A 144,179-nucleotide genomic window follows, 5' to 3' on the forward strand; every position below is an offset into this window, starting at 1 on the left:
TACCCCCCTCTACTCTGTTTTATCCCACAGCCCTCCCAAAACTGCATTTGGCAGTACTACCACAAAACTATGTTCAACAGGGAGAAGGAGCATTTCAAAGCTAGCTGCAGAAAACAGTTCTTGGGTCTGTACTGGCTCAAGATTTGGGATTGTTATTTTTCTGATTTAGAAAAATAAATGCATTTGATGATAATTTGGGCATGTGTCAAGTGGTAGATGAAAACTTGGCGAAAGGGGGAGAAAACTCAGGATTCTTGGTTTCCCTGTGAGGCACATAAAAGGTGGGTGGAAGATGGGCTAGCCTTGGTCACACACAAAAGCCAGGGGAAGAATCAGGGGGGCGGAGTACTAGAGGGGAATGAGATTATAAATAGTAAATAGAGGGAGAGGGAGATGGAAAACTTTAGACAACAAAGGAGTGGATTAGACTAAAGAGGTGATAATGGTGTTCCTTTGACAAGTCAGGGCTAAAACAGATAACAATTAGCACAACAGAAATAAGAAGAGAAGAGAATGAATAATGGGGAATCATTTGAAATGAGAGGGGGGAATAAAAAGAGGCACTTCAAAGGAATGATCAGAGTTGAAGCATTTTTGTTGTAATTAGCTCCTAATGCTTCCAAGTGGAGAAAACATGACATCTGGATGGGGCACCTGATTCAGTAGGTTGTGTATGGTGGGGAGGTAGCGTAGATGCTACAGACTGGGTGTTTGTGGAGGGGAAGGATCATATTGCTTGTCTGGAGAGATGGAGGTAGGGTGGGAGGACGGGGTTGCTTTCCTATGCAAATATGCATGGAACAGATGGAGATATTGCCAGACTTGTACAAAAATCATGAGTCAGGCTGCAAAAATTATGACAGTGGCTTAAAAGTGTGAGATATTGAAAATAATACAAAACCCATGGTGGGTTTTGTCTGGTTTCTGAACCTTCAGGGTGCACTCACTCCACATGATCAAGTTTCCTCCACAACCAGGATGGCTGCTGGTTGTTTTTGTTTTTGTTTTAAGTGATAGTTGAGCTGCTCCATGCAATCCTTTAATTCCAGCAGCTGTGGCTTTAAGATAGACACCAAATATTGTGAGACTTGTGCTAAAACCACATTGTTTGTCAGATGATGGGAATAGCAGGAAAATGTGGAAGCTGAATGGAAGATCAGTTTCAGATACAGCTGGTTGGGATGGGGGGACAGTGGGTTAGGTTAGCAGTTCTCAACCTGTGGTCCCCAGACACCTGGGGGTTCATAGAGTATGTCTAAGGGGTCTGTGAAAGGTTAGAACAGTGGTTTTCAACCTGTGATCTGCAGACCCCTGGGGGTCTTCGGACTATGTCTAAGATTTCCAAAGGGGTCCACACCCCCATTTGAAATTTTTAAGGGGTTGCAAATGAAAAAAGGTTGAGGAAGGATTATTAGATCGACTGCATGTGTGTGAGGGTTACATACAGAAGAATATAATTATTTTCTGTAGTAACTCAGAGTTTATCTAGAGTAGGAAAATTTGTACTGGTATAACCATAACAGTGCAAATTCCTACCCCTAAAAAACAATATAAACCAAGACTTGGTGCAGCTCACTTAAAGGCTTTGACTAAGACCGTAAGAATGGCCCATACTAGGTCAGACCAATGGTGTACCTAGTCCAGTATCCTGTGTTCCAACTATGGATGGTGCCAGCTACTTCAGAGAGAATGAACAGAACAGGACAATAATTGAGTGATCCATCCCCTGTCGTCCAGTCCCAGCATCTGGCAATCAAAGGTTTATGGACACCCAGAGCATAGGCCTGCATCCCATCCCATCTTAACTAATAGCCACTGATGGGCCTATCCTCCATGAATTTATCTAATTTTTTTTTTAACCCGGTTTTACTCTTGGCCCTCACTACATGACCTGGCAACGAGTTCCACTGGTTGACTCTCTGTTGTGTGAAGAAATACTTTCTTATATTTGTTTTAAACCTGCTGACTATTAATTTCTTAGGGTGACCCCTGGTTCTTGTGTTATGTGAGGGGGTAAATAATACTTCCCCATTTGCTTTCTCCTCACAGTTCTTGATTCTAGCATAGACGGTGAATGAATCAGTAAGATTGTGACTTTTCATTCTGATATTTAATTAAAACTGTATTTGGTATCTATTGCAAGTTTCAGCAGGAATACAGGGTCTGAGAGCGGCCTTAACCCCCTCAAACTTCCAGATGTGGTCTGAATATTTATTATCTAGTATTCATATTGTGGCAGCCTCTGCACAAAAGCATAGGAAGATGAGATTCTTGTCCCTTTCCTTAGTTCTTCTGTTTTTACTTCCCTTGTAATTCATTTACTGGGACCCAGTTACTTCCCTACCTCACAGGGGTATTTGGAGGCTAAACTCATTAAGGACTGTGAGGTGCTTGGGTACTATTGTTACAGGGGCCTTATACATATCTTAGATTGATAATTATTACAATAGCCCCTTTTAAAGAAAACACCCATAAAATATGTAACTGGCAAGATCCTGTATTCCATCTGCAAACCATGGTAATGAGCTAAGCAATGTAGTTTATCCATTCTAAGTGGTGGGAGCTGGTTCTCTCAGTTTTGTGTCCTATAAAATTAGAGAGCGGAATCTAGGACTAATACTTAAAAATCACTGTCTCAGGATGGGCCGTGGGTAAACCCACTTTAAGTGCCCAAAGGCCCAAGCCTGCTAACACTGAAGTCAGTGGGATTCTGGCCATAGACTTCAGTAGGAATAAGATGGGCCCCAAGTGACTGTCAGTTATGTACGTTCGGTCTTTCCCAAAGCATCTCAAACTTCAAAGCCAGAATAAGGTTTAATAGAGCCCAGATTCACCAAAAATCCCCTTCACTCTAGATAGACTCTTCCCCTTAATGGACCTAATCCCCTTCCACCTCAAGACAGCTTCCTACTAGTTCTCCCCCCACCATATGCTCTGATCTTCCTCCTACTCCTGATTAATTCATCTTCCTCCCAAGTGAAGCAGGGAGCCAGCTGCCAGCAATCAGACATACTTTGCTCCTGCCTTCTTGCTCCGTTTGGGTCCCCTCCAAACCTGGGATCTCAAATCTGTCCCTGTTGAGGTTTAGAAAATGCTGCTCCTTGATCTTTTCATATGCAGCTCTTGGATTCTTATGCCTCCCCCACTGCTGTTTTTTTTTAAGGTCTTCCTTATGTCTGAAGCTCTTATCAACTCTTTGGAACAGAATACACTATTGGTACCGTGGGAGACTGATGTCATGTCTCACACCTCCTGGGTCCCAGGTCACATCTACTTTCTAAGCAGAAGGCTCAAGTCACAAGATTCTACTTGTTCCTTACTGCTAAGGCCAAAGAACAAAATTAATAAGATTTAGGCATTTATTTTTTTAAAGAGTTTTGAATTATGGATGGAAGCAAGATATAATCAAGCTCTAACCAATGGAGATCAAGTCTCCACCTTTTGGAAAGGGCATGAATACTTGATGCACCATATTTATTTTAATCTGCATATGTACAGCCCAGTCCTGGCAACCCTGGACATCCCTGGCTGGCAGAATTGTGCCTGTGCTTTGTGAACTGTAACGGTGCTTGACATTGCAACAACTGTGCAAGGTTACAGGAGAAGACAGTCTCTTGTATTGGTACCTGTAGATTGTGGGATTGTTGTCATCAGGTGCTGATGGCATAGTTTTAGCTCCAAGAAACAACAATTCTTGGCTTTTCTGGAGTGCTCTTTTTCTGTAGCTCTCAAAGCACTTTATAAAGGGCCGGGGGGAAGGGGTATAAACATAATTATTTCCATTTTGCAGCTGGGGTATATGGAGAAGTGACTTGTCCAAGAACATGAAACAGGTCAGAGTCAGAGCTGTGCTTTTCATCCAGATAAAGCACCTTATTTATCACAGATGACCAAGTAACAGTATTGCCAACCTCAAATGCTAAAAAATCGTGGGACAGGCTCACCAAAAATCACGAGGTTGGCTTTAAAATCATGCAATTATGTAAAAATAATAGACTTGGTGTTCTTTTTATTTGCCTGCGGCTTTTTGAGCCTTTAGGGTGCACTAGGGTCACATTCTAACTTACAAGAGTTAAAGAAAAAATAAGTAAAAAGTAAGTAAGTTTCTAAGAATGAAGGCTGGTGACCCACCCCCAAGGATTACAGAGTTAACAGTCCATCAAGATGAACAGAACTGTTCACACCTCTCAGAACTATTGTTTCAGGATGTTTGCAAACTCAGGCAGGTGTCACCCTCTGTTATATTTAAGTCACATTTTCAAGCTTTTCTTCTTCACAAGGATGAGGTTCAAAACATAAATATTTTTAAATGAAAGCTTATAGTTAGAAGCATGACGACATGAGATTCCAGGAGCCAGGACCCTATCTATAAGCCTATTGTACCTATGACTCAATATATAGCCCTACATATGTGTCTCTCTGTTAGGGGAATCTGATAACCAACTGCAAGTATTTGAACGTAGTAAGAAGCATTGTTTAGGGTGTTGTATTAGTAGGAGTCATGGGATAGAAATTAAGAAGAGGAAGTCCTTAGCGTCCAACTGAATCCTTAGGTAGAAGAGAAAAACTAAGGCCAGTTCTAGACTAGAAACTTTTCCTGATATAACAATGTTGGTTAGGGGTGTGATTTTTTTATGACATTTTTATGCTGGCGAAAGTCCCGCTATAGGTGCAGTTATACTGGCAAAAGAGATTTTGCTGGTATTGCTAATTTCATTTGGGGAATTGGTATAAACTATACAGGCAAATGGTCTTTTGGCAGTATAAGCTGCATCTACGCTAGGAGGGTTTGCCAGTGTTGGGAAATGGCATTGTTATATATATTAAACATAGTAATATATATAGTTCTCATGTAGCACTTTTTGTCATTAGATCTCAACATGCTTTATAAAGGAGGTATCATAATCCTCATTTTATAGAAGGAGAAACTGAGGCACGGAGAAGGGGAGTGACTCACCCAAGATCCACATTAATTATGTGGTACCACTCAGTGCATGTAAGGGCTGCTTAGAATTGTATCAGCTGATCACGGTTAAACTGCCTCAACTAGGCTGGAAAGCTCAATCATTTGTAAATGAATTCATCAATGGCTTTACACTAACTGAAGCACAAAATGATTACGTCCATCCACACTCCTCATGCTGTTATCATGATAATGACACTTGCAGTTTTGCCCTGTGCTTGCACTAGTAGTCAGCTAGACCAATTCAGCGGCAATGATTTCGGGCAACCTATACCACTGTTCCCAGCACAGTGCTTTTTGAGAGATATTGACAGACATTGTGGGCTATCTCTGTGGGCCCTGTGAGACTGTGAGGAGTCATACACTCACCATTCACAGAACTCACCTGGTGCTGGCACTTGTTTGTGGTACAGTCTTTAGTTACAGGTTTTTTTTTTTTTTTTTTTTGGTTTTTTTTTTCGGATGTCAACAAGATGTAATTCAGTAAAGTACAAAGTATCACTCTTAGGAAGGGAACATCCCATGCATAAATACAAAATGGGGACTAAATGGCTTGGCAGTCGTACTCCTTAAAGGGTCTGTGCCATGCCCAACTCCGGAGCCAGCCTGGCGGGCCAAGGCCAGCCTGGGCCTCTGGGTACTGTGCCATGAGAGGTCTCTGTACAGGCTGAGCCAGGAACCGAGGATGGATTCTGGGTGACAGTTAGCCAGGTTGCCAGCCACAAGTGCTGCTTCCTTGAGTGAAGCTGATGCCTGCTCCTAATTAAGGGAAGCATGGACAATCTCCATCAACAGTGATCCCAGCACTTCCCTGCTGCCTTCGCCATCCCAGAGGGGCATGGATCCAGGGGGAGGTTGCGGGACAAAGCCCCCCCTCAGCACACCCAGTGCCACAGGGAATGCTACTGGCCAAATCTCCTCCAGAGAAATTGGTCTCCTCCAAATTCCACTCTGCAGCCAGCTCAGGCCGGAAACATGAAGTCTTAATGCTTGTGTGAGTTCCCCTGCTCCACATGCTATTGCCTTATCCCAGTTGTTTCTACATCCAGTAATGTGCGTAGCATTTTGTAGCAATGTACTGTACTCTGGATGCCAGATGGTCCATGAAAGTAATATCTATGAAAATTACACAGTAAACTTAACATGTTAGAATAATATAGGAGAAGAGTGAAAATCTTTTGCATAAGTTCACTAGTTAGTTAACTTCATTGATATTTGCCTCACTCCTTGAATCACACCTAATTATATAGTGCACAGGTGGTGGCAAAAAATAAATAATTTAAAATACATACCTTTAGGAGAAAAGCACTTACATAAAGAAGGCTGTCAATAAATTCACATTGGACTATTCCTATTAGGACCATAAAATTAATGTAAGTGTAAGAGAATGAACAAATATTGCAAGATTACATTGCAGATTTTACATGTGGATCTAGAGTTGTATTAAGAGCGCTCCCTCTCCTCAGACCCATTCAGGATTGCAAAGAAAGCTTCATCAGTTTTTGTTGGTATTCTGCTTGCTTATGGGACATCTTTGTAATAAATTGGATACTGCCCCCAAAACAGAAGGAAAAAAATACACTACACTCTTCCAGTGCAATAATGTTACCATAAAAGCTAAATCCCGTAGCATTTTCCTGCCCTTCAATAGTCCAGTTGTTTTCTCCCTAGCAAAAGCTGATGGCATTGAGACCACAGTGAAGAATGATTTTAGTGGAAAGCAGCAATGGCTGGAGCAGGGGAAGCTAGGTTTATAGAACTGGGATCTAGCAATTAGACAGCACTAGAGGGAAGCATCAGGAACTAGATTTAAATGTTCCTTTCTCCCCTTCCAACTAGATCAATCATGGGCACCACAGCAAAGAAGTGTCCCTCGTGGGAACTGGATTCAAAATCATGAAAGATGAGCAGTGGTGGGTGGCAGGAGAGATGAGTTTTAATGGCCATATTTGTAGTCAGGAAGGAATTTCCCCCCAGCTCTTATTGGCAGAGACCCTGTAGACAAAGCTCATTACAGGATCAGGGCCCAAGTTACTGAGTTGTATGTTATAGGATATTATTAAGATGTGAAAATAGCACTTTATAAAGGAAATGCAGAGTTATTCTTAACCACAGCAGTGATAGCAGCCAAGTAGAATCCAGACTACAAAATGTGCCACACCTAGAATATAAAAGAAGCAGAGTGTCCTGTGGCACCTTATAGACTAACAGACGTTTTGGAGCATGAGCTTTCATGGGTGAATACCCACTTCGTCGGATGCATGTATTCACCCACGAAAGCTCATGCTCCAAAACGTCTGTTAGTCTATAAGGTGCCACAGGACTCTTTGCTGCTATTACAGATCCAGACTAACACAGCTACCCCTCTGATACTTGACACCTAGAATATAATGTATTCTGTTCCATCTTTCTTCTATTTGCCTTCCCCTCTTTTTATAGTCTATATAAATATCATCTATCTATGTCTCCTAATTAAAGGTTTGAAGTCTGTGAAGAGTCCCTCATAATTTCATTTTTTAGGAAAAGTATATTAATCATTACATGCTAGTTATTGGAGCTCCTGCTTCCCCCTTTCAATATCAAGATACAGGAAAGTGCAAGAGAACCCATGGAATCTCTGTTGCCCTAAGGATGTCACATAAGTGACAATTTACAAGGGAAGTGCCGAAAGATCAAAGAACTGAGCCCATTTCCAAATCTACAGGTTGGGAATAGGTCCATTATCTCCCAATACTAGCTCTTTCCTGGGTTTGTTTTCAATATACATTGATATAATGTCTGTCTTCATGGGAAGTCTGACCTGGAAAAGGAAGCATGTAGGTCCAAGGTCTGCCTTCAATTACAGTGGGGCTGGATTGAGGCAAATGGGGATTTAGGCACACCCCCATGTGGGTCCCCCACCACTCTCCCTGCCACACCCTTGTGGCCCTGCCCCTGCTTGCACATTGGCACTCTGGTCCATGACTAGGATTAACAGTGACAAGGGTAAAACTCAAATCTGCTGGCTGGTAGAGAAGCTGGGCCTCCCTCATCTCAAAACTATCACTCCCAGTTACCAGGCAAATTAGTGTCCATCCCAGAGGAAGACTCAGCCCCACCTCTTGACAAGAGCATGATGAGATGGTGGCAGCAAGATGCTTTCCATTTCTCCCAGTCATCTCCCCTTGAGTAGCAGGGTTTGAAGTTAACAACCCATTTAGATGAATGAGGCAGTTATCACCTCTCTGAACAATTGTTTCATGTTCTTTGCAGGTTCAGGCAGAATGTCTTTTAAACAGGAAAATTATTCCAGAATAAGGTAGGATGTGAATTTAAAGGTACTCTGTTTATTCCAGAATAACATGTTGTGGGGACACTCTTATTCTGGAATAAACGGGCCTGCATGAATATATGGGGGAGGTACAAATTGTATATTAAAGATGTAAACAGAATTTAGTCCCTCCTTTATTTTGTATCATTGCGAAAAGGAGTCTTTACATAACTGCATTGAGGAAACTGAAGTACTGTTTTTAAATTATGTGTTGGTGTCGTCATAAATTCAGAGATGCTAAGGCCAAAACTCATAGACTCATAGGTCAGACGGGACCAATATGATCATCTAGTCTGACCTCCTGCACAAGGCAGGCCACAGAACCCTACCCATCCACTTTTATAACAATCCCTAACCCAGGACTGAGTTATTGAAATCCTCAAAATTGGTTTGAAGACCTCAAGCTGCAGAGAATCCACCAGCAAGCGACCCATGCCCCACGCTGCAGGGGAAGGTGAAAAACCTCCAGGGCCCCTGCCAATCCGCCCTGGAGGAAAATTCCTTCCTGACCCCAAATATGGCGATCAGCTAAACCCTGAGCATGTGGGCAAGACTCACCAGCCAGCACCCAAGAAGGAATTCTCTGCAGTAACTCAGTTCCCATCCCATCCAACATCTCCCCGCAGACCATTGAGCAGACTTATCTGGTGATAATCCAAGATCAATTGCCCAAATTAAACTATCCTATCATAACATCCCCTCCATATACTTATCAAGCTTAGTCTTAAAGCCAGAAAAGTCTTTTGCCCCCGCTACTTCCCTCGGAAGGCTGTTCCAGAACTTCACTCCCCTAATGGTTAGAAACCTTCGTCTAATTTCAAGTCTAAACTTCCTTATATCCAGTTTGTACCCATTCGTCCTCGTGCCTACATTAGTACTAAACTTAAATAATTCCTCTCCCTCCCTAACGTTAACCCCCCTGATATATTTATATAGAGCAAGCTTATCCCCCCGCAGCCTTCTTTTGGCCAGGCTAAACAAGCCAAGCTCTTTGAGTCTCCTTTCATAAGGCAGGTTTTCCATTCCTCGGATCATCCTAGTAGCCCGTCTCTGGACCTGTTCCAGTTTGAATTCATCCTTCTTGAACATGGGACACCAGAACTGCACACAATATTCCAGATGGGGTCTCACCAGCGCCTTATATAACGGTACTAACACCTCCTTATCCTTGCTGGAAATACCTCGCCTGATGCATCCTAAAATCGCATTTGCTTTTTTAACAGCCGTATCGCATTGGCGGCTCATAGTCATCCTGCTATCAACCAATACCCCAAGGTCCTTCTCCTCCTCTGTTGCTTCCAACTGATGCGTCCCCAACGTATATCTAAAATTCTTATTATTAATCCCTAAGTGCATGACCTTGCACTTTACACTATTGTATTTCATCCTATTACTATTACTCCATTACTCCAAAAGGGACCATTGTGATCATCTAGTCTGACCTCCTGTATAGAAGAGAACATAGAACATCTCCAAAGTAATTCCTAGAGTATATCTTTTAGAAAAAATATCCAATCTTGACTTAAAAATTGTCAGTGATGGAGATTTCAAACGGGAACATATGCCAAGAAGGGCTACTAGGATGCATCCAACAAAGTGCGTATTCACCCACGAAAGCTCATGCTCCAATACATCTGTTAGTCTATAAGATGCCACAGGATTCTTTGCTGCTTTTAGGATGATCAGAGAAATGGAAAACTTACCTTACGAAAGGAGACTTAAGGATCTTGGCTTGTTCAGCCTAACAAAACAAGTATTGAGGGAGATATGGTTGGTCTCTATAAATACATCAGAGGGATAAACGTCAGCAAGGGACAGGAGTTATTTAAATTAAGACCCAATGTTAGCACAAGAACAAATGGATATAAACTGACCATCATAAATTTATGCTTGAAATTAGACAAAGGTTACTAACCGTCAGAGGAATGAGGTGCTGGAACAGCTCTCCAAGGGGAGCATTGGGGGAAAAAAACCTAACTTGTTTCAGGACTGAGCTTGACAAGTTTATGGAGGGGATGGTATGATGAGATTTCCTACAATGTCATATGGCCCACCTGTGACTGCTGTCCCTAATAGCCTGAGATGGAGCACTAGATGGGGAGGGCTCTGAGTTACTACAGATGACTCTTTCCCAGGTGTCTGGCTGGTGGATCTTGCCAACATGTTTGGTGGGTCTAACTGATCACCATATTTGTAGTCAGGAAGGAATTTCCCCCCAGGTCCAACTGGCAGAGACCCAGATTACTGGTTTTTTTGCCTTCCGCTACAGCATGAGACATGAGTGAGGTACTGGTTTGAACTATAGTGAATGGAGGATTCTCTGTAACATTAAGTCTTTAAATCAGTATTTAAGGACTTCAGTATCTCAGCCAGAGCTTACTACAGAAATGGGTGAGAGAGATTCTGTGGCCTGTGATGTGCAGGTCAGATGAGATGATCATGATGGTACCTTCTGGCATGGGTGGAGATTGGGGGGAGCATGTAGGGGTGTCACCCTCCTAACTGTATACCATAGATTTTCACACTGTGGGACATGCCCCCCTAAAGGGGGTGCAGAGGAATGTTCAGAGGGGTGAGCCCTGTTGTGCATGGCTGGCCCATTGCTAGGCATTGCTGTTTGCCCCACTAAGTGTTCCTCCAGGCCCCCACAGTGTGAAAACCTCTGATATACATTCAGGGAGGCAAGTGGCAAAGCGAGGTGGGTTGGGCCAGCCTTATAGGGGAAGAGGGAGGAGAAGCTTGGGTCTGCCCCACACAGGTGGACTTGGGGAAGGAGCACCACCTTCACCCCCGCCTCACTCATTAAGTACACCATAATTTAAGTGCCACTAACAATCAGTAAATCCAAAAGTTAGATTTATACCTATTATTAATAGTATTAAGCTCCTGCCCCAATTATAGAAGTCAAACTATGCCTTGTGGCCTTAAAGTCTGTGAGTCCATGAGAATCCACCACAATGCTTGGTAAATTCTTTCAGTAGTTAATTTCCCTCCAAAAATTCATGCCTTATCTCCAGTCTGAATTTGTCTAGCGTCAACTTCCAGCCATTGTTGTACCTTTCTCTGCTAGACTGAGGAGCCCATTATTAAATATTTGTTCCCCACGTAGGTGCTTACAGGCTGTAATCAAGTCACCCCTTAACCTTCTCCTTGTTAAGCTAAATTGATTGAGCTAGAGTCTATCACTATAAGGCATTTTTCTAATCCTTTAATCATTCTTGTGGTTCTTCTCTGAACCCTCTCCAGTTTAATCAACATCTGTCTTAAATTGTGGGCACCAGAACTAGACACAGTATTGCAGCAGCAGTCCCCCTAGTGCCGAATACTGGGGTGAAATTAGCTCAGTGAGATTCCCCTATTTATGCATCTCAGGATTGCATTAGCTTTTCTGGACATAGCATCTCAGAGGGAGATCACGTGCAGCTAATTATCCACCACAACCCTCAAATCATTTTCAGAGTCACAGCTTCCGAGGATAAAGTCCCTCATCCTGTAAATATGGCCTACATTCTTTGTTCCCAGACAACTGAGTAAGCAGTATACACCTGAAGCAACTTTCAATATTTTTGGCATTAAATCTGCATTGATCCCCTCCATCTGGGGACGTCCCTGCCCCTTGTACTCAACTGTGAGGAATTACACCCATTAGTTGTGAGTGGGTGGGAGTAGGAGAAGAGATGTTTTAGTGACACAGGCCTCTGCTTAATATTTACCTATAGGAATTTCCAGATGTATGTAGCCTATATCTTAAAAACAGAGAACAAATCTTTGCTGCAGCAGGTATGTTATAAATCAACAAGCACAATTTACTGTGAGATACTCCCTAAACAAAACAGGAGAGAAGATCAATAAGAGATAACTTTATTTACCATTTCTCAGTCTGTAAGGTACATAAAGTCCTTCCACACACTAAAGCATACCTTCAGTGTATATACTCAAGCACTAAAGACTGGTAGGAAAAGAAAAACTACATCCTCTAAGAATTCCAGGAGAATGTTTTGAGAAGGGCTAAGTGCCAAGGTGTCTGGCCTAACAAACTGGACAGGGACTCATTAAAGGCCCAGGCCTGCAAGAACACTGCTTAAGATGCTTGTTTGCATTTGCAGGACTGATCCCACAATGCATGCCCGCATTGTGGTCCATAGAGCTTTAAAATGAAGCCCCTGCTTTGCCCTTCTCTCTCTAATAACTGCAAAGCAAGAACAGAGCTGATCACCAGCGATGAAACTGCAGTTGAACACACACCTATTACAATGATGCATGGCTCTCTGGCAATTTATCAATGAGGACCTGGGGTTGGGGACACCTGTGCATTAAATCAATTGACTGAATAGATTAACTGATTGCAAAGAAATGCCTGTAATCAATAAGCAAGGAAAGGAAAGGAAAGTTAGGCCAAAAGACAGAGTATAAACGCATCATGCCTGTTAGGGAATAGTGTTTACTTACAATCATTTGAAAACAAGGCACACAGTTTTGCTGGTAAATGTACAGATAGACAAACAATGCTATAAATGGTTATTGACGCCTATTTAGCTGGAGCTGTGGTTTAAACAGTTAAAAGCCCAGTAGGGGCATGGCCAGAACTGCAAGATTCAAGGAGGGATGCACCTCCAGAGCGACCCACCAGCTTCACAATCAAGAAGGGTCACTGTGTACTTTAATGGGTAAAATACATTGCTCAACAACAGTGCAGTAACAATCCATTTATAAGCCTCCAAGCCCTGAGAACTATTTTATTCAGGAAGTACCCTGCCAAAGGAAGGCAAAGGCATGTCATGTGAACCAAAGGGTCTAAGGAGAATCGTTAACTATTGTTAATTACAACAAACAACACAAGTCAAGTGTTCTGGTGGGTTTTGTGATGACTGCCTTCCCCCACACTTCACCAAACAACCATCAGGTGACTACACTTTCAGGTTACCACTTTTATTTATGATGGATTAAAGCCAGTTTCTTGCAAATGCATTTCATTGTCGAAGAGAAAAATTCCAGCACATCATGATGTAAAGGATGGGACTCCATAAAATACTGATTTGCATCTTCCACCTGAGGATTGTCCAGATTTCTAATGTTTTGTATAGGGCCAGCTCACATGTACAATTCCTTACCCGGAAATCAGAGCTTCCCCTCTGAATTTCCGCCCCGGAGAACTTGGTTTCCAATCGTTTCTTTTATTAAGAGTGACTGTTTTCGGCACGTATCAACGTTCGGATCGTTCAGCAAACCAGCTGAAGGGGTCTATTTCCTCTGAAGCCCCCCCCCCCACCGAAACATTTGCGTGTTAAACCAGATCGAAACATTTTCTTCTACAGCCCTTCCCGAGCGTCCCGTTTGGCGGGAGTGCAGAATACAGGGCAGTCTGGTTACTCTACGTGTCTCAACCTCTCTCTCTCTTGACCTGTCCATGTCCAGGCGCCCATTCCTCCTGCTCACACGCTAGCGTTAGTGTTAGCAGCTTGGATTGCTCAGAAGACCCCTAGGAATAAAGCTCGCAGGGGATGGGCGCACCATAGGTTCGCACTTTTCTCCTTTTGAGTCAATCTCCGTCCTAAGGAAGCGACTATCATCTGTCTCTCTCCCGCCGCCCCCCGCCTGCATCCTAAAGAGATCGGCTGGCTTGGGAAGCCTTTGATCACCCGAGACCAACCTCCATCCACCCCCGGGGCGTCTGGCCTCTGTGCTCCCACTATAAAGAGGAGCTTGGGGAGGCAGCCTAGCGGACAGGGAAACCCAAACAAGCTGGTCTCTCCAGTCCGCTCAGCCCCAGCAGCGCTGTGCATCCCACACGTTGGGCGGAGCCCCATGGATCTCTATCCCACCCAAAATGCAGCCCACGAGGGGGGCCTTGCCCCACCGGAGGGCCGCTTCTCCAGCGCCTTCTCCACAGGTAGGTCCCAGCTCTGTGCGCATCGGATCCCCGCTGCGCCCCAGCCCTAGCTCGGCTCAGGCACCCGTGGCTGACTTGCATTGTGTCTCTGCAGACAGGAGTGAAGCGGCCGGAGGTGGCTGCCCTTCTCTGTCCCAGGCTCTCAGCCCGCCCGCCTCGGCCACTGCCTTGCCTGCCCCGTTCCCCCGGGACGCGGCTGAGCTGGTGCCTTCCATCTCTCAGCGCAGGAAAAGGACCAACTTCACCACGGCTCAGCTGGAGACGCTTGAGCTGGTCTTCAACAACACCATGTACCCCGATATCTACTTGAGGGAGAAGCTGGCCGACATGACCCAGATCCCGGAGTCCAGGATCCAGGTGAGCAGGAGACTAGGGCTCTCGTGTCATTTGTAAGAGTGAGGCCAGGATCCCGCAAACTGTCCGTCTCCAAACTCCCCAGCCACTTCGTGTGCGCGCTTCCTTGCCTCGCCTTGCCACGCTGCTCCCTTCTCAGAACAAAATTGCTCGATCATTAGCCATCAGGCCAGACCCTAACCCCCCAGATAACCAGCTCTTTGCAGCGGCGAACATGCTTTTTCGATGGGGCTGATCCTGCCAGCTCTCAGTCGCAGGTCACTAGGCTTCATAACACTGCATGGTGATGGTGACACATGTCCACATCCCTACGGCTAATAACTGATCTCTTCCCAGGTCTGGTTCCAGAACAGACGTGCCAAATCCCGGCGGCAGCGAGGGAAACCTTGCAGCAGTCCAGCAGCTGCAGAGCCTTTCCCTAGCCACAAGGCTCCTGCCAAAAATGCACATCCAGCGGTGGGCATTGAGCAGCACACCTCAACTACAGAGCCGCACCATTACTACCAGGCCCCCGGGGGCCCTTCAGGGGTTGCCTACGCTACCCAGCCTCATTTTCCCAGCAACCGTCCAAGCACTAGCGTAAAGGCTCTGGAGGATCAGCAACCTCATTACGCGCTGTCGGGAGTAGCCCAGATCATTCAAATAAAGGAGGAAAACGCGGGTCCGTACAAGTGGCCCTCCACAATGCCCTTACAGCCTGGGCTCCGGGTGGATTTTGAGAGCGTCCCTCCGAATAGGGCTATCGGATCTGAAATGAATTTTCTAGTGCCCTCTCTGCCCCTTTCAGCCGGGGCTAGTAGACAGGGCGGCAGGGGGAAGCTGTGTGGTCCTCATGTCCAAACGCCGCAGACTATGTGTGGACAATATTCGCCCGTCTCTGATGCAGACGACACCAGCGGCTATTCCGAGTCCAGTTCAGAGTGGGAGGAGAGCACCCTAAGTGCCTTCAGAGGAATCTGAAGAAACTATTCAAGATCCGCGCGGGGGTGGGGGAAAGCAAAAAGAAAGACGTGTAAAAGTTACACTTTTAAGTAACTTTTTGTAATCATGGAGTTTTGAAAACGGCGAATTTCGGGTGTATCTTTTAGAGTGATAGAAATATGTCTTGTAAGGCACAGGTCCCTTAGGAAAAGAGCATTTATTTGTGAGCTCAGGTGTCTGGCAAACAAAACTGCTAACCAACCACCTACGTGGTGTAATTTTATCAGCCAGATAACCTTCACCTAATCCAACCTATTTTACGCAGGAAAGGGAGATATGGCAAGAATTAAGTCCGTGCTAATGACTGTGAAAGAAGTAGAAAGCAATTTCTTAGTTTCCTTATTTTTAAATAACTTACAGATAAACAACACTTGTTTGCCTATTAGGCTACGAGTAAAAAATCCCAAAGGGGAGTGACTCGCACAACGCCGTATCTTGTTTGCACAAAGCAACTGAGAGCATCACTGGTAAAACTAACCAAGAGGGAAGCTGGAGGTTACCGTAATCCTAGAACTTTTAAAATCCAATTCTCTCTCACCTCTCTTCCTAAGTTTCCTAGCAGCAGCCGTTGAATAACATGTTGCAGAATGCCTGTCTTTCACTGAACCCTAAGAGGTTCCTAAAACTCCTTGCTGCCAGACGGGAGAGAGGGAGTCACACCCAGGTCACTGGTTTGTGTAATATAGGGTCAGTAAATGAATAAACAGTATTGGAAAGAGAGAGAGTACCATGTGCAATGTTATCTCCTCAGTGTAATTAAATGAAACAGTCTTCTGAAATGTGTAAGACTTCAGATTATTTCATAGTTAAGATGACACTCAATATCAACAAATTTAGGAGTGTACAGAAGACCCAATATTTCTGGGCAGTTCCACTCTCCTCCCCCCTTGAGATACATATAAGGGTTATTTGAATACAGTGAAAGTGTGTGTAACAAATTACCATGATGCATACAAAACTGTTCTCTCGCTTGAGGATGAAATTAAGTGCAATAATAAAACTTTATTTTACCTATTTATTTTAAATAAGTAGTTTTACAAGACTCACACACCTATCAGATGAAAATATAGCTCGGTTTTTAAAGTAAGACTAGACTATGATCCTCAGCTGACCAAGCAAGGAAGATAACAAAACAAAACAAAACACACTAGCCAGTTTAATTCCACTAGTTTATTTATTTTTTGCATCTTTATTTAACCTTCTGTAGAAGGTTTAGGAAATTCCTGGTTCTATGTTTTGGAAAACCTGTGACATTTCTTTTTGAGAAGAAAAATAAATCATTTGTTATAGTACCTTGCTTTTCCTTATGTGCCGTTTTCTAAATTCCTGAAGGCAGGGACCAACTCCTCCACTATGTTGCATTTCTAGTATGGAAAGGGAGAGGTACTGGAGTATCCAATCTGCAGCTTCTGTTGCTAAATTAGGTCAAGAAACCTGTTTTGATAAAGTGCAGCTCAAGATTGAAATAGATAGCAGGTTTGAACAATAGTCAACAAAATGTGTTAATTTACCTTTGAGTCATAATTTGATTTAGCACAGATGTTGCTGGGGAGGGGGCAGGGGTTGGGTGGAGAATGTAAGTCTTAACTGCCCTTCTAGCAGTGTACAAAAAAAAGTTTGAAATGTTGAACCAGCAAATTATGTAAATCTAAAGTGCCATACCACCCCATGAATTAGGTTAGATGTTAACCAAACCAATCTTTCTTCAGTTAGTGTCTCCTTAACAGGGGTGGATAGTAAACTTTCTTTGCAAGGCTCTACAAAATTCCTCTTCAGAAGACTCTAACCTCTTGCAAATACTTAAACACAGAAACACACATTTAGCTAAGTTTTAAGCATCTGAATAGTCCCATTTACTCTGATAGTGCTATTCACCTGCTTTCATGTGACTATATAATTTTCAGATTTAGTGTCTTGGAATCTAAACTGGGGTTCAACAAGTATGGGGAAAATTCCCACAGGTGAAAAGCCAGTGTAAACTGAACCTATGCTTAAAGCAAATTCTAAGTTTAAAAATTTTAAAACATCAGAATATCTTCAATAATTAATGAAGATTTCCCACAACAGATCTGTAATAGCAGCTAGCTAGGTCAACCAACTGTTCCTGTTACCTCAGATGAGGTGACTGGGAATTTTGTCACCTGTCTTTCCTCCAAATTGGCCTGGAGGAGCTTTTCAACAGTGGAAAAAAACCTCCAGGATTACATTATTTCTGCTACATTTCCCACCCAAATCATATCTTGGCCTATGGCAGGGGTGGCCAAACTTACTGGCCCTCTGAGCCGCATACACCAAGCTTCAGAAGTTTAAAGTCAGGGCTTCAGCCCTGCAGGAGATGCGTGATGGGGCTTGGGGTTTCAGCCCTGCTGCTATTGAAGCCCCACACCCTGGCAGGTGTGCCCTGTTGGGCTGAAGCCTTGAAACAACCCCCACCCCCCTGGGCAGAAGCCCCTACCCCACCACCCTGCTGCAAGGCAGAGGTCCCAAGCTCCCCCCTCAGTCTAATAGGTGGAGAACTGGGGGGAGGGGGGAAGTTCCACTAGCCGCATTCTAATGGTAAAAGCTGCATATGGCTCATAAGCCACAGTTTGGCCACCCCTGGCCTAGGGTGACTGTGCATAAGGTTCATTTTCAGCTGGAGTGAGGAAATAAAGGAAGGGCTAGAGTCTCTCTTGCACTTTGTCCCCTTTGCTTTGCCACCACTCTTTTGGCACAAAGAGGCCTTGATGACCCTCTTGTGGGGGAACCCCTAATGACTCTGTTGCCAGTGTAGATAGCTCCTATGGCAATCCTATTCTTGGACCAAGGGGAGGCAGTATGTCTGTAGCATGCTACATTCAAAAAAATCCCTGGAGGGCTGATGACTCTTTGGGGACTATTGCTATGCGGCATAGTTTAGAGATCCCTGGGTTGCTCTTAACTACACTGAGGTTGGGGCTAGCATAAAACTAGACAGGGAATCAAGAAGTCACAACTGTCTCCGATGACTCCCTTGCTTCTCTGCTGTGACATGTGGTAGTCCTGCTAAACAGAGAACCTGGGCCTACATTTTTAAGTGACTTGCCAAATGCTACACATGCAGGTGGTGGCAGAGTTAGTAACAGCTCCTGAGAAATCAGTTCGAAGACCTATAATTATCCACTAGACCATGGTGCTGCTTGTGCAACAACTTCAAATCTCTGTACCTAATTGAGCCAACTTAAAATAATAATGCTTACCTTTTTAATGTACTCTGAAATCTACAGATGGAAAAGCTGTGTGTAAATAAAGAGCATTATTAGAAATATTTGTTGAGGGGGTTACTAAGGAATTGTTTACATAGGCAATTTGTCCTGGCTGTAGCCATTGATGGCCAGCTGCCAGCATAGCTGTGCTATGTAAATGATTACAGATTCCGTGGCCAAAGGGACATCTGTGATGATCTGCTCTTTCTATATAACAGCCCATAGATCTTCCCTGGAATAATTCCTGTTTGAACCAGAGTATATCTTTTAGAAAAACATTCAATCTTGATTTAAATTTTTTTTTTTTGCCAGTTGAGGCTACACAGGTAAAGCTACTACAAACAGCAACTTACAATGGTACAATGTACCCCAGTTTCAAGCAGGGGTAAGCCACCTGGGTAAAAATTGTGGCTTATAGCATCTACACTAACAGAGATTTTTGCTCGCTGTTCATGGCTGGAAACCAGTATGGACCAAGGGCTGAGTTCCATAGTAATATGTTTTATACAGTGTACACTGAATGAGGCAGGTCTCTTTAGGAGCCATTAGTAGTTTTGACAACAGAGCTAATTCAATTTAGTAATCTTATAACACATGCATTTCATCTATTTGAAATGGTCTTCATTTACTTACCTAGCAGGAAAAAATGAAGGATGGCAAAAAAAAAAAAAAACATGCGGAAATTCCAAAATCAGTGAACTTTGTTTAAAATACCAGTAACAATTGCTAAGTGACAATGTTATAGTAACCTCTCACATCATTTAGAAAGCCCAGGCACTTAAAAGTAATTAAATGAGTAGGTAAGGATATCATTAAACTTATACTTCCCACACGATAAAACTAGTGTATGTTTTATTAAGTATAAAGAAATGGAAGATTTCTTACCCAATCATTTCTTTCTAGTAGTAGTATCCCCCAGAATCCATAATGAATGGACTAAGCCTTTTTTCTGCAGAATTCTGAAGTTTTTTTTTGTTAACAGGCTCCAGGAATAAAATCTGTCCCTCACTTGCTGCCACCAGAAGAGTTCTTCCAAAGCTGCAGAGATACTCAAGATAACTAAGCACAATATGAACATCACCACTAATGCACTTACCTTTACACAATTTTGTCAGTCTGGAAACCTAAAACACATTCTGGCAATCAACACAACTGCTAGGGTAGATCAGATTGAGATGGAGTTACTAGAAAGGAAATTGCCAGGTAAGAAATTTTCCATTCTACTATATAGTCCATCCAATAGCAAGTGGAAGGTAACAGTGTATCACGTAAGTGAGGAGGGAAGAAGTAAAGCAGAATTATTAAATTTGTTTTCATTAAGGTAGAATAAAATAAATTCCTTCATAAGACACTTTTTAAAATTAAGCAATTATTTGGTAATCAAATGGATGCCTCCACAAAAGAAGAGAAACCTCTTTTGTAGAGTTCAATAAATGTATGAATGAATACCATGATCCATGCCCTCCACATTTCCTGTTCATTGTCCCCTAGGAGCTTTGTAGAGTGAGTCCTGATTCTCTTCAGGGAATGGATGTCCCAGAAGCACAGTCATATAGTTTAAGGCCAGAAGGGACCACCAGATCATCCAGAGTGTACCAAGTGAAGCAGGATTTAATTGTCTTGGGAAGGGCCATTTTGAGGCTATGAGGCCCTGGTGTTTTGGATGGAATGAGATAAACATGACCGATATGTATATGAAGAGGAGTTGTCAAGCATTTCAACCTGGAACCTCTTGTACATAAAGTGAGAATCAGACTTGTAGACCAAGCAAGCTACTTGGAAGCAACTAAGGCCTGGTCTACACTACATGTTTAAACCGATTTTAGCAGCATTAAACCGATTTAACGCCACACCCGTCCACACTACGAGGCCCTTTATATTGATATAAAGGGCTCTTTAAATCGGTTTCTGTACTCCTCCCCAACGAGAGGAGTAGTGCTAAAATTGGTATTACCATATCGGATTAGGGTTAGTGTGGCTGCAAATCGACGGTATTGGCCTCCGGGCAGTATCCCATAGTGCACCACTGTGACCACTCTGGACAGCAATCTGAACTTGGATGCAGTGGCCAGGTAAACAGGAAAAGCCCCGCAAACTTTTGAATTATATTTCCTGTTTGCCCAGTGTGGAGCTCTGATCAGCACGGGTGGCGATGCAGTCCCAAATCCAAAAAGAGCTCCAGCATGGACCATATGGGAGATACTGGATCTGATCGCTGTATGGGGAGACAAATCTGTTCTATCAGAGCTCCGTTACAGAAGACGAAATGCCAAAGCATTTGAAAAAAATCTCCAGGCTACACAGTGCTACGTGACAAGCGTAACGGAAAGCCAAAGAATCAAATGGATGCTCATGGAGGGAGGGAGGGGGTACTGAGGACTCCAGCTATCCCACAGTCCACAGCAGTCTCCGAAAACTATTTGCATTCTTGGCTGAGCTCCCAGTGCCTGTAGATTCAAACACATTATCCGGCGTGGTTCAGGGTACAGCACGTCAATTTACTCCCTCCCCCAACCATGTGAAAGAAAAGGGAAATAAATCGTTTCTTGACTTTTTCAATGTCACCCTATGTTTACTGAATGCTGGTGGTAGACGCGATGCTGCAGCAGTGAAGAGCAGTATCCGCTCCTCTCCCCTCCCCGGTGGCAGACGGTACAATATGACTGCTATCCGTCGTCACCATCAGCCCGTGAGTGCTCCTGGCTGGCCTCAGGTGAGGCTGGCCGGGGGCGCCTGGGTAAAAATAGGAATGATTCCCGGTCATTCCCAGTAGATGGAACAGAACGGCTGGTAACCGTCCTCATCATAGCAACTAGGGGCTGAGCTCCATCAGCCCCTTCCCTTTCGTGTGTAAAGAAAAGATTCTGTACTGCCTGGACTATCATAGCAGCGGGATGCTGGGCTGCTCTCCCCCGCACCGCTTAATGTTCTGCCTGGACTGTCATAGCAGCGGGAGGCTGCCTCCCCCTCATTTTATCTCATTAACAAGTCAGTTTCTTATTCCTGCATTCTTTATAACTTCATAACACAAATGGGGGGGGGGGAACACTGCCACGGTAGCCCAGGAAGGTTGGAGGAGGAGGGAAGCAACGGGTGGGGTTGTTGCAGGGGCAACCCCCATGAATGGCATGCAGCTCGTCATTTCTGTGGGATCTGACATGGAGCAGCTGTGCTCTCTGATACACTGGTTCTCTAGTACACTTGCCCCATATTCTAGGCAGGACTGACTCTATTTTTAGAAACCATAAAGGAGGGATTGACTCGGGGAGTCATTCCCAGTTTTGCCTTTGCGTCCCCGGCCGACCTCATCCAGGGGCACCCACGATAACAGCAGACAGTACAGAACGACAGATAACCATCATCTTATTGCCAATTTACACTGGCAGCAGACGGTACAGAACGACTGATAACCGTCTCTGCTATCATGCAAAAGCAAACGAATGCTGCTGTGTAGCGCTGCAGTAACGCCTCTGTCAGCAGCATCCAGTATACATATGGTGACTGTAAAAAAAATGCTGAACGGGCTCCATGGTTGCCGTGCTATGGCGTCTGCCAGGGCAATCCAGGGAAAAAGAGCGCGAAATGATTGTCTGCCGTTGTTTTCCCGGAGGAAGGAATGACTGACGACATTTACCCAGAACCACCCGCGACAATGATTTTTGCCCCATCAGGCACTGGGATCTCAACCCAGAATTCCAAGGGGCAGGGGAGACCGCAGGAACTATGGGATAGCTACAGAATAGCTATCCACAGTGCAACGCTCCGGAAATCGATGCTAGCCTTGGACCATGGACGCACACCGCCGAATTAATGTGCTTAGTGTGGCCGCATGCACTCGACTTTATACAATCTGTTTTACAAAACTGGTTTATGTAAAATCGGACTAATCCCGTAGTGTAAACGTACCCTAAGCTATTTGGTTTCCACCAAGCAGATCTTTATCAATGACAAGTCTAATTCTTGGTCTTTAGATTGTCACTCCATGATATAGCTCTTCTTGAAAGATATGAGGCTTTAAATCAGGGCTTGAATTAGGGGCTTGTAGAGGCTTGATGACCCAGTAAATTTTAGCTATTTTGTGCCCCAGAATCTAGGCCTTCTTGAAAAAAGAGTCTAGCCCTCATGATTGAAGAGATATTTTTCCAAATGTGAACTAAATGTAAACTGAAGCAGTAACGCCTACCTGAGTATGTCAAAAAGCCTGAAACAATAGCTCTAAGAGCTCTTTCACTTCATTTAGTTTTAATTTCATTTAGGTGTTAATTCAGATGTCCAAAGATGACAATTTAAATGGGAACATTTCTATTTCCTTGCTGGTCAAAGCATGTAAGAAAAAGAGAGAAGTGGTCATATGAAGATCTGCAGTACTCGGAAAGACAACTTTTTTGGCATCAGGAGTGGACTGCACTTGGTAGAGTACCACCCCTTAGGGCTGGCCTGAATACACTTTTTGTACTGATGTAACTATATTGGACTACAATTAAATCAGTACAAAAACAGTGCATAGACTCTTCGATATACTTAAATCAGTTGAACCCCCTATTGTAGATACAGTTATACCAATATAAAATATTTAAATTTCAGTACATTTACTGAAATAAGCTTTATCAATAAGCACTTTTCTATTGCTATTTCCACATTAAAGGTTGCAACTATTTCACTTTCTAACCAATTTATTTAAATTCTGTAGATAAGCCTTACATTTACCCCACGGTCTGACCTGTGGTTCCAACAAGTCAGAGGGAAAAAGCAGGGGCCCAGGAAATAATCTGAGCATTACCAACGGATAGCCAATCCCGCAGAGCCCAGCAGGGCATCCAAGTTCCACCAAGAAGTCAAGCAAGGGGATCCAGTAAAGAACTGCAAGATAATTGTAAAGGTGAGCTAAGCCCAAGGAGACCAGCAGGTAATCTGAGTCACTCCGAGAGGAAGATCAGCCCAGCAGTGGCCACCTAATAATATTTTGAACATCTGCATGATGTAAGTGGCATTTCACTTCGGAGTCTTAAGTGGGCAGGACTCAGAAGAATACCACTCCCCATTGGTCAAGCTGATCCAATGCCTGCTTAGCTGCTTACAAAGCTTGGGAAACAGTACAGTCTACCCTTAGTCTCGTGGACTATGGGATCTTTTGGGCATAAGTCCCCTTCTAAAAGGGTGACTACAAAGAGCAACTGCTGAACCACCCTTCGGTACCAGTGATGGTTCCTGTAACTTATGAGATTTCCCTGTGGTTTAACTTAACATTTTAGTGTTACTTGCTGTTCCAATACACATCGCATGAGGTCCACTAAAGAGGAGAGTAGGAGAAGCCCAGCTTCAAATTCTGTTTGGAGGACAGATATTTCCCCTTAGTTTTGGGACCTTCTTCCTCTGTTTTGCCTTATCAGCCTTGCAGCTATAGTATAAAAACACGCAAAGGAAGGAAAGTATGTGGCTCTGTTGGCCTTGACTGAGCATGGGTGCTTCTCTGCTGCTGTGTACTCTCTTCAGTGGAGGGCACAGAGAGCCCAGCAGAGGTACTGAACTGGAGGACCCAGAGGGTTGAAGCTTCAATGCACAGGGAATCCCACAATGGAGAAGAGGGAAAGAGGAAGACTAGAAATTAAAATGGGATCATTACTGCCTGAAAATTGAATACAAATAAAAGGTATAAAGCAAACTGGTTGAGTTCTTCCAAACTACTAACTTGTTCCACTGCTGCAGGAAGAACTAAAAGTGGTGGAAAGTGTGGTGGGTCTTACAGCCAGAGCCCCCAACACCACATGACCACCTCAAAACCCTACAGGGAAGAGGCACTATCATTTCTTAATGATTGTGGGGGAATTCTAGGATGCATATTTCATCACAACACAACAATCGGATCCTACATAAATATTATTCTTATGTTAGTGATCTCAAGATTTAAACATGACATCCTTTTGGAAGAGTAATGTACAAAATTCATTTAAGTTCACATTAAATACGCACATTGTTCAACCTTCAAATACAAGTGCACATGCATAGTTTTATCATAAAAATCGATATTATACAGTTTTTCCTATTACAATAAATACATTACTCCATCCCACAGCAATTATAGGTAATTCAACAAAAAAACCCAACAACTTTCAATTGATATTTTCTGTATTCTTTGAAAGAACATATTTAGACACCAAAATCAAGATAATATATAAAAACAATGCTATCATCACTCAGAGATAAGATTGTGGTATTGTGATGAAAATATGTCTCTCTTTATATTTGATAAGAGCAGCTATATTATGTAGACATTGCCTATTTGGCAGCCTGATATTTAGTATACTAAAGTCCTGATCCAAACATGCAAGTAGTCCCACTGACATCAGTCAGTAAGTACCTTGATGCAGTGGGAAAGACTGAGCACCTTGTGGTTAACCCTACTGTCAATTCGAAGAATGTGGCTGATTGGTTCTGGCAGAGGACACTTTACCAGATGGAAGATAACACCACAAAGTAACAGGGAAGTAGGGGGGAAAGGGGAAGCATATAAAAATATTCTAGGGTAAATCCTCACAAAATGAGAAGTTTAGGTTTAGATATGTAGATTTTCATGTGCAATTCATCAGGATTACCACTTAGTACTCCTCCGTAATTTCCCTTGTAGTTTTAAAAATCTCTCCTAAAAACACTCACCTTGCCAAGCAAACAAAATGCTGCATTTTTGTAAATTAAATTATCAACATTTTTTCTGTTCAAATGAAATTAGACCTACCTTTATGTGCAAGAAGTTTGCATTTTTGTAAAATATATCAACTCTCATAGGTCAATTTATTCAGAATTAGAAATGTAATTGAGAATAAAAGATTTCTTAATTAACAGAACAAATTTAGCTAAATATAAACTCTGCACTAAAGTTTCGCAGTGGCACAATACCATCACAATACAGAAGCATTTTTTTAAACTATACAAAATTCCAAAATTGAAAATAATGTTTACATTCTCTTTATACATTAACATATAAAAGACCTTATTTCATGAGGCATCCAAAAGAATCAAAACATCTCTACCGCTATCTCTGAACATTCAAATCTGGAAACAATTTATTACACTGAAGCTTTACAAGACTATTAAACAAACAATCCAATAACCACTTTTTACAAGATTAACATTCCAGAATACACTTGGAGGCATTTTTTAAAAACAGTTCACAACACTGGTTATCTCATTTGTTATCAAAATCTTTTTATTTATATATGTTGGATATTGTTGAATAACCAGTTATCTAAGTTGAAAGTTGTGCAAACAATAAAAAATGGAAAACCAATATGTTATCAGTCATTTGTATAAAATATCAATTACAGGACCTTTTGCCCTGTATGGAGGGAAAAAGCCATATAGCACATGTATTCCTGGGAATTTAGCAGTTATGTTTTTCTATTCCTTCATTAGACTCCTTATATAAGTTATGATAAATTAAACATTCCAAAAAGATATTAACTGATTTATAGAGCAGCCAGTATCCAAGTGTACAATATCTATTCACTCTCATTTATTTTCTGTCCATATTCTGCTGCTGTTTCGTAAGGTCAGGAATACACATACTGCTTCACTACACTGTAGACTAAAGTCTGAGATGGTGACTCACAGATACTAGAACTGTAGCTTTCAAGAACAAAGGACTGCCAGACAGCCACTGATTTGTACCATTTCCTCTTCATTGTCTTCAACACATCAGTAAAGTCATCTGCATGAGTTGGGCAGAATTTACCCAAACTTTAAAAAATAAAGTTGATATATTCTTAGTTGAAATTGTATGAAAGCATATGCATATACTTTCAGTTTAAAATAAAAAAATGTAGTTACTAATAGAAGTTAGCTCTTAGTAAAACTACTGTATGTATATAACAAATGGCAAAATCTAATGTACGCAGGCCAGTAATGCTGGTTTCTTAAGAAGCAGTACAGTTTACCTAAAATGGCCTTTTTAGAGGTTTTCTTTTCCCCTATCTTCCCAAAGTTAGGATATTTGGTGAAGCCTATGTAAAGGAAGAGGATTTCACAGAATTACATGCTATACACTTGAAATAGACAGCTTTTTCAGTCTCTGTTGGTGTTATTGGCCGCAAAGGCATGTAAATTTCCCATCTGGCTCAGGCCACTCTGAATGTGTGCAACATGGATCTCAACATTATTCTGAAAACAACTAAAGAAAAGAAAGAATGGTTAAATCTCACATTTTAAGACTCAATTTATTAACTTATCATACTTGAACATGACTATAATGAACACCAACTGTCTTCAAGCCAAGGTATGAAATAGGAAGTAGTAAAAGTTTAGAAAGGCCAGTGTATAGGTTTTGCATGACTGAGTTCATGGAAATATAAGAATATAGTGGTTTCTGATGATGAAGTATAAAGAAGAAATGCCTCAAATTATTTAAATCCATTGCAATGTGTGATTTGTAATTCTGCTTATAGTGAAGTTTAGTTAAGAGTGCAGGTTTTCCAAAGGAGGAAAAACTACTATAATAAAGGATAACACCACTGTACTGTGTTCTATGCTTTAGAGAATTTAGAATACATTTACTAGTGGAAAAAAAGAGATAATTTTTCTTTTAATATTTAAATTAGGGCTGTCGATTAATCGCAGTTAACGCATGCGATTAACTCAAAAAAATTGACTGCGATTAAAAACATTAATCACACTGTTAAACAATAGAATACCAATTGAAATTTATTAAGTATTTTTGGATGTTTTTCTACAATTTTCAGATATATTGATTTCTATTACAACACAGAATATGAAGTGCACAGTACTCACTTTATATTATTATTTTGATTACAAATATCTGCACTGTAAGAATGATAAAAAAGTATTTTTCAGTTCACCTCAGATAAGTATTTTAGTGCAATCTCTTTGTCGTGAAAGTGTTACTTACAAATGTAGATTTTTTTTTGTTACATAACTGCACTCAAAACCAAAACAATGTAAAAAACTTTAGAGCCTACAAGTCCATTCTATCCTATTTCTTGTTCAGTCAATTGGTAAGACAAACAAGTTTGCTTACATTTATGGGAGATACTGCTGACTGCTTTTTATTTACAATATCACCTGAAAGTGAGAACAGGCATTTGCATGGCACTTTTGTAGCCGGTGTTGCAAAGTATTTACGCACCATATATGCTCAACATTCATATGCCCCTTCATGCTTCAGCCACCATTCCAGATGACATGCTTCCATGCTGATGATGCTCGTTAAAAAAATAATGCCTTAATTAAATTTGTGACTGAACTTCTTGGGGGAAAATTGTATGTCTTCTGTTCTATCTGCATTCTGCCATATATTTCATGTTATAGCAGTCTCAGATGATGACCCACCAGTTTTGTCAAAACACAAAGAAGGTACCAATGTGAGATTTCTAAGAACAGATACAGCACTTGACCCAAGGTTTAAGAATCTGAAGTGCCTTCCAAAATCTAAGAGGGACGAGGTGTGGAGAATCCTTTCAGATGTCTTAAAAGAGCAACACTACTGTGCGGAAACTACAGAACCCAAAACAATCAAAGAGAAAATCAAGCTTCTGCTGGTGGCATCTGACTCAGATGATGAAAATGAACATGCATCAGTCAGATCTGCTTTGGATCGTTATCAAGCAAAACCCGTCATCAGTATGGACGTATATATTCTAGAATGGTGGTTGAAGCATGAAGGGACATATGAATCATTAGTGCATCTGGCACGTAAATATCTTGCGATGCTGACTACAATAGCGCCATGAGAACGCCTGTTCTCACTTTCAGGTGACATTGTAGACACGACATGGGCAGCATTATCTCCTGCAAATAGTAATCGAACTTGTTTTTCTGAGTGATTGGCTGAAGTAGGACTGAGTGGACTTGTAGATTCAAAAGTTTTACATTGTTTTATTTTTGAATGCAGTTATTTTTTGTACATAATTCAACATTTGTAAGTTCAACTTTCATGATAAAGAGATTGCACTACAGTACTTGTATTAGGTTAATTGAAATATACTATTTCTTTTGTTTTTTACAGTGCAAATATTTGTAATAAAAATAAATGTAAAGTGAGCACTGCATACTTTGTATTCTGTGTTGTAACTGAAATCAATATATCTGAAAATGTAGAAAACATCCAAAAATATTTATCACATGATTAATTGTTTTAATCGCTTGACAGCCCTAATTTAAATCTTCTTTAAAAACAATTACATACATCAATAACTACTTGTCCAAATTAAACGTACATTTTGAAAGACTGAATGGCAAAGGAGATTCTAGTTTATACTGGATTGATTTAAATAAATTTTTAATATTCTTTTCATATCTAGAGAAGTTAGGTAGCCTTTTTCAATAGGACTATTCTTATAAGAACTGCAGAATTAGACTCAATTATATAAATACAGAAACATTTAAACTCTGAAGTGTGTTAAGAATAGCTAATCATGAAAGATGCATGTAGGAAAAAAAATTAATACCTGATATTAGAAGAATCTATTGAATTCTTGATGTCATTTAATGAATCTGTTAGTGATTTAAATTCAAAGGAATTCAGGTCACCTCCTTCTGCTAGACACTAGAGAAAATTAAGAAACAAAACTTAGAATTTAATTTACAATTCTACTACATAATTGTAATTTCTCTCAAATACAATTCATGTTATGACTTAGTTCAAGAGAGAAATTTGAGTGATGCCTATGGGTTGCCAAGGCTTTAAATGTTTGTTTATTATTTGAGAGGAAACATTAGAAATTTTTAGTAAACAATTTACCTTAATCTGCAGTAATATTGCTGTAAGTCTAGAGATCAGATCTGTCAGGTTTTCATTTTCCACACAAAGATGTCCTGTTGTTGATGCATTTGCTTGTCTAACTATCTCTTGAGCTTCTTCTTCACATCGGCGCCTCAGATCTGTTGGCTGGTCTGCAGGCTGGAGGCCTTGGTCTGGAGCAAGCTACACAGATATAATTAGAAGTAAAGATTAAGGGTCTGATTCTACAGCTGTTGTGTGTGTGAACTGGTAATCAACTTTAAAGGGAGTTTTGTAAGTGAAGAGCCTGCAGAAATAACCAGGCCCTCATACTTTTAACCAAAACGGTCCACTGAAATCAGTGAGAGTTACTGATATTCGGAAAGAAAGAGGTGAAAGCATATACGACTCCAGTTACTTAAAAGTTTGGCATTTGTCTCTAAATGGTCTTTTTCTATGTATGACATTTCAGTTGACTTATTTATATGTTAAACACAACTCAAATAAACTAAGAGGTTAGTAACGTATTACCTCATAACAGTACTGCTGAACCTTATGCAAAACTTTGTTTAGATCCTTATTCAGTTGTTCTAGGTCTAGAACAATAGTTGCATATCTTCTCTGAAACTCAATATTGATTGGCATAGAATAGGATTTCTGTGGAGAAGACAAAGCATATGAAGTTTATAAATCACAAACACTATACATCTGTATTTACTAAAGATGCACTTTACTGTCTAGATGCTTCCCTTAAATGACTACTATCACCTTTATCTTGTCCTTCCTGTGAAATTTTAAGTAGAAGAATTTATACACCAATCCTTTTCACCTACATTTGTTCTACTATTTCTCTAAAATACAAACAACTTAGCTCAGTGGTTTTCAACTTTCTTTCATTTGCGTACCCCTAAAAAAGCTTCAAATGGAGATATGGACCCCTTTGGAGATGTTAGGCACAGTCTGAAGACCCCCAAGGGTCTGCGGACCACACGTTGAAAATGACTGTTCTATGGTAACAGTAACCTTTCGTGGACTTCTTAGGCTTGGTCTACACTATGCGTTTAAACAGATTTTAGCAGTGTTAAACCGATTTAACGCCGTACCTGTCCACACTACGAGGCCCTCTATATCGATATAAAGGGCTCCTTAAACCGATTTCTGTACTCCTCCCCGACAGGAGTAGCGCTAAAATCGGTATTACCATATCGGATTAGGGTTAGTATGGCCGCAAATCGACGGTATTGGCCTCCGGGCAGTATCCCACAATGCACCACTGTGACCGCTCTGGACAGCAATCTGAACTCGGATGCAGTGGCCAGGTAAACAGGAAAAGCCTCGCGAAATTTTGATTTTCATTTCCTGTTTGCCCAGGGTGGAGCTCTGATCAGCACGGGTGGCAATGCAGTCCCAAATCCAAAAATAGCTCCAGCATGGACCGTACGGGAAATACTGGATCTGATCATGGTATGCGGACATAAATCTGTTCTATCAGAGCTCCGTTACAGAAGATGAAAGGCCAAAGCATTTGAAAAAAATCTCCAGGCTACACAGTGCTGCGTGACAAGTGTAACGGAAAGCCAAAGAATCAAACGGATTCTCATGGAGGGAGGGAGGGGGTACTGAGGACTCCAGCTATCCCACAGTCCCCAGCAGTCTCCGAAAAGTATTTGCATTCTTGGCTGAGCTCCCAATGCCTGTAGGTTCAAACACATTGTCTGGCGTGGTTCAGGGTATAGCTCGTCAATTTACTCCCCCTCCCCCATGTGAAAGAAAAGGGAAAAAAATCGTTTGACTTTTTTCAATGTCACCCTATGTGTACTGAATGCTGCTGGTAGACGCCATGCTGCGGCAATAAAGAGCAGTATCTGCTCCTCTTCCCTCCCCAGTGGCAGATGGTACAATATGCTTGTTTGCTGCAGTACCATCATGTGCCCGTGAGTGCTCCTGGCTGGCCTCAGGTGAGGCTGGCTGGGGGTGCGCCTGGGTAAAAATAGGAATGACTCCCTGTCATTCCCAGTAGATGGTACAGAACGGCTGGTAACCGTCCTCATCATAGCAACTGGGGGCTGAGCTTCAATCAGCTCCCTCCCTTTCATGTGTAAAGAAAAGATTCTGTACTGCCTGGACTATCATAGCAGCAGGAGGCTGGGCTCCTCTCCCCTGCCACCATTTAATTCCTGCCTGGACTATCATAGCAACTGGAGGCTGCCTCCCCCTCATTTTATCTCACTAACAAGTCACTGTTTCTTATTCCTGCATTCTTTATAATTTCATGACACAAATGAGGGGGACACTGCCATGGTAGCCCAGGAAGGTTGGGGGAGGAGGGAAGCAACGGGTGGGGTTGTTGCAGAGGCACCCCCCGTGAATGGCATGTAGCTCATCATTTCTGCGGGATCTGACACGGAGCAGCTGTGCTCTCTGATACACTGGTTCTCTAGTACACTTGCCCCATATTCTAGGCAGGACTGACTATTTTTAGAAACCATAAAGGAGGGATTGACTCGGGGAGTCATTCCCAGTTTTGCCTTTGCGCCCCCTGTCGATCTCAGCCAGGGGCACCCATGATAGCAGCAGACAGCACAGAAGGACAGATAACAGTCATCTCATAGCCAATTTACACCGGCAGCAGACGGTACAGAATGACTGATAACCGTCTCTGCTATCATGCAAAAGCAAATGAATGCTGCTGTGTAGCGCTGGAGTATCGCCTCTGTCCGCGGCATCCAGTACACATACGGTGACTGTAAAAAAAAAAAGCTGAACGGGCTCCATGGTTGCCATGCTATGGCATCTGCCAGGGTAATCCAGGGAAAAAGGGCACAAAATGATTGTCTGCCGTTGTTTTCCCGGAGGAAGGAATGACTGACGACATTTACCCAGAACCACCTGCGACAATGATTTTTGCCCCATCAGCCACTGGGCTGTCAACCCAGAATTCTAAGGGGCGGGGGAGACTGCGGGAACTATGGGATAGCTACGGAATAGCTACCCACAGTGCAACGCTCCGGAAATTGACGCTAGCCTCGGACCATGGATGCACACCGCCGAATTAATGTGCTTATTGTGGCCGCGTGCACTCGACTTTATACAATCTGTTTTATAAAACCGGTTTATGTAACATTGGAATAATCCCGTAGTGTAGATGTACGCTTAGACTAAGGGCTTGGCTACACTCGAAACTTCAAAGCGCTGCCGTGGGAGCACTGCCGCGGCAGCGGTTTGAAGTGTGAGTGTGGTCGCAGCGCCAGCGCTGGGAGAGAGCTTTCCCAGCGCTGCACGTACTCCACTTCCTCATGGGGATTAGCTTGCAGCACTGGGAGCTGTGCTCCCAGCGCTGCGGCACTGTTTACAGTGGCGCTTTACAGTGCTGTATCTTGCAGTGCTCGGGGTGTGTTTTTTTCACACCCCTGAGCGAGAAAGTTGCAGCGCTGTAAAGCACCAGTGTAGCCAAGGCCATAGTCTGTGGACACCTAATGGTCTGCAGACCACAGGTTGAAAACCATTAATGTACTTAGCTAAATGAATTTAAATGGCTTATGTATTGTTTAGATAACTGTGGCAGATACAACTAACTGTTCCCTTCAAAACAATGAAACTAAAAATGTACAATTGTGTGTATTAGTAACCCCTGTTAAGGAACCCTTTGCATTGTGTCATTTAGAAACTAGTATTATTGCCAGACACTAATGTACTCATTTAGGACTTGCTTTGAGTTTGGTTAAGCAGTTCCACGTACTATATATTAAACTGGTCACTAACTTGTAACATGGTACAAAAGGATTCCCCTTTAACCAAAACCCACCATGTCATTCCGTTTCACTTTAACCAAAATTATATCAAAATTAGCTAACTGATGAAGTCTTTAAAGAATTCACAAAAGTATTTAAATCTGTATATTATTTTGGTCATGTTCAAGAGTGGCAAGTGTTTGAGAAAAGATTTTTGATTAAATGAAACATATTTTAAAGGCAGAAACTGACTGAAGACAGGCTAAGAATGTAGCCCACCGGAAAGGTATCACTTCCTTTACTTTTATCAGAATAGCCATGAACTTTCACAAAAGTTATGTATAAGAGGCTTATTTACAAAGTAATGAATAACGGAGGAGATTCAAAATATCTCATATCACTATCGAGGCTAAACACACCTAAATATATCAAATTGAATATATATCCTTGTTCCCCTTCCCTCTTGCTGCTTCTCTGTTTGTCGCAATACTCTTTATTTTCCTTCTGATGCCTCTCATTTCTTCTGTCCTCATTAGGTTTAATTTGTGATTTAGTATTTAAGTTATGTTCATATTTTAAGGCAGTCACCTTCTTGTAATGAGAGAAGGCCATTATAGTTTATTTTTGTGTAAGTGTCAGACTTTTAGTTAAATTTTTAAAACAAACTTTAAAAAGCGATATATTTTTCAGCATTAGATTTAAAAATAGTGACAAACTTTATATGTAATTTATTTTAATCCTTTTTGCTACAGCTGCATAGATTTTAATGATTAAACTGTATAGCAGAAACAATTTTCTTTAAAAAAATTAAGAGAAAGCACAGTTAATGCACAGGAGAGTGAAATAATAATGCCAGCATTGAAGAATGGGATGTGGGTGTGGGGTAGGAGAAGGGGACGGTGGACACAGGAATGGGGAAGCAGAGAATGGAGAGAGAGTGAGCGTACTTGTGCCCACAGATGGCCATGGGGCAGGAAGGAGGCAGCGAGAAGAAATCTTTTATCCATATTAAAAACCTTAAATGCTTTGTGCAAAATTTTAAGCACTTAGGTCTGGGTCCTCAAAGGGACTTTGGCGTTAAGCATTGCAGTGCTCAGCATTGTAACTTTTAGGCACCTAGCTAATCATAGGGATACCGTTGTGATCACCAAAGCCTGAATTAGGTGTCTAGGCTCCCTACACAATGCAACTGGAGTGATAGGTGGCCTAGAATGTGGTCTACAAAAGCCAGGTGGGGAGCTGCGTAAGCTAGCAAATGAGAGATGCTTATGAGAATGGTGTAACCTCAGCCCTCTGCGTACCTCAGATGCTGAGCCTGATCTGGAAGGCGTGCTCAGAGGCTGCTCAGATTTACACAAAACAGCTGAAGGAGGCCCTCCCATATAACCTATAGGGCAACATAAAGGGTATTCACCTAGAACGTAAGAGAGCACTAGTTCAAGTCCACATTCTGTTTCATGAGGAAAAGGGATCTGAACAGGGATCTGCCACCATTCGGCCAAGTGCCCTAACCACTGGACTACAGAATCACTCTCACTTGCTCTCTGTCCCAGTCAATATCTAATTATTTAGCTAAGATGAAACAATTTCAAAAGGCAAGAATGAGATAGCCCCACATCAGGATATCCCACAGTCCCGTGGTTACAACACTCCCCTGAGAGGTTGCAGATAGTTGTTCAAATCTCTTCTCCATCAGGCAATGGGGTGACCTAAGCCAGTGGTCTCTTACATCACATGTGAGTACCCTGACCACTAGGTTAAAGCTTATATGGGAGCTGCTGGGCCTCTTCCAGATCATCACTGTGTGTGGAGTTAGGCAGCCTCTGTAAGCTCAGGAAGTTGTATTTAAAGATAAACACATTTTGAAAATTTTGACCATAGTGATTTGCATAAAGTCGTATCCCAGGCGGGAACAGAACCCAGACCTGTGCTTTAACCACATGATAATCTATTCCTCACTGATTTTTAGTACTATTGTCTCTGTTTGTATGAAGATTATTTTTAATTGTAGCAGATACCTATAAAACAGGATATCAAAACCCATTCAAGAACTGAAAAAATAACATGTTTTTACCAGTTTTTCTGCTTCTGTGTTCATCTCCCTTAACTGCTTGATGTGCTCCTTCTTAATCATAAGGATTTTTGATAACCTGGTCTATAGACGAAGAGAGGAAATTTTTTTTAGGACAAACATCTTTAAACAGTTTTAAAATTAATGATAAAATTATTGAAAAATATCAGACAGCTTTTGCTAAAAGTGTAAAGATATTTCTCAGACTGACTACAAATTAAGATATATAAATAAATTTTTTTCCCATGGAAATTATAAACAGTACTTTCAGGGAACCTTACCTGAATGAAGCCAAAGCACAATGGTTGAAATTCCCTACGCAAAGACTGAGTCAATAGGATTTGTGGACATATTTTGAGGATGAAGGGAACAGAACGCTTCCCTCCCTACAGCATGAAGATATAACATAGGACTTTTGCACAGCAAGGCTGTGGATATATTTATCATGGGCTACAGTAGAGATTAGCTGTTTTGCCATCGCCTTCCCCATAAGGTTTTCACCCTGTTGATGGACTCACTTGTCATGTCCCAGACTGGTCACAAACCCATTGTGCGCACTCCTGCAACAAGAGCTGAAACACAACATGGGTTTGCAGCAAACAAGAGGGCTCTGGAGGTTTTTCACTTCTTGGACTCTTCCTTTAAAACAGAAGTGCTCTGTATCTGCTGCATTTGGGTGTAATGTGCCCACAGAAAGGGCTGCTAGATTTTTTCCAACATGCATCTAACTATTAGAAGTGTGAATTGCAGCTGGGACCCATGGGTGTAATCCTAGTGCCACTGCAGTCAACAGGAATTATGCCATTGATTTCAATAGGGATAGAATTTCCTCCTGTATGATGAAGGTACCTATAATGGAATTCAGTGCACTTGGGAACAAGGTATACCAGCATTTTCTCAGTGATATATTATAATTGAGGACTAAATGAAAGTTAGTACTAAACAGTTTACTAGCTACTTTCAGTTCCTAATCTTGTAGTACTCTTCATGAAGGCAGAACTACCACTGAAATTAAGGAAAGGAACACAGGAACAGGCTGAATTAATGTACGTTTCTTTGAGTTAGCAATTTATACTTGAATTTGAGTTAATACAGAATATTTATAGTGACATCGAAGTACTTCTAGTGTTTAAACACTTTACTCCATATTGTCTGCAATATCTTCTGAGAAGTTAGAAAAACATCCATTTTTTCCCTACCAATTTTGTATTTTTCTATTTGTTTTACACACTCTCCCCTCCCCATTTAAACTAGAATTTAGATTTGTTTCCTTGTATTCAATTTTCACCAGTGAGGAAAACATGCACAGTTCTGGGAAAATACCATGTTATTTAACATGCTCCCTCTACTGGACATGCAGGAGCACAGTTTAAAAAAAAAAAAGTAATTTCTATCTACATTCTGTTTTTATTATATCTTAATTTTTAACTCTTCTTCAAAATAAGAAGGATACTGCCAATCATTTGGAAAACTAGGTTTTAACACTGCTGACAAACTGGGACCCCATGCAAAGGGAATCCCATCCATCAGTTTTGAACTGAAATGTAATAGATTTAAAATTGAATCCAGTATCTCCAGAAACATTTAATCTTGTATGTGAAGATAAAATATTGTCATGATTTCCGTCAGTATTCCACTTAGATTGGATGTAAATATTAATGTACAAGAGATGGTCAACTGATATTATAGCAAATTCCTTTTGGAGCTATCATTTCTCTAATATGTATAAACTTTGTCCATAATAAAAAAGAGGTTACTCACTCTGTGCAGTAACTGAGGTTCTTCGAGATGGTTGTCCCTGTGGGTGCTCCACTGTAGGTGTCTTGGCTCCCTGTGCTTATAATCAGAGATTTGTAGCAGCAGTGCATGCCCCAGTTGGCTGCGCATGCGAGGCAGCCATCTCCCACCACTCTGAGTGACTACCTTGCATGCACAGCCAGCCAATCCCCAGTTCCTTCTTTAGCCCAGAGGATCAGCGTGAATATGGTATACAGCAGGTGTGCCATTAGGGCCCTAGCTCCCCTATTCTTCTTGCAGAAGCAATCGCAATAAGGAAGGAGACCTTCATTGACAGATGTAGCAATGAGCAAATCGCAAGGGGTTGCCCATGAGGGTATACAGCATGAGGTTATGGTCCCATATAAGAGTAGGGTGTTTTAGGGGAGGGGAGATGCTGGTCATGCCCTTTAAGAATTGTTCAGTTGTTGGATGAGCAAAGATCGTGGTTCCATCTACCTTATCATGTAGTGAGGTGATCACTGCTAAGTGTACCTTTATGGAGCTATTGGAGAGGCCTGCCTTTTTAAGGCATAATATATAGTCCAGGACTCTGGGTAGAGGGGCAGAATGAGGAAACATATGGTGAGCCTTGCACCAGCTGCATAAATGTACCCAAGAGCATATATTTTACCTTTGCTTGGTTTGCGACTTTTCAAGAGAATGTCTTTAACCTCTTCAGAGTAATCCTGACCCAGCCCCGTTAGCCATGGAGTAACCAGGCCTTGAGGCAGAGAACTACTAGGTTGGGGTGAATTACATGGCTGCCTTTCTGTGTCAGGAGGTGAGGAAGTTGAGAAGGGTTCGAGAAAGTTTCACTGCCATCTGTATTAAGTATGGGAACCACATCTGTCTGGGCCATGAGCCTGGCCTTGTCTTGTCTGATTTTGTGTAAAACCCAGCTCAGTAGAGGAATCAGGGGGTTGGAGGGGAGGGACACGTACATTAGTGGTGCTTCCCATTTTGTGAAGAGGGCATCGCCCAGTGAGTGGTGCCCGAGCCCCGCTCAGGAGCAATATTGAGGGCATTTTGTATTGTGAGTTGTTGCGAATAAATCAACAGTAGGGAATCTCCACTGGCGGAATACTCAAGGGTTGGGTAGTCTCTCCCCCACTCGTGGGTTTATGAAAAGTGTCTGCTCAGATGGTCTGCTGTGGTGTTCTGAAGTCCTGGCAGGTAAGCTGCAGAAATGTCTATCTTGTTGGATATGCACCATTGCCAAAGGAGTAGTGCCTCAATGCAGAAAGGGTATGATCGAGCTCCGCCCTGTCCGTTTATATAAAACGTGAAAGTTGCTTTGTCCATGAGGACTTTGATGGTATTGTTGTGGATAAGGTGAAGGAAGTGTTTGAATGCTTTTCTAACTGCTTGGTGCTCTAGAATGTTTATCTGTAGGTTGGTTTCAGCTGGGGTCCAGCATCCTGGATGGTGGTGTTGTCCAGATGGGCTCCCCATCCCACGAGGGAGGCATTTGTGGTGATTGTTATAGTGGGAGCTTTTTGTTGAAATGGGACCCGAGCAGATGTTCTGCGGTTGCATCCAACACTTGAGGGAGTCCTTCACTCTGCGAGGCATAGTGAGCCGTTTGTAAAGGGAATGCTTGTGTGGTATATAGCAGGTGCGGAGCCAGACCTGTAGGCATCTCATATGCAGTCTGGCATGTTTGACTACATAAATTGTAGCAGCCATATGCCTAAGGAGTTGTAGGCAGGCCCTGGAGGATGTTTGGGGGCTGTCTGACATTGTTATCATCAGCCTGGTTAGGTTGAGGAATCGCTGTTGGGGTAATCTTGCTTGTGTTGAGAGGCAGTCGAGATAAGCCCCTATAAACTCTAGTTGCTGGACAGGGACCAAGGTGGACTTTTGGTTTTTATTTGAAACCCAAGGTTGGTGAAGAGGGTTATAGTGGTTTGTGTAGCTTGTACTGCCATCTGCTGAGTTGATGCTCTTATGAGGCAGTTGTCCAAGTATGGGAAGATCATTACCCCTAACCTGCAGAGGTGAGCTGCCGCAACAGCTAGGACTTTGGAGAATACCGTTGGGGCTGTCAACAAGCTGAAGGGTAGTACCTTGTATTGGTAATACTGATTGCCTAGTGTGAAGCGCTGAAACCGTTGGGTGTAATGGATGAATGGTGACATGAAAGTAGGTGTCTTGTACGTTGAGGGACAAGAGCCAATCTCCTTTCTCTAACCAGGGTAACCATTTTGAAGTGCTGATCCTTATGAACTTGATGAGTTTGCATAAATCCAGAATGGGTCTCCAGTCACCGTTCTTTTTCTGTGTGAGAAAATAACAGGAATAAAACCCTCTTCCTCTGAGTTGGAATGGTACTATTTCCACAGCACCTAGTTGCAGGACATAGTTTATTCCTAGTTCAACAGGGTTTTGTGAGAGGGGTCCCTGAAGAGGGATGGGGAAGGTGGGTAGGTAGGGGGAATAGAAATAAACGGGATAAAGTAAACCTTCTGACAATTTCCAGCACTCATTTGTCTGTAGTGCTTTGGGTATAAAATCTGCCTGTTTTTTCTTGTGGTGGTTCTCGAGTCCTTTAAGGTATGTAGAGATGCATCTGTGTGTTCCGCAAATAGTTTTCGTCCCCCCCAAGGGCAGGTCCTCAACTTTGGCTTGTACTTCCCTAGGAAATCCAGAGAGTTGAGCCATGATGCTCGATGCATGACCACGGATGTGGCAACAGAACAAAAAAGTGCCGTGTCAGCGGAATCAAAGGAGGCCTGCAGGGCAATTAAGGAGCCCTCCACAATGTTAGCTTTGTATTGCTCCTTTGATTCTTCCCACATTTGTTCAATGAAATTAAATTATGAAATAATGAAATCATTAAATGAGTTGTAAGTGCATTTTGCCAACAGAGCAGAGTAGTTTGCTATGCAAAATTGCAGTGAGGCCGAGGAATAGGCTTTGCGTCCAAAGTGGTCAAGACTTTTTCAGTCTTTGTCATAAGGGGTGGTTTTTGACTAGTGCTGTTTTCCCTTTGGTTTGCTGCCTCTATGACCAGTGAATTTGAAGCCCAGTGAGTAAATAAGAACTCAGCCCCTTTCGCTGGTACATAATATTTTCTGTCTGACTGTTTACAGGAGGGTGGGACAATGGCAGGTGTCTGCCATATTGTCTTTGCAGGATCCATTACAGTAGCGTTGATGGGCAGAGCTATCTTTGCTGATGGTGATGCCTGCAAGACGTCAATAAGTTTGTGCTGGGTCTCTGGCAGCTCTGCTAAAGAGACGTCCAGGGATTCTGCAACTCTTTTGGAAGGACTTGAAGTCATCTCCTGTGGTGGGAGGCTGTGGCATAATTGTTTTGTCCAGGGACGAGGATGAAATATGGGTGAGTGGCAGTGTGTCGCCTTCAGGAGCCTCTTCTGGCTCGCTCTTCTTCCTCTTCCTCCTGGGCCTCCGATGGTGGTGGGTCCGTGGGTGAAGGGGACTGGGTGGCCCTTGATGCTGGTGGGTTGGAGGGTTTAAGATTTTGGGCTCTGGAGATTGTCCAATGTGTCCCAGTATGGCTAACTGGGTGGCATAACAACAGGCAGTGGCACCCATAGCTGTGCCTGCCAGCTTTGCCCTTGCATAGGTGGCTGTTGGTGAGAGTGTCATGGTTTTGGGGAGAAATGACAAGAGGTATAAAGATTCTCTTCATCCTCACCACTAGATAGTGGAAGTGCAGATCCACTAGGAGTGCCTATTCGGCTCGGTCCTGGTCTGACTGGGGTACTGTCACTGCCGAAGAGAGGGGTTAAACTGGGGTGGAGGAGATTGCCAGGTCCGCCTGTCTGGTAAAGGTTCCAGTACTGGGAAGCTTGGTATCGTGGATGGCAGTGTAGTATGTTCTGACAGTGCAGTGGTCTTGTCAGGCTGTGTATATGCAGCAGGTGGCGCCATTACACTAGCTGACAAAGAGGCGTTCTTTTGTACTGTCGGTGCTGAGATAGGGAGCTCAGCTTTAGCTCATGCACCTGAGGGTACGTCTACACTACGGGATTATTCCGATTTTACATAAACCGGTTTTGTAATACAGATTGTATGAAGTCGAGTGCATGCGGCCATACTATGCACAATAATTCGGTGGTGTGCGTCCATGGTCCGAGGCTAGCATCGATTTCTGGAGCGTTGCACTGTGGGTAACTATTCCGTAGCTATCCCATAGTTCCTGCAGTCTCCCCTGCCCCTTGGAATTCTGGGTCGAGATCCCAGTGCCTGATAGGGCAAAAATCATTGTCGCGGGTGGTTCTGGGTAAGTGTCATCAGTCAATCCTTCTTCCAGGAAAGCAATGGCAGACAATCATTTCGCGCCCTATTTCCCTGGATTGGTTTGGCAGACGTCATAGCACGGCAACCATGGAGCCCGTTCAGCTTTTTTTTACTGTCACCGTATGTGTACTGGATGCTGCGGACAGAGGCGATACTCCAGCGCTACACAGCAGCATTCATTTGCTTTTGCATGATAGCAGAGATGGTTATCAGTCATTCCGTACTGTCTGCTGCCATTGTAAATCGGCAATAAGATGATGGTTATCTGTCGTTCTGTACCATCTACTGCTATGATGGGTGCCCCTGGCTGAGGTCGCCCGGGTGTGCAAAGATAAAAATGGGAATGACTCCCCGAGTCAATTCCTCCTTTATGGTATCTAAAAATAGAGAGTCAGTCCTGCCTAGAATATGGGGCAAGTGTGCTAGAGAACTAGTGTACCAGAGAGCCCAGCCGCTCCGTGTCAGATCCTGCAGAAATGATGAGCTGCATGGCATTCATGGGGGGTGCCCCTGCAACAACCCCACCCGTTGCTTCCCTCCTCCCCCAACCTTCCTGAGCTACCGTGGCAGTGTCCCCCTCATTTGTGTCATGAAGTTATAAAGAATGCAGGAATAAGAAACAGTGACTTGTTAGTGATGTAAAATGAGGGGGAGGCAGCCTCCAGTTGCTATGATAGTCCAGGCAGTACAGAATCTTTTCTTTACACATGAAAGGGAGGGGCTGATTGAAGCTCAGCCCCCAGTTGCTATGATGAGGACGGTTACCAGCCGTTCTGTACCATCTACTGGGAATGACCGGGAGTCATTGCTATTTTTACCCAGGCACCCCCCCAGCCGGCCTCACCTGAGGCCAGCCAGGAGCACTCACGGGCACATGATGGTACTGCAGCAATCAAGCATATTTGTACCGTCTGCCACTGGGGAGGGAAGAGGAGCAGATACTGCTCTTTATTGCCGCAGCATGGCGTCTACCAGCAGCATTCAGTACACATAGGGTAACATTAATAAAAGTCAAGAAACGATTTTTTCCCCTTTTCTCTCACGTGGGAGGGGGGAGGGAGTAAATTGACGAGCTATACCCTGAACCTCGCCAGACAATGTGTTTGAACCTACAGGCATTGGGAGCTCAGCCAAGAATGCAAATACTTTTCGGAGACTGCTGTGGACTGTGGGATAGCTGGAGTCCTCAGTACCCCCTCCCTCTCTCCATGAGCGTCCATTTGATTCTTTGGCTTTCCGTTACGCTTGTCACGCAGCACTGTGTAGCCTGGAGATTTTTTTCAAATGCTTTGGCATTTCATCTTCTGTAACGGAGCTCTGATAGAACAGATTTGTCTCCGCATACAGCGATCAGATCCAGTATCTCCCATACGGTCCATGCTGGAGCTCTTTTTGCATTTGGGACTGCATCGCCACCCATGCTGATCAGCGCTCCATGCTGGGCAAACAGGAAATGCAATTCAAAAGTTCGCAGGGCTTTTCCTGTTTACCAGGCCAGTGCATCCGAGTTCAGATTGCTGTCCAGAGTGGTCACAGTGGTGCACTGTGGGATACCGCCCGGAGGCCAATACCGTCAATTTGCGGCCACACTAACTCTAATCCGATATGGTAATACCGATGTTAGCGCTACTCCTCTCGTTGGGGAGGAGTACAGAAACCGATTTAAAGAGCCCTTTATATTGATATAAAGGCCCTCGTAGTGTGGACGGATGCGGCGTTAAATCGGTTTAACGCTGCTAAAATCTGTTTAAACGCGTAGTGTAGACCAGGCCTGAGTGACAGCCTGGCCATGTCGGTGCCTTGGGTCCTCAGGATGTCTTGGTACTGGACATTCCCGGTGCCTCTCGGTCCGAGGTTCTTGGTGCCATCGGTACCAGGGCAGATTTCTGGCCAGGAGATAGCTTCTTTTTAGGGGGATCTCTCTGTGGTGATAACTGCGATCGATGTATGGTCGCCTTCTTAGGTGCAGGGTCCTTAGACATGGTTTGTGTGGAGCCCTTGCCTAAGGCTGCTGCTGGAGACCATTGGCTAGGAGGAGTCCTGGACTCTGGGTTGGAGGCTGGCCTCAGGGATTTCTCCATTATTAGTAATTTTAGTTGGAGGTTCTCTGGCTTTCAGTGTCCTGGCAGATAATTTCTTGCAACATGGACACTTCTGTGGTACACAGGTTTCCCCGAGACAGTGGATGCACTGAGCATGACCATCCGATACAGGAACTGATAGTCTGCAGGTCAGGCACCGTTTAAAGCTGGGGGAACCTGGCATGCCTGAGGAGGTCGAGGTCTGTAGAAAACGGTCATAGTTCAGTCACTGATGGTGGAGACCCACCAGTGGCGGGGATGCCGGGGAGGGAGAGCAAAATATATATATTTTTTTAAGTGGGTAAATGACGGGAAAATGGAAGAAAACTGACAAAAAAAGGATAAAGATGGGAATATAAACGATTTACGAAATAGACATGAGTGCTGCTGTTGCTCCAACTCAAGCCAAAGGTGGTAGAGAAGGAACTGGGGATTGGTTGGCTGTGCATACGAGGTAGCCGCTCAGAGCGGCGGGGGTCGACTGACATGCACATTCAACTGGGGCACTGCTACTACAAATCTCTGATTATAAGTGCAGGGCCCCAAGACACCTACAGTGGAGCACCCACACAGCAGTCCGTAAAGAAGAACTAAAAAGATCATTTTAATACCAAAAGAAGAACGGACAATGAACATATTGATTTTATAAAGTGGGACCTATCAGTCTTCATTGATAAATTATGGTAAAAATCAGTCTTACAAGGCCTTATTTTGGGCCACATTTCTTTTACTGAACCCTGACTAAATTTTCACTTGCAATCGAGGGTGCAAAATTACTGGTGCAGGTCATGATGTCCTCACATCTAATCATCTAATTGTGACCACAAATCAACTGTTAGACATCCAAACATTATAATTAGTTCCCACAATTAATTGCAGGCACAAAATTAACAGCTGTGTGGAAATCCCTTTTAAGATATATAACCTATTATATTTATTTTTTTCAAACTGAAATCTTCCAATGAATTTAATAAATTTTACTAAATAACTTGTCTTGAATACTTATATAACCACTATGTAATAAATGCATAACATTAACAGTGATACTTTGTTTTTGTAAACACATTCCAATTTCTGAGGCGTTAGATTTTGAATCAGTAGGTAATCAATATGATTGATATAAGAGCCATCATTGTGAAGCATAGTTCTATCAAGCTCCATATAGATTTCTTGAGGAATCTGGTCTACAAACCACTTTAAAAATATGCTGACCTTCTTTATGTATCCACCCATAGCCCTTTGGATGGAACTTGACAAAATCTGGTGTGTCAGGATCTAGTATGTCTGCATTCTTCCAGACCAGTGCCACAGATTGTATACCTGATTTTCCCTACTAGTTGTGGTTTGCATGAAGGTAAAAGTTTTGGGTCACAGCATGGGATTCTATAAGGGGGATCTCTAATGATCTGGTACTTTCTTTTGTGTTATCGAATCATGTACCAATCATGACTCTCATGTCTGACTTTCCACATAAAGTGCAAATGAAACTTTTGATTGTTGTCCCGTCTAAGGAAATTTCAGCAGTTTATAAGCCCTAAGCATGTTCTTAAAGCTTCTTTGGGATTTTCTATGAACTTAAGAGGACATATTTTTCCTTTGCACATGACTAAAGCATTGTAATTATAGCTTGAAAAAAAGCAATAAATGCAGGGAAAAGAGCAAAGGGCAAGTTCCATTTTTGCAGCAAGGCTGTAGTAACTTCTTGGTCCAAGATCCAGCCATATAATGGTAATCAACCTTTAACATAACAATATTACAGTACCTAGACTATATGTTTCTGTTACTCTCACAACAGTGCTGGCATCTGGCATCATGTGAAAGAAATGATTCAATTATAATACAACCAGTGTTAGCTTTTTCATAGCAACACCTAAGTTCAGCAACACTGCTTCAAACATCTTCAAATAAAAGTCATTCATACTCTAGGCTTAAATATAATGTGTGGCCTTTAAGTAGAGCTTTTTTAAAAATCCCTTTCTCATTCCTTTATTAGAAACATGAATTGAGCAGTCCTGAAATGACCAGACAAGAGTCCACACTGGAAATTTTTGTTCTGATTTTGTTCAGGCACATTTTGGCAATCTCAGCATTAATAGCACTATTTTTGCTTGTTCAGTGTCCTTCAAAAAATGCACTCAGAAGCATCACAGGCAAGGAACCCATGCTTCGTAAGCTCAGTTTACTTAACATGAGTAGGTGACTATAACCAAATATTAGTTGAAATTTGAAAGTTTTCTGATTTAAAATACAGCACCATCACCACAAAAATCAACTGTGATTGGGTAACTGAGTTTTACTGGCTCTTCAGTTTCTTGGTCAGTTTGGCCTTATCACAGTTTTGCAGATCATTCTCCCTAGAACATGTTGATGAATCAGACTGAGAGGATAACTCTCAGATCAGGTGTAGCAGTAGAAACAAATCGCATGCCTTGCAATTAATGAATCATCATATATCAGTGCCTTATTTTTACTGTATTTAATGTAATGTTCTTGACCTTACAAAACACTACCTTACCCTACTTATTACTATTTTTGGCCATTATGTTTCCCTTAATCTAGTGGTTCTCAAATGGGGATCTGTAGCCCCATAGGGGTCCATGATCTCTTTCAAGGGGGCCACGGGGCTCCGTGGCTGAAACCTAGAACCCGAGACCAGCACCCCCACAAGTCTGAAGTCTGAAGCTCAGGCTGAAGCCCTGATCCCCGGAGCCCCCTGCAGGGCTGAAGCTGGGAGGCGGGGGGCTGAGTCCTGGAGCCCTGAGCCCTGGTGCTCCCTGTGGGGCAGAAGCCCTGAGCACCCATGGGCAGAGTTGGGGACATGAAGGGCGTTGCCCCTCCCCACACCAAACTGCAGTGCAAGAGTAGGATAGTCCCGGGGGCAGCACCACACTTCCCCCCAACACCTTCTTTCCCTGCCTCTTGGCCAGGTCAGAGTCAGGAAGCTGGAGCCGGGCAGCGAGTGCGGGGAGCTGCTACTCTGGCTGGTGTCATGGAGCAGGACAGGCACCTGCAGCATTCCTTTGTCTCCTGTTGGTGCCCCGGGTTGAAGCTGCTCCTCAGCTCCCAACCCCGCTTTCTCACACAGCTGTTAAGTGCCGCCTGGTCTGGGGTATCCAGCTCCGTGGCTGGCAGAGCCCTCGGGAACAGGGACTGCAGGGGAGCCCTCCTAGCACACAGACTCTAGCTACTCCCCTCCCTGAGTTGTTTTCAAACTTTTTGAGCTAAGCCCCCCACTTTGAGTTGTAAGTTTTGGTTCCCCTCCTTCCTCCCCCCCCCCCCCCCCCACAGGCTGAGTGACCTGCTGAAGTGAGCCGGGGGTGGAGGTGCTGCTCCCTCCCTGGACCCCGCCATGCGGAGCTGGCTTGAGCCCTGCTGGCCCCTGCTCCCCCAAAATAGATGTCAAACTATGCCTATGCCCAAGGCCCCATCCCTGCTGGGCCCTGGAGTTTTTAATAGCAGGTTTGGGGGGTAGGGGTGTCTCAGAAAGAAAAAGGTTGAGAACCCCTGCCTTAATCAATCAGTTTTATTAAGCTCTCTGACAAGCAATATTTACTGCAAGTAGTATGCACCATAAGTTGAATGGCCAAAACAGAAATATATTTTATATGAACTGAAGATAAAATTCAGTTCTTTAATCAGTTATGTAATCTTTAAGAACATTGTCAGAATATCCTGCACTTCTTATTCGAGAATAGCCTGTTTTGATTCTACTTCATGCTAGTTTTTGCAAAAATTATAATGGAATTTAACGTCTTTCATTATAAAGTTGACCTTACTAATAATATTGTTTTGTTATCTACAAAAACAACTTGCTTAGATTAGTTTCTGTGCTTCCTGGATCTCCACTTCCCAATATTACATTTTCATACTTTGCTGAACACATTCTCAGAATAAGCTAAACTATTATCTTCAAACACATAAGAGGAGGATAAAGATAGATTTGGAACACCAGAATTTACATCTTGAGGGATAGGAAGTGTTTTGTTTAGACATATCTTTTTCAACTCCCTTTGATTTTGGGACTGCAGAGTTGCCTCTCTTGTTCTCAAAGTGAGCAGGACATCCTACTAGTTGTCCTGGCTTAGTGGATGGGATGTGTCGAACACTTTTTAAAAAAAAAGGGTATATTAATACCATGCAATGTGAAAATTAAAATCTTAAAAAGCAGTAACTGACAAAACAGTACATACAAAAAAGTTCTACATAAAGGAAAAAAACCATCAACATGTCAAAACAAAGATTATGATTAATAATTCATGACAAGTTCCTTTTTGATATTAGCAAGGCTCTTATGAAAATATCTAGTGTGAGTTAACCACACGAGAGTTCAACAATAGATATAAAAAGGCCATTGCACATACAATTAAAAGAAGAACAGTTAACACTCACCACTTGGATAAGAAATTCTACTGGAAAACCACCTAGTGTTTCGCTATCTGAGCCTGAAATTTTGTTTTTCCAAGAGGATTGTCCTAATAAAGGATCACTGTCCTATACAAAGAAAGAAAGTTGCATTTAACAACTTATTTCTAGAAAGATTTAAAAAAACAAACAATTTATCTTGTTAAATATCCTCAGGTAATTTATTTCAATAATACACTGAATTACTATATTAATGTTTCATATATTGAATTATTAAGCAATGACATTTTCTGGTACATACTACTTACTGTAATTGGAGACTGGAGAGAAGGTGTGTAGTGTAATCGAGGAGGGGTCATGAAGAATCTAGAAGGCCGTTGTTTTTGTCCAAAAGCAGTAATTGGCATAGTTTCATGAGGCTCATTGCTCTGTTAAGACAGAAAAAGGAAGAAACAACTATTCCAGGGTGACTTTAAAGAGACTAAAAGTTTTACATACTTCTTGAACACCACAAACCCATGGATTTATATTTTAGGCTAAAACGTGTTAAAAGGGTTGGTAGGCTAGCATTAACGTAATATACTGCTTTAGAAAGATCAAGCTTAAGATACTCCCTTCCCTCAATCCTTTGCTTCCAGGCTACAGTGGATGGAGAACATCACATAGATAACCTTTCCTTCCCAATAAAAGGTGATATGTGGCACTGCATCAGGGAATGCAATAATATTTTGAAAGGATGCTCCACTTTCCTCATTGAAGCAGTCGTAGATCAACACTGACAACAAGCAGGAAGATGCTCAAGACTGCCAGAACAGAACCTGATCTGTTAAAAACCTACAGTTGCATTTGACACTTTAGAAGATACAAAAGAAAACATGGTCCCTATTCTAAATATCTTACAATCTAGTCTAGACCAACTCATAAGGCAGGAGAATTCCTTTAATTGCAGGTACACCAGTCAGGTATGATAAGATAACCTCTGAATTACATTTCAGGCCAAGGCACTTTTACTGTGACAAAAGGATCTGAAACAAGAGCAAAACAGCTTATAACACTTGGTCCCAGTCATCAGAGGCATTTCCAGTTTTCAGCAAGTTGGGAGAGGACAGGAAAGGACAGGACAGAGCCTTCCCACTGTGTAGCTTTTCCTGAATACCCCCTAGGATGTCTGCCAGAATCCCATGGAAGAACTCCCTTTGAGGTTTTATTGTAACCATGGGCGATGGGTGAAACCCCCCTTCAGGGAGGCTAGCCCTGGCCCCACCCCTTCCACCCCAGGCCCCACCCCTCACCCGCTGGAGCCCAGAGGTCCACCCCCTCTGTGTGGCTGGAGGTGCCCCAGCTGAACTGCTGAGCCCAACCCCCGGGCCTACCCAAGCACTGGCCCGAGCCCCAAGCTCCAGGAAGATGGGGTGAGGAGGGATGCAGTGGGCACCCTTGTGGGGGAAGGAAGTGGAGGGATGTGGTGGGTGGCAGGGGGGTGAGGTGGAGGAGGGATGTGTTGAGTCTGGGGGGTTTCACGGGGGAGGACAGTGGAGGAAAGGAGTGACTCACAAGGCAGCGGCGATTAGTGGGGGCTTCAAGGAAAAGGCAGAGCAGGGAGGGGAAGAGAGGGAGCACAGGTGGGGCCACCGTGGCCCAGGTGTCCGGCAATGGGGTCCACGGCGGCTGCATCAGGAGAGGCTTAGCCTCCCCGTGCCTATTATACCCGCCGCTCATGACTGTAACCCTTATTTTACTTCATACTGAGCTTGGCATAACACAGTTCCCAAATGTGATCACCTGATTCATGGTCATATGACTACAGTATGTTCAGACCGGAATGCCTGGTCTTAAAAGACCTAAGGACTGTAACAGGTACACTGGGGTGCAAGCATCTGCCCCAAGGCCCAGTGCCCTATTACAATGGAGTATGAGGAAGTTTAAAGAAAAACTGTTGACCTTCAATGAAGGTCAAGGTTTAAGCCTTTACACACAACTGTCTCAACCTGAAGGTTTGTGCACATCTCCCTGGGCAAGGACAGCCATAAGACAGACAGCAGGAGAATGGGGAACCTGAAATTATATCTGTGCAACTCTTAATAAAGATATTAAAATAGCAGGAATTTATTTACAAAAAGATACTTTAATGGTCATTTTCTATGCTTTTGATTTGTCTTTTTTCTGCTTTATGGCCAATAGCATCTGGATTTTACTCCTGCACCATCTTTTGCTTAATTTAAATATACACATTGGCATATTTTGGAAAAAATCATTTTATATTCCAGCTAGTTTCACAAATGGGTAAATAATACTTACAAGGACTTCATAATCTGGGACTGTATGTGTTCCAAGCCCTGCCCTGTCAAAAGTTACTCTGTAAGTAGCATTAAGTGTGTCTACAGCATCTATCTGTCCAGTGAACAGTCCATCATGGACACCACGCAACCGTGCTATGAAAGGAAACACAAATATAAAAAATATTTATTTGAGGAAGATAGATGTTACGAAGTCTTTTGCAAGTAAGCACTGGAAATATACAAAATACCTTGGATGGCATATTCAATACAACACATACACATTAACGAAAAACACTGTAAACTCAGAAAAAGAACTCATATAATAGAAATACTGTCAAGCTTTAATCATAATTTATCTTTACAGGTCAAATGTAATATATAAAAAACACAATAATCACCACAGGAATCAATTTGAAAAGAAATTTTGCTTCATAACCAGTACCATCTACTACTCTGATTTTATGGAAAAAATGGATTTCTAAAAGTTTTAGAACACTAATTCTGCCCCTTTGCTCACTACCACTGATACAAATGTATTAAGAGAAAATTAAGAATTGTGTTAAGTTATTATGTAAGCACTAGGGAACAAACAGCTCCAGGATGGAGTTACAGGAGACTATGGAAATGGCTACTATGATGTTATTTTTGTTATTATTTATTATTTGTATTGCTATAGAGCCTAGGAGTCCTACTCCTGGACCAGGACCCCATTGTGCTAGGTGCTGTACAAACAAAGAACAAAAAGATGTTCCCTGCCCCAAGGAGCTTACAATTTAAGTGTAAGACAAGAGACAACAGATGGATACAAACAGAATGACCATGGAGTACAAGGAAACAATGAGACAATATTGGTCAGCATGATAGACCGTCTCTGCACACCAGCAGCCTAACCACTTTCAAATTTTTGTAGGTATCATGACAAAAAGAGTTTTGAAGAGGGATCTGAAGGTAGATAATGAAGTAGCTTTGTAGATGTTTATGCAAACGCCTCCCAGCGGTGTTATACTGGTTCTTGTGTGCCTGCTCTTCAACAAGAGTCAATGTTTGGATAACGACACCTAGTAATGGATTGTTTAAGATTTAATGTTTAAGGTCCAGATTAGGGACTGCAGAGATCTAGGTATTTAAACTGTTGTGTTTTTAGGATTTGATGAACTGTCTGGATTTTTAATAAATGAGATCACTTACAACTGACATAGTAGTAGTAATAAAATTATTAGTTATATGATGTTTAAATCTTCAAACCATGCTACTTCTTTAGAAACATTAACTAACCCTCAAAACTTCCTGCAGTGAATTAAGAAAGGTAAAAACATAAAATCTTCACTCAAAAAATGAAATAATTAACTTATCTGAGCTATGTGTTAGTGGGCAGTATTTACTGATATATTTGCAAAAATATTTGTTTTTAAAAATTACCTGTAACTTTTGTTCCTATAACAAGTGGTAATGGAATTTCATCTGGAAGATCTTTAAATTGTGAAATATCTGCAACTTTCCGCTGTTGTAAAAGTCGGATTTTCTGCCGTTTCTGTTTTAATGCTGACCTCTCCTCCTCAAAGAATGCAGAAGAACATCTATAATACAAATAGGTAAAACTATATATTTATAGATTCCAAGGCCAGATGGGACCATCGTGATCATCTAGTCTGACCTCCTGTATAAAATAGGCCCATAGAATTCTCTAATTAATTCTTAGAACATGTTTAGAGAAACATCCAATATTGATTTTAAAATTGCCATTAATGGAAAATACATCACAATCTTTGCTAAAAACTGTTCCCTCACAGTTAAATATTTACACCTTATTTCCAGTCTGAACTCATCTAGCTTTAACTTCCAGCCTTTGGAGTGTGTTATACTTTTCTCTGCTAGATGAAGAGACCATTAACAAATTTTTGTTCCCCATGTAGGTACTTATAGACAACTGTTATGCTCATACGAAGCGCACGATCTTTATAGAGGAAGGCAAATACGGAGCATTTATTGAAAATACAACAGTTAGCATATGCTTTTCACACACACACTCTCACTCGCTCTCTCTCTCTCTCTCCTGCCAGTGATGTTTACAGTTACCACTCTGTTGTGGCTTGAGTCAATCTAATGCCCAGTTAGATTGAGCACGAGTGTGGAGCTGGGCTCTTGTCGGTCGCTATTCGATGCTCCAAGGCTTTGCAGGACTGAACCCAGAGTTCCATGGCAAAACACCCCAGCTTTATAACTGTAAATTTCCATTTGAGTCCATGCTTTTTGAAATGTTATTTTGTAATTATTAGTCCTTAAGTGGTGTCATTATTTGATGGTTATTGTTGGGCTTTACATTTCTTATTTTTGTACTACAGCTCTTATCTGCTATTCTGTTACAAAAAAACAAACAAACAAAAAGAATCCAGAATCTTTCCATATTCTCCTGATTTTGACTGCCCTGCTGCAGCCATGACTTGGTCTTTATTTAAAAAACATTTTAAATTTTGTAAAGAATCAAGTTACCCCTTAAGGGTTAAATGCCAAATCCCAAAGCCAAACAACACTAATTACCCGTGTCTGGCAAAAAGATCTGTCAGTTTTGCAACTTTGAATTAAAGAGAGTCAAATGGATTTTTAGTGGCATTATTACAAAACAAAATCAATGTATCTTAAACTACAAAATGGGAGTTTTACAAACCAGATGTGTTGGTTTAGGTTCTAAGAACCTCACATATTTCCACAGACAGATAGATACGTACACATTTTCTTTTCCTTAATATTTCTTCTACACTGATCTGTTTTTACATATATTTTATTTCCTTTATACATTTGGGTCAGTTAAGTTCCAGTAGAATCCCCCTATGTTCTTAGCAAATTTGACTAAATTGTCCATAGTCAAATGATGTCAATTAGATAGTCTCTTTACCTGGATTATTTACAGACATTCTTTTGGAAAAGGGCCCATTTTTCCTTCAGAATGGCTGCAAAGAAACCAAGAATTCTCTCTCTCTTTAACATGGTCCTTCTTAACATTTTCGCAAAGTTTAAATGCTTAATTCTCTCCAGGCTCTGTAGAGTTAACTTTTCACTTTCTTTCCTTAAATTACTGGTTTATCTCCCAAAATGACACCTTTGTCAACTCAGATTTCATCATTTTAAGTATTGTCCCAGGGATTCATGCCTGCACTTACTGCTTTTCTTACTCCTGCCACTATGCCTGTAGGGCTTCCAACCTGTTTTTCAAGTTCTCGATCTGTTTTTTGCCTGGGCCCAATCCTGCTTTTTCCAATTAACCATTCCTTTCCACGGGCACAAGCTTTGTTCCACTACCAATTTTGCAAGGAAGGTGGGCTCCTTAACTAGCCCCCACCCTTCCTGGTCCCTTTCCTTAATCATTTCCTTTAAAATTGTGAAATTGCCACAATATCACTCACAAAAAATACTACACTGCCCCAACTCCTATATCCTTCAGAGTTTGGTTCAACAGAACAAGATCTGTATTTTATGTCGGGGCTTATGATTTTAACCCACTCTGAGCCAGAGGGAGAGACGCTAAGCTTCCCTCTGTATTGTTCAGCCTTCTTCCACCGAGGGTTCATACACCAAATATAAAAACCCCTCCCGGGGCAGAGCGAGAAACCCTAAGTTCTCCTCTTATGTTCAGTCATGCTACGGCCAAGGGTGTATGCACTTATAGTTTTCCCCGACAAACGGGTCGGAGCGAGGACTCTAATCCTCCGCCTCTTGCCTGGCACTTCTATGACCAGGGTTATATCCACCTTCAATTACTTCCCCCCAGCAGTCCGGGGTGGAGAGAGGGATGTTAAACCTCTCTCCTGTCTCTCAGCCCTGCTACGAACGAGGGTGTGTATACCTTTAATCATAACAAATTCTCAATTCATCAGATACCAAGAGTGAATACAATATTACTTTTTACTGCCCAGTCTCTCTATGTGCACACCTGAATGATCAATCACTTAGCAGTATTGTCAATAATTACCACATATTTACCATTCCCTCTTTCACAATTCTCCGCCAAAAATGTTATGCTCATACAAAGCACACGGGATCTTTATAGAGGAAGGCAAATACGCAGCATTTATTGAAAATACAAGAGTTAACATATGCTTTTCAGTCTCTCTCTCTCTCTCTCTCTCACACACACACACACACACACACACACACACACACTCCTGCCATTTGATGGTTATTGCCAGGCTTCCCATCGTTATCTTCTATTTGTCATTTTGCCTTCGGGGGTGCCTGCCTCACCTCTCAGGTTGTCAGTGTCAATGCTGCTAAGGTGTTTAGCATCAGATACCATGGATGTTTTCTGATTGTCTCTTGGTCTTTCCAAGTTTCTTACTTTTTCTTGATCATCTGGCCATTTGTGATGGCTTTCACACCATATCTTTTCCTGATGCATGCACTCCTCATTTACACAATCTCTTACAGAAACCGTCAAAGGTGTACAGACAGCAGTATTGTCTATTCAGCAGAATACATTGTAAATCAAGCCTTGCTAAATTTTATAACTAAAACAATTCACATTGGGGCTTCAGGCCCTCAACATTTCTCTCTCCTCATTAATAAAGATACAGTATAAGATTCTGTCTCTTACTTACTAAAACTTTAAAACAAATAAATGTATATTTAACTAGAGTGCCTAATTTGTAATAGGTATAGGAAACCATAGTAGACATTATAACTCATCCTAAAAAGAAGGGTGACCATAATTAGTCAGAAGGATTGTTCTGGTCTTATTTCTTTCTGCTATTCAAAAAGAGTGGCAGACAGGATGAAATCAAATCATACATTAATTCTTATGGGACATTATAAAATCCTGCTCCTACACTATAATCAATCACCTCATAACTTTATCTTTGTTAAGCTAAATAGATTGAGCTCCTTGAGTCTATCACTATAAGGCATGTTTTCTAATCCTCTAATCATTCTGGTGGCTCTTCTCTGAACCCTCTCCAATTTAATAACATCCTTCTTGAATAGTGGAAACCACAGCTGGACACTGGATTCCAGCAGCAGTTGCATCAGTACCAAATATAACAGTAAAATATAAAACGGTTACTCACCTTCTCATAACTGTTGTTCTTCAAGATGTGTTGTTCATGTCCATTCCAACCAGGTGTGTGCGTGCACATGTGCATGGCAGCTGGAAGATTTTTCCCCTAGAAGTATCTGTTGGGTCAGTCCAGGCACCTTCCTGGTGCTCAAAATAGAGCCTACCAAACCACCTCCCTCAGTTGTCAGACATGTGGGTATAGCCTGTTGAGATCTTTCAGGAAACGGCTGACCATACGGTTGGCAAAGACCGACTGGCCCTCTGCACCTGGATGGCAGCCAAGTGAACCCTTACTGATGACATGGACAGTCCTTGCTGCTTGAAGTGAAGAAGGTAGTCTAGTATGAGTGGCATAGAGGCGAGCGTCGGGGACGAAAAATGCTGTGTCAACCAGATTGAGAATCTCTTCCACTTGGCAAGGTAGGTAGCCCTGGTGGAGGGTTTTCTGCTGCCAAGGAGGACTTGTCTAACCAGGTCCAAGCAGGAGAGCTCCATGGGGTTCAACCATAGAGCTTCCACACTGTGAGGTGCAAAGATTTGAGGTCTGGGTGCTGGAGACAGCTGTGATACTGAGTTATTAAGTCCGGGAGGAGTGGCAAGGTGATTGGGGCTTCCGCAGATATTTCCAGGAGAGATGTTTACCAGTGTTGGTGGGGCCAGGCTAGAGCTATCAATATCACTGAAACCTCTTCCCTGTGTATCTTGAGGAGCACCTTGTGAACGAGAGGGATGGGCAGGGATGCATACAGGAGAAAGCCTCCTCCCATGGGAGGAGGAACGCATCCATGATGGAGCCTGGGCTGCGATTCAGGAAGCAGCAAAACTGCTGGCACTTCCTGTTGCGTCGTGTGGTGAACAGGTCTATCTGGGGAAAGCCCCACCATTTGAAGATTAAGTTTGCGATGTCTGGGCATAAGGAGCACTCTAGGCCAAGGAATGACCTGTTGAGACAGTCCGCCAACTCGTTCTGTACCCTGAGGAGGTGTGATGCTTGCAAGTGTATTGAATGCTCACAACATGGAATGCTCAAGTGTATTGAGTCCCACAACATGAGGGCTTCCTAACACAGGGGAGAGGAGAGTGCACCCTGTTTATTGATAGAGAACATTGCTGTGGTGTTGTCTGTTATGACTGATACACTCTCCCTGTCAAGTGGGCTCAGAAAGTCCGGCATGCCAGGCGCACCACTCTCAGCTTTCTGACATTGATGTGGAGAGCGAGTTCTGCCTGAGACCAGAGGCCTTGAGTCCTGAGGTCTCCCAGATGTGCCCCTCAGCCCCAGCATCCGTCACTAGCGAGAGGGATGGCTGAGGACTGGTGAAGAGGACCTCTGCACACACTACCTGTGGGTCAAGCCACCACTGGAGGGAGTCAAGGACTGGGCAAGGAAGAGTCATGACCCTGTCCAAACTGTCCTGAGCCAGCCAATATACTGAGGCTAGCCATGATTGGAGAGGCTAGAGTGTGAGTTTGGTGTGTTGCACCACATAGGTACAAGTGACCATGTGCCCTAGAAGTTTCATGAAATTCCTTGCTGTGGTGGTGGGAAGCTGCCCTGACACTTAGAAAGATGTCACCCAGGGCCCGAAACCTCACTTTCGGAAGGTATACCCTGGCCTGTGTTGAGTCCAACACTGCCCCTATGAACTCTATCCACTGAACCAGGGACAGAGTCGATTTCCTCAAGTTGAGGAGAAGGCCCTGTTCGTCAAACAACATTCTCATGAAGTTGACTAGTGCCTCCATTTGAGCCCTGGTGCGATTCTTGATCAGACAGTCATCGAGGTACAGGAACACCTGTACCTGGTGCCTGCGTAGAAATGTGGCTATGACTGCCATGCACTTGGTAAACACACGAGGTGCCACTGACAGGCCAAAAGGGAGGACTGTGAACTGCTAGTGGTTGTTGCTCACCACAGACCTGAGGTACTTTCTGTGGGATGGTGTAATTGCTATAGGAAAGTATGCATTCTTCAAGTCAAGGGCGGCATACCAATCCTCTGGATCCAAAGAAGGGATGATGGAGGCCAAGGAGACCATGTGGAAATTGAGTTTCTTCATGAACCTGTTGAGCTCTCACAGGTCTACGATGGGCCTTTGGCTTTCGGTATTAGGAAATACCAGGAATAGAAGCCCTTGCCCTTCAGCTTCTGAGGAACCTCTTCCACTGCCTGCAGCCACAGGAACGAGTGCACCTCCTATATAAGGAGTTGCTTGTGAGAAGGTTCCCTGACGAGGGATGGGGAAGGGTGGGAGGGCAGAGAATTGGAGGGAGTATCCCCCTATCATTTGGAACACCCAGCGGTCCAATGTGATACGGGCCTACGCAGGGTAGAAAGGGGATAGTCAGGATAAGACGGTAAGGCGGGTTGGATCCAGTCCAAGTGCTGGTGTGTCGTCCTCATTTGCACCTTCAAAATGCCTGCTTCTGGCCAGATGAAGGTTTGGACGGGCCAGAGCCCTGGCCTGAGGACAGGTGTGGTCTTTTTCTGCCACTCCTGTTTCTTCTCCATGAGCAATCCTGCCTCTTCTGCAGTTGGTAGAACCGTCGAGGAGGTTGCGGCCTAAAATGCCTCCGCTATGTGGCAGGGGTGTGGAGGCCCAGCAATATGAGGGTGGCTCTCGAGTCTTTTAGGCTATGTAGCCTTTCATCCATCTTTCTGGAGAACAGAGTCAAACCCTCAAAAGAAGAGATCTTGAATGGTCTGCTGGACCTCATGTGGCAGACTTGGAGCCAGGAACCCTGTCTCATGGCAACCCCGGTAGCCATCACGTGAATAGCTGCATCAGCCCCGTCCAGGGTGGCCTGCAGTGAAGCTTGGGAGATGAACCTGCCCTCCTCAACCAGAGCCGAGAATTCAGCGTGGGAGTCCTGCGGCAGCAGCTCTGCGAACTTAGCCATTGCCCCACATGTATTGTAGCAGTACCTGCTGACAATGGCCTGTTGGTTAGAAATGCGGAGTTGCAAGCCGCTAGTGGAGTAGACATTTTTCCCTAAAAGGTCAAGTTGTTTCGCCGATTCTTTGGGGAGGAATCTTGGTAGCCCTAGCATTCATGTTGGTTAGGAGAGTCCACAACCAGGGAATCTGGTGGAGGATAGGTATACAAGTGCTCACAGCCCCTGGACAGCACAAAATAGCATCTTTTATTGTGCTTAGCCACAGGGAGCAACAAAGCTGGGATCTGCCCCAAGGTTTTTGTGGTGTCGGCAATGGTCTTTATGAGGGGTAGGACAATAAGCGCAGGTCTGGAGGGGGCGAGAATATCCACCTTTGGATCTGTGTCCTCCACTACTTCCTCCGCCTAAATGCCAAGGCTTTGGGCAACCCTCCTCAGCAATTGCTGAAGGACTCTGTTGTCCTCCAGGGCTGGGGCTAACAAACTGCCCGCCAATGCCTCATCTGGAGAGGAAGAGTAAGATACCTCCGCAAGGAGTGGCTGCTCTCTTCCCTCCATGCTCAAGGGGTTCCATGGTATTGGGAGATCCTGGGCTGGAGCTGACGTGAACGGTGCTATACTCTCGGTGCCAAGGTTGTCGAAGGCAAAACCAATGATGTCAAGGCTGCTCTTGGTGCCAAGTCTTTCGCGCTGATACCGCAGGGGATGAGATGGTGGCATCAGGGAGAAATGGATCTACCCCCAATCCTGCCAATGCCAATGGTGCCGGAAGTGATATGAAAGTGGCTCAGGCCATTGATGCCACCCTGGAATGTAACCCTTGGCTCCGCCCTTGGGCTTGGTGAAAAGTCCAGGGAGTTCAAAAGGGCAACTGTACTGGGGGCTGCCACTATGTGCCACAGTGCCAAGTAAGGTTGCAGGTCTCATGATGACCTGGAACGCCTGCTTCTGCTCCTATGAGATCGCTAGGAGTCCGACTCCGACGTCTCCAAACAGGAGGATCATGGAGGAGTAGTACTTCAAGGTGCCGAGAGTCTGCGCCAAGGGCTTGGGGACTGACAAGGCTGCTGACACTGTTCTGGCACTGGGGAGCAGTGCCCCTGGGATGAGATGCCGGGACATCATTGCGGGTTTTCCCCTTGATAGTGCCGGGGGAGCGATCAGTGTCAGTGACCTACTCCATCTAGGCAGGGAGAACGGTGCTATGAGCTTGAGCAGGTCCCAGGCTGCCTTGAACATCTCTTGGGTAGATGAGAGGTGTAGTTGTCAGCTTGGCCGCGGTGAGCAAGAAAGGTCTGGACTCAACCGCCTTTCCATGCGGGCAGGAGTCGACTGTCTCTGGCAGTGGGGCCGAAGTAGTGAGGCCTGACTTGGGTCTCACATGGCCAGCTCCTTGGGTCTAGCTGGGGTGGGGGGAAGAGAGAAGACGACCCCTCTCCAGCCTCCAGTTTTGCGGCACTGGCAATTGAGACTGGTGCCTGCCTGTGGCATGTGAGGCGTGAGTGGAGCCATGATGGTGCTGAGAGTCCTTGTCTTTATTTGGTACCGATCCCTGTGCCAATGGTGCCAGGGCACTGTGTACTGAGGAGCTAAGTGGTGCCAGGTCCGCCGATCCGGGGTCAGACTGGGGTCAGAGTACTGCTTCCATTAATAGGATCTTCAAGCGCTGATCTCTATCTTTCAGTGTCCTAGGGCGAAACTCCCTGTAGATCCTACAGCGATCCTTTTGAAGGATCCATGAAGTGTGAGGCTTGCTTCTGGGCATACACTTGCCGCAGACTTCACAGGCTTTAAAGCCAGGAAACCGCAGCATGCCCTAGCACCAGGATAGTGCTGGAGGGGAACACTCCCCCTCCCCTCCACACACCCCCAAAGGAAACGTAAGAACTAAGTAAAGTACCTACTAACTACTTAATGCTAACAACAAAAACTGATTAACTATATGACTGCTAAATGTGCTTGTCAGGACAAGAGCAAGGGGAAGTTCTAGCTAACCGTCACTGGTGGTAAGTAGGAACTGTGGGTGGTGGGTCGGTAGGGCCCAATATTGAGTGCCAGGAAGGCGCCATTCCAGGGGGTGTGTGGACTGACCTGACGGATGCTGCTAGGGGAAAATTCTAGTGGCTGCTGTGCACACACAGGCGTACACACCTGATTGGAATTGACAAGAACAAGCACTCGAAGAACCACCTCTGTTTTCCTATTCAAGATTCCCATGTTTATGCATCCAAGGATCACATTAGCCCTTGTGGACACAGGATCGCACTGAGGAGTCATGTTTACTCGATTACCCTCTGCAGCGCCCAAATCTTTTAGAGTTACTACTTTCCAGGATAGAGTCCCCAATGTGTAAGTATGACCTGCATTCTTTGTTCCTAGATGTATACAGTTAGCCATAACATGTTATCTGCTTGCATTTAGCTTACCAAGTGATCCAGATTGCACCGTATCAGTTATTTATCACTCTCCCAATTTTTTTGTCATCTGCAAACTTCATCAGTGATGACTTTATGTTTTCTTTCAGGTCATTGATAAAAATCGTAAATAGCATAGGGCCAAGCACAGATACTTCTGGGACCCCACTAGAAACACACCTGCTCAATGATGATTTTCCATTTTTCCATGTTTGAGATCTAACAGGTAGCCAGCATTTAACTGTTATTATAGTTTTTTAATCAAATGTTATGCAGTACCAGATCAAAAACCTTACGGAAATCTAAGAAGATTATGTCAATACTATTATCTTTAGTGACCACACTTGCAATCTTACCAAAAAAAGATATCAAGTTAGTTTGACAAGACCTATTTTCCATAAACCCATGTTGATTGGCATTTATATTACCCTCCTTTAATTTCTGAGTAATCAAATCCCACATGAGCTACTCTATTATTTTACCCAGGAGCTAAGTCAGACTGATAGGCTGATAATTACTCAGGTCATCCTGTTTAGCCTTTTTAAATATTGGTACAATGTAAGATTTCTTCCAGTCTTCTGGAACTTCCCCAGTATTATAAAACTTACTGAAAATCATTAATGGCCCAATGAGTTCCACAGCCAGTTCTTTTAAAAAACTCTTGGATGCAAGTTATTTGGATCTTCTGATTTAAAAATGTCTAACTTCAGTGGCTGCTGTTTAACATCTTAGTTAAACTCAAAACTGAAAATACACATATATGGAGAGATTAAAAAAGTTATGCTGTAGAAAACAGCCTGGGCTCCATTACCAGATAACACTGGAACATGAGAGATAATTATTCCACTATTTTTTTCATCCTGTTTTGGAAGGGCCCAATGATCTGTAGGTTTGGCAGCATTGTATGGGCTGGCCATACTCAAATAACTTACTTGGAATTTAAAAAAATACAATTCCTATATCCATTTCATACATACAAAGGTAAAGGTATGTTGCTTTACTCTCAATAATACCTATATTCAAAAGAGATGCAACCACATTTTAGTAAGATGATCCAGAAACAATTAAGAAAAAATATTAATACTCAGGAAAATGAATTAAAGGTAAAATAATATATATATTTTTACCTTCGTGGTTTTCCCATTAATCGTCTGATTTTTCCCCATTCCACTCTTGTTAATTTTCGGGTTTTCAGGTTTGGAAAAGATTCTTTCAGGCATACACAGAAATCATTATCTCCCTCAAATAATGGTCTGTTAAAACACAAGTGACACTCTGTTAATTACAAACCTGTTAGCTACATCCGGAAAATGTCTGTCATGAGGAGCAAAGAAATCTCCATCCTCACAAGAAGAAATGTGTGGAACAAAGTTACTGAAAATGTTAGTGTTCCTTGCAGAGCAATTTATACTTTATCAACTTGAAATTAAGTCAATTAAAAAAAAAGTGTACAAAAAAGTTTTAGGAGTTACATTTGCACTTGAATCCTCCTACCAATATATATGGGTTACAATGAATCACATTTTCTCTCTTTTTAAAATGTTTTTCTCCCTTGTTGCTGTGTGGAAAAACCCACAGAAATAGAGGCCCTGAATGTCCATTGTGACCCATGCACATGGATTGCTAAATCTGGGTGGACCCCCACTGAAGTCAGTGAGACTCCATACAAGTGCAGCAGTCCACCTGCACAAATCACAGTAAAGGAGTGAGAGTTTAGAGGAAAATGAGTGACTTACACAAAAGAAGTATGAAAATGTCTATGCACAAGGTGCTGTTATATGCAATAAGTAAATAAACTGAGAAAGAAAAATATATTTTCTATTCCAATCCCTTTCAAATATAGCATGGATTCTCAATTTGGGGTCACAAACAGGTCCAAAAGGGCTGAGACTACCCTGCTTTTTTCTATGGTTAGAAGGAAAGGGTTATCTATTGTAATGGAAGGTCATGGATGGTATGAAAAAACTGAGAACCACTGAGTTATTGTAATCTCATGTGTTTCTTGTATCAATAAAAAGTAAAAATTTTCAAACAGAAATACGATTTTTAAATTGATGTAATTGGATTAAAATATTTTACAATGGTTAGAGTAAAATAACTAACAATGGTTGTATACTGAGTAATGTATTGGTACTTGATGAAGACACTTGTGCAATTTCTAATTCTTGCTTCATATAAAATATTTATATTAGTATTTATTATATAAAAGAAAGGTCTAGATACCATTCATAAGATAATAGCTCATTCTAGACAGTTTGTTAGAAGATAAGTTGTTTCTAAATAAACTACAGTTGAGGCACTAATAAATGTATAGGATGGTCATATATATTATTAGTATTTATTTCAAATGGTGACAAATTTACTTTGATAATCACCATTTTAAGAGCTAGGAGATTTTGGGAATTATCTACTACATACCTCACATTTCAGTTAACTAACGGACTGAACAATGATATACATTATTATTACTAGTATAAGCTAAAAAGTTCTTCAAGGGACATTATCAAAGATGGTGGAATACAAATGTTACTTATGCAAAAATATAACAGTACTTTGTTCCCAGTATTCCAGTAATATATTTAACAAGACCATTTGTTGGAAAAACAAAACAAAACAAAACAACACAACAACAACCCTGTATGCTGTGAATTTAAAGCAAATTAAATACGTGTAATTTTTATACCTATGACAGGCATATACATAATTCTTTTTCTCTGCTGTGCCTGGCTGCTGAGTTCAGAGAATATTGTCTCAACAATCCTGACAGAAGCTATTCTGATTGAACACTGGAATACATTTATGTATCCTGAACAAATGCTAAGGAAAAATATTGGTTAATGACGATGTGGTCTTTTAAAATAAAAAGTGGCAAAGTATTGTTCTGGCTAGTTTTCCAATGGTGGGTTGCTGGTTTCACTGCCGGGTCACACCAGTTTTTGAACAACACTCTAAGCTGCTACTGACCAATTTTCCAATGGTCTTGCATTTAGATTTGAACGGTTACAAACCTGTGATGGGATATACAAACCACACAGCAGGCAAGAAGGGTTAAAGAGCAGCTTTGGGCTCACACAGCTCTGCCCTACTGTCCTTGCAAGGTATGCCAATCTTGGAGAAGACCTGAATTTCTCCCTTTTCAATTCAGAAGGCCCAGCCTGGGGCAGTGGACAGACCTGTAATCCTCAGTTCCAATGACAGAGAACCAAGCTATACTGACTGTGAACTCAGAAAAGCAGGATAGACAGCTGGAAGATCCTGCTGGGGCACAGAAGCTGGAGGAGCTCTTTACTTCTGTTAATTTATTTTCTCTTCCATTGTTACCTTGACGACTGAGACTAGGGGGTTGTGAATATGAGCCCTCTGAGAAGAAGGTGGCCACATTGTAGGAAGCAGCTTAGGGAAGAAACAAGAGATCTGATGAAACAGACCATAACTGCTTGCAACCACTTGCCACAAGGCTCATTCAGCTGGAACCTAGGGTAGAGGGAAGGACTGGATTCCCCTACAGCCTCACCATTAGGACTAGCCAGAAGACCTAGGTACAAGGGCATCACAAGGCAAGAGGGTACCAGTATCAGACTTTGGCAGCAGGACTACAATTAATGCTGCTCCTAGCCACAAAATGCCCCCCAGCTGGTAAGTCACCTTGCCACAAGTGATGGAGAACGTAGGTATCTCTGCAGCCCTGCTAAAGGGTGTGACATTAAAAAAAAAGATCCCTTAACCTCTTTAACAAGTTTGAGGTCTAGAAGCCAGTCAGATCTGAACCCATTTCCAGAGGGACAACTGCAGTTGTTGCAGCAGACAGCACAGCCGCACTGGCAGATGCAAGTGGTCCTTATCTGGCAGAGATTGATGCAGAAGGCGCAGATACAACAACCCCCCAACATGACAGGGGCTCTTTCGACTGTGCATATGGAGAGGTGGGGACTGTGGGCCTGCAAGCAAAGCCAGGCTAAATTGCAGGTGAATGGAATGGAAGTGGTGGAGATGTTGGACTTGAGGTGTAACCAGGATCAGGAATTAGGTCCTGCAGCAGAGACAGACTCTGGGTAATCTAATGAGTGCATTTACTGTAGTAGGCTTATTGATTGGCTACACTGCCTGATTGGCTGAAAGGGTGAGCAGATCCGCTCTTGAGCAGAGGTAGAGCAGTTCAGCATCTATTCAAAGGATTTAACCACAGCTGCAATAGTCCCTGCCTGGACCCAGCTCTACTCCTGTGTTGCCTCACTCCAGGTAACCTGATTCTAACTGTGGGCTTCAAGTCCTGCCTCTGGCCCTGACCTGAACCTCTGATATCTGGCTTCTGACTCCAGCTCTGACCCTGCACTCTGATGTCTGGTTATCAGCTCCTTCTCCAACTATTATACTTGACTCCTGCTCTGACCACTAGGCATGACTGCCCACATCCTGGTCACTGACAGCCAGACTTTGCTCTGCAACCAGCTGATTGGCTCAGAGAAAGTCCCCAGAGAATTATTTTTTTTTCCACATTGTGTCCATGGGTATGTGATGTTTACTCCATCCAGCAGGTTGAGCTGACAGTAGATATCTACTGGTAGGACTGACCCCAAGACTTGCTTATCCACTCATCCTATGCCAGGATGGGGAATCCTTCATAGAAGTGTTGGGCTGATCACTTGTGGGAAGGAACTTTGGAGACCCAGGGTAAAGCTGACTTGGGACCGATAAAACTGGTAGAGCTTGGTGAAAAAGAGGATCCCAGTGAAGAGAACTCCAGCCACTCAGCATCCTCTTCACATTCTTGGGCAATCAGGGACACACAGGCTGCCCCACTGTGAGAAAGTATCAATTCCAGGGAGTAACTTCAGTTTCTACACTAATAAATAAAAATAAGAAAGAAAGAGTACGCACTTATCTATATTTGAGTAGAACCATTCATATATGCACCATTTGTGTGCTTTGGGAAGTTTGAGTAGATTACGTAACCGTAATCCAATCTTCTGTGATGCTTTCTTGTCTGGCGTTGGCATTGTTGCAGTAAACTTCTAAGCAATAAAATAAAGGAGAGGTTACTAGCAGCTGAACTTCCAAAGTGAAAATGAAAGCATTTGCAGCATTAAATGTGCTAAACAGTACAATGAATCGAACAAACAGGAGCCTTCTCAAATTCTTCAATTGTTTATTAAATATTCAGAATTCTTTAACTAGATAAGCAAAGTTCATTTTCTTGATAAAAATGAATACATTAGCAACTGAAATGTTTTAATTCAAATGTATTGTTTCATGGTTTCTTTAATTTTTATTACAAAGATAATACTAATATAAAATGGCAAAGATTATAACTATATAATAAAACACATAACAGATGCCAAGAGCTAGCAGAGATCATGCCCCAAACTATTAGCTGGTCAGAGTCTCTACATTAGGCGTTTTTGTGAAAATTTCCCACCAGCAGTTCAGCTCCAGTGGTGGTGGCACTCATATAGACAGGACTCCAGGTAACCTCTGATGTTTTAAGGTTAATCTAACTTTTCTCCATGCATGGCTATATGAACAAGATGGTTCACTCAAACTGAACCAGAAATGTTAATGAAATAAGCATACTATAGAGAAGGCCTCCTTTAGCACAGTTTCTGAATAAGTTTTTAATAACTGATAACCATGCTTGGTATGGACACAAATCATGTTAGGTTGTGTCTGAAAACTGTTTTACAAGCTATAGTAAGGACAAGATGTTAGGCCCTATCTACACTACAAGAACTATGTTTCAACAGGCAGTTACAGTGGCAACATAAGGTGCCTGCAGCTCCTGGTGGTATTTTTTTTTTTAACCTCATGGCAGCTCCTACATTGCTGGGTCCATTTAGTCAGTGTTCTCCACTCTGCCTGATACAGTAAAGAGTGCTAATAGGATGACTGTTCCAATAGTTCTGCCTGTGCTTAGGTGGAGCATCAGTCAGCATTTTCCCCGACAGACTCAATGGTACAGGATCAGCATAAACAGAGCTGTGTCAGTGAGGGACCTACTTGTGGGGAGGAAAAGGGATGTATTAATCTATTTTGAGCCACAGCCTTTACCTAAGAATAGGTCCCCCCACCCAAAATTCATAAACTTATGATGTAAATTGAGAAGAAAACACAATTTATTTTAAAGGCTTGCTTTTCTTTCTGGTAATTGTCTCAGCATAACACATACATACCTGTGGAACCATTGCAATCTTCTGATTTCTTTTGGGGGACCTTGTATTTAACTGTCTGTCTTCTTCTTCACAAAAGAGACGACTCCGTTTTGAATTTCTGAAGGGCTATATATATCAAAATTAGCAAGCAATTATATGAAAAAGCTCATTTCTTCCTTTGATATACAGAACCCATAATAACACAAATATAATCTATTTTTCTTTGCTATCTAGATACCTTGGACACTTTAAGTGCCTCATAACACAGTTATGGTCAAAGATCCATTCATTTAATTATTTCTTTGTTTATAAAACGTCTTTTAAACAGCTTGCCCTTGTCTTAAAAATAAAAAGGAAGGGCTTTCAAACAATCTATTTATTGATTTTGATAAATTCTCATTAAAAAGCCAAGCTGGATAGAACAGTTATTTACAGAAATAAATGCATCTACTAGTATTTTTAACATGTGCTGCTGCCCAGCACTGTAATGGATGTGTCTGTGTGTAATGGACATTACTGTATGTAATGTCATCCATAATGGTGTCACACAGTAGATTATTACAAAACACTTCATGATGTTGTTTCAAGGATCACCTGTGTATCAAAATATTTTGATAATTTTTAAAACTCCTACCATAAAAACTTCCCTCACACCCCAAAATGCTAAGAAACTGAGGAAATTGAACCATCATACACAATATTCAAATTATGTAAAGATCTAACATAAGAGAGGACGGAATTTCAAATTTAAGGCTGTTCAATGCTAACTGTAACCCTTTACTGTGCTAAGATACTACAGTTGCAATAAAATTAGTGGAGGTTGCTGAAAAAAAGTAGAAAATCATATATTGCAAATTTGTGGCATGAAGTTTTCAAACACTTAAATTTTAGTTATTTCTTAACAAAATTTCTTCATGTGTCAAAGAAAATTGTCCTAATTGAAGACTGAATGACAAATTGCAGCTCACTCTTGCACGGGAGTGATGAGTGCAAACAGCTTCCTTCTCACACACCTGATGACCCAATACAGGAGCTAGTCCCTAAACTCTGCCTAGCACAGGGACTTAACTCGGCTAGCTTCTCCTAGAATTCAAACTACTTACAGAGGAAGAGATTGAGCTGGATTCAGATGTCACTGATTTCCTTGGTTTTCTGACACCCTGTGCCAGATAAAGAGAGAGAGGCAGAAACTCGAGGGCCAGTGGCAGAAAACAAAGGTTAATATAGACCAGATGAAACAACAAATTCCTTCAAGTTTTATAGGGTTGTCAGCCCACAAGGATTGTCCTGGAGTCTCCAGGAATTAAAGATGAATCTTTAATTAAAGACTGTGTCATGTGATGAAACCTCCAGGAATACATCCAATCCAAACTGGCAATACTACTATGCTGAGGCTGTATTCCAGGCCAAGAGAACCTCTCTATCACCACCTTCCTCTTATCTGCCAAATCTTGCCCCAAGGAGCTGTCCAGGGCGGTAAACTGTTTCCTCAGTGCTGAGTGTCTAGAAGCCTGCATCAGAACAGGGTGCTGAATGCTGTGAACTATCATCACACTTTGCTGATAAAATTGTGCATATTTGAGAAGGATTCTCAAACAGCTTGGATCTGCTTTGCCTACACTCATGAACTAATAATCCTCCCACGTGAAGTTCAGTACACTCACTCATCCAGAAATTCTGGACACTCTAAAGGAGTCTCGACTCAAGACCAGTGAACCTGACACTCATCTTTCCTGGCTTGTGAAAGAGAGGCACGAGCAACTGAGGCCTCTCATGACTGAAAAGACTGAATGATTCATTCAGGGAAGGAACTTTTATTTCCTCCTTCAAATATGCAATAGTCTGACCAACACTGAAGAAACCCACTCTGGATATACTGGCTTTAGCCAGCCAATATCCACTGTCAAACTTCCTGTTCCTGAACAAATTCAGAGAGAAGCTAGCCACTGGCCAAATTCAAGCTTGCCTAATGGAAGCTAATATTCTAGACCTGGTAGAATCTGGATTCTGGCCAGGATATGGAACCTAAACTACTTTAGCGGCAGTGATGGATGATCTCCTGCTATCAATAGATAAGAGGGCAGACATCCAATATCAGCTTTTATGACCTCTCTGCAGCATATGACACTGCTGACCATCAGATACTGCTGTCTTGCTGAAGAAAGCTGGCAGGAGTCCAACATAATAAAGTGGTTTGTGTCTTTTCTAAAGGGACACACCCAACGAACTTCCACCACTAGACCTTTCACTTGTGGAGTCCACAAGGATCAATTCTTTCTCCAATCCTATTCAACAAGTACATGCAGCCATCAGGGGAACTGGTCAGATGATGCTGTTAGGAGTTGGGTGAAACCTTTTATGGGACAATTTAAAACTTCAATGTTAAAATCAATCTGAGATTGAGGAGTGTGAACTCACCCTTCCATTAATATAACTGTAAGGATAAATGAATCACAAGTCCTTACCTAAGGTAAGTTTTGTGAACATAGCCTGGAGTTTTGTGCGAGTAGAGGGCCTTTGCTGGGTAAGTCTGTCTGTGAGTAAGTGAGTGGGCAGAACACTAAGGACCAGAGAGCTAGCCTATAGGAGTAGCTGAAAATAGTGTGTGACCCTGAATGAAACCTGTAGGGTGGTTCTTTGGCTCAGAGGTGTTGGCTGACAAGAGTGTCCTTGGTGCTGAGAGCCAAAGAAGCTGTTTCCTGCTATTTGATTCCTTCTGTGTTCAGGAAAAAAGGCACATTCTTCGTAAATAAACAAAACTACATCGGAGGCTTTGTCTACACAGCTGCAGTGTAGTCGTAGCTCCAGCACTGGGAGAGAGCTCTCCCAGCACTCTAAAAAAAAAAAAAAAAAAAAAAAAATCCATGAGGGAAGTGGCTTCCAGCGCTGTAGCACTATCTACACTGCCACTTTACAGTTTTCACACCTCTGAGTGAGGAAAGTTTCAGCACTAAGTGGCAGCGTAGACAAGGCCTAAGAAACACCAATCACCAATTTTTCTTCTTAACTGGAACAACCTAGTATACCCTAAATTTTTGGCTAGCCCTCAGGTCAAAAGGGGTACTAATATTAACTCAAGTGCCAGCAATATGCAGATGACACACAGTTCTATTTATCACCAAGTATGACCATATCACTATCACTAGGGCCCTACCAAATTTATGGTCCATTTTGGTCAATTTCCTGGTTATAGGATTTTAAAAATTGTAAATTTCATGATTTCAGCTATACAAATCTGAAATTTCATGGTGTTGTAATGTAAGGATCCTGAACCAAAAAGGAGTTGTGGAGTGGTCGAAGGGGTTATTGCGGGGGGTGGTGTTTGCGGCACTGCTACCCTTACTTCTGCACTGAGGCGGACGGCAGCACTGCCTTCAGAGCTGGGCAGCTTGAGAGTGGTGGCTGCTGGCCGGGAGTCTGCTCTCAAGGCGGAGCCACTGAGAGCAGCAGCACAGAAGTAAGGATGGCTTGGTATGGTATTGCCACCCTTATTCTGTGCTTCTGCCTGCAGATCTGGGCCCTCAGTCAGCAGCCGCCATTCTCTGTCCACTCAGCTCTGAAGGCAGCAGCACAGAAGTAAGGGTGGCCTGGTATGGTACTGACTCCCTTACTTTTGTATTGCTGCTGGCAGAGCGCTGTTTTCAGAGCTGGGCACCTGGCCAATAGCCACCACTCTCCGGCTGCCCAGCTCTGAAGGCAGTTCAGAAGTAAGGGTGGCAATACCATGACCCCCCCCACAAAAATAATCCTGTGACCCCCTGGAATTCCCTTTTCGGTCAGGACCCCCAATTTGAGAAATGCTGGTCTCCCCCATGAAATCTGTATAGGATAGGGTAAAAGCACACAAAAGACCAGATTTCACAGGGGGAGACTGGATTTGACGGTCCATGATGCATTTTTCATGGCCATGAATTTGGTAACTATCACCAAGATGTCCCAGTGCTTGGATGAGATTAGCTAATGGATGAAGAACAGCTGGTTAAAGGCGAACCTGACTGAGACAGAAGTTATGCCGATGGACAGAGGAAAGCATTAAGAGTTTGCAGCCATAGTGCAGTTTCCTTTGGTTGATGGCACACACCCACCACTGGTTAATTCAGTTAATAGTTTAGGAGTCATCTCTGATTCCTCACTGCTGCTAAGCTCTTGCGTAACAGCATTTGTGAGTAATGCTTTCTACCATCTTTGGTCAGCAAAGAGACTCCATCTCATCCTGGAGGAATACAACCTGACCTCAATTATTATTGATGCTTCCATCAGCTCTCACCTGAACTATATTGTTGGCAGGAACTCTTCAGTGCTTAGGAAACTGCAACTAGTACAGCACATCTCCTCTGCAACACAGGCTACTGTGAGCACATCAAACCTGTTCTGTTTTCTACATTGACCTTCCATAGAATACTGAGTCAAGTTCAAGTCTCAGTCCTTTTCTTAGGTGTTCAAGGGCCCGGATCCAGGATATCTAAAAGTTCATCCGAAGCCCCAGGATGACAATCAGGGTCAACAAGTTTGCTCATCTGGTACAATGGTACTTTCCACAATAAGTGCAAAGTTCATCTGTGCAGGAGACACAGCTTTTTTAGGGGCCAGCCTGAGACTGTGGAATGAACTTCCCCTGGAACTAAGGACTATCACAAACCTCATCACTTTCCATTCCAAGAATAAGGTGCATTTTTTGACCTACTATGATGGGGAGAGTGGTATAAGTTTATACATAGAACTGAACAGAATTCCTCCTAACAATACATCACTTCCCTCAAGATAAATGAGCAGTTCGCTCATAAAATAAAACAAACAAATAAATAGATAATTTAGTCAGTTAGTTTCTTGTGGTAGTTGTGGAGGAAGTGGTCTTCAGGAGGGAGTTCAGAGAGAAGAGGCTCTGCATACTAGTTCATAAAAGATGTTCTGTGTAGATGGGAGAAGGTGCCATGGACAAACAGGGAATCAAGACTGATAACACTGGCAGAATGAACTTTGCCAACTCAGAGGGGTTAGGAGACAATGCTGTACACAACAAAATAAGTAGGTTATGTAGGAAGTTGATGGTGATCACAAGAAGCTTGAACTTGATGCAATGGAGAAGATTTAAAGAGGGCAAGGTGTGGTCAGATCAAAAGAAAGGGAAATCACCTGATAGGCTGCAAAATATTTCATAAAAGCAATTTTGCTTTTTTGTTTTAAATAGCAGTTCTTTTTTAACTTGTTAAACTTCTCCCAATACCCGCCCCCTCCAAATGTTGCAGGAAACTCTGCTTCTATGCATTCATTTTTATTAGAACATCCCCCACAGAATGGCACAATAATGTAAGTGCATTATCGGATTTTCCTAAAGCACCAATAACACTTCACTGCCAGAGGCAGAATATTAGAATAGGCAGATCAGATGGTCTGATCAGGACTGGCAATTCTTATGTTCTTTATAGTACAGACACAAACAAAAAGGTAGCAAATAATTAAAAATGGTTCATTAAAACTTGAAACTGGTTACCAATTTAATTTTCGTATTTATTTATAAAACATGCTTTCATTTCACATGAGAGTTGTATAAGCTGCTTTATTCATAAAGGATATTCACTTAGATGATATTCACAAATTGTGAAATAAATACATTTTTAAGCAGATCACTTGATCTGTGACTATGAATGATTGTATGCCGTTACTACATGAACCCTAAACTTAATTGACTTTTTTTTAATCACAAGCATATAAATATTTACTTCTTACCATTTCTACAGCAGAACCAGCGTTCTTGCTTTTCCAAATAGGCGTTTTCTGTAGAGAACTGTACTTTTCATTCCATGTGCTGGATAAACTTCCCTCTGTCATGAACAGTGACATATTATTAATGCATTTTTAAAATCTAACTATGGTCAAAATGGCAGCAGTATACTCTCAAACACTACTTTAACGATTTTTTTTTCCTTCACTGTTTGTAATGTCTTCTTAAATGGCAATGCTAAGGGTTTAAAACTCCATCATCTTCAGCCAATTATGCTGAATGCCTCCACTAACCAGGCTATGAGACATTCAGAACATTTCTTCCCACCACTATGTTTGTCTCTCATGAAGTCCATCTAGCTTCACCTCCATTGTGACACCCATCTGGATAGCTATATTGCAGCTACCACAGAATCACACTGGAATATAAAGCCAGTTTATACAGATAAGTCTTTTTTAAAAAAGACCTTTTAAAAATAGGTCTTACCAAGCTCTGAAAATTTTGGCTCAACAAGGGCACCAGTAACAGGAAGGAGAATGAGCCATACCCTCTGTTTCCCCACACACATTGTTGATGATGCATCACTAGTAAAGGAGGAGTAGGATTCTGATTCATGCTTCTATCTTCTACCATGCTCCTTAGGGAGCCAAAAATAATCTTCCAAATGTTGGAAATTCTACCTATCTGACACTACAAAATGAGATCCAGGAGTGATACTCCTGCACAGATGGTATCTTTACTATATTTCCATTATTACCTTGCTTATGCTCATCAATTAGGACAGCATAATAGCTCTTGAAATATAGTTTGTTAACTTTTGAAGCACCATTTAATATACTGTGGGCCTTATATAATGAATGGTATTGTTTTATTACTTACATTTCTATAGGACAGATAGGTGCATTTATTTTTGAAGAAATAACAAAGGCTGGTAAATCACTGATCCTCGGGGGTGGGGGGGGGGGGAAGCACTATCCCCCAGCACATGCCAGCTGTGGGTCAGTCCCGCTAGCACACAGATCAGCCAGACTGAGGCAGAAAGAGCCAGGAGCCAGGCACAGCACCCTTGGGGCAGGTTTGGGGTTTCCTGCTCTGTTGTGTGAGGGCAGAGTAATGACAAAGGGTCAGATCCTCAGCTAGTGTGAATCAGCCTCCCGTGGTGTTTGCTGTGTTGCCTTACACCCAGTAGGATCTGGCCCTATATGCCCCTCCGTAGGGCTGGCTGCGTGGGATTCAGCTGGCCCAGTGACAGGGCTGGGCAGGAACTGAGACCAATAGGAGAGAAAGCCAGCGGATCTGGGGAATTAGCTGCCATGGCAGGGCTCCTTCCATGGGAGCTGGCAGCTTCCCTTGGCAGTGGAGGGGTTAATGAGCTGCCAGCCAGGTGCTTATGGCCCCACTGGTGCTGTGCCATGGGGGCCTGTGGTGGCTCAGTGTGGGGCACAGGTGGCACACATGGGGGCCTCTCAGTCCTGCCACATGCAGCGTGCTGGGCCTGACTTTGAACAAGGGATATGCAGGGGCTGCCTTTGCCTGGGCTGTGCTCTCTGCTCCCCTCTGGGGGCTGTGGTGACAGAGAAACCCTGCTCATCATTGCCCTGCCCTGGGCTGGTGCCTGTCCTGCCGGGATCTGGAGCAGGTGTGTGCAGCGCCAGGAGGTGAAAATCATATCAGGCTCTGAAAACCATGAGAGTGGCTGAAAACTGTCAGCTTGGAAATGCTAATGCACAGCTCGTCTCTCTGGGGCTGTGAGCTCACCTGGCTCCAGCTTCACGTCCCAGCTCCCAGGGCTAAAACATATTAAAGTTTGAAATGGAAGCCAGGGTTCTCCAGGATCTCCTGACTCCGGATGGATGGATCTAGACTGTTCTCATTGGTGGCAGATGACAGAACAAGGAGTAATGGTCTCATGTTGCAGTGTGGGAGGTTTAGGTTGGATATTAGAAAAAACATTTTCACTAAGAGGGCGGTGAAGCACTGGAATAGGGTACCTGGGTGAAATCTCCTTCCTTAGAGATTTTTAAGGTCAGGCTTGACAAAGCCCTGGCTGGGATGATTTAGTTGGGGATTGGTCCTGCTTTGAGCATGGGATTGGACTAGATGACCTACTGAGGTCCCTTCCAACCCTGATATTCTATGAGTCTATGGTTTAGAATTCAGAGAACATTTCACATCTAATTATAATAATTTTAAAATAGATAAATATTTGGCCTGTAACTAATTGACATTTTCCCTTTAAAGTTAAGCTCTTCCAGAAGATATTTGACTATAGAATTTATTTCTTCCATAGACAGTATTCCTGGAATCCATTTTGAACATGTCAGTGTGAAATTAGTATGCTCAGGCATTCCATTTGCCATTAAATAGCTTTTAATCTATGCTGGGAACAAAATGGTATTAGCAAAATTGTTTTTAAACAGTTTAGAACTTTTTAGGCTATAAACACAATTTGCCCAGCATGACTGCTCACAAAACGTGCTCTAGAAAATGATTTTTGAATGGACAGGTGCTGCACAATAAAACTGAGTGATCTAAATTGCCAGCACCAAAATTTAGACTGTTTAAAACTGGTTCAGTAAACAGGTTTTCTCCCTAGTGTAAATGGGGACTTTATAAGATATAACAACATTTCTGGCACTAGGAAGAGCGGAAGGATTCTAAATGTTGATGCAATATGCATATATAGAATTTTTCTCCAATGTTAAGATAATATAAGCAATAGCTCTGTTGCGTTGGCCCACTAGTTATTGGTAGAAGACAGTGAGATTACAAATTTCCTTTACAATATAAATTCCATCATAAGTAAAGGTCCCACTGATAATCCTTCTCTCTCATCCCCAAGAAAGGAAAAATTACCTCAAATTTCATGTCAGACCTGATGTCTAGGCAGTACTTAAAGTGGAAGCACCTATTTCAGAAATGGCACTCCAAAGGGTCTCATTCTCAAAAGCAGCATCCAAAGAGGCTGCAATATAAGTAGAGTTTGACTAGTGAGTATGAAACTACTCAGTCTACAGATATCTAAAATAAAACAATCAGCATATATTTTATAAAAGTTATCTTCATAATTTTCCTTTGGAGAGGCTTTCTGAAACCAGAAACTCTAGTTATGATCTGAAGTCAATTTACGTCTCTCATTTATACCACACCTAAAGAATACATTGTATTTATTTCTTACCTTTCAAGCTCACAAGTGCTTTTGCTGAAGAACCTGCAATTTATTAAAAAAAAAAAAAAAAGTCCATATACATCACATTTTTCAAAGTTGTTTCACAACTGGTGCAATAGCTACATATCAATTATATATTTTTCTTCAGAAGCAGGGAACTATTCTGAAATTAACTCCTTAACTACTGAGTGGGTGAATCCAGTATGCTCTTCACAACACAACGTGCAGTATTCTGTGAGGTATGGCTCAGTAAGCATTGAAGACGTATATTTAAATTTTAATTATTCCCTTTAGTTTTACATCCACAATGCTCTTTGAACTGAGAGCTATATAAATGAATGTAGCCAACTGCAGGCAAACCTTACTTCTGAAACACACATTTCCATGTGGATGCACATATTTGATACTGTTTTATTTAGAACATGTAAACATTATTAGAGTGTCACCATTTTGTGGCAGAATTTAGTTTAACAAGGTTCCACAATTAAATTAAAAAAAGGGGGGGGGGATTTCTTTTGCTTTTTCAATCTTGGGGAACAAGCAGGGGGATGATGGGATGGAAAGTTGTCTCTGTGGTGAAATGCTCCCCTCCCAGAGATCCAGTAGATTCACAGATTTCAAGGCCCAGAGGGGACTTGATGATCACTTCTACAAATCAGGTCACAGGTCTCAAGTTAAGAACTAAAAAAAAAAAGACACTCAATTTGTGGTCAACTGTAAAAATTTGTTTTAAGGGATTTGCCCAAAATCACATAGGAATTCTGTGGCAGAGGCAGGGATAGAATTAAATTCTCCAGTGTGGCTTCAACTGCCTTAACCACAAACTATTGTTTCTGATCCCATGCCTCATTAGCTACACACCTTCCAACTTCTTCAACAAATGAGGCAGGGGTTCTAAAGAAAACACAATCTCGTTCACTACACAAAACCCTGAAACACTGTTCATCCTGTAAACTGAAAGAAGATAGAAAAATAATAGCATGATGTGTTCTTGTAATTAAAGATGGTATCTGCAACATTGGCAAAACAGGGGTCAGCTCAGGTCTGAAGCCTGGCCAATTCACTTGAGTGTTAGTATAGATCAGACGTTAAATGTATAAGTGTGTATTCAGATGTTTAAACTTCATGAAAACTAGTGGAATATTACTTGTATTGTGGTTCACTTATCTATATCTTGTTATAATGGAATGGCAAACTTTTACATTGTGTATACCTCTGTAACTAAGGGTATGTCTATACTATGAAATTAGGTGGATTTTACGGAAGTCGATTTTTTAGAAATCAATTTTATACAGTTGATTGTGTGTCTCCCCACTAAGCGCATTAAGTCGGTGGAGTGCATCCACAGTACTGAGGCTAGTGTTGACTTTCGGAGCGTTGCACTGTGGGTAGCTATCCCACAGTTCCTGCAGTCTCTACCGCTCATTGGAATTCTGGGTTGAGCTCCCAATGCCTGATGGGGCAAAAACATTGTTCCGAGTGTTTTTGGGTACATGTCATCAGGGCCCCCCTCCCTCCCTCCGTGAAAGCAATGGCAAACAATTATTTCTCGCCTTTTTTCCTGCGTTACCTGTGCAGACAACATGCCACAGCAATCACGGAGCCCACTCAGCTCACTGTCACTGTACATCTCCTGCGTGCTGCTGGGAGACGCGGTACTGCATTGCTACACAGCAGCAGCTCCTTGCCCTCGCAGTAGTCGATGGTGCAGTATAACTGCTAGCCGTTGTCTCCTGGATGCTCCTGGCAGACCTTGGTGAGGTCGGTCAGGGGCACCTGGACATAAATAGGAGTGACTCCAGGTCATTCTCTTCTTTAAGTTTTATCTAATGGAGATTCAGTCCTGCCTGGAAAATTATGCAAGTTGGAGGCTTCTGCCTCAGGCTGCTCTCCCAGCCGGCAGCACCGCACGTTCGCACCTACCCCAGCCTACCCCTTGCTCCCATGGCTCATGAAGCCTGGACAGTAGTAAGAAGCAGTTCAACTATAAGCTGAGCAAGTGCAGAATGGTGGCAGAATGTGCATTTGGATGTCTACAAGCTCGCTGGTGCTGTTTGCTGATTAGGCTGTTTGTGATTAGAAGAGCATAGCAAGGCATGCTGCGCATCACAGAGGCTTTGAAAACCAGTTTCATGACTGGCCAGGCTTTGGTGTGACAGTTGTGTGTGTTTCTCCTTTGATGCAAACCTGCCCCCTTTGTTGATTTTAATTCCTGGTAAGCCAATCCTGCAAGCCATGTCATCTGTCACCCCTCTCTCTGTGACAACAATGGCAGACAACCACTGGGGACGTTGAAATGCCTATAATTATCCTTGGGGACCCAGCCTACCTCTTAATGCCATGGCTCATGAAGCCATACACAGGCACCCTGGACAGTAGTCAGGAGCTGTTCAACTATAGGGCTGAGTAAGTGCAGAATGGTGGTAGAATGTGCATTTGGACATTTAAACGCTGTTTGCCTCTCTGGTTCTTTGGTAGGCTTGCCTGAGCTCCTTAAGTTTCAGGCGGCACTGCTGCGGACCTCTGTCCTTCATGTCCTTGAAGATTTTCTCAAATATTTGGGCATTTCATCTTTTGGAATGGAGCTCTGACAGCACGGATTCCTTTACCTATATTGCGATCAGATCCACTACCTCCAGTTTGGTCTATGCTGGAGCTCTTTTGCGATTCTGGGACTCCATGGTCACCTCTGCTGATGAGATCTGCATGGTCACCTCTGAGCTTGCCATGCTGGCCAAACAGGAAATGAAAATCAAAAGTTTGCGGGGCTTTTCCTGTCTATGTGGCCAGTGCATCTGAGTTGAGAGTGCTGTCCAGAATGGTCACAATGGAGCACTCCGGGATAGCTCCCAGAAGCCAATATCATCGAATTGCATCCACACTACCACAAATTCGACCCAGTAAAGTCGATTTCAGTGCTAATCCCCTCGTTGCGGAAGAGTACAGAAATCAATTTTAAGAGCCCTTTAAGTCGACAAAAATGGCTTCATTGGGTGGATGGGTGCAGGGTTAAATCGATCTAAAGCTGGTAAATTCGACCTAAACTCATAGTGTAGACCAGGGCTAAATAACGCAAAGGAAAAAAATATTTTGGAATGCAAATAAGAACTTTAACATAAAATGCTAATTTCAAAGCAAGTGGTCATTGTGGGTGATGACTGAAGTCAAGGACTCTAAATGCATTCCTCACTCATCGTCATCAAAGGAAAAGCCCATGTGGGTAATGATACTGCTCAATTTCTGTGAGAAGCCACTATAAATTGGATTCATGGAAAGATCCTTTATCTCTATTTGAATTCTTACAGGGCAGTGTACCAGATGCAAAGCCGAGATCCCCAAACATAATAGGGAGTGGGATAGCTCAGTGGTTTGAGCATTGGCCTGCTAAACCCAGGGTTGTGAGTTCAATCCTTGAGAGGGCCATTTAGGGATCTGGAGCAAACTCAGTACTTGGTCTGGCTAGTGAAGGAAGGAGACTGGACTTGATTTTTTAAGGAAATCATCTGCAAACACTTGAAAGGTGGTAAGGTGATAGGGAATAGCCAGCATGGATTTGTAAAGAACAAATCTTGTCAAACCAATCTGATAGCTTTCTTTGATAGGATAACGAGTCTTGTGGATAAGGGAGAAGCAGTGGATGTGGTATATCTAGACTTTAGTAAAGCATTTGATACAGTCTCGCATGATATTCTTATCGATAAATTAGGCAAATACAATTTAGATGGGGCTACTATAAGGTGGGTGCATAATTGGCTGGATAACCGTACTCAGAGAGTAGTTATTAATGGTTCCCAATCCTGCTGGAAAGGTATAACAAGTGGGGTTCCGCAGCAGTCTGTTTTGGGACCGGCTCTGTTCAATGTCTTCATCAACGACTTAGATGTTGGCATAGAAAGTACGCTTATTAAGTTTGCAGATGATACCAAACTGGGAGGGATTGCAACTGCTTTGGAGGACAGGGTCAAAATTCAAAATGATCTGGACAAATTGGAGAAATGGTCTGAGGTAAACTGGATGAAATTTAATAAAGACAAATGCAAAGTGCTCCACTTAGGAAGGAACAATCAGTTTCACACATACAGAATGGGAAGAGACTGTCTAGGAAGGAGTACGGCAGTAATGGGATCTAGGGGTTATAGTGGACCACAAGCTAAATATGAGTCAACAGTGTGATGCTGTTGCAAAAAAAGCAAACGTGATTCTGGGATGCATTAACAGGTGTGTTGTGAGCAAGACACGAGAAGTCATTCTTCTGCTCTATTCTGCGCTGGTTAGGCCTCAGCTGGAGTATTGTGTCCAGTTCTGGGCACCGCATTTCAAGAAAGATGTGGAGAAACTGGAGAGGGTCCAGAGAAGAGCAACAAGAATGATTAAAGGTCTTGAGAACAAGACCTACAAAGGAAGGCTGAAAGAATTGGGTTTGTTTAGTTTGGAAAACAGAAGACTGAGAGGGGACATGAAAGCAGTTTTCAGGTATCTAAAAGGGTGTCATCAGGAGGAGGGAGAAAACTTGTTCACCTTAGCCTCTAATGATAGAACAAGAAGCAATGGGCTTAAACTGCAGCAAGGGAGATTTAGGCTGGACATTAGGAAAAAGTTCCTAACTGTCAGGGTGGTTAAACACTGGAATAAATTGCCTAGGGAGGTTGTGGAATCTCCATCTCCGGAGATATTTAAAGAGTAGGTTAGATAAATGTCTATCAGGGATGGTCTAGACAGTATTTGGTCCTGCCATGAGGGCAGGGGACTGGACTCGATGACCTCTCGAGGTCCCTTCCAGTCCTAGAGTCTATGAATCTATGAAATCCCTTCCAGTTCTAGGAGACAGGTATATCTCCATATATTATAATCTGAGTACCCCCAAAACACTTTTAGGAAACGGGCAGATTATTACATCATTGCTACCATTTGGAATTACAAACTGTGATTCACCTGTTAAGATATTTTACCTTCTTTAACCTCTCAATAGCTCATTTCCTTTTCTTAGCTAATAAACCTATAGTTAGTTTACTATAGAATTGGCTGCCAGCAATTGTCTTTGGTGTAAGATCTGGAGTACCAATTGATCTGGGGTAAGTGACTGGTCCCTTTGGACTGGGAGCAATCTGATGTGGTACAGTTTTTCGTTTATCACAAAGCTCAGTTTGCCTGGGTGGCAAGAGACTGGAGAATCTAGGGGACTGTGACTCCACAGTAAGATTGGTATATTGGTCCAGGAGTTCACATTTGTCCCTAGTTTGGAGAAATCTAATTATATAACATATACCAGTTTGGGGTACCTGTCCTGTTTTTTGACAGTTTGCCTCTGAATTAAAAAAACATCAAGATGCATAATTCACCACTGGAACTCACTAACACAAGAAATCACTGAGGCCAAGAGCTTGTAAGATTTCAAAAGGGATTAGGCATTAATGTGGATGATGAGAAGATACATCATATATAATATTTTTTCAGTAGTGGATATGAATTCTCATACTTCAGGCCCTTAGCCAATCAGGTGGATTGATTTAAATTACTATGAATCATGAGTTAAATCAGCAAGGAATAAACCTTGATCTAATTCAAAATCATCAATTTTAATATTGCTTTGCATTTGTACTTTTTAGTTATTTTCCTAAAGATTTAGATTTTTCACCTAAATATAGCCACTTTTTTTTTTGTGGTTATCCAAGAGGTTACACTATAGCTACACATTTATTTAAGTAATTATATATCTTAACATTTATTCATAGGTTTAATTTACTTTTTTTATTATGTACTTATTTACTAGGTAATAAATCACAAATAAAAAATTAATGTCAAAGTCTTGGATGAAAATTGCAAGTCAAGTAATGCACAAAAAAGCATTTTAAATTTGTGTTTTATTAGTTAAATAAAACTATCTTAAATATGCTGAATACAACAAAAAAGAAGTTTATCAAAACATGTTTTGCATTTAAAACTGATGTATTAAACAATAGTGAATTGAAGAGATTGTTTCTAGTCACCATGTTCTTCACAATTTTAAAACTAGTAGATCTCAATCTTTTCAACATTTAGGGCTTGGCTACACTTGCGAGTTTCAGTGCAGTAAAGGAGCCTTGGGGGCACTAGCTCACTACTTGTCCACACTGGCAAGGCACATAGAGCGCTTTTACTCCGCAGCTACAGTGCTGCTGATACTCCACCTCGGCAAGTGGAATAACATTTGCTGTGCCCCCACTGGAGCGCCGCGGCGCCAATGTGAATGAGGTGTTGCATTACTGAGCTCTGATCGGCCTCCAGAAACGTCCCATAATCCCCTTATGTCAAGTGGCCACTCTTGTCTTTGTTTTGAGTCGCAGCAGGAATGCGGATATGTCCTGTCAAGGTTCCTTCCCCACTCTGAACTTTAGGGTACAGATGTGGGGGACCTGCATGAGAAGCTCTAAGCTCAATTACCAGCTTAGATCTGGTATCGCTGCCACCACTCACAAGAACTACTTTTCTTCCCTGGGTAGTCTTGAGAGACTTCACCAATTTCCTGGTGAACACAGATCCAAACCCCTTGGATCTTAAAACAAGGAGAAATTAACCATCCCTCCTCCTTTCTCCCACCAACTCCTGGTGGATTCAGATCCAACCCCCTTGGATCTAAAAACAAGGAAAAAATCAATCAGGTATTAAGAAAAAGGCTTTTAATTAAAGAAAAGAAAGGTAAAAGAAAACCCTCTGGGAGAGATTAGCATACCAGCTACTCTCACAGACAACAGATTCAAAATATTGAGGATGTTCCCCTGGATAAAAACTTAGTACACCAATGAAAATACCCAAATACCCAATTTGATTCTACCTCTAATTGCACAAGACAGGTTACAAAGAAAAAAACATAAACCTATTTATTCCTTTCTAAAACTTACTACTCTGATAAGAGGCTGGTTCCTTGATCTTTTTCACTCCGGCTGAAACTGAAAACTAAACAAAGGAAAAAACCCTCCTTCCTTTTGAAACATCTTGTTCCCCCATTGGTTCCTCTGGTCAGGTGTCAGCTAGGCTAGGTGAACTTCTTAACCCTTTACAGGTAAAAGAGGCATTAACCCTTAACTATCTGTTTATGAAATGACCTTTGAAAGCTCCGTTTCTGACAGCCAGCTGCTTATCTGCTCCAGACAAAGCAACCATTAGCGTGGAATGCTGTAAGCGAGAGAGGCAGGGAGGGAGGGAAGGAGTGTTTGCTGCCTCTGAACTTACAAAACAGCATGCTGACATGCTCTCAGCCTCCCAAAAACCCACTCTCCCCCCTCCCACATACACACAATACTCTCCCTGTCACACTCCACCCCACTCCTCCATTTGAAAAGCACATTGCAGTCACTTGCATGCTGGGGTAGCTGCCCATAATGCACCACTCCCAATGCCACTGCAAGTGCCGCAATTGTGGTCCTGCCAGTGCGCTTGAAGCTGACAGTGTGGACAGACTGCAGCGCTTTCCCTACTGCGCTCTATGAAGGCTGGTTTAACTCAAAGTGCTCCACATCTGCAAGTGTAGCCATGCCCTTAGCTTTTATTTATAGATTGGAAGAGGAAAACAAGTTTTCCTTCTTTTTCAACTCCCAAACGGCATCTTAATGTTGAACAACAAATCACAGAACAGAACTAGATGAATAAAATGAAAGAAAGAAAATATTCTCTCTTCATCTGCAGAAGAGGCTACTGCTGTTAAAAGCTGGTTGCATTTCAACAAACTCTGGTTACAGATACTTAGCCAGCGATTTCCATCAGTACAGCAGTTTGACTTTTTTGGCCTTAACGTAGATTATTACAATTTCAAATTTAATTTTAAATATCTTTACATTAAATACACTTTTCTTTTTAATTTTTTTTAGTTTTTAAATCATCAGTTTTTATTCATCCTACCAACTACTAACAGGGAAATTAGAAAAAAATTTCCTCTGAGGACTATTCCCTAATAGCCACTATGAAGTTTTCTGAACTTCCTCTGAAAGATCTGGTATATTATCAGAGACCAAATATTAGATCAGATGGACTATTAGTCTGATCCAGCATGGCTCTTCCTATATTCAGGATGGGGCTCATGGGCAGGTCCATTAGTATTGAAGTTAGCGATCTCAGATACCACATGCAGCACTAAGGTTCAGTTTCTAGGTCTAATCTTTTGCTCTCAGCCCAGGAGATCACTTAAGAAGGCTTACAATGAAGATGATCTGTGAGCAACATTAACGGGCTCAGACGGAAAAAGACGGTTACTTACCTTTGTAACTGTTGTTCTTCGAGATGTGTTGCTCATATCCATTCCAGTTAGGTGTGTGCGCCGCGCGTGCACATTCGTCGGAAAACTTTTACCCTAGCAACTCGGTGGGCCGGCAGGTCGCCCCCTAGAGTGGCGCCATCATGGCGCTTGATATATATCCCTGCCGGCCCACCCGCTCCTCAGTTCCTTCTTGCCGGCTACTCCGACAGTGGGGAAGGAGGGCGGGTGTGGAATGGATATGAGCAACACATCTCGAAGAACAACAGTTACAAAGGTAAGTAACCGTCTTTTCTTCTTCGAGTGATTGCTCATATCCATTCCAGTTAGGTGAATCCCAAGCCTTATGTAGGCGGTGGGGTCGGAGTGAAATGTGGCAGAATGAAAACTGCTGAGCCAGAGGCTACAGCATCTCCTGACTGTTGAACCAGGGCATACTGCGAAGCAAAGGTATGGACCGAGGACCAATGGAGCTGCGCGACAGATCTCGTGGGTAGGAACACGAGCCAGCAAGGCGGCAGATGAAGCCTGAGCCCTGGTAAACTGCACGATGATGTGGCTTGGGGAAAATATGAGCCAAATCATAACAAGTTCGGAAGTCTGCCATCACCCGAGATGTGATCCTCTGAGAGGAAAACAAGCAAGCCCTCCCTTTGGCCCGCTACCGTGACAGAGCTGGGGCACCTTACGAAATGGTTCTGGCAGCGCAATATAAATGCGAGCACTCCACAGATGTCCAAGGAGTGCAATGGTTGTGCCCATTGCGTTGAGCTGTGGGTAACATGAAAGGCCGAAACCACCTTAGGGAGGAAAGCCGGGTGCGGTCATAACTGCACCTTGTCTTTGTGAAACCTAGTGTACGGCGGAACCCTCGTAAGAGCTCTGAGCTCGGAGACCCGTCTGGCCGATGTAACAGCTACGAGGAAAGTTTGTCGTCCAAGACGGGCATATCAGAGGGCCAGTCGTGAACGGCTCGACTGGGGGAGACATAAGTCTGATTAAAACTAAGTTGAGGTCCCAGGTTGGGGCTGGCGGCGCACCCGAGGGTGCAAGCTCTCCAAGCCCTTGAGGGATCTCGAACCCATAGAGCATGAGAACACGGAACGTCCACCTTAGCCTGGCTGGAAGGTAGAGATGGTTGCTGAGTGTATCCTCAGCGATGATACTGCCAGGACCTGCCGCTGAAGGCCAGAGGTAGGCCAAATAGAGGGGGTCGAGACCTCAGCAGGAGCAAGATCGAGCGTATTGCAGCTGTAGAAGAAATGCTTCCACCTGGCCCGGTACGTTGACCAGGTGGAAGGCTTCCTGTCACCCCGGCTCAGTTACGCAGCGGCCACACCGTGAGGCGAAGAGGCTGCAGGTCCGAGTGACGAAGCCTGTTGTTGCCCTGAGTGATGAGGTCTGGGTGGGGTGGCAGGGTAATTGGGTCTGTTATTGACAGGCCGAGCAACGTGGTATATCAGTGCTGCCTGGACCACTCTGGAGTGATCATGATGATGCGCGCTCTGCCCCTGCGGAGTTTGAGCAGGACCTAATGAACCAGTGGGAACAGTGGGAAGGCATAATGGAGTTGGCCTTTCCACGGCATCAGGAATGCGCCCAAGACCGATCCTGAGGAGAGACCTTGGAAGGAGCAGAACATCTGGCATTTTCTGCTCTCTCGGTGAGCGAACAGGTCTATGTGAGGAAACATCTCCGCTTCTGGACAGCAGAACGCCTCACATGGGGCAGAGTGATCACTCGTAAGACAGGAAAGACCTGCTGAGTCAAAGCGCCAAGATGTTCCGAACGCCTGGGAGAAGGGACGTCACCAGCTCCATCGAGTAGGCCATGCAAAAGTCCCGGAAATGGATGGCCTCCTGACAAAAAAGTGGGGGGGAGGACCATGTCCCTCCCTGGATACTTATGAAGCACATGGCCGCTGTGTTGGCTGTAAACACCGAGATACAACGGCCTCGCAGCTGCCGCTGGAACCCCTGGTACGCCAGGCGGACTACTCTCATTTTTGGGGCATTGAAGTGGAATGCCAGCTCCCGAGAAGACCAAAGGCCTTAAGCTCGGAGGTGACCGTGAGCACTTGAGCAGAGAGATGATGCGTCCGTCGTCAGGGGCAGTGAGGGCTGGGGCGGAGGAAACCGCCTCCCTGCCCACACCAGGGAGGGAGTTAGCCACCACTCTAGGGAGCCTAAGATGCTCGAGGGAACGGTGACTACCATGACCATTGGCTCCCTGTCCGGGTGGTACGCCGAGGTGAGTCGGACTTGGAAAGGACGGAGGCGGAGCTTGGCATGTTTGGTTACCAACTTGCGGGCAACCATGGACCCAGGAGACTGAGACAAGTACGAGCCGAGGTCGTTGGGAAAGCCTGCAGACCTCAGATGATTGTTGCCATCGCCTAAAACCGCAGTTGTGATAAGCAGGCTCCGGCTAGGTAAGAGACCAAGATAGCTCCTAGGAAGTCCAACCTCTGCGTGGGAACCAGAGTGGATTGCTCTATAGTGATCATCAGGCCTCGACCTGTGAATAAGACCGTGACGATGCCCATGCGCTGAGTGGTTTGTGTCTCAGAGTCTCCTCGGATAAGCGAATCGTCCAGATACGGAAAAAAAACGCATATCCGACATCAGCGAAGGTAGGCGGCGACTATGGCCGTAAACCAGTTTTAAGTACTGACAGTCAGCTAGAAGGCGGAGGTATCTCCTGTGCGGAGGGAAGATGGCGTAGCGAAAGTACGCGTCCTTCATATCCAGGGCGGCATAGTAGCCCCCAGGAGGCAAGGATGGAATAATGGTTCCCAGGGATACCGTGCAGAACTTCAACCTTATCCTAAACCGGTTGAGTCCGTGCAGGACTAGGAAGGTCTGAGACCTGCGTTCGAGTGGGGAACTAGGGCATAACGGGAGTAAAACCCCTTGCCCCTTTCGTCCATCGGCGTCTGCACCTCTTGTACGAGGAATTGCTCGTGAGAGGGGTCCCTGAACGGGGACAGGGCTGGAATAAATTAGAGGTGGTATCTATGCTCCACCGTGCGCAGGATCTAGCGATCTGAAATTAACTAGGGCCACGCCAGGAGAAAGCGGGATTGGGATCCCGGTCTGTGACTGGTACACCGCCCTCAGGCGCACCTTGGAAGGTTCGTCTGCGACCGCCTTGGCCTCGCCGTTTGCCAAAGTCCTGTCTCTGGCTAGGCACAGAGTATGGCGGGTGGGGGCAGAAAGGCCTGCGTTTGGTCGCTGGCAAATGCATGCTGAGAGAGCGCATTAGGACCCTATCGTCCATTAGGCTTGGCAGCCTGGGGCTGTCTTTGCCGCGAAAGGCCTTTACCACAAAGGGTAAATCCTGAATGGCATACTGCAGCTCCGGCCGGAGGTTTAAAACCTGGAGCCATGAGATGCACCTCATGGCGACACCAAAGGCCAGAGTCCTGGCTGGAGAGTCTGCTGCATCGAACGAGGCCTGGAGGGATGCTCTGGGTACCTTTTTCTTTTCCCCCGTCCTCCAAGACGGCAGCGAACTCTTGGCCGGTTTCGGGGCTGGCGCCCGCTGGCCAACATATCAGAATCGTGGTCCTGAGCATAAGATCTGCGCATGTGGGATGACACGCATGCGTGTCCGGATGGCCATGGAGGTACTAAAAGAAGGCACAGGCAGAGTCTCTGACTCTATCGGACCTTGCCCAACTCGGCACCGGGAGCCGGCACCGGGATGCGTACCGGTACCTGGAACGAGATCCAGACGCGCAACCAGAATGGTGCCTGGAGGTCGACCGAGATCTCGAGGCTCGGGGAGAGGCTACAGGAGTCAAGGTACCTGTCGCGGTGCCGGGAGTCGGAACGGTGCCGATAGCGGGTCGGCGAATGGGATACCGACCGGTGCAGCGAGTGCGACTAGTACCGATGAGGAAAACAGCACCGGGACTGCAAGTGGTGTCGGGCGTGCCGACAGGATCTGGAGTGTCTGCGGGACCGTGATCATGAACGGTGCCGCTCTGCTGTGCTGACAGAGGATGGTCACATGAAGAGACTGTATTACCCGCACCGGCGGTGCCGGGGTCAGGCAGCATCGACTCTGTCATGGCAATGAGATCCCTCGCCGTTGGTAATGCCTCCAGCATGGAGGGAACAGCAGGCTCAACCACAGTGCATACTGGGGAGCTGTCAGGCACCGGATTCGAAGGCCCTCATGGGACCGGGATCGACGGTACCGAGGTCGTCAGAGCTTCGGTGGGCGTCAGTGCCGGGCGATCCGAGTTAGATGAGCTGTGTGGCTGCGGCGCCGTTGGCACGGAAGCAGCAGGAGCAGTAGCTCAACCACGGCGCGTGCCGGGGAGCCGTCAGGCACCGGATTCTACGGCCTTTATGGGACCGGGATCGACGGTGCCGACGTCGTCGGTGTCGCAGCAAGTGTCGGTGCGGGGCGATCCGACTGAGACGAGCTCTCTGGCTGCGGTGCCGTTGGCACGGAAGCAGCAGGAGCAATAGCTCAACCACGGCGCGTGCCGGGGAGCCGTCAGGCACTGGATTCTACGGCCCTTGTGGGACCGGGATCGACGGTGCCGACGTCGTCGGTGCCGCAGCAGGTGCTGGTGCCAGGCGATCCGACTAGACGAGCTCTCTGGCTGCGGTGCCGTTGGCACGGAAGCAGCAGGAGCAGAAGCTCAACCACGGCGCGTGCCGGGGAGCCGTCAGGCACCGGATTCTACGGCCCTTGTGGGACCGGGATCGACGGTGCCGACGTCGTCGGTGCCGCAGCAGGTGTTGGTGCCAGGCGATCCGACTTAGACGAGCTCTCTGGCTGCGGTGCCGATGGCACGGAAGCAGCAGGAGCAGTAGCTCAACCACGGCGCGTGCCGGGGAGCCGTCAGGCACCGGATTCTACGGCCCTTGTGCGACCGGGATCGACGGTGCCGACGTCGTTGGTGCCTCAGCAGGTGTCGGTGCCGGGCGATCCGACTTAGACGAGCTCTCTGGCTGCGGTGCAGTCGGCACGGAAGCAGCAGGAGCAGTAAGCTCTACCACGGCGCGTGCCGGGGAGCTGTTAGGCACCGGATTCAATGGCCCTGGGGGACTGGAATCGACGGTGCCGATGACATCGGTGCCTCTGCAGGTGTCGGTGCCGGGCCATCCGACTTAGGCGAGCTCTCTGGCTGCGATGCAGGTGGCACGGAAGCAGCAGGAGCAGGGGGCTCTACCACGGCGTGTGCCGGGGAGCCGTCAGGCACCAGCAGGAATTGTAGGCTCTCTCAACCTCGGAGGAAGGGAGCGGTGCCGAGTCGACTTCGGTGCCGGCGACGGCCGGTGCCGAAAGGCCTTGGCAGTACCGGCGGAGTCCGGTGCCGAGGAGGCGCTTCTGCCAGCCGCTTGATCATCGCTCGGCGCCCAAGGTGGAGGGGTAAGTGAAAGTCCCGCTCCTTTTTGTTCTCGGCTTAAAAGCCTTGCAAATGGGGTACTTAGCTGTCAAGTGATTCCCTGAGGCACTTCAAACAGGAGTCGTGTGGATCTCCCTTCGGCATCGGCTTCTGGCAGGCCGAGCCCATTTTAAAACCCGGTGAGCCGTGCATGGGCTCCGGCACCGGGTTCATGGAAGGGGCTACTTCCTGAACCCCGCTAACAATTATCAATCTAACTATGTTAGCAGAGAAAAAACGTATAACTATACAAATATATATATAAAGGAATTATAACTGTATAACTATATACGAGAACTACGAGTAGCTAGGGAAGTGGAGGTCAGCTAAGCCGCGCTCCACTGTTCCAACGACCGACACGGGCGGTAAGAAGGAACTGAGGAGCGGGTGGGCCGGCAGGGATATATATCAAGCGCCATGATGGCGCCACTCTAGGGGGCGACCTGCCGGCCCACCGAGTTGCTAGGGTAAAAGTTTTCCGACGAATGTGCACGCGCGGCGCACACACCTAACTGGAATGGATATGAGCAATCACTCGAAGAAGAACTAGACCATCTTCTATGAAAGAAAGACGGATCTAACGTGGGGTAGGGTCTTTGAGATTCCAAGATGCACACAAAGGACTTGCTTAACACTACTTCTCCCCCAATGAAAAAGTACAGTTTTGATAAGTGATTATCCTTCTCCTCTTTTTGACCTAAAACTGAACTAAGCAGGTTCATAAATTGTAGAGGCTTTGACACAATTTTCTACCTATACCCATGTGAAACAAACTAGTGTATCTGAAGTTTAAATTAAGCCATTTTCACAGCTGGTCCTACACGTTTATTTAAAATAAAAATACTGATGAGTGCTCGTTTAAAAATAGTTTTGGGGGAGCCCTCCTAGTGTTTTAAACTCTCTATCACTTGTAATATCCAACTGAGACTTTGAAAATAAACTTTTAAATATCTACAGCTTTTGTTCTTCCTTGTTAGCAAACCTAGATAACATGCATGCACAATCCAAAAAGGGGACTATAGAATTCAGATGAGGGACAGAAGGATGGAAAGCCTTTCTCCTCTAGGTTGCTATCCTGTTTGAATCCAGCCCTGACCAGCAGTGATATTACAACTTTCAAATAAGTTTGTAATCAATGTCATGGTTGGCTTTAGATGTTTTTTGTCCACATACAACATAGTAATACTCTAGGAGTAACCAGGATAACTCAGAGTTTCATTCCTGCCAGTGGCCTCAGATGGATCTCTTCCTGTAATTAAGTGGGCATGCTTTTTTCGCCACATCAGAGATGGGATCCCCTAGTCACATCAGTGCAACTAGTTTGGCTTGTCCTTTCTCCCTGTTCTCTGCAGTGGAGGATAAACCAATGTGCATTATTCTATGTACTGTTGGTGTCACTCTGCTAGATGTCCTCCAAGACCTATGCCCTAGTGATTCAAGATGGGATAGCTCCCAGATTTTCCCAGAATGCCTGGATACAAACACAGGCAGTGCAACAGCTATGCACATGCAAACAGGGTTGATACAGTTGTCTTGTGAAAAGCAGTGTACATGAACAAAACTCAACTGTGTGTGTTATCAGCAGGTCAAATAAAGAGTTAGAAAAACATGGTTGTGCTTGTACCGTAGACAGAGGCAAAACTTATTATAATTTGATGGCTGGAAAGTAATATGTAGGAATGTGGTATCAGTTCGATTATTACTAGTATATACTACTGATGGCCATTTCTTCAAACCACCATCACTGTAAATACTAATTATAACCACTTGTGGCTAGCCTCAGTAGAGGTACCAAGCCTGAACAGACCTGGAAACTGAACTATGATCTCACCCAGAAGTGGCTGAGGAACATGGATGATATAATTCTGCTATCGGTAATGTACCTATATTGAGGATGAATAAGACTGTCACACCACCATACTTAAAAAGTAATACATTCATTGTGAAAAAAACAGAAGCTGACAGTACACAACTTCCTTGCTTATGCATCACACTATAGAAATGCCATCAGAACTATTCACAGCTCTAGGAACGGCCTGTTACTTTGCGGCTGCTACTCAAAGTCTGAAGAGCAAGCAAGTGAATTAAAACAACTTTTACGTAGGCTTTTCAAATACAGTAGCTTTTAAAATTATTTGACAGAGGTGTGGTGGATCAAACAAAAATATTTATGTAGAGTCTGGACATTCCCAATCATATTATAATCAATGTTTACATAGATCAAATTTTAATCAAATTAATCAATATATTAATACTAGCATGTAAGGGATTGTAAGTGTCTTCCTAAAAACTGTTTACTAAGTATATTTACAAGGACTGAAAGATAACTACACGGAACCACACCCCAACATGGTCTTAAATTTTCCTAAATGAACTACACAATTTTAGAAGCTGAATATTGTAAAATTTTATTTATTTTTGTAGCACTTGTCCTCTTGGCAGCAATGCCTCATACTTTCTGGTAGCATAAAATTGTTTTTTCCTCATGAACTCCCACAGTTTTCAGTCAAGAGACTGCAACACTGGCTCAAGGACCCCAGTAATAAAAGAACACCCGATTCACTCAGCCTCAATTATATGTATACAGTATTTTACAAATTAGACTGACTAGCACTAGCAGCATAAGACAAGAGGTGCAGCAATCTTACTAAAGAATAGAGCTATTTTTAATCTTACTTCTCAAAAGGATAGAAATTGATGCCACGTTCAGAACTTCAAAATCAAACATTTATCTCAGAGTTCCAAAATCACCAGGATATAAAATGAAAACAAATGCATTCATTTAGAAAAATTAGCACAATAATTCCTTGGGTAGCAGTCATACTATGCGCACAATGCAGTCTTAAATATACAAATCCAATGACTACTATGCCTGAAATACATTTACTGCTACAGATCAGAATCTTTAAGGAAATATAATCAGGGCCCTTTGTATTCTGTGATTCTTCAGCTATAGGATCTGCCATTGACTCTACCTCTTGTCACAGAAATGTGCGCCACATTCTCAGTTTTCTAGCTCTCCCAGCTGTGAAGCCTTGAAAATATTAAGAGTATAAATTGCTGCATTGTTGTCTTTCAGAATCTGCAGACAGTCTGAACTCATGAATCAGAGGTGTGAGTTTCTCTATGTTAATTTCAATGGAATATTAAATCTGAAACCTGAAGATAATAGTTTAACTACTTCACCTATGATAATTCTAGCAAAAGCACACAGCTAGTGTGTTCATCTTACAATTTCAAACTGCCGTCCACCCACATCTCTCCAGCTGTTTGGAGTCCCAAATGTTTCCTGCCCAGTTACCCCAGCCCCCTGACAAATTTCAGAACGCAATTAGGCATTGTCAAGATAAAAATCTTTGGCATATTCAAAACTGAAAAATGTCAGGATAGTGTATAATAAATTGAACTTATTAAATAAATAACAGGGTTACCAGTTGTATTCAATGCCACATTTAAATTGATTTAAAAAACTTCCATTAAAAAAAAAAATGAAGCTGCTGCACAATTTCTCATCTAGTGCAAAAACCAGTAATCATGAAGTAGAATTTAGGTCCATCTTGCCATAGAGAACAAGGGGTTTAACTACAAACTATTTTATATGAAAATTCACAACAGTAAATTCTGAAAAAAAAGCTAACAAAATGTAATGAACGTTCCTGAAATACACTTGGGTTAGTGGGCCATGCAGAAGACAGAAAGCATGGGGGTCTTACATTCTACTCCTATCTGACATTGACTGCTGTAATCCTTTGCACTGTGATAGCAATTTACAACAATATTTTGTAGATATTGGTACTTTCATTTTACAGACTGAGAATCTGAAGCTCAGAAAGGTTAAGTGACATATCCAGTTATACAGAAAATCAGTGTCAGAACCAGGACTCTTAACATCTGTCTCTCCACCTCCAGTCTCATACTTAATTCACAAACAAAAACTATGTTTAGTAACACTTAAAGTGACACTCCAGCCAACAAAGTCCAAAGAAAACAGAAAGAGGTAGTTAAGAAAAAAGCCTCCTGCATTTCTTGCTAACTTCATATTTCCTACAACTCTGTCAATAACACATTCTAACACTCCATAAAGTTTTCATTTCCATTTTCAACAGATACTGAAAAGTAATACATATCCCAGCTTCAAACTTCCACTCTAACCCAAAACCTTAACAGTGACCTCAGCACTGCTAATAATACCAAGCTCTTACATAAAGTATATTAACTTGCCAAATATGTGGATTGTGCAACAGTCAGATGTGCCAAACTAGTCACATAAAATATACACCAATATACCACATTGCCAATAAGGTTTGTGCAAGTTTGATGAAGCTGAGGTACATATTGTTTTTCAGTTTATGCTGGAGATGGAAGTGAAAGTATTATGAAGTGTTAAAAAGTGTTATTGACAGTGTTGTAGGCAATATAAAGGGTGGCAAGGACTACAGGAATCCCTTAATTTCTTTTCGAACTTCTAAGGTTTTGGATGAATGGTGTGTGTACTGATGCAACCTTAACTATAAACTAAAAGCAGTTTTTATTTGTGTTAGTTTCCTAGGCGTTTTTTTTTAATATTAAAACACATCAGTGGATAGCTCCCAAGGGTCAGGGAGAAGGGGAACTGTACCTGCCTGGGAATCAGAAGGAGAAACTGCACTGCACAACCCATCGTAACCGTGTTGACCCTTCTGAAGGGTGTGAGAAACTGTAACGAGCCTTAGAAAGTTCTGTATCTCTTATAATCATTTTATGCTTGTTAAAAAAGTTAAGTATGCTAAGAGCAACCCACCATATTTAGCAGTGGCTACAAAACCAAACAGCTGGAGTGAACCTCTATGAAGGAGTTTGTGCTACTGTTTACCTCTTGAAACATACTTCAGCCTCTCATGGACTTGTGGAAATTAGATAAATATGGGAGCTGCAGCAGCAGCAGCAGGTCTGCCTATTGTGTTTCCCCCTCCCCTCAGTCCCCCAACCTTAACACTATAAAGCATAATTCTCCATCTTCAAACCTGCCAATATGTGACAGCCACCACCTTGGCTGACAGCAGAGATTAACCAAAGATTTCCAGAGTTAAAGGCATGAGTTTTACAGCTTGTGCTAAATAGCCATGCTTTCAAGTTGGGAGCTGTAACAGGCTCTACCCTATGTGAACCAGATACAAATAGGAGGTGTCTTTCTCTCTCTCACACACACACTCCAGAGAAAAATAATAAAAAAAACCCCAACAATGATAAGTATATAAAAAGATTTCTGGGTCATTCAGAAGTGTCTGGCAGTTTGGATTTGGCCCACAGTCCGCCTATTGACTACCCCTGGGTTAAATAAACAAAAGGTGTGACACATGACTGAAATGTGAAAAAATGCATTTTGGCAATTTACACACTAATTTACTGTGCAAAATCAGTTTTAAAGAGGTCTTCTTAATGTGTGAATTATACACAACCACGCCATCCTCTCACATTTGAGTAGCAGGATTTCAATGCTGTGACCGTCAGATCCTCAGCTCACAACTTTAATATTTCAGTTACTGGAGTAATTACCAGCTGGTAGAGGAGTGTGGTTTATATTGGTTAGAAATAGGATAAGCAAAGTTGGAACAGTCAGTCAGAAAGGCAATGTGGTATAGTAGATATGACTGAGGTTTGCCATGTTGGAGACAGGGGTTCCATTCCTGACTGGCTATAGTAACCTTGCATAAGCTGTATCCTGTCAGATAGGGAAACAATGTATTGAAGGTGAGGCCACAGATTTCTACAGTCATATAATAATATTTTTATATTGTTTTCTATCCCATGGGTTCTCAATCTGGAGGTCATGAACACCTTCCTTTTCTTCTGGATAACTGGGATGAGGGTCCCAAACTTTTTCTGTTGTAAGAAAGCGTTCCCAAAGGGAAAAGGTTGAAATCCATTGCTCTGTCCTTGTTTTAATCCAATCTAAATTTTTGCTTATTTGGTTGAGCATCACTGTGCATCAGTTTTCATCAGGCTGTTCTAAATGAAACCATTTAGGATCGTTCCTTGCATTGTTACAGTTCATTTAGAACTCACTAGTGTGTATAAGTAGTTCAAATGGTTATTTCTGATGTACATTCCCTGTACTTCTCTACGCTGACAATCTGCCAGCCTGTTGTCCAGTGCTTCTTTGCAATCTCTATTCTCCTGCCTTTCTGCTTCTGAGATATAAACAAGAAATTCTCTAAGTATCTTTGATTTGTGCTTCAAATTCTCAAATAGCCCTCCTAGTTTCAATTGCATGCTTTACAGGCTGTATCATATGCTCCTTTTTAATGGATATACCTTGCAGAGACTTACATGTTTTATAGAATAAACTCTTGTGCCTTTTCAATTAGCCCTACCATTTTTCTGTGCCTTCCTGCTTCCTTTCTTCAGTGTCTATTTGTATATCTATGTATAGTATAAGCAGCAAAGAGAGTTCTGTAGCACCTTATAGACTAACAAAATATTGGAACATGAGCTTTCGCGGGCATGAAGCCCATGCCCCAATACATTTGTCAGTCTATAAGGTGCCACAGAACTCTTTGCTGCTTTTACAAATCCAGATTAACACAGCTACCTCTCTGATATGTATGATGTGCAAACTATATACATACAGACATGCATAACTCTTACGAACGAGCATACATCTCTATTTGTCTGTCCCTGTAGTTTTGTTTCTTCACAATCTGTATATGCAGTGGTTTTGTAACATTGGTCCCAGGATATAGAGACACAGTATGGAGGGAGGTAATATCGCTTACCTTTGTTGGTGAGACAAGCTTTCAGCAGGGGCGGTTCCAGGCACCAGCATGCCAAGCACATGCCTGGGGCAGAAAGCTGCGGGGGCGCTCTGCCGGTCGCCGCGAGGGCGGCAGGCAGGTTGCCTTCGGCAGCATGCCTGCGGAGGGTCTGCTGGTCCCGTGGCTTCGGCGGACCTCCCACAGGAGTGCCACCAAATCCGTGGGACCAGGGACCTCCCGCAGGCAAGCCGCCGAAGGCAGCCTGCCTGCTCTGCTTGGGGAGGCAAAATACCTAGAGCTGCCCCTGGCTTTCAGGCTAACAAAACGCTCTTCTTCAGAGTAACAGAGCTCTTCTTACTAATACAAGAGATACTACCTCACACACCTTACGTGGTATTACCTCACACGCAGCAAGTCTAGACAGCATACAGCATATGTATCAACCTCTCTGTATGTTCATTTGTATCCACATATACAGTGCATGTCTGTGTCTTTGTATATAGTGTAAGCATGTGTGCCTTCATATCCCCATCTACTATGTTTAGTTTGCATCTGTCCCCACACGCAGTGTGTCACTGTCCAGCATGTATGTATCCCCGTTCTTTGCATGGCCCTGATGCAGTTTACATGTCTCCATGACCCCCATTTCTCTGGTGCCTCTGTCAGACAGCCTTTAGTGTATGTGTGTCTTTCCTGTCCACCCCGCCCCCCGTCATCTCCATGGGTCATTGTAGTGCCCCCCCCACCCCCGTACAATATGCATGTCATTATGTCCCACTCACAAGCCTCCCTAGTGGCAGTACACTTTCTTGTGTCACCCTCTCCCCAAGTGCACTATTAGTACCTCCCCAGATACAGGGCACAGCAGTGGGCCGTTCAATGCAGTGCACTCATTGTGCCCCCCGTGCAAAGTGCGCCCCCTTCTGCCTGGGTCGAGTCCCATCCCCCCAGTGCAGCGCTCCTGTCCCAGGCACTGAGCACCCCCGTCCAGGAGCAGCTTCCTGTGCCCAGGGGCAGTATCGGCGCTCGCAGCTGTACGGCGCGTCCCTATCTGTTGACAGGCGGCTCCCTGGCCCGGGTGCGGCCCGTCCGTGGGCCGGGTGTGGCCGTGGCCCCGGCCTGTCAGGCTGCGCCCGAACTCGGAGTGCAGGTCCCCGCCCGCCAGAGGGGAGGGGCGGGAACCCGGGGGTCGCCCTGCCTCGCTCCCTGGGCGACCCCTCCCGCCCGGCCGGGGCAGGGGGTGGCGGGACCGGGGGGGCCGGGCCGGTTCCAGAGGAAGAGGAGGAGACTCGGGCTCCGGCCCCGCGCAGCGCCCGCAGCATCCGGGCCCGGCCCGGGGGAGGCGGCCAGGCGGGGGCGGGCTGAGCCCCAGAGCAGCTGTGCCCCGCAGAGCGGGGCCGGGGGCGCGGGTCGCTACTCACTCTCGTCGGGCAGCTGATCCAGCTCCGCCATCTTGAACGAGCCGCGCCGCTTTTTCAAAGGCTGCCTCTCGCGGTGCATTGTGGGGAGGGGTCTGGGCCGTGCGCGAGGCGGCGCTGCCGGCCCGGGCTGCTCGAAAGCTGCGAGAAGCGCTCGCGCCGCCGGGCTGCTGCTGCCGCGGCGAGACAAGAGGGTGGGGCTCGGGGAGCAGCGGAGCCGGCTGCGGCAGCCCCGGCGTCTCCTGCTTGCAGGCAGCGTGCGGTGCACCGCTCTCAGCCGGAGCGCGTCACTGCAGCTGCAGGGCGCTGCCACAGGACTGCTCTGCACCTTCCCGCTCAACACTTCGCTGGGGGTCTGTCCCCACAGCCACGCTCCTTTATTGTAGAGGGAGGCTGCCTTGGAGCTGGGCACCCTGGGTTTAGGGGGACGGGAGCCGCTGTTCAGACTGTTATCGGTACAGAACCACGGTCCTGTTCTGAGCATCCCTCCTACTTATTCCCTAGTTTTGCAAATAAGGCTCCCTCCCTCCTCTCCAAACTGTCCCCCCCAACTTATTTACGCCCCTCCTCCCGCGAGCCGTTGACATGAGACTGTCAAGTGACGCTGTCCCCCTCTACTACCAGGCACTGCAGGAGCAGTCGAATTAATTTAGCTTTTAGATGAGTGGCCCTACTGTACCAGCCTAATGGTCCATCTAGTACAGTGGTTCTCAAACTTAATTGCACTATGACCCCTATCTGACAACAAAATTGCTACATGACCCAGGGGGAGCAGAGCCAGATCCCAAGCCCCACCACCCTGCGTGAGGGCAGAGTTCAGGCTTCAGCTTCAGCCCTGCCTCCCAGCAAGTCTAATAGGGGCCCCATTGAAAGGGGGTTGCGACTCATTTTTAGGTCCCAACCTACAGTTTGAGAACTGCTCTAGGGCCTACTCTCAACATCATCTAGATGACTCTGCTTGCCCTCATCCCTGTGTGCAGAATGTCTAGAAGTACAGGACACTTAGCACCACTTACTAGTGGTATCAAGAGCATTGGCTATCCTGTCTAGTAGCTCTTGAAACCAACGATAGTCATCAGGTGAGGCGGGAGGATGTTGATGGCACAGCCACGTGTAGGGCCAACAAAAGGAATCTCCCTAGGTCCTTTGGCACCATCTATCCCCGATTCCAAGTGTCTACTCGACGAAGGATTGGGTGGTGAAACAGGAGAGTCCTCCTGTGCCAAAATAGTGAGGCCATAAGCTCCAGTATGGCCATTTGTTGATCCCGTTGTGTCAGTGTCCAAGGAACTGGAATCCAGTAGCTCCTTGGCTGAGATAACGGAGGGAACTGCCACAGTGCCGCCGGAACCCACTGGTAGTCATGTCTCCAGAACGAACGTGGCAGACCATGTCAAACAGCCGAATCCTCAGACTCAGAAAAACTGGAATCTGCATGAACTGTGGTGCCGTCAGAAGGGGATGTATTAAAGGGCTGTGGCCAACAGGCAGTAAATCTAATGTAGGAGAGGGGGCCCTCCCAGCAGCTGGGCGCACCAGAACACACTGAGACCTCTCTTTCCAGGGCAAACAGTTTTGTGAGGTCCGGGAGCACTGCCGCGTCTTCCCAGACTTAGTGATACCCAGTCTTTGGCTGGGACCAGGACTGGTAAAAGGATGTGTCTCTTGATCAACAATTCACAGGATGCCAGTGGAGCTGAAGCAGGATGGGTACATGGTTCCAGAACCAGGACTGGTGGACCCAGTGAACAGATAAGCAGCCTCTTACTGCTCTTGTAAGCCTTGGAATACATTGCTCCTCTGTGGCCAGAATTCATGGATGCTGCTGCATTCTTCTTGGATTTGGAGGAAGACTTACTGTGGGGTCCATAGCACTGGTACCAACGGAGCTGGACAGAGGCTCCATTGTAGGGAGAGTGCTCTTAGATTGTTCAGGCCGATGTACAGGGTGGGTGTTCCACTGCCAGGATCTGATTGCGGCCCCATGGTAACCTCCATGAGGTGCTTTTTGAGGCGAAGAGCTTGGCCTTCCCATGTAGGAGAAGGGAAGAAGAGGCAGATACTGCACCTGGATGCAGTGCGGGCTTCCCCTAAACAGTACAGTGCTGGAGTTTGTTGCTGATGGGAAACATGCAAGGGCAGGAAGCACAGACTTTGAATCCTGATGTTTTTGGCATAATCCAGTACCCAGATCCTGGTGCTGGAAGGGGAGTGGGTGGGAGGGAATTGTTTGGCCCCAAAACTGCCAAAGCGGCATCCCAAATCCTTAATCCTATAAAACTTCTAGGAACTAGAAAATTACTGTAAAAGCAAAATCTTAACTATGAACAAGACTAAAAGCAGTTTTTCTATAAAGTTTGGAAAATGCGTCACCAAGGGCAAGAGGCCAGCAGAAGCTCTGACGCGGGCCATGTGGTGGTGAGAAGGAACTGGAGCCATGGTCTTGTCTGCCCTGCTCTTTATCACCTTGGGCAAAACCACATGGCAGGGCAAGGGTGCATGTGCAGACTGATGAGCAATACTGTTTTGAAAAGTTCTGGCTCTGGGTGCATGTGCATATCCCTCAGTGGAATACAGTAGGGAATCTCACTCAAAAAAGAAAGGTGGATTCATACTGCTTGCCTAATTTCACACATTTGGATCTTTTATATGTGAGGCTTAAATAGCTAAAATTATGAAGAATTCTGCAGTATGTAAGAGTAACTACTGTGATCTGTGTTTTGGGAAGGAGATAATTTGTTGGGAAAAAAACCCACCTGTGTGCTTAAACACAGTTTAGTTGAGCAGAATAAACAGCAGGACAGACATGATAGTCTGAAACTTAGCATCCAGTCTCCATCTATTTCAGAAACAATATTGCTTATCTAAAAAGGGAGCTATTTAACAGCCATTCTTCCCTTTATCTTCTAGATGGAGATGTATCAACACAAGCGTTCCACATTGCACAGTATGAAATGAAGTGATTGCAGCTAGGAGATACAAATGGGGATGGTTAGCTTAACTGCATTGTTTTATAAAGTGTTTTCATCAAATATATCATCAATAGAAAACATTTGATTATTATAGTTACACTGGTTATTACTGTAGAGACAATACTTTCCATCAAACAATTCACCTTCAGCAGAATATAGAAAGCAGTGGTCAAACAGAAGCAATATTTTGATTCGAAATACTGTTCAGTTTCTTTTGATTTGTTGTAAGAATATTTTCACTATTAGATGTTGAACTTAGGTTCACAAAGCTCTGCAGGCCTAGACGTTATAGGACAAACACTGCATGGATGTTTGCTTGTTTAGGATACCAATAGTCTTTGATTTTAGACTATGGGTTAGTCTGTGCAGTGAGAGACAGCCCGTGGTGGTGAATCACAGACTCTGGGTCTACAGACTCAGGCTCACGCAACAGTGTTAATAATAGCTGTGTAAACGTTCAGGCACAGACTCTGAAGCCAAGCGGTCTGCTTCTAGCTGTGTAGACATACCCTATGTTATCCTAGAACCAAAGAAATTCAGAATTAAAGCTGAAACTGTCCATACCTCACCATTTTCCCTCCTTATTATAGTAAGTGTGGAATATGAGATTGTTCCGTGTTTGGTAAAACATGTAATATTTAAGCACAATGGATTCTATAAAGGGTATACTTTAAATGCAAGATTTCCTAGGTTGTGTGGGCTAAGTTATGCTCTTAGCTATGTTTCTTCAATTTCTTCTTTTCTTTTTTTGGTACTGTTAATTTTCTTTGAATGATGCTCTGGGGGCTTGGATTTTGTACTAAAAGGGTGGCAGCTAAAATTGTGGCAGCGTGTCTGACTGCTTCACACAGATAAGATGTTTGATTAATGACAATGAAATATCTTGAAAAAACTTCAGTTGAAACATAATTCTAAGTTGCAACTGGTAGACATGCCTTAAGCAAAGAAGTCATTCACTTGGCAGTTTTCAATATAAAAATTTAGCTTGACGTGTGGCAAAATTTTTCATGGAAGTAGGAATTTGTCTTCCCAGGAGTGGAAAAAAAGCCACTAGTACTTTGTTTCACAGGGACATTGGTGTTAGCACTTCATCTCCTGTACATGTTAAAAGGGCTCTGTATTCTCTTCTACTTCACTTAATCCAAGTGTAAAGGCAAACACAGCTTGGTCACCTGTGCATGATATTCCCTGCTATTGCAGGTAGGGGAAATGAGGTTTGTTTATGAACATCTAGCTCCCTTAGGAGACAATTACAAGGCAACTAAAAAAGTGTCATCTCTCTTCTTTTAAAATGAAGGCACGGACTTGCACATTCCAACTGACATTTTAAAAGGTAACCTGTAATTTGTTTTTGCTCCTTTTATAAAGAAGGGTCCCCTTCCCCCCACTTGTTTTGCCATCTTAGAAATATCAGCATGCCAACTCTGGTTTTGATGGAGGACTTGCTGGGATGGCCTCTATTAAGTCTGTCACATTGAATCTTTAACAAAGACTTTCTTCAAATGCTAAGTAGGCAAAATCCAAAAATTTTAAAACTATTAAAAATTCTTTCTTCTTAATTGTAAAACAATCTCTTGGCTCCTAAGATATTTGACTAGTTTTCTAATCTTCACAGACCTCTACAACAGATTTTGTCTACAATTTCCCTCCATCGCAGCTGTAATGGTGAGAGCTCTAGTGAAGGAGAGGTATTAGCAGCCACCGGTATTAATATCAGTGTGTCATCTAGACCCACAGCATTAGAAAACATGGCAAAGACACCAGCAGTTGCCAACCCCCACTGGAGCTAGACTGGAGGGAAATTTTAGGGGAAAAAGTCTACCATAGACACAGCCAAATGGTCTGCAACTGTTGTTAGGACCTTAATTTATAATATTAAAAAAAGGAAGTACGATTAAAACCCCTTTTTAAAAGACACTTCCAGAGCTTCCACATCCCCCTTTGCAGGTCATCTTTACGTTATTAGATCACAGGCTACAAATCAGCTGGACATTTCTTTAATGTTCCCTTCCTTCAGCTGCAGTTGCTGCTGTTACAGATTTTGTAAAACACATCCTTGTTACACAGCATGTCACAAGAGTAAAGAATAACTACTTTATAATTTGGATTCCAGCATTAACAAGTTTTTACCTTTTGGCCTTTCAAGAAAGCTACTATACCAGTGCATTCAAGCAATTTACAAATTTTCATTTCTTGTATACATAGTATTTTCTACAAAATGCTACATATACAGAAAAATACTATCAATCAGGTCAGGTGCAGTTTCTGCTGGCATTGATGATCGCAGTTCTTAGGCCCCACACCTGAGCTATTCATTTTATTTGATTGTTCATGTCCTTTTATAGCATTACAAACATGCCAATAGCTTACATTCAAATGGTACCATGTGTGATCACGGAGAAGAAAGGGGAGAACCTCAGTGAAGATCTCAGACTCAAGCTGCATGCATGGCAATGGCTCCATTTGTACTGACACACACATTATAGTGAAAAACAGATGTCCACAGTACTAGCAGCCTACCAGTCTATCATTAAATGTTGCTGACCACCTACCTTATACAGATGGAGATTCTCTAAATTGGCTTTGCTCATTCCTTTAAGAGGCTCTAAAGGGTCATAACAGGTTATTGAACTTAATGACCTGAGCATCATCCTGAAGTCCCCCAGAGCCCACTCATCACCCCTATGTTTCAACTATGCAAGACACTGAGATAATGTAAATCACTGTATTTCACTATTACCAAAGTGTTCTGTATCTCTTTTGTATATAGCGCAAATGATGCTTTTTCCCAGGGGATGAAGAAAATTAGCTCAACACTTACCCTTGAGAAGAAGGTGATGATAGCAGGAAGAACACGCTTCGTGTCAGGAACTGAATGCTCTATGGTCAGTAACAGCACTCTTGATGGATATTCTAGTGCAAGCTCTTTATCCTGCTGTATTCACCACTGTTCTGGGCCATTCAACAGAGGCTAGAAATACCTTGGTTCACTTGTGACTAGCCAGCAGACCATGCTCTTTTCCTGGAGAGGCTTGCCACCTCTAGGACTACTGCACCACATTCTCAGTGGAAATTAATGTAATGGCCACACAGTAACTGAAGCCAGTTCATCATTCAGCATCTTGCCTCAAAATGGGACAGATAAGACCAGTGCTCCACACTTTTTAGTGGCACCTGATCCAATTCCAGATGTACTTCAAGGTTTTGAACCCTGATCTTTAAAGCTCTGAATGAACTAGGGACAAGTATCTCTGGGCTGGTCTACACTAGGGGGGGAAATCGATCTAAGATACGCAACTTCAGCTACCTGAATATCGTAGCTGAAGTCGAAGTATCTTAGATCTAATTACCTACCGTCCTCATGGCGCGGGATTGACGTTCGCGGCTCCCCATAGACTCTGCTACCACCGCTCGCTCTGGTGGAGTTCCAGAGTCAACAGGAGCGCGTTCGGGGATCAGTATATCGAGTCTAAATGAGACACAATATATCGATCTCCGAGAAATCGATTGCTACCTGCCGCGGGTAGTGAAGACATAGCCTCTGATTGCCTCTCCCTCAAGTACCTGCAGTTAACATGAACATCGCAGCTAGTTGTTTGTAAGCACTGAATTCTTGGTAGAGGGCCCCAAGCTGTAGAATTCCCCCTTCCTAAATTATCAGGATGAACCACTGTCTCTGTACTTTAGCTTCTTGTTTTCATAGGGTCTCTTTTTCCTCCACAATTGAGATACAAAGTGGCTTGGCATTGTTCTATCTAACCATAGTTCTGAAACTCAGAATAGCAACTAAAACAAGCACAGGGTATGAAATCTAGCTCTTAGTTGGTGTTATGCTTATGCCACCTAGAAACTATGGTAACAGATGCTTTATAAAGCCAAGAAAAAAATAGCCTGACAGTAAATTTTTTACTACAGTGCATGAAGGTAGACAAAAAAACAAAACAAAAAACTTCAGGAAAAAAACAGCAAATCATGTCTTTATAGTTAAGAGCTTAATTTTATTTATATTTTAATCTTGTTATTTTACGAGTGGGGAAGACAGTTGAGCAGACCTAACTTCCTCTTTTCTTACTCCCAAACAGTGGAAATATTGAATTTTGTGCCCCAAACTTCTAATGCAAAAAACATTTGTTTCAGGGGCCAATCCTGCAAAAAACAGAGTACTCTCTGTGTTACATAGATTTCAGTGATATTGGCACATTGCAGGGTCAGGCTTTGGGTGAAATGGGTTTTCCATACTTTTAGATTAGAGCAGCCTGCAGGAAAACTGCCATAGCAATGTTATTTTAGCCACACTATGTGACCAGTCTTCTAGATTCCAGTGTATGAATGAAATGGAAATATTTTTTGGGAGGTAGCCCAATACTTGTTCAAAGATAGAAACCCAAGCTAGCTGCTGGCCAGATGTATGTAGTCCAGGGGTTCTCAAAGTGTGGGTCGGGACTCCCAAGTGAGTCATGACCCCCTTTTAATTGGGTTGCGAAGGGCAGTGGGGCTTGGGTAGGCTCAGGCTTCAGTCACCCCCCTCCTGGGATCATATAGTAATTTTTTTGTTCAGGAGGGAGGTCACGGTGCAATGAAGTTTGAGAACCCAGTGGAAACATCATTCTTTAGAGTCAAAGACATAGCAGAAGGGATGCAACATGTAGAAAAGAAATATAACAAGCCAGAGTTGGAGGTCGCCTAGTCTCACCAGTATTTTTCCTTTCATTTATGTGAACACTGATTTCTTTTTTTTTTTTTTAAAGAAACTCTGTCCACAGGCTTTAGTACTAAAGTGGTTTAAAGGGGAAGGATGGATGTGTGGTTAAGGTATTAGCCTGGCACTTAAGAGAGCTGGGTTCTGTTCCAATCTCAGCCGGAGACTTCCCATGGGAATGTGGGCAAGTCACTTACCCTCTGTAGTCTAGTTTCCATTTTAAAAGGGACATAATATTTCCCTTTCTGCCTTGTCCCTTTAGATTATAAACTCTTAAAGGCAGAGACACTCTTATCTCTTACCATGTGTTTCAGTGAGGCACTGTACAATGACCAATCTCAGCTGGGCCCCCTAGCAATACCATAATACAAATAAATACCAGATTTATTCTTAAATGGCTTCTGCTGTAATTCTCCTAATTCAGAAAATTCTTCATTTGGTAACACTAACATAATTTCTTCCCAGCACGTTTAAATTGGAATCATTCCTATTTTGATCTAAACTCCTTAACCCTCCAAAAAACCACCTTATTTAACGTTACAATTCCTTCTTTGAGAGTATTATAGTCAAATGCTGCCCTATACTTACTCAACAAGTCTGTTCCCTCCACATACACCTCTACCCCGATATAACGCTGTCCTCAGGAGCCAAAAATTCTTACTACGTTATAGGTGAAACCACGTTATATCGAACTTGCTTTGATCTGCCGGAGTGCGCAGACCCGCCCCCCCCGTAGTGCTGCTTTACCGTGTTATATCTGAATTCATGTTATATCAGGTTGCATTATATCGGGGTAGAGGTGTATTCCAAATCTTATCTGGTATTTTAGTGACAAAACAGGTCTATGTTTTTCCTCTCATGTTAGTCCTGCAGAGTCCATACAGTTCAGGAAAGTGACTCACTCTGGTTCACACCATCAAAGAGGGGCTGCTTATCACTTACACTAAGGCACTCATGCCACGCTGGAAATATAACTACATGTATACCCACATTAAGGCCCTTCACACTGAACTGGGAGTAAAAGGAACTTAGAGAATCAGGCACAGAGCTTTTATCACTGATGGTGATATCAGCCCAAAAATCATGACAATTTTCTGATTCCATGTTGGGTATGCAAGACTAAGGTTTAGGAATTTTTTTTTTTTAAACTTGTGAACTGAGCAACTTTAGCATGGAGTCAAGACAGGCAACATGAAACTCCACAAAGCCAATTATTCAGAGCAGAATGTTCAGGGGTTCGGTTCATTTGATTTGACCTATAGGAAGTTGCAAGGTAAAATACACTGTGTTCAAGCTTATGATAGTTGGAATACACTGTAAGTCTTCAATTAAACAGAAAATGCTCTGGAGAATTAATTTTAAACTCAAATTCCAGTCTGTAATAGCAGGTTGCAGTCCAATGAAATCACCAACAAAGACTTACACTAAAGGACACTCCTTTGTGTCAATCTCCCTTCTCCCCACCCCCAATGAATCAGTTTCCCCCCTATTCCCTTAACTCTTTGCAATTCTCCTCTTACCCGGGGAGGGGGAAGAGGCTGCTGCTACACCCAGAGGAAGTTCTTAGCTTCCCAGTTCCTGATGTACCTGGTCTGTTCCCCCCCCCCCACCACCTTTTCTGAAAGGAACAACCAATCAGGGGCCACTCTCCTTACCTTCTCTCTCTCTCTCAAAAAAAAAAATCTTATAGTACCAGCTACTCTGCTTCTCCAGTACCAGTGGTTTTTATGTCACATCACTTACCTGCTCCTTCGGTGTTTCTTTCCCACAGAGCAACAGCAGCTCTCAATGTTCCCTCTATTGGCTCTTCATGCCCCTTATTCATTCACTCCCAGCTGCAGCAGAAGTAGTCACGTAGGCAGCTTTCAGCCTTGAAACTCCTCTTTCAAAGGCAGTGGGACACACCACGTTTTAGAAAGTACAAGTATCTAATGACTGGAATGCAACAAACCCAATGGGGCACTTCAGAAAAAAATATCTCCCAGCAGCAAGCAGTTGAAAATCCCAGTGGACAATCCAATTTTAAATTCTACTCAGAACCATTGTGCACTGAAACCCAGTAATGCAGAGGCAGCAATTGATAGTTTGCCTTGCTTGTTGCATTAGCAACTGCCACTGTTCTTAGAACAGTGATTGCAATCTCACAACTTAATTATGTAAAAATCTGGTTCATACTCTAAAAATCAAGCATTTTCTCATTACTGTGGTTGCAGGCATTATGACATACGTATTAGAACGATGCCCTGAATTTGGACTTTCCTCTGTTGAGATTCAGCCCATTTAAAATGTATGTATTTTAGCCCTCAACATGTGTAGTTTGTGAATGAGTCACAGAAGCAGGGTTATTAGTTATTTACTCCATGTTTTACACTACATCTATCAAAACAATGTAGAAATGGATAGCTCAGGACATTAGGTAAGGAACATTTAAATACGAAGTCATCATGGTCAAAAATCATCCCAGGTTGTTTTGTGGTCTGTGGGAAGTGAGTTAGTCTCTCTCTGGATTCAAGAGAAATACCCACATCACAAAAAACTACTATATTTAGAACTAATGGCACCTTCCGTTGACAGTCTATCAAGAATGGTCAAGGACAAAATTGTGCATGGAAACTGAACTTGCATTTCAGCCTAGGTCAGGGCAAGCGAAGCCTGCTGTACCCATGCAACACATTGTTCTGTGGATCAGAAGAACACCAGTCTACAGGAAAGAGCTTCACACCCCCTACATCACATGAAAAAATGGTATTTAAGGAGGTTTGTTGAGGCTAACACTGAAAAAAAACATAGCAACATGTGTTGGTGCTTTCCATGGACAGTTGCCACATTAAGCCTTGGTTTAACCAGAAACTGCTTACTACTACTACCACCACCGACTGTTCATGGGGGAAAAAATCTCAATGGGCAGTCCAAGTTTTCATTCCAACATGATTATGAGATGTGTCCACAGGTTTTAATGTTCAGTGTTTATATTTAGAGAGACATGGCGTGTTTAAAAGCATTACAAAAGAATACATTGAAACAATTTAACAAAGCAATTCAATCATTTTGTAACATAAAAATAAAAGTTGTTAGTATGAAATTAGCTTTTATTTTTACCTCAAAATAAATGCATGTTCAACATTTATTCAAAATCAAAACTGGAAGAGGATATTTTAAACAAGTGGGCAACTTATTTTTAAATAGCGCATCTATTTGTAAACATTCATAAATTCCTTTTCCTCTCCAACTCCATTTGGCTAAAATCCCCTTCCTTTTTTTGGGGGGGGAGGGGGTCTATCATCAATTCAAAGACACGCTTGATAGCCCAAAAATTAGAAGTGGCTTAAAACAAAACCAGGTATTCATTCTCATCAGAATTCAGTTCCATGTGCTGTCACATATTTATATAAAAACCTCTTACTAAAGTGATTTACTAAACCTGGATTTAGTAACCTCATCTGCATCTTAGCTCTTTGATACCTTGATAAGGGAAGTCAATGTGTAAGCATGTCAGAAGTCAGCACTAGAATGTAACTACATTATAACTCGTTAACAGGGCTTCTAAATAGGGTTCACCAGAGTGATGTCTTATAGTTGAACTTCAGTTTCAGCAGGTACTTCAAATTTACCTGAGCAACATCATAGACAATATATCTGAGAAGGAAACAGGGAGTTAAGGAACAGCTACTATAAAACAAAAATATAAACATAACTTGGACTTCAACGGTGTTTGAATCTTGTCCTATGCAGATCTGAATGTAAAAGCAAGCTCATGATGTCAAATTCAAGGTACACGCCTGTACTTCTGCTTTAGTATTAGAACATTTCTCCCTCTCACACACACACACACATTTTGTTTCCTTTTTAGTTTGCAGTGTGTTAAATAGAAGTCTATGTTCTATAAAATTCTGACAATATAAACAAAAGGAAAAGTGCTAGACTCTGCACATACTATAGGAAAATCTGCTTCAGCCTAAACTGAATCATGAACTCAGAAAAGCACAACTGAACACCAAAATTAGACACATCTGATTTCCTGACCCCCACACAACCTTATTCCCCTCTTTGAATCAGAGACTATCGTGTAAACTGCTTACTTCAGAGCTCTGATCCAAAATCAGGAATAGGCAGAGTTACCAGACAGGAGCAGCACTAAAGAAAGTGTGATGGGAATTTCAAGAGACAAATGGACTGACTTGGACCAGGGACCACGTTTGCTGAAGATTATGTTTATGCAATGCCATTCTTGTCTGCCAGGACCTCATGGTGCCAAGTCACACGCTCAGTCCAAATATCAGGGACAAAGAAAAAGGTGTTGTCTGAACATGAGACTAAGGATCAGGAATTCCTGAATACTAATCATCTCTCTCTTACTATTTTCCAGTGTGAAGCCATTTAACCTGTCTCAGTTCCCCATCTATAAAAATAGAGAATACTTGCTAGTCTCACAGGGGCACTGAACATGAAAAACAGTGCAATTGTTGGCATTACTGAAATGGACCGAGACTGCCTGCATCATAGTTATTATGCTACTAAGTTTCATTAGAAAAATAAGGCAGTTCACCTTGTCTGTTCATTTTTTCAACTTAATGCTACAAACCTACTTCTAGGAGGATGACTCCTAAGGGCAAGTCTACACCACAGCGCAACACGTCTGGTGAAGATGTGCTACACCAATGGGAGAGTGCTCTCCTGTTGGCAGAATTACTTCACCCTTGTTGAGAAGTGGAAGCTACGATGGCAGGAGAGCATCTCCCGCTGGTATGGACAGTACAAAACTGGTGTTGCTGGGGGAAGGGGGGTGCACTTTTTCACACCCCTGAGCAACGTAAGTTATATTGACTTAGGCTGTACTGTAGACCTGCCCTAAACTAGATTAAACAGATTCTCACTAAGTCTGATGTAGATTAAAACTAGTAGTGACAAGCCGAATGAGTAGCACATTAGTTGACTCCATTTCATGTTGTCAACTGAACTAAGATAGAAATGATATTAAAAGCCAAAGCTGCCATATGCTCCCTGCTGCCAGCTCTTAAGATAGACAGCTTTATAGTGCAACAATTCACCCAAGAGCAGTCAGCTGAGTTCCTGACACATCTAGAGATTGTTAATTTAAAAAGTTATTTGCTTAGTAGGATGGGAGGAAGTGTATCTAGTGGTTAGATCATCAATTTGGGAATCAAGACACACAGGTGCTATCCCTGGTTCCATCACTGCCATACCATGAGTGCGGACAAATGAATTCTAGGTCTCTATTTATCCATCCATCTAGAAATAGTAAAAGCCTAATTCCGCCCCCCCCCCCCCCAAGTGCTGTGAAGTTTAAATTGTTTACAAAGAACTTTGAAAGTGCTACAGAATTGCAAAGTACTGTAGGTAACATAACTATTCACCATGTGTACTATTTCTTTTTATGCAGGGTTGATAATGACAGTTTCTTTAAACATTATTCTAAAATTGTTAGAGGGACTCTGCAAATTGTATCTTACTAACCACTCCATAAAATATCTAAAAGAAAAGGCTTCTGTATGCAAACTTCCTCTACTGTAATGGTGCTTATTAATAATTCTGCATGTTATAATATAGAGAAATGCTTTCCAGTTAAAATGGAATGATAGTAAAGGATACTCATTATATAGAAGACAGGTATCGCTAACTCCAGATGGAATTCCATTCCCTAAAGGAATATCTACACCATCCAGAGTGATAGTGGCTGAAGGATCAGGTGCAGTTTTGCCCAAACCTATGAAAGAGAAAGACAGTGTTAATTATAAGTCTGGAATGCAGGCAAAATCTTGTTTGCATAGTATCAGAAAAATTCTCACTAATGACAGTGTTACAGTCATTTATACAGTGCAATAGATGTGTATGATACTTTACAGACCATTACAAACACCATCCCCCTACTCACAATGGCTGGTCATAAAAGACATTTGGGGAATCCTATGGTACGTCCAGTCTCTCTGGCATGAAGTTTAAATTTTCTTATTTCTTCAAATGAAACTGTGTATAATGCCAGATTACCCATGCACATTGAGAGCCCATTTCTGCTTGCACTGAAGTCAGAGGGATCTTATCCAGTTCCCATTTACGTCCACTGGAAATCAAGCACTTCAGCTTCAGCACAGCCTCACTTGTACTATAAGCCAGGGATTCTCAATCTTTTTCTTTCTGAGCAAACCTCCTCCCCAGCTATAAAAACTCCATGGCCCAGCTGTGCCACAATAATTGTTTTTCCGCACATAATAGCTAGGGCCAGCATTAGGGGGTAGCAAGCAGGGCAACTGCCTGAGGCCCCACATCCCGGGGCACTATGAAGCTAAACTGCTCAGGCTTTGGCTTCAGCACTGGGTGATGGGCTTCAGTGCCTCGGGCTGCAGTCCTGTGTGGCAGGACTTTGGCTTTCTGCCCAGGGCCCTAGTGAGTCTAATGCTGGCCATACTTGGTGGTCCCCCTGAAACCTGCTCACAGCCCTCCAGGGGGCCCCAGAGCCCTGGTTGAGAACCACTGCTGTAAGCTACAGATTTATATCCCAAGAGATCTTAAAAATGACACTGACAGTGTACAGACTATATGCACCTTCCAGTTCTCTCACACCATTCCCAATACAGAGTACATTTAAACTGTAAAATTTAAATGAAATTAAAATAATGAACTAATTCCTATTCTCCTGTATAAGCCCCTCCTTGACATACAGTTAATTTGGGGCCTAATGTACTGTATACCTAAATGGATACTTAAGTCAGATCTTTACTAGAGTTTATATCTTAAAGATCAAAGATGCCTTTCAGATCAACGTGATGTCCTTTGTTTAATCAGGGGCATTTGTCAAATGTTACTATTCCCCCAACTCTGGGAGGATAATTCTCAAAATTTATTAATTCCTTCTACAAATCCCCCAGAAAACAGGAACTTTAAAAAAAAATTTTTTTTTAAGTAGCATTGTAAGAACAGCAATCGTTCCAATTCCAGCTTTTATCAGCAACAGACAAAAACAGCTATTTATTCCCTGAATATTAAAGGCATTTTGAAAGCGTTATTCAAAATCTTTTACACTATTGGTTTATCAAGTAATATCCTATCTCCAGCAATGCCCAATACCAGATACTTCAGAGGCAAGTACAAAGCCCCCCAAAACACCTACTTTATTGTCCAGTGCTACACTTGGGTGAAAATTCCTGCCTGAACCTTAAAACAGCCAGCCAATACACTATGAAGCATGAAACAAGAGTCCCTCCCTCTCCCCACATGAAAATACATAAATACATTATTGAAGGTAACCTTATCCAATCCTTTTGAAAGATACAGCCATAGCACAAGACTAGACTATTCTTTTCACGAAGCAAAAGCTGTCATGGGATGAAGCAGCAAAGATTGTTACAGTTATCGTCACCCCGATAATTTCTCAACTAAGCTTTACCTTTGACACTGTGTTTTCCCTTGGGCAACTTAGTTATGTGGGAAGCATTCTTTAGCTCATGCCTAGAAAGTAGAAAGAAGAACATTTCTGGAGGAGTTTAAGAAAAAACTTTCTTAGTGAAAAAATGAAGACATTTAGTTACATTACTATGAAGTTATTTTACATACTACGCCTTTAGAAGATGGCTGTGGTTTCTCCTTCCTTATTATAGTTATTACTATTCATGCTGTTTCTTTTTAAGGCAATATTCTCTAACTGCAGCACAGATTTTACTCAAATTATTCACTTATTTCAGGAGTTTCCAAAACTGTCCTGATTTAAGAAAGCTTTTAATGATTTCCAAGCAAACTGCAACAGCTTCTCATGTCACTTGGATGAAGAGGTTTGTGGCTTAGGTGCTACCTTCTACAACTCTGAGCCAGTTAATAACATACAAGTTACTTACATGTTTCCAAGGGCAACCTCTCCCAGTAAGATTAAGCCTATTGGGTCAGTCTGAGATGTGTGACAGTAGTTGGCACTCTTGGACACCATGTCCGCAAAATAGATACCTTTACCGAACATGTAACCAGTCTGGGGATGGGAAAGGAAAAAGGTTATCAAAATAAAATCCCAGCTTCAAAAGACCAAGTTGATGTTGAAACCATCCGCCTGGAATTCTCTCTGTATTAACTAGAAGAGTAATGCTACAAAACAACTCCCAAGCACTGTCTGAGGTGTAACTCATTGGCAAACTTACAGACATGTTGCTCAGCAATCATTCTTTCTGGACAGCTTGAATAGCATTACATGTTCACAAAGGTCATCTGGCCCCTCCTTATCTAGACATTCTCTTCTTTAGGCTCTTAGCGATAGCGGCCACAGGAGACCACATGGATGGAGGGAAAAAAAGGTCTCAAGAGGAACATGATGAGTGGCACAACAATTATTTTTATGCACTTGTTTAACAAGTAGCATTTTACATACCACAGGAGCTTCAGGTGGAGCTATTCGGAGACCTTGTGAGAAGATGCCAGCAAAGTTGGTAGCGCGGGAGCCATGCCAGAGCAGCTGGCGATTATGAAGCTGTCTGAACGGTTTGTAACGCTGATTTTCTCCTTCACGTTCAATCTTGAAGATCTTTATCATTTTAAAGAGGGAGAAAGGAAAACAAAAATCTCATCGTTAACTAGTGCATGGCAAGATGGTCTGATCTTGAAAAGGGGTTAATCTGTGCTAGGAAAGTTAACATACTAAGAGAAGCAAACTTCATACTGTCATAATCTAACTCCAGCTGCCAGTTATCTATAGCAAAGGTTACACCAGGACATTTCGTTACAAGTTATTTCCCCTAAGTGCTGGCACTAGGCATAAGCAGACTCAAGGGGGCCCCCATTTGCTTTTTTAATATGTGTTGGGGGGAAAGCGGCACCAAAATATTCCTTCGTAGGGCTCTGGGTGGGCTAGCACCACCTCTGTTCCCCACCCCCCCTCTAATTTTTACTTGCTCACAGCTTTCTGAATAATTCTCCTTTGGGGTTGAAATTTTCCAGGTTTCTCTTAGGCCAAAGGTGATTTCCCCCCCCCTGGATTTATTAAGAGACAAATGAAAATAAAAACATCTTGACAGCAAGACGTCTAAAAACTTAGATTTGCCAATTCCTCCCCAGCTCCTTGCCTTGATATGTTATTGTATTCAGTCACCTAACAAGTACTTTCTATAACAGAAGCTCAGTAGTTATTCAACATACAAAAGAGACACTGAAGAAAGCAAAGGTGTATACAGCAATTTTACACACTTAACTCCACACTTCAAAACTTACATCCACAACTTTTAGATCATATGCATTGTGGGTAGAGGCATGTGTATTCTTTACATACTGCTTTATGATCTTGGCTTCTTCTGAATCTTTATCAATAACCTGGGAGGAAAGAGCAGAACACAAATGGTTTCTTTTAAAAAATGCAGATTAATGTGATCCTGTTAGGTCATTTTGGGGACTGAAAAATTTATCCTGCATTTGGTAGTGCCCCCTACTAAATCTCTTATTTTTCACTAGGACAGACATGCCTCGGGCATCAAGAGTCGTTTTTTGGCCAAAATCAAAGAATCATCTCTGTGTGAGTTAAAGGGTGACATAAACTGTTACTGGAGGCTTGAAGAGACTGGGATATATGGGCTTTCCCCCATTCCACCCTTCAGGAGCACAAACAGGGCATTAGAATTAAGAGACTATTTTTGTACATATGGTAGAGTGAATACAGGCATATATAATAGTATACTAGGAGCTCAACATGGGCATGATTTGTTCATGTACATAAAAACTGTATTTTTAGTTTACCAGCAGTGCCTTATTCATCTGTTATACTCCATATGAATGGATGCCAAGTTCATATTCACAGTCACTGATCACAGTCTACTATTCTATTTCATTTACCTTAATGTTAGTTTTGAGCTTTTCATAGTTGATGTCAATTGGGTCTTTATCGCCATCTTCATTTCCACCTCTGAGAAGACTGTAAGCGACTTCAATATCAAGCAGGTTGTCTAACATCTGCACTTTGGCCTGCATAATTTGAAGAGGTTATTTTTCTTCCCATAGGAAAGTCTTTAAAGCCTTGAGACCTTGTCCTGCAGTTGCTATGAGCATGTTAATGCCGAGATATTTATAAATGTCTGTGCACCACGGCCACAACACTTGGGTGGCTCGCATCAATAAAGCTATCTATAGAACATTCTTGTTAACAAAAACCCACCTATCCCTACTATAAAATCAGTATCGCACCTGGGCAAACAGATCTGACATTTCTCTTTAAGCAAACCATCCCAGGCTCCAGAGAAGGGTGCAGATTTCAGAAACCCTCCCCTGTTCTGCTACCAGCTATGGAGAGTTTAAGCTCCAGAACAGAGACCTCAAGCAAACTGTCAGTCTTCATCTTCTGCAGAGGGTCATGGGGAGATAAGCAATTTCTCTGAGAAGTGGATCCCAGGGTGTGATGTTAAAAGCAGCTCAGTATCCATGAGGATGTGTAGAACCTACATTAAGACCTTCTTCTCTGCTTTCACAAAGCTAAAAACAAATCCCCTCATTTTTCCCCTTTCCATTCAGTTTTGCTACTTTAAAACTTTACATCAGTAGATCCTTCGGCAAAGATATGCACCTGACTATGTGCGGGAGTCAGGCTAGCATTTTCAAGCCTGAAAACCTTAAGTTATATCAATTTATACTGAGGAGGAATTTGGCCCAGAATCTCTGTAGCTGTATATAAGCCACAAAGCCTGTGAAGTGATGGTTAAGAGCTAGTTCAGCCTTTGCTATGCAAAGCACAAGGGACAATTCTTCAGACATTTCTGAATAACAGCTAAGCCAACTTAAACAGCATAGAAAGAAGCCTACACACTTAAACACAAAGGTACACTATAATAGTCATAGTCTTGCAGTGTCAAATAGGATTGCGAACAGTTCTGTCCCAAACAATGAAGCAATGGTCACTTAAGTTGACCTAGTTAAATTCCTAGAAGGTGTTTCCTCATTAACACTTAACAAAATGCAAACCTTCTACACTTGAATATCAGGTGCCAGAGCTGCTTTCCACAATAAATATAATAAGTTTCATTAATACCTGGATATGTTCTAGGTTATTTAAGAGAGGTGGTTTCTTCATCCCAAAGTCATGAGGTATCAGGGTATAGAAGCGATTGGAGAGATCCAGTATCTGAGAACCACTGCCACCATCAGAAACTGCCTAAATGAGAAGAGGAGAAATGAATTCTGGGAAGGTTCTATGCAACAACAGATGCACTCAAGGTATTTGTTTTGAAAGACTAGTAAAAAGAAACGTTACTAATACAAGGACACAGAAAACACAACCAAAGTGATTTTAATGCTGAAACCCAATTACATGAATAAAGGGACAGTCCTGTTAAATCACTTTCCATGTTCCAAATCAAAATACTTACAGAAATACAATCATTTTTCAGTAAAGGAACAACTGATAAAGGAATAAGCTTGTTCGAAAAAAACCTGAGGTTCTGGTACACCAAAAAGAACGACAATAAAACTGTAAGTGCAGACATGCTCACAGCGTGAACTAGAGAACAGTGGAGTGAATCATTTTGTTGCAGCATGCAGCTGACGTGCATTTACATTAAGTCTGGAAGTGCCCCTCTGCATGCCTCTTTTGGGTACCATACAGAGGACTTTTATGAGCTCTCTGGACAATATTGACTAGCGATCCTTGGAATGCTCCAAATCATGAGCAACAGTGCTTTATAGCACCCAGAACAGATGAGCAGTACAGCATGTTTAAATATATCATTAAGCAAACACACTCCCCTTCCAGCTTAGAACCTCATCTTGGAATGCAGTGAACAGAAATAACTGCCACTCCACAGGAGTGTGAGGTCAACTCACTGCCAGCGCAACTCCACAGACTTCAGTGGATTAATCCCCCATTTACACCAGCAGTAGTGGATTTGGTCCTGTCTTAGGCAATATCTATACCAAGGGTGCTACAGCAGCATAGCTACGGCATTACAGCTATGCCTCCTGTAACCCTGTAGTGTAGACACAGACTACGGTGATGGAAGGGTTTTTTTTTATTGCTGTAGGAACTCCACTTCGCTGAGACACTGCAATTAGGTCAACAGAGGCATTCTTCTGTCAACCTAGCTGCATCTACACCAGGGGTTAGGTCAGCATAGATATGATGCTCAGGAGAGTGGATTTTTTATACCCAAGCGCTGTAACTATGGTGACCTAAGTTTTAAGTGTAGACCACACTTAACTTTACATGCTTAAAATGCTGATCTTCCTGAAGAAGAACTTAGGTCTTTTTTACACTACAACTCTGAAGTTATTATATGTCCTCTTAGGGCTGGTCTGCACTGGAATCTTACATTATCAGAGCTGTGTTTAAAATGTGTGAAAAATGCACACCTGAGATGTAGCTATGCCAACCTAATCCTAATCGGCAGCAAAAGACAGACAAAAAAATTCTTCTGTTGACCTAGCTACTGCCTCTTGGTGAACTAGATTACCTACAGTGATGGAAGAACCCCTCCCATTGCAGTAGTGAGTGTCTACACTGAAGCACTACAGCTGTCACCATAGCATTTTAAGTGTAGACAGCTTCAGTTACAGATGGTGTGATAATAGTAATAGTGTCCTCAGCAACGTGTTAATTCAAAAAGAATGAAGCAGCCCCTTTACTGCAACCTAAAGTATGTACCCTTCCTCCATTAACTTTCAGTTGATCAAAACAAGTGTAACCTCCATAAAAGTACAAATGCAGCAAAGAATCCAGCTGTGTTCTGAGCCCAGAATGATTTCTGAACTCCCTTGCTGGTTGTAAAGTCTGTTTCTTGCTCACCTGATCTGGAGAAAGGGGTAAAAAGTGAGGTGCCAAAGTTTACAGACAGACAATATTAAGCTGCTCAAGATAGTTAAGACCAAAGCAGACAGTGAAGAACTTGAAAAGATCTCACAAAACTAAGTGACTTGGCAACAAAATGGCAAATGAAATTTTATGTGGATACATGTAAAGTAATGCACATTGGAAAAAATAACCCCAACTATACATACAATATGATGGGAGCTAATTTAGCTACAACTAATCAGGAAAAAGATCTTGGGAGTCATTGTGGATAGTTCTCTGAAGACGTCCACACAGTGTGAAGCGGTGGTCAAAAAAGCAAACAGGATGTTACGAATCATTAAAAAGGGGATAGAGAATAAGACGAAGAATATCATCTTATTGCCCTTATATAAATCCAGGGTACGCCCACAATCTGAATACTGCATACAGATGTGGTCTCCTCATCTCAAAAAAGATATACTGGCATTAGAAAAGGTTCAGAGAAGGGCAATTAAAATGATTAGGGGTTTGGAATGGGTCCCATATAAGAAGAGATTAAAGAGGTTAGGACTTTTCAGCTTGGAAAAGAGACTATGGAGGGATATGACAGAGGTATATAAAATCATGAGTGATGTGGAGAAAGTGAATAAGGAAAAGTTATTTACTTGTTCCCATAATATAAGAACTAGGGGCTGCCAAATGAAATTAACGGACAGCAGGCTTAAAACAAATAAAAGGAAGTTCTTCTTCACACAGCGCAGTCAACCTGTGGAACTCCTTGCCTGAGGAGGTTGTGGAGGCTAGGACTATAACAGGGTTTAAAAAAGAACTGGATAAATTCATGGAGGTTATGTCCATTAATGGCTATTAGCCAGGATGGGTAAGGAATGGTGTCCCTAGCCTCTGTTTGTCAGAGGGTGGTGATGGATGGCAGGAGAGGTCACTTGATCATTACCTGTTAGGTTCACTCCCTCTGGGGCACCTGGCATTAGCCACTGTCGGTAGTCAGGATCCTTGGCTGGATGGACCTTTGGTCTGACCCAGTACCACCATTCTTATGTTCTTACCTGCTGAACCTCATTAAGGATGGAGTATGCACTCTGGATCTGCCTCTTGCTCAGCTTTCCCAGTGGCATCTTCTGGAGGTCAATCTAACAAGGAGATTTGTTGAAGCAATTAAAACAGGACTCCATTACAATGAAACCTCCATAGTTCCTCTCATCTGCCACCAGAAAGATCTGAGTCTCCAGATAGAATATATTATATAAAAATTAAAACAGTTCAGAGCTGGCATTTATCTGCACGGGCTGAAGAATGAATAGAGCAGTGCAGCCAAAATATGGACAAGTTATCTCCCAATGAGATAAAATTATGTCTGTAACTTACGATCCCGTGCAGTACTTGGGCTGAACAAAATAAGTCTTTCAGTATAAGGTTTAATATTTACCTAATGCCATAAGCATTCATGACCTTTTACAATTAGGTCTGCTGCTGGAGAAACCAATATAAAGGGCAGTTTGAACAGAATAAAATATCCTTCAGGAGATCACATAATGTGCCCAATATTTTGACTGCAGTAACAGTCCAAGCGTACTCCATTTTCAGCACTAGCACTTGGCACCTGTAAACTGCAGAGACAAGCATGAGGAAATTGTATTCTGTATTCTGCATACAGAGTGCCCCATCAAGGCACATGTTAACTAAAAGTGTAATCTCATAGTACAAGTTATGCTTCTGTTTTCCACAATTTATTTACTAATTTGTTTTAGAAACAGATGTTGCCTGGCACCCCCACTTATCTCATCCTCCCCACATTTTGGGCAAACTAATTAAACCCCCCAGATCTTAATTCTTCTAGTGGTTCACCTCTCAAGACCTTCCCAGATCTCTCTCTGGTCTGGTAGCACAGTTTTGAACAGCTGGAGCTTGGGAGTTAGTTTAAAACTAGACCTTTTCATGCACCAGCTTTGTAATGAAGTATGCAGCAGCATTTAACAAAGCTCCATTTCAACTGAATGTTTTACAAGAGGTTATGGATATGCTCTATGGACATTAGCAGTCCTCACAGAGCACCCCTCAGCTTGTCAGGTCAGTACTATTTGTGTAGTTAGAGCACTGACAGGCAACAAGTCCAAAACTCTCATCCCAGAGAGAAAAACTGTAGAGCAGCTGATTCCAAACAGGATTCAATGGCAGAACCCTCTAGGAAACTCCACAAATCATTTACTGTTGGATAAATTCTATTTTATTCATTAAATTGAAGTTAAAATTCTCAGCTACACATGCACACCACTTCTGCAAAGGAACATGAGATTCTCTTCTGAACCAGTGAGCCTTGCCACCCAAGTGCTGAAGTAATTTGCATGATAATTTGCACCTTGTATCATGGTACAGAGATTTGCTTCCCCCTCCTGCTGCATCTATAACTGATGAAATCCAGCTATAAAGAAAAACCAAGCTGGACTGAGAGATAGAGGTCACAGCCTCAGATATGACAGAGTGCACGATATCTTGGGGACATTCATGTAGAGAGACACATGCACTTTCAGGAGAAATAAGACAAAGATAGTCATAATCAGACAAAACATTCTCAGTGATGACAATTTAGGCTAGCCACTGCCTAGACCAACACACGTTCCCTAACAGCAAGATCGCCTCCCAAGAGACCAGGTCTGGACTGAAGTGCTGGAAACCCATTCTTCAAGTCACTTAAAATTAGCATTACCAGGGTGGAGTGGTAATCTCCAACTGCTATATAGGAAGTAGAGTAGCAAACGAGATGTAAAACTATGATTTTAAGCTGCAAAGCAACATGGATCTGATCTGTTTAACTTTGGACAAAACAGCACAGAGATCATGAAGGATCACGTGCTGCTGCCAAATGTATCAGGTATATTGTCAGAATCACCTCCAGTACAGTCACATGCACCAGGTGGAACACGACAACAAAAGAACACAGAAGCTGCAGATACATGAAGCATCAGCAGCATACACCAATGCTTTGCGAAGGGGTAATGTAGTACTTCGCCTCAGTGCTCAATGTCAGGGTCTCCAGCCAGGAATGAGAATGGACAGTACTAGGGTAGTTCAGGTGCTAGTCCACTTAGCAGGTGTTTACTACAAGGCAATTGTAACAGGACTGGTACAGGGTTAAGTGAGGGGAAGTCTTTAAAGAATCAGAAAGCTGAAGAAAGTCTTCAGGTCACTCCCCTCATGAAAATGATACTTTATATCACAGCAAGTTTAACGGCAAAAAGCCTGAGGCTGCCAAAGCTATCTACACACATTGGGAGCGCCTGGATACGGTGCAGTAGATAAAAGCACATGAAATCAGGCGGATGAAAGGACCTAATAACCCCTTGGGGAGACTGCACACAGTTTTTTGGCTCCCTAGCAGAGACAAATATTCTTCCCTCATTGGAAAGAGCTGCTGCTCCCAAGCATGGGATAATAATGAAGCCAGAATCTAATAGGAAGAGCAAGTCTCCATTCAAGCTCTAGGGGCCATTCAGATCCTCAGATGGCACAAATTACCATGGTTCCAATGGAGCTAATTTTCTCCAGATAATCTAGATGCTACTGGAAATGGAGAATCATTAGAACTTATTTTAGAAGCTTTAATCCAAAATCTGCTTTCAAAAGCCACAGAATATACAGGAAAATCTCCTCTCATAGATGCTTCAGAATGTGCTTGCACACTAAAAGGACTTCAGGTATACAGCGTTTCACTGCACATGACAAACTGAAGTATAGCTGTAGTAGAAAAGGTGGTGTAGAAAAGGTGGTGTGCAAACTAAACTGCACGTCACAGAGAGCATGCAACACCTCTTTCAATATGTAATTTTACGCTAGGTAAATTATAGTACCTTTCTAGGCTGACCAAAGAAAGCAAGAGAGAAAAGTTGTTTAACATTACAGATGCCCTGACATGCAGCAGTTCATCCACAGCATTAAAAATAGATTTGGAGACTGCAAATGAAAGTTAGTACACATATTTATATGCATGGAGCGAGGCAGACATATGGCCCTACTTCAACTGTGCAATGATTATCAAAAAATAGTGGCTGAGTTGTGGACAAGGCATGGAAAATTGCGGAAAAGTAATAATGGACCTTATTATTTGTGGTAATAAAGCCCATTATTATTTTTCCGTGATTTTCCGCTGTGGGCTGCCCAGGGCCTCCACTGTCAATCTTGCGCAGAACGGGGCTCCCGCTCTCAAACTGCAGCGGAAGCCTAATATTGAGGAATCCGCAATTTCCGCAATATTGAAAGATAAGTAGGGCCTTAGGCAGGCACTACCAGACCATTCTCAGCCCCACCTGTTTGGATTCATAGCTATGTTATTCTAAAGACACAGGAAGAAGGGTGAATCACAGCGTTTTTTTCCTCAACTGAAAGGATGGTGAGCCACTGACCACATGCCTACTCTACAATCTTAAATTGACCTATGTTAGGTCGACTTACGGCCACCACAGTAATTACTATCCTTCTTCTGTTAGTGACGCGCATCTTGGGGGGGTGGGAGGAGGGTGGGCGGTGGCTGAGGGCCAAGGCTTTCAGGTCTGCGCAGCTCCCTGTCAGGAGCAGGGGGCTAGCCGCTTGAGGCTTCTTGCCTCCCACCGGCCAGAGAGCAGCCACCTGGGGCCTCTCGCCTTTGGTGGGGAAATCCACACCCAGAGTCCAGTCAGCTGCCATGTTCCGGGGAGAGGGGAGAGTCGGGACCCCAGGGGCAGCAGGGCTCCCAGCAGGAAGTGGGGAGCCAGGATTGCAGCAGCTCGGCTAGGGAGCCAGGAGCCAGCTTTCTCGTCAATTTCACAGCCAATGTAAGGAACGCAGTGTACACAGACACTGTGTCGCCCTAACTACACTGACATAAGGCCTACCCCTCTTGTGGAGGTGGGGTTATGATGTCGGTGTATTAGGGTAACTTACATCGGCGCGAGCAAGCCTGTAGTGTAGACACTGATATAGCGAGGTTGATATAAGCTGCCTTATGTCAACCTAACTCCGTAGTGTAGAGCAAGCCTTAAAAACATTACACAAGAATCCAGCACTTAACATGGCTGAGAGTAGAAAATAGGCTTTATCAAAACATCACCTTAATGCAGGTAATCAGCTTTCTGTGCACCTCCAGGGTCTCTGTTATTTAAATTTACTAATAATAGTTGTACATGTGTCAGGGCTGCAGACCCAGAAGGGTGTTTCTTGCCTCATGTATCAGTGGCCATCTGAGTTAAGATTCCAAAACTTCTACTAATGGTGATGATGTGCATAACAGAGGAATACAGAACGATTTTCCTTATCCCAAGCTGAGCTTACAGGACGAACAGACAGAAAAATCTCCTTTAGATTTACAAGCTGAGAACATTCAATATAGACATCACTAATGAAAGAGATGCACCAAGATGACATTTGTATAGTTATGATTGAAGTGTCATGTATGGTTTTTTTTTTAAACTAGTGATAAAGGCTAGTTAGACATCCCCCCCGCTGCACCCCCTTATCATAGAGCCTGATTCAATGTCCTTCAAATGATTCCCATTGACAGTGCTGGATCAGATCCACAGTGCGAACGGTCTGCTACTGCCAGCATAACTATCGTGTCTAGTGGGAAGGAGTGACTAGAAACAAGCAACATTAAATAAAAGTGCAAATACCTCAAATTCCACCATGGCTTTCTTCATGCTCTCCACATCAAAGATCATCTTAATAAGGTCCTGGACTGGCTTAGGAAGCTTTGACTTGGTCCCAGCACTCACTGTCAGTTTCCTCACAGCTTCTTCATCCTAGAAAGAGTAAACACAAACATGCCAAGGGATAAGGGAAATGTATTGATTGTCATGGTAGCAACTCAAAGCCAAGTTAGAGAGGGCACACTATTGTACACATGCCTGAATTTGGTGGGAAATGTGGAGTATTGCTCTAAGAACACAAAGCAATGGGTCATTAAGTCTGTATTAAAAAAAACTGAATAATGTTAACTTGACACATGTGATTTCAAGAGGTGCTCCATGTAAATGCAAGTTAAATTTAGAAGAACATATTTTTCATCTTCACACTTGTATTTTGCTGCTTCACCCAAAGCAATATTAAATAGATTTTCTTTTTCAACAATACTTAGCATATATGTAGATCTTGGTCTGAACTAGGAGACTGTTTTGTTTGAACTTCATAGCCTGTACTAATCACATTTTCAATACATTTCTATTGTAAATTTTTCTACTCATGGAACAATCCAGTAGTCTTCTGTTGACCACAATACTATTTGTGTGTTCTCCTGGATGTAGATAAAGATGTTGTAGCCTGATCAATAAAGCATCCACCTTGTACTTCAAAACAGAGTTCAGTGTGCATTGAGGTTGTAATTTTATTAACAGCTCATCAGTGTAACGTTCTGAACTAATGCAGACTACTTTGCTAAAGCTACATATTTTTATATTCTAACATTTCAGTTGACATTCAACAATTTGGCCATATGAATGTGTGATAAAAATTACAAAATATTTTCTAGATACTGTTATCTTAGGGGCTATGTTCAACAACTGTAGGTTTAAAAAACGCTCAAAAGTATGATTCAAATTGAGGATATCCCTTTAAGTAAACTCACAGACGTTCTCAGGGGTCAGAAGAGAGAGAGAATTCTTGTTTTACTATTTAAACAGTTCTCTTCTGCAATGGCAGATGTCTCTTCTTTGGTCTGTTCAGTATATGCATTTGACAGAACTCTGGGGAAGAGCCAGTTTTAGTGTTTCCTCCGTTTGGATGGGTCACTCACATAGCAGTAGGGGAGAAGTACTTTCTTACCAATAGGAAAATGAGATTGTGATGTACAACTGGCGTGGGACTCGGGGACCCAGGTAGTACATGAAACTACTTTTGACTTATTTTAAATGACAACTTTTCAAACTGATGTCCTTTTAACTTCCCCAGTTGAGAGGTCCCAAAAGTGGGCACATACTGTCAACTCAAAGGCATCTGAGCTAACTTTAGTTTTTAACACTTTTCTAACATGACTAGTTATCTATTTAAATACACTGTTGTTTGCACCTGATCTACATGGTAAGCCACTTGGGGTAGGCACAGTATCATCTTACACTTGCACTGCACAGAGCACTTCAGCACTCTGCCTAATGCAAAATATCCAGAATCCTGCACCGTATCCTTTTGTTGAACAAATGCATTCAGAAAGCAAATAAGATAGTGCAGGATAAGCATTTTCCTTTGTGTAAGAAAGAATTATCTTCAGCACAGGAATATTAGGGAGTTACCTGTCCATAGTCTATTTCCAGGGGGTAGAATTTTTTGGGATATTTAGTGAAGTTCTTGGAATGCCAGGAGTTGCCCGTTTTCTCTTCATACAAATTCAAGAAGTGCTCAATGGCATCATCTTTAGATGGCATCTGCTCCAGTTTGTTACTCCCAATCACAGTGCCAACACGACCCCAAGATCTGAAAACCCAATACCTAGAAGCAAACAAAACAGGAAAAGGGGACAGTAAGATCTCTGGATCTCAGTTCTAAATGAATCTGATCCCGCAATAAAGACTGCGTGGACATAAGCACAGTATCAGAATCATCCAGCTGCGTTATCATTCAATGGAAGGCTCTCTAGTTTTGGAATGACTACACACACATAATGGGGCAAGTTTTTATACATCAATGCCTAGAGCTACCAAAAAGTGGCTGCCACAGAAAGGTGTGCACACTATATAGGCACCAATATTGAATTTGATGTGTGAATGTAATACTGAAGGCCACTAGATTAACAGCTCTGGAGGCAAAAGTGAGAGTAGCAGTGAAAGCTTTCCTTTACTGTCCTATCATCATGCTTCAACTCTGACCTGGCAGGATCTTCTCCAAGGCCTGGTATAATGCAGTTTTTTTGTATTAATTTCACTATTTCAGTTGGGGGGTGATTTTTTACTGAAATAATCAAAGGGGTACATGGTTATATTACAAAGGAGCCTTTATACTGGTATTACGGTGTCCACACTAGGAGGATTGTACTGCTTTAGCAATATTGGTATAGTTAAAATAGGGATGCTTCTGTGTATAGACCAGCCTATGGCAGAGAGCCAGGCAACCCTTTGCAATCTCAGGAGATGCCAACAAAGTTGCCACCTGGTGTCCATTGCGGCTGGGATGCTGGCACTTAATCTATGGGTAGGGCCCTACCAAATTCACGGTCCATTTTGGTTAATTTCAGGGTTATGGGATTTTTAAAATAGTCTATTTCATGGTTTCAGATGTTTATATCTGAAATTTCGCTGTGTTGTAACTGTGGAGGGGGTCGTAGAGCTGTTGTAGGGGGTTCGTGGGATTGCCACCCTCACTTCTACGCTGCCTTCAGATCTCTGCCCTGCCTTCAGATCTGGGCACTAAAGGCAGCACATCTGTGGAGCTTCTTGAAGCTGAGGGAGGTACCTGGAGGTAGGTCTGGTCTCTCTTGGGAGTGCGGCCATACAGGGGAAGAAATCCCGCCCTGCCGGGACTTGCAGCTACAGTCTGGTGCACAGTACGAGATCCCAGCTGGGGTTCCCCCAGCCATGCCCCTCCCCTACAATAACTAGATTTAATGGGCCAGATCTGATTTCACGGTCTGTGACATGTTTTTCACGGCGGTGAATATGGTAGGGCCCTACCTATGGGACCTGGATTGAAACTAACCTTGCTTTACTGACACCCAACAACAGCAAATGGTAGAACACCTTTGCTCACTACCAACGTGAACCTCCTCTCTAGTCTGCCAGTTCAGCTCTATAGTCCATCACTAGTCACCTGTGCCATCCAGTCCTCCTACCTACACACCATAAAACCTTTAATATTGATACATTAGTCAGATTGCTTTGCTTGTGTGCTGTATCCCTTTCTCCGCACCCTTTATTCATCTGTCGTTTTACATTACATGTCTTTGGGAAAGGGACTAGCTTCTATCTTGCCAGCAACTAACATGTCTGGGCTCTACTGTGGGCTAAAGATGCCAATACTGCAGAGTAAAATTAATGAGGATTTCAGTGCCTTTTTGTTATCAATGCCCAACTTTATATCACACTCAACTTTATATCACATAGGGGCATGGCTACAAATGTCAGATTTCACCGCTACTCCTTAAGTGTTTGTCATAAGCAGCAACACTGTAAGTGGGTTCAACTTCCATTTGAGAGAGTTAGAGTTGTGCCTGCTTACATCAAGGCTGAACTGGCCTATAGTGGAGTCTGCTTACATCAAGGCTGAACTGGCCTATAGTGGAGCCAGAGGAGACAGTTATTCAGAGAAATTCTGGAGGCTCTTGGGAGTTGAGGGGGAGAAGGAAGAGACAGCCTCAACTTTTGTGACTGCACAGGCAAAGGATCCAAAGTGTCTGACCATAAAAGGAGAGAAACAAGGCAATTTAATAGGTGAAGTAGCAATTCTGATGTATGCTTGGCCGAGACTGGGCATGATGCTTCCTGGCCCTTTTCAATGCACCTTGCCAAGCCTCAGGGTACTGGTTTCTACATGCTTCCATAGATGTGGAGCAGTCTGAAACTGAGCCAGCCTCCACAGACTTTGCAGTCAGCTCATACCAAACAGGAGTTAGAGGGAAAAAACGCAACCTGCACATCTTCATAAACAATGTCCCAAAATTAAAATGGGCACACTCGTGCCAAATCCTGCCTTGCTGCTCTTGAATGCCGAGACACCGGTCCCAGGACATTATAGTTTGGGTGGTACATCATATAATTAACCCTAATTCTATATCTAAAAAACTTCAACTGCTCAATCTGAGATGTTTTCACTATCAGTGGAATTGAGCACAAACCAGACTTGCTCAGGTGCTTATCAATTCCTAATTTCCATTTCATCCTGTAGGTTTACTTTTTTCATCTCACTCCGTTCAGCAAAAATGAAAACAAACAGATTGGTCAGTTTCACTTCCATGTTCTCATATGCTTACCCGATGTTGCTGTGTTTGGGTTTCCAGAACTACAATGGAACTTTTCCATACAGAACAAAACAACATCAGAGAATTTTTTTTAAGAAGTCATGAAGACATTTCTATTTATATTTGGCATTTGTAAAAAAAAAAAAAAACAACGTACTGTAAACCCCCCAGCATTCCCATGAGAAATTAAACCCACCTGATCTCTCTGTCATCCTCCAGTAGCTGCAGTTTGTAATAGGAATTGGTTCCTCTGACAATATCTACCAGGCCAAGCGTGGCACTGAAGATTTTACCACTCTTTTCAAAGACATGAGCAGAGTCCTCCAAACCTATGAAGAAAGGTAGCGAATTAGAGCCAAGGTGAGGTAGTCATTTTGTATCTCCTTTCCTTATTCATACTAATTTTGTGTATGCAGACTTAAGAGATGTTAAGACACACAGGCACAAAACTGGGTGACTGGACAACAAAATGGCAGATGAAATTCAGTGGTGATAAGTGCAAAGTAATGCACATTGGAAAACATAATCCCAATTATACATATAAAATGATGGGATCTAAATTAACTGTTACCACTCAAGACAGAGATCTTGGAGTCACTGTGGATAGTTCTCTGAAAACATCCACTCAGTGTGCAGCGGCAGTCAAAAGAGCAAACAGAATGTTGGGAATCATTAAGAAAAGGATAGATAATAAGACAGAAAATATATGGCCTCTATATAAATCCGTGGTACACCCTGTGCTGGGGCGGCTGCCCCACCCCCTGAAAAAAAAAGGCTGGAAAAGGCCAGAGAGGCTGTGCAGGCCAGCAGCCAATCAGCAAAGGCCTGTAGAGAGCCAATCAGGGCCGGGCTGGGCCCTATATAGAGGCTGCCTAGCAAAAGAGAAGGCAATCTCTCCCTGACTAGCAAGGGAGGAGGACTGGCTCTTGAGGTAAGGAGGCAGCACCTTGGACAAAGCAGTGCTGGGCAGGCTTGGGGGAGCAGAGGAGAGCCTTGGCCCAGTTATCTGCCAGGCTGTGACCCCTGCTAAAAAGAGTCAAGAATGTGAACGAGGCCAAAGGGGAAGCAGCCCAGGGAAGATAGGTGGACAAGAGGGGAGTGAAGAAGGGCAGAGAGAGGCTGTCGCTAGAGGGTCCCTGGGTCGGGACCCAAAGTAGCGAGTGGGCCTGGGTATCCCCATTCCCCCCTTGCACTGCACCTGGCCACAGAGGAGTGGGGCCGAGACAGACTGCAACCTGCTCCTGAAATGAGGAGACAGACTTTGGGGTTGTGGTTGGCCACTGAGGCAGGTGCAAGCCTCCGACCTCCATCCCCCGCACCCCGCCTCCAGGGGGTGAGAGTGGAGTAGCCGCCGAGTGGGGAGCAAAATGGGTCCCAAACCAGAAGGGCAGATGATGGGCGAGACAACACATGCAGAGGGCGTTCCGCAGCTGACAAGAGCTTATTCCCAGAGTAACCAGCGGGAGGCGCCAGCAGTGGGGAATTGACACCCCGTCACACACCCACATCTTGAATACTGTGTGCAGATGTGGTCACCTCATCTCAAAAGATATATATTGGAATTGGAGAAGGTTCAGAAAAGGGCAACAAAAATTATGAGGGGTACGGAACGGCTTCCATATGAGGAGAGATTAATAAGACTGGGATTTTTCAGCTTGGAAAAAAGACGAATAAGGGGGAATATGATAGAGGTGTATAAAATCATGACTGTCGTGGAGAAAGTAAATAAGAAAGTGTTATTTACTCCTTCTCATAACACAAAACTAGGGGTCACCAAATGAAATTAATGGGCAGCAGGTTTAACACACAGTCAACCTGTGGAATTCCTTGCCAGAGGATGTTGTGAAGGCCAAGACTATAACAGGGTTCAAAAAAGAACCCTGTTCTGTTCATTCCCTCTAGAGCACCTGGCATTAGTCACTGTAAAAAGACAGGATATTGGGCTAGATGGACCTTTGGTCTGACCCATTATGGCCGTTCTTATGCATGGAGACAATGGAAAAGCCATTGTTATCTCTATGCATACGCAAGATGACCACCGGCATTTAACATTTCACCAAGCAAATGTTTCTTCCATGAGGCAGAGTGAAAAGTGCTGAGAATCCACAACTCCTAGGTACCTCAATGGGAACCAAAGAGCACTCGTGTCTCAGGTTTGGGCTATCATGGTTCATTTGCAGAGAAGAATTTAAAACATAGAATTTGGTCCACTGTTCGGATCATTAGCTTCCCCGGTTAGAGCTGGGTACTGACAGGGAGTGCTATGTGAACACATGGATTCAAACTAATCAGACTCTGGCTAGGATGGTTGGAGGCACAGCTGGTTTTCTGCACTCACCTGAATCAGGATCCACTGCTGCTCCTCCTTTAACTGTTAATTTCATTTTCTTTTCAGACTTGCTGGTTCCTGAAGAAAGAGATGGGAAGACCTTAAATTTTTAATCTGATAAAACAGGACTGTCTGAAGAACTCTCCTTGAATAAATGCTCAGGCTCTTTAAAAGCATGAGAGTAGTTTTCATCCTGTCTGGATTCACTCTAACGGGTTCCTCCTGTATAAAACACACTGCTCTTTTAAAGCAACGTTAGAAGTTACTGCACTTTGACTTCCAGCTACACTGCACCTTATGTGATCTAACCTGGGGACTGACCGTCTACTGAGGTGACACCTGTCTTCTCCCCTCCCTGCACCAAACAGGTGGAATGTTTTAGTTATCCTGCTAGAATTTTAGTGAGAGTTGCTTTCATAAATTAAAGCCTGGACAATTGCTGTGGGCCAGGCTGTTACGGCAACATACAACATGTGGTAGAAATTTTAAGTTTGGGGGTCACAAACTCTGTTCTTCACCTCTGAGCAATCAAAGGTTGGAAGGCTCCATGGAGACAGCACATTCACACACCAGAGAAATGGATGGAAGAGGAAGGTATTGTGTAGCACTGGCTGTCTCTAAAACAGAGACATTATACAAACCTCCTTAACCGTCTCATATGTGCCCCATGATCATGGCCTCTCGACAATGTGCGCGTACAACTTTCGCACATTAGCTAGAATGAAGATAATTCACAAGGCTGAACTCAGCGCAATTGTTTCTGAAGTTTAATTTATGTACATTGAACTTACCTACTTATCTTGGACTCTGTACCAAAGCCTATGGTTTGTACCTGAGCTTGCCTATTGCTCAGATGGGGACTGTCACCAGTATTAACAGATTTATTTTGTTGACAGAGTTACTATATTTTGGGTGTCTAGTACATCATGGGACTGAAAACCCAGGAATCTTGGGTTCTGTCACTCACCATATGACCCTGAGTAAGTCACACGGCATGCTGACAGAGAGCCAAATTCTCTGTTGGTGTAAGATGAGGCTGCTCTATGAAGCCAATAGGGCTGTGTGGATTTATACCAGCAGAGTGTCTCAGTGTATAAGGCTAGAGGAGAAGCAGGTTTTTTCATTGGCTCCCTCAGCATTATTTCAAACTAAGGAATACAACAGGCAGTCTCTCTCTCTCTCTCCCAGGCAAGAGTGCGCTAGAAGGGGGCAGGCAGTATGGCAGGGAGAAACTCTACGAACAGCCCGTCCGGGAGGGAGTTTGGACACTGAGGCTGGCTGGCCTTGGGGCTTTGTTACTTGAAGAAAGAATAAGGGCCCAATTTAGGGAAAGGGGTGAGTTTGGACTGTAGCCAAACTGTGCTGTGTGAGGAGCCCACCCATTCGCCCTCCGACCCTCACACAAGAGGCATGCTATGGAAGGGTAAAGCTTAAACGGTAACGAACACTCCTGTGGAGACAAGAACCATTGTGTTTTTTACCTTGTTCTTCCTTGACCTTCCCAGCACTCTTCATATTTGGCAGCCCGCTGGACTTTCCTCCCAGGGACGTCTCCGTATGCTCCTGCTTCACCTCTGCACCCCAAGGCGAGAGTGCATGCAGCGACAGGAGCTCCTGGAAGCCCTTGCTGGAGGATTTCACATCCTGCAGAAACTCCTCTGAGACCACCCGGACTTTGGCCTCCTTCACTTCTTCCATCTTCTTGGTCATCTTCTCAATTTCCTCTGCAAGGAGGGGGATAAGAAGCTGTAATCCAGGGAAGCTGTAGTCCAAGTTTCCTGGAGCAAACGTTTCAGTGACAAAGACAGCACAGAGGTCTTCCGAAAGGCTCTAATTCTAGCCCAGCTGTGCTGGTGCAAGCTTTCTAATGTTTTAAGGAGGTGTTCTGCATGTGTTACACTCTGCCCAAAACAAACTCCCCAACAGCCTAGTCTAGGCTAAAACAAAATTACCTGTTGCACAGTGACTTTCTGGATTTCAAACCCTGCCTCACCTCCCAACTGAGCCAAGGGCTTGGTGGGAGCTGCTCTGATGAAACCTGTGGTAGCAACCTCCAGGCCAACTGTCTATCAGGGACATTTCTCCCCTACACCATAAGGGCCTGATACTGTACCTTTGAAGTCAACAGTTGTTTTGGTGTTACTTCAGTGGGAGCAGGACCTAACATTGAAATAGCCACAACCATGCTATGAATGAATGATATGAAATAGTTACGTCCCACCCCCATTTGACACACAGATAACCTACATCAACCTCAGCTATCCATTGCATAAAAGAAGTCACCTCACAATTAAAACACAGTCTCGTCCTTTAAAATCCACAACAGGAAATATACCTATTCCTGACATCAGCTCTACTGCAGTCAGGAAAACACTAGATCACTCAGAACTAAGAGCGCTATAGAAAGTCTTGCTTACAAAATATATTTTTATTCACTTTTCCAAGAATATGAAAAAAACCCACTATCCAAACATGGCTCAACAGAATGTCACTTCCAGCCTTTACATAGGAATTTAACTATGGCCTTTATAATCTCCTAACTCCCAAGCCCTAAGGTTGCTGTTGATACAGCATGGTTCCTCACTTTGTGTGCTGATGCACAGGGTAGCCTTGTTCGCTGTCCCTGTCACCTTTCCACCCAGGTCCTCAATCATAGCCTTCACTTCTTCCTTGTTCCTGGATAATTTTCCAAGGGTCAAAATCTTCATGCTGGATAATGGCTTATCTAGTTGTTCAGGAATAAAAACATCACGTAAATAAAGAGCAGTGAGCACTAAACCCACAGATCCTGAATCTGATACTGCTTCAAACAATTGTCAAAACCATCCATCCTCCCCTAGTACAGAGAACATACAAGCCAGCATAACCCAATGTACAGTAAATTTCCTGGGAAGACAGGTGGAGAAATGCAAAGGGTTTTAGACTGAGGACATGACTATACTGGCACCTTCCCAGCAGACACTGCTTGCACGCTGTTGGCTATGAAGTGCTAACACAGCTTCCCTTTTCCATGTACAGTGAAGGGAGGACCCAAGAGAAACCCAAAAGGTAACATTTAATCCACAAAGGGCACCTCCTTCATTGAAAAGCTGCTTTGGGGAAACTGGAGAGGCAGGATGTCGAGATGGGAGCAGACTGTGAAGCAGATATGGCACTGAGCCGTCTTAGCCCGGTAACCACTCAGGATCAAAGTGGTAACACAGCTCTAGCACTATCATGTTACAGATCAAACACACCTGTAATAGGTTTTGCGGTCTACACAGCCACAAACGCTGAAACACATCACAGTAATACTGAAGACTGTTACAAGTGCTGAGGGCTGAATAAATCAAAGTAGCTCCTACTGATAGGTAGATGGGGAATGCTGGAGGAGTCTGGGATCAAGAGGTTAGAGGAAATAACCATTAAGTGAGAGAAGCCAAAGACTGGTAAGCCACATGCAAATAAATGATTTCAAACATGCTACCGCCCTAACAGTTTAACGTTGGAGTGGAACATGTGATTCTAAGGTCTATGGATGTTCCTCACAAAATCAAGCAAGAAGCCACCTCATTCAATGTTTCATTTGAACCCTAGTCACACTGCCCAAGGAGTTGGAAAAGCTCTGCACAAACACAGTTAATAAACGTGATAGGGAAAGGGGCTCCCCAGGGGCAGTTCAACGTTTAAAACTCCTAGGTGACTTGTCAAAGCACAACCTGGATCTCAAATGCGTTTGTCCACAGAAAGAAGCTGGGATCTATCCACATCGGGGTGAGGAACAGAAGAGGCTGCCTCTGCTTCTCACCATGGCGATTCAGCCTGATGTTGGAGCAGAAGGAGGGGTACAGCATATTGCACAGCACTTCAGGGACAGCATGTGATTGGCCATCAACGTTCCCCATCCTGAAGTGCAGGACAGCAGACAAGTGACTGAGCAGAGCAACAGGAAGGCGCTCTGCAGAGTGAGCAGGTCACACACTGAAGCCACTGGCTTCTCAAAAAACCAATCAATGCCTCCTTGCCAGTGGAGTGCCAGGAGAAATCCCAGAGACTGCACTGACACCTGCTATTCCCCTCCCCACTGCCACACTAGGGAAAGCATAAAGTGAATGTTATTTGGCTCCAATAACTGGATAGACACATATTCCCCATTCAAACCAGTCTCTCCTGGCTCTGAACACTGCCTAGCGAGTCATTTACCTGCTGGCACACATGCCTTCTCTGTCAAAGGAGCCGAAGCTGCTGCTGGAAGCACTGTGTTCACAGCCACAGCCTCTGGAGGAAATGCTCTGTCTTGCTTTTTACACTTAAATTTCTTCAGGTAGGTGATTTCCCGGAACTCCTGGGGGGGGCAGCATCATAAGACGACTTTAAAACCTACTAATACTGTTACAAAGTTAAAAGACTAAATTCAGCATTGGTCAGATCTTGGCATTTACTCCTGAAAGAGTCTTACATGGATCTCAACGTAGTTCACAATCAATTCATTACATAAGCCACACAATCTCCCACGCGAGCTAGGTAATTATCCTATTTTACTGATTGGGAAACTCAGGCAGAGAAAGGTTAAGTGACTTGCTCAAGGTCAAAACAGTGATTTAGTGACAGTCAGGAATAGAATCAGGAGTCCCAGCACTTCCCAATCCCCTTCCCTAACTATTAGAGAACACTGCTTCCCATTACACAAAAACCTAATTCCCCAGACACATTTGGTCTCTCTCCTCAGTGTAGTGTTTAAAACAAATGTGGAGGAAAAACCTTGATTTTTTCAGTTGATATTTCACCAACATTTCTACTGCAGGATTTGTTGTTTTTTTTAAAGCACTGGTTAAAGCACTGATCATTAAAAGTCATGAACACAGTCTCTGAAAATGCATTTCCCAATTCAGAGGGAAAGCAGAGGAAACTGCAAAGCTCTTTGTTTTTCAAGACGGTAATTGCTTACAGTGTTCTGGAATTCAGACATTAGCATCTGAAATTCGGAGAGCGCAGAATTAGAATCGCTTGCCTCAGTTAAAAAGAAAAAATTAAAACAGCAAAATCCACCAGTCATTAGGAATTACACTAAAAATCACACACATAAACCACAAGTCACTCTTGCAGCAGCAGAACAAATCAGAGAGGCCCAAAGTTCTGGAATGGAAGAAAAAACATCTCTCCATCCCACTGCTACTGTACAACAATCTCCCCTGTGCATTAGCAATGAGCAGCTCTTCCCATTCTCAGAGGCAGAGGTGCACAGAAGCTGCAGTATGTCATGCCCTCTAATACCAAGCTGTAGGCATTAATATTTATTTCTTCCCTTCCACGACTAATAAGAGTAATTTAAGAATTAAAAGGCCAAGTTTTAGATAGTCAAGTCTGCTGCATCTACCTTTGGGATTATCCATTCCTTCCTGTTGGGGGTCTGTGTTTTGGCAACACATTTAGTCCAGGCAGTGATGTCCCCTGAGCAGTAGTAGGCATCACTCTTGAACACAAACTGCCCCTTGCACTCCTCACAGGGAAGCACAGCTCCGAATGCCATCCCATCTGCTACTCGGTCCAAGATCTAAAGAAACAGAGAAGCAAACAAATCATACTAGGATAACAGTGGAAGCACACACAGCATACTGTGTCAGAGAATCCAGCAAACTCACACACATCTGAATACCTTGGCCTAAAGACAAACAGTGTTATTTGTTGAATCTATGGTCTACACTACGCGTTTAAACCGATTTTAGCAGCGTTAAACCGATTTAACGCTGTACCCCGTCCACACTACGAGGCCCTTTATATCAATATAAAGGGCTCTTTAAATCGGTTTCTGTATTCCTCCCCGATGAGAGTAATGCTAAAATCGGTATTACCATATTGGATTAGGGTTAGTGTGGCCGCAAATTGACGGTATTGGCCTCTGGGCAGTATCCCACAGTGCACCACTGTGACCGCTCTGGAAAGCAATCTCAGCTCGGATGCACTGGCCAGGTAAACAGGAAAAGCCCCACGAAATTTTGATTTTCATTTCCTGTTTGCCCAGCGTGGAGCTCTGATCAGCACGGGTGGCAATGCAGTCCCAAATCCAAAAAGAGCTCCAGTATGGACCGTACGGGAGATACTGGATCTCATCGCTGTATGGGGAAACAAATCTGTTCTATCAGAGCTCCGTTACAGAAGACGAAATGCCAAAGCGTTTTGAAAAAAAAATCTCCAGGCTACACAGTGCTGCGTGACAAGCGTAACAGGAAGCCAGAGACTCAAATGGACGCTCATGGAGGAAGGGAGGGGGTACTGAGGACTCTAGCTATCCCACAGTCCACAGCAGTCTCCGAAAACTATTTGCATTCTTGGCTGAGCTCCCAATGTCTGTAGGTTCAAACACATTGTCCAGCGTGGTTCAGGGAATAGCTCGTCAATTTACTCCCTCCCCACACCACGTGAAAGAAAAGGGAAAGAAATCGTTTCTTGACTTTTTTCAATATCACCCTATGTCTACTGAATGCTGGTGGTAGACGCGATGCTGCAGCAGTGAAGAGCCGTATCCGCTCTTCTCCCTTCCTCGGTGGCAGACAGTACAATATGACTGCTATCCGTCATCACCATCAGCCCGTGCTTGATAACTGCTGAATACCCCTGGCTGGCCTCAGGGGCGCCTGGGTAAAAATAGGAATGATTCCCGGTCATTCCCAGTAGATGGGACAGAACGGCTGGTAACCATCCTCATCATAGCAATTGGTGGCTGAGCTCCTTCAGCCCCCTCCCTTTCCTGTGTAAAGGAAAGATTCTGTACTGTCTGGACTATCATAGCAGCGGCAGGCTGGGCTCCTCTCCTCCGCACCGCTTAATGTCCTGCCTGGACTGTCATAGCAGCAGGAGGCTGCCTCCCCCTCATTTTATCTCACTAACAAGTCACTGTTTCTTATTCCTGCATTCTTTATAACTTCACGACACAAATGAGGGGGACACTGCCACAGTGGCCCAGGAAGGTTAGGGGAGGAGGGAAGCAACGGGTGGGGTTGTTGCAGGGGCATCCCCCCGTGAATGGCATGTAGCTCATCATTTCTGTGGGATCTGACACGGAGCGGCTGTGCTCTCTGATACATTGGTTCTCTAGTACACTTGCCCCATATTCTAGGCAGGACTGACTATTTTCAGAAACCATAAAGGAGGGATTGACTTGGGGAGTCATTCCCAGTTTTGCTTTTGCGTCCCCGGCCAATCTCAGCCAGGGGCACCCATGATAGCAGCAGACAGCACAGAAGGACAGATAACCGTCATCTCATTGCCAAATTACACTGGCAGCAGACGGTACTGAACGACTGGTAACCATCTCTGCTATCATGCAAAAGCAAATGAATGCTGCTGTGTAGCACTGGAGTATCGCTTCTGTCCAAGGCATCCAGTACACATACGGTGACTGTAAAAAAAAAAAAAAAAGCTGAACGGGCTCCATGGTTGCCGTGCTATGGCGTCTGCCAGGGCAATCCAGGGAAAAAGGGCGCGAAATGATTGTCTGCCGTTGCTTTCCCAGAGGAAGGAGTGACTGATGACATTTACCCAGAACCAACTGCGACAATGATTTTTGCCCCATCAGCCACTGGAATCTCAACCCAGAATTCTAAGGGGCGGGGGAGACTGCGGGAACTATGGGATAGCTACGGAATAGCTACCCACAGTGCAACGCTCCGGAAATTGATGCTAGCCTCGGACCATGGACGCACACTGCCGAATTAATGTGCTTAGTGTGGCCATGTGCACTCGACTTTATACAATCTGTTTTATAAAATCGGTTTATGTAAAATTGGAATTATCCTGTAGTGTAGACGTACCCTAAAACTAGCTTATAAATAAAAGCACAGTCCTCAAAACTACTTGTGGCACAAAGCCTTGACTACATGTCACTAAGTTTGTCTACCCTCACATAGGCACCCACTTGTGCCTTTGGACAGTCATCTCCTCAGGACAAGGCTTCTGCTTTGTGTCTGAGATAGCATGTTTAATGTAAAGGACTAAGCATGCTTCCACTGGAATAAGTTAAAATGTTGCTGGAAGACAGGTGTTAGACTTGGTTACACAGTATTTAGCTGTCAACGCATAGTCCATAATAATCCAATCTTCCTCCTTGGAAAATGATCCTTGACCATTTTAATCCTAGAGACCTACTGTAGCCATCCCACTCTGATCCCTCTGTTTCTCTCCCCTCCCCGCCCAGCACCCTTGAGGCTTTAGCACTGTTTTAGGAAATGTAAATATTTCAAGTCAGAGATGGCTTACACCTTCCAACACAGATTGCAAAGGCCACTTCCTATCCCATTCAAAACATTTTGTGGCAACTACAGTAATTATTTATGTGAATAAGTAACATTAGTAAAGTCTTAAATGTAGTTTTAGCTTCTTTTAGTGTAATTAAACTGCTGAGAAGAAAGAGTAGATCTGATGCCACATGCTCAGCCTGCTCCCTACAGACCACCATCAGGGCATGGAGCAGTTTGCAAACCACTGCCATGTGTTCAATCTAACTGATTTTTCTGTTCTTGAGATTTCACAATAGGCTTTTGCTTCAGACCTTTGGCTGTCATTAGCAACATAGCTCTGAATGAACCTCACAGATTCAGACAGACAGAAAGTCACATTCATAACGGAAATAACCCCCCCCACTCACAGCAGATTCCCCAGAAGGCACTTCCTGTTTGTTGGCTATCAGCAGCTCTTTCAGGTCATTAGTGGAACAGACTTTCCTCAGCTCGTCTTTGATGCTCCAAATCAGCTCTGTCTGCTCCTGTTGAGGAAAACCTGGCAGCTTGGATATTTGCAATCACTGTCAAAGAAGAGCAATTCTGAAGTAGCAGGCTACTGTCAGGCTTTCAACAAACCAGAAAGAGGCAACTAAAACGAACACCCGCAAACCGCCCGATGGGGTTACAAGTTGTCAGGTTTCAGTGTGACTGACGAGATCGTGTGCTGTGCCTGTGTTTTTCCAGCTGTGAGGCTGCAAGTGAACGTCAGCACCAGAGAGACAAGATGCATTTTCTCCCTCTGCTGTGCTTTTCTTTCCCCTGGTGTGTGTTTGTCTTGTTTTGTTTCTAGGAAATGGGATCAGACTTTAACAACAACAACTGCTCCAGCCCATCTCAACTAACTGCTCTTTTCCTCAGAAGGACAGTTACCACCATCTTTAATACCATCTAAGAGATTGTCAAATTGGGGTTTAGGGGAGTCCTTTTAAATATCCAACCGGAGGAAAAGGGAACAATAAATGTTCAAATGAAAATCTTACTTAATACTTCACATTTCAAATGCTTTAACTGTTTTTCCTTCTTTTCTGTATCTTTAATAAAAAGTCAAAAAGAGGTTTATGATGTTTGCAGCAGTACTGAGCAGGCGGAGGTTTCTGCAAACCAAATCCTGAACCTTGTTTAACTCTGTTTAATGTTGGACAGTGACAGGGTCATTTTAAACACCACTGACTCTTTAGGCCCACATATTCCATCTAAATGAATACGACAGGTCACATGATAGAAGTGAGCCCACAAATCCTGACGCGTATTGCCCGTTTTAAGCTACAAGACCACATATACACGCTCCCCTAAAAAAGGGACTATAAAGGTCAGTCATCCAGGCAATAAGGGAAAAATCTAGAAACTCTTCTTTTGGGGCTTTCCATTGAGAGGGAGAAAAGGGATGGATAACGACAGAATGTTGGACACTAAAATATCACTTGAGACATTTCTAATAATGCACAGGCATTTGTCATCTGTGTGTTTAGGTGTGGTTTTCTCTGTGCCATGGTGATAATGGGTAGCAGATATGTATGTTAAATAATTTCTAGTTTCAGTAGAAAAGACAAATGAGTTCATCATACTAAGAACAAAAACCATGATGAATTTAAGAGTTTAACCCAAAATCAACCCTGATTCTCAGAATGCTGAATTGTAGCAGTTAAAACCTTCCTGGTCTGTAGACTACGAAACAGGGTGCTCTGCTAAGGATGTAATAGGTTATAATTGCAAAATAAAGCAGCAGAAAACTATAAGGCCTTTTTGCTCTGTGTAAGCTATGTTATGGCCTCACCATTAAGATTTCAATTTCAGGAAAAGCTACTGGCATTTTTTTCTTTACATCTCTGAGGGGCCAAGGTCTGAATGGGCTTGCATAGTGAACTAGCATCTCACCACTTTACAGATGAAGCATACTAACAGGGCAGCATGAGGGATGCTTGCATTGCTGCGATTCACACTCTACTTGTGTGAATAAATAAGACTCTAGATCCTGTAGCTGTGAATAAATAGGACTCTACATGCCATGGCTGTCAACCCAGCACCCTTCAACAGCACTACATTCCCATTCAGAAAGAAAGTTTTAGAAGTTTAGGATAGCTCAAACAACAAACCTTCAACAGCTTCTCCTGCTTGGATTCTCTGTCTTTTTCTTTTTTCTGTTTCTTTTTTGAGGTCACATTTCCATCCACCTCATCTCCTTTTCTCTTTCTAACGGAGAAACACACACAAAGGGAAGTCATTCATAAGTGTTTGGCAGCGACTACCTGAGGTCAGTCTGATTACAGTGGATTGAAACTGAACACTTCGTACAGACTAACTTTTTGATTTGCGCAACACTAGTTCATTTTAAAAATTTCCTTCCTGCTAGATCTCAAATGCAATATAAATGTATTATCTGCTCAAAAATTCTAGACTCCACAATGGAAAATCACAACCAGACTATGCCTGCTTAAAACAGTTCTCCACAGGAGACCTGTACAGACTGGCAAAAGTATATATAAAAAAATTAAATTGCATCACCCAAAAGCCTCCAGAGATATTAATCTGTGGCTGCATTAACTACTTGAAACATCTTCACTTAAAAGATAAAAAGTCAGTAAGAATCACTACATTTTCTCAGATCAATGTAATAGCTGGCACAGACACAACTCCTTACAGTAGGAACATTAATGGATAATTTATCACCAATACTTGGCTTTTCATTTTAGACTCTGTATGAATTTAAAGTGTCAAGGGTGGCAAACACAATGACCTTGATAGGCTAGTTTTCTTTCAACGGCCTTGATTAAAACCCATGTAGTATCTGACAGGAAAAAAGTTTATACTGTCCCCCTGGTTTTAAGTTGACACTATTCTCACAGTGTTATGACAAAATTCTGCACAAACAGTTTAACTGAAGTTGGCTGGAGCTGCACTGGCTGTTGGGAATTCGAGTATAAAATGTTGGCTCAGAAAGCCAATAAAGGACTTGGGGGACTTCAAAAAGGACATGGGGCCCCACAGAAGACAATTTACAAATGTCCAGATCCGGACACGTCATCTTCTTGGCCACAGTGCACTTGACATATGTTCCAAAATTCAGAGTTTTAGCTCTTTTGGGGAGAAAGGGGGAATTTCACACAGATCAAGGGAGAGGGATCCACAATAACCCAGAGCTCCAGATAGGATGCATATACCAGTACTTTTGACCTTTGGTTTAATTCTTCCAGGTCCCCTATCATTCAAGGCCATGTTTGTTGTATTTTTAAGAACAAAGTGCCTGTACCTGTGTTTCTACCAGCACCTTAGATTGTGAAAATAACATTCCCTATGAAACTACTTATTACCCTTTTGCATGGTTTACTCTTTTTGCACTTCTGTCAGCTTTGACAATGGAAATAAACTAGCCCAATCTTGAAGTGTTTGGCTTGTAAATAATGAAGGGAAATGTTTATATTAAAGGATCCATTTTCATGAAATTTCCAAGATTCACAGAAATATTTCCATTGCATTTAGACTTTATAAAGCCTGTCAAGGGTCTACAGTTTACCCAAACTCTGCTTTCACTTACTGTGACTCAGCAGCAGCCCTTTAAAAAGCATCTGTGACTAATTAGGAATCACACTTGTGGGGGAAATAGCTAATCCCCAGAGCCCTCAGCACCAAGTCTACCAAATTAGCATGTGAAAGCATTCACTTCCTCCCAATCTCTCTCCAACTGAGTCCCATGTTCAGATAAGTGAGGACATTAGTTTGACTAGGGTTTGTTGGCCTCAGAAGATGGCTACACAGTAAAATGCCTGCACACCAACCATCACCTCCAGCTGGGATGCCCAGAAGGAGGCAGAAGAGGTGCACCACATTCTGGAGATCACTTGTTTTACAAAAAAAGCCACATGCTCCTTCCAACATCCCTGCAACTCACTCACCTGGGTAGCTGAATATCAAGAAAAGCACAAGCTGAGAGAGAGCCTGGCCTTCAACTGTGACCAGAGTGAAGGAGTCCATCCAATCCCTTCACTAAGTGCTTCAAGCAAGGAACCTGTCTGGTGATCTCCTACATGGCAGCAGGTTTTATGTACTAGCTGCAACATTAAAGTCTTTTGGAAGCTCTGCAAAATTGTCACCTGCACCAAACCTAGCTGCGCAAAAAGTTATCAGCTCAGGCCCAGTTCAGCAAAGCACTTTGTGCTTCAGCTCATTACATTCTTTGACTAGGGAAGAAGTATGTGTTGAACTTTCAGGGACATGCTCAAGTGCTTTGTTGAATCAACATGCTAATATCTAAAATGTCTCCTTTTTAGCAAGGGGAAAGTAAAGAAACACTCTTAGGTAGTAATCAGACTTTCTCCCACAATCAGTCAGCACATGAATAGCCAGAAGCCTAATACACCACTGAAGGACGCTTCATTCAAGGCACTGTGCCCACATATTCCATCAGCTAATGAAGTCTTTGGATGGTTCTCCTCAGAGTCATATACAGCACTGGATTACTCTCTCCTGGTAAAGGAATTAATGTGTGTCATAAGTTAACATCTGGACAGTAGATAGCAAGAGGCTTGCTTAAAAAGACTGGCGCCTATGACCAACTGACATAAGACACCACCAGAAATGTTCCACTTTCTCCTCACCTTCCTACTGGATTTAAAGGGTTTATTTAAAAACTTTTGGAAAGCTGATGGAGGAAGAGGGCTGAAAAGGACTGGCATACTGTATCCTGGCTCTGCTGATCACCACATCAGCCATCCAAACTCAGACCTTCCTTGCGGAGAGAAGAACATATGAAAAATACTAACAGTAGTGGAGATTCTGGGGCAAAATCAGCAGCCAGTCTGAAAAGGGAGAAATGCAAAGACCATCACCTCAATCTGCCCTCTTCAAAGCATCAACTGATTGTTCTTGTTCCCTGTGTGAGTGGTTAATATAACACTGCAGTTAAACCAACCCTGCCCAGTGGCATCTGGAGGGCAGCCTCTCTTTCCCCAGTAAAAACTGCCTCAAATAAATTGCAATTTCTACTCTACAAAGACAAATGTACAAGAGAATTCTAGGGCTATGGGCATTTACTCTTTCTATATTTAGAACATACGCTAGCTGATATTTAAATGAGATGTGGCCCACAGACTTTTGGCAGGTTGCCAATGTAACCCTCAGCAATAAGCATCAGTACTCCCTACAAGGTGAACCTTTTAGCACACAGCCACCACCTTTTTCTTGTGCAGTTGCTGTGTGGTATTGTCAGGCAAAGTGTCCAGAAAATCCATCCACCTACTTTACACGCCTAAGACTAGAAATGAATACCCAGAGCACATACAGAAAATCAGGTGTTGTGCTTAGATTGTACTGGGCTGGGACTCAGTAAATAAATAGTTTTATTCCGCCCCCCCTCCCCCATTGTTCCTAACAACTTCTTGTCAACTGCTGGAAACGGGCGATTTTGATTACCACTACAAAAGTTTCTCTCTCCTGCTGGTAATAGCTCACCTTAACTGATCACTCTCGTTAGAGCAGGGGTAGGCAACCTATAGCACGGGTGCCGAAGGTGGCATAGAAGCTGATTTTCAGTGGTACTCACACTGCCCGGGTCCTCGCCACCGGTCCAGGGGGCTCTGCTTTTTAATTTAATTTTAAATGAAGCTTCTTAAACATTTTAAAAACCTTATTTACTTTACATACAACAATAGTTTAATTATATATTACAGACTTATAGAAAGAGACCTTCTAAAAATGTTACAATGTATTACTGGCACGTGAAACCTTAAATTAGAGTGAATAAATGAAGACTCGGCACACCACTTCTGAAAGGCTGCCGACCCCTGCATTAGAGAGAGAGAGAGAGAGAGAGAGAGAGAGAGAGAGAGTGTGAGTGAGTGAGTGAGTTCCTACTGTATTTTCCACTGCATGAATCCGAGGAAGTGGGCCTCGCCCACGAAACCTTATGCTCAAATACATTTGTTAGTCTCTACAGTGCCATAACTACGCCTGTTCTTTTGCTTTAACTCAGATATTCTGAGAATTCACTGCATCTGAGAAAGCATTGGTTCGGAGGTGAGCAGAATGGTGTGAGAGGGACTTAAATAATGTATAGCACA

At 43.3% G+C, this 144,179-nt stretch overlaps 3 protein-coding genes across 5 annotated transcripts in view; 1 reads left to right on the plus strand and 2 right to left on the minus strand.

Moving 5' to 3' along the window:
- Window positions 1–14,078: 14,078 nt before the first annotated feature.
- On the plus strand, window positions 14,079–15,477 carry MIXL1 (Mix paired-like homeobox). The gene is made up of 3 exons (XM_050948618.1): window positions 14,079–14,167; window positions 14,208–14,520; window positions 14,854–15,477. Exons 1-3 carry the CDS (start codon window positions 14,079–14,081, stop codon window positions 15,475–15,477), a joined length of 1,026 nt encoding a protein of 341 aa, XP_050804575.1.
- Window positions 15,478–24,581: 9,104 nt separating this feature from the next.
- LIN9 (lin-9 DREAM MuvB core complex component) lies at window positions 24,582–97,354 on the minus strand. Of its 3 annotated transcripts, none has more exons than XR_007773754.1 (16): window positions 97,205–97,327; window positions 75,425–75,457; window positions 72,252–72,346; window positions 66,546–66,650; window positions 65,257–65,390; window positions 61,506–61,631; window positions 51,439–51,596; window positions 50,039–50,172; window positions 48,049–48,168; window positions 47,768–47,869; window positions 35,257–35,337; window positions 29,983–30,108; window positions 29,473–29,655; window positions 29,180–29,277; window positions 26,654–26,886; window positions 24,582–26,456 (listed from the first exon to the last, which is right to left on the minus strand). XR_007773754.1 is itself a non-coding variant. In XM_050948556.1 (16 exons), exons 4-16 carry the CDS (start codon window positions 72,252–72,254, stop codon window positions 26,781–26,783), a joined length of 1,476 nt encoding a protein of 491 aa, XP_050804513.1. In that variant the 5' UTR covers window positions 72,255–72,346; window positions 75,103–75,211; window positions 75,425–75,457; window positions 97,205–97,264; the 3' UTR covers window positions 24,582–26,780. The 3 variants fall into 3 exon arrangements, 2 of the variants coding, with proteins under 2 accessions (XP_050804513.1, XP_050804515.1); XM_050948556.1 differs by adding an exon at window positions 75,103–75,211 and having other exon boundaries at window positions 24,582–26,886; window positions 97,205–97,264; XM_050948558.1 differs by having other exon boundaries at window positions 24,582–26,886; window positions 97,205–97,354.
- A 10,432-nt stretch (window positions 97,355–107,786) lies between these two features.
- PARP1 (poly(ADP-ribose) polymerase 1) overlaps window positions 107,787–144,179 on the minus strand; it is a 57,068-nt gene continuing 20,675 nt past the window's right edge. Inside the window, exons 5-23 of the mRNA XM_050948451.1 lie at window positions 140,220–140,316; window positions 138,492–138,608; window positions 135,225–135,401; window positions 134,051–134,192; window positions 132,453–132,593; window positions 131,350–131,592; window positions 129,878–129,946; window positions 127,736–127,868; window positions 124,883–125,078; window positions 123,272–123,400; window positions 118,679–118,762; window positions 115,878–116,000; window positions 114,692–114,820; window positions 114,077–114,175; window positions 113,241–113,393; window positions 112,720–112,847; window positions 112,275–112,336; window positions 110,483–110,597; window positions 107,787–108,508 (exon numbers count right to left, since the gene is read on the minus strand). Of these exons, the coding sequence (XP_050804408.1) occupies window positions 108,427–108,508; window positions 110,483–110,597; window positions 112,275–112,336; window positions 112,720–112,847; window positions 113,241–113,393; window positions 114,077–114,175; window positions 114,692–114,820; window positions 115,878–116,000; window positions 118,679–118,762; window positions 123,272–123,400; window positions 124,883–125,078; window positions 127,736–127,868; window positions 129,878–129,946; window positions 131,350–131,592; window positions 132,453–132,593; window positions 134,051–134,192; window positions 135,225–135,401; window positions 138,492–138,608; window positions 140,220–140,316 (2,419 nt within the window). The 3' untranslated portion in view covers window positions 107,787–108,426. The remainder of the gene's footprint in view (window positions 108,509–110,482; window positions 110,598–112,274; window positions 112,337–112,719; window positions 112,848–113,240; window positions 113,394–114,076; window positions 114,176–114,691; window positions 114,821–115,877; window positions 116,001–118,678; window positions 118,763–123,271; window positions 123,401–124,882; window positions 125,079–127,735; window positions 127,869–129,877; window positions 129,947–131,349; window positions 131,593–132,452; window positions 132,594–134,050; window positions 134,193–135,224; window positions 135,402–138,491; window positions 138,609–140,219; window positions 140,317–144,179) is intronic.

This window comes from Gopherus flavomarginatus, chromosome 4, assembly GCF_025201925.1.
Source record: "Gopherus flavomarginatus isolate rGopFla2 chromosome 4, rGopFla2.mat.asm, whole genome shotgun sequence".
NCBI lineage: Eukaryota > Metazoa > Chordata > Testudines > Testudinidae > Gopherus > Gopherus flavomarginatus.

What these genes read in the sequence shown, in the direction of transcription:
- LIN9 (XM_050948558.1), bottom strand. Translation starts at nt 97,283, where the DNA reads ATGCACCGCGAGAGGCAGCCTTTGAAAAAGCGGCGCGGCTCGTTCAAG. An exon ending in ACACAGAAGCAGAAAAACTG is followed by an intron (nt 30,109 to 35,256) that starts GTAAAAACATGT and finishes TCTTCTCCACAG; the next exon opens with AAATCCTATTCTATGCCAAT. An exon ending in CAATATTACTGCAGATTAAG is followed by an intron (nt 29,278 to 29,472) that starts GTAAATTGTTTA and finishes AATTTTCTCTAG; the next exon opens with TGTCTAGCAGAAGGAGGTGA.
- MIXL1 (XM_050948618.1), top strand. Translation starts at nt 14,079, where the DNA reads ATGGATCTCTATCCCACCCAAAATGCAGCCCACGAGGGGGGCCTTGCC. An exon ending in AGCGCCTTCTCCACAGGTAG is followed by an intron (nt 14,168 to 14,207) that starts GTCCCAGCTCTG and finishes GCTGCGCCCCAG; the next exon opens with CCCTAGCTCGGCTCAGGCAC. An exon ending in TCCCGGAGTCCAGGATCCAG is followed by an intron (nt 14,521 to 14,853) that starts GTGAGCAGGAGA and finishes ATCTCTTCCCAG; the next exon opens with GTCTGGTTCCAGAACAGACG.